We start from the raw sequence: 144179 nt of genomic DNA on the forward strand, positions 1-144179 counted from the left end.
CCTATCCAGGCAAGGTATTTTTTAACTGTCTATGGAAACCCAGATCTTCCTTAATTTCAGACATCTAACCCGCTCCTAGCTTCACCATCGGCAGGGAGCAGCTTCATGCTGCAAGGAGAACGCTCTCCTTGGAATGCTAAGCATCATTTTTGAAACAGAATTTTCCAAACCATTTGCCCTTTGTAATACATCCTTGAGCTCTGGGCTTTTTGAGAAGGGAGAGGGAGCCCCGATGACTCGAATTGATGTGCTGGGTCAGCGACACCATGGAGACATCTGCCTCTGCTTGATGAGCTGGTTCTCCTCACCTGCTTTGGTGGGTTTCTGCTTGTGAACAGGATAGATTTTAGACCAATGCTGGGTGGTTGCTGTGGCAGCGGGGAAACCTCCCTTGAGGATACTAGTATGTTCTGTTGGCCAGTTATCTGCAGATGGAACATGGAGACATTTCACCTGAGGTTATGCCTCTGAAAGTCTCAGTGCAAGAGGAGTGATCCGCACTTCCTGATAAACAAATGTCCTTGGCTTTACAATATCTAAATTTACCAGGTACCAGCAAGAATTTGAGTAATTTATGTTAACATGAATTTTTGGTGTGTTTAATAGGAGCTTTATGAAGATTATTTGCCAATACTTTGGGTTTTTAAATAAATATGAAATTTATTAGAGGAACCAATTTTTACCAATTCTAAAACCTAGTTTTCCTTAATCCTTAAAATTCAATATATAAACATTCTTCTATTTATAAATAGAGTAAATTTTAACCATCAGTTTCAAGGGGATTAAAGCTTCATCAACTAAAACTGCAGGAACTAAATTCTACTAAACAGTCTCATTTACATACTCAACTAATTAAATTCTATTAAAAATTGCAAGCTGCATTCTATATTTAATAGACTGGATTTTTTTTTTATCACTTCAAATGCTTCTAGCAAGCAAAATGTTCTCAAGTGTTCACATGACTCTAGTAATAGGTAACTCTTAAGCCTTCTGAAATCTCAATTTCTATTAAGTTTCCAGAAATGTTTTAGAACCTTAGCCAAAAGATTTTTGAAGGTCTTGCTATACATTTCAACTAAAAACTACAAATTATGCTCTCTAAATTGGGATAATAGCTCTCTAACAACTCAAATATTCCCTAAAAAGTATTGGAAATACTTACAATTGCAAAATGAGGGCCTTCCTGGTGGCACAGGGGTTATTAAAGTCTTAGCACTATCAAGCAATTGCCAGCCACTATGGCATGAGTTCCATCCCCAGCCAGCCAGGAAGGTGACCCACGTGGCACTGCAGACCTCTCCTGTCTTGCCTGTTGCTCCCCTCAGCAGTGTTTTTCAGTCAATCTGCCTGTTCTGCTCCCTCGTCTGTCTCAAGTGAATCCTCTCACCCCGCACACCTCTGGCCTGTACCCCAGTTCTTGTATGCGTAAGTAAATAATCTTTTTTAAAAAATTGTGTAGTTCTGTTTGTTCCCAAAGGACTCCCCAAGTTCAGACACAGCAGATGGAACATAGAAAGTGGCTCTCTTCAATAACACTGCCTCTCCAGGTCAATGAGCTTATGAATCACCTAGGTTTTCATTCAAGCACAGACTCTGACATAGTAGGTCTGGACTGAGGCCCAAGAGTCTTCATTTCTAACAATGTCTGATGATAGTGATACTTCAGGTCCTCAGGTCACATTGACAGAAAGAGTTTGAATAGTTGATGGTATTTGAGTTGTAGGTCATTCTGCCCCCCAATTTCTGTAAGTTTGCAAATCAGACCCCTAGCTTCTCTCACTATAGTCCTTCTGTCTCTTTCATCAGTCATTAGTCCTCTGCTCATGCTCTCTCTCTGTCTCTCTTTCTCTTTTTAATGCCATATCTTTTCTCTGCCTCCTTTCAAAACTACCCATGAGAATCTAATACTACAGTCATTTTATAATTATTCTTTATGTAGAGTTGGAAAGAAAACTATAAGAAAAAGGACACAAATTTCAGCTGAGTGTTAATAATAGTTACCACTTACTGTATGGCAATTACATGCCAGTCACAAGAACTATATGTCTCATTTAATTGTCTCATTTATTTGTCTCATATAATACAACCCTATGAAAATGGTATCATTATTCACATTTTAAAGGAAGAAGAAATTGAGGCTCAGCAAGGTTAATTATCTTGCCCTGGGTCAAAAAGCCATTACATGACTGAGTGTGATAGCTGCTCAGACATTCTTTGAAGCTCACCCTACAGGCCAGTCTTGTGACTAACTCTGATAGGTCTTGCAGTCTCAGTTCTGGCCTTTCTGAAACACAGTCACCTTGTAGACAAAATCAGGTTCACCCTCTTGAGGATGAGAGATTTCATGGAGAGGACCCAGTCATCCCAGTTGTTCCAGCCAAACCAGACATGGGAAGCCAGTGAGGCCATTTGGGACCAGCCATCCTTCAGCCGATCAGCCAGCTGATTGAGCACAGATGAGGGAGCCCAGCCACACAGGGCCCCACACAGGGCAGAGGCGAGCCATCCCAGGAGCGTTGCCTAAATGGTCAAACTTTTAATTTTTTTTAAAGATTTATTTTATTTATGCATGCATGCAAGAGCTGGGGTATAGGCCAGAGGTGTGTGTGTGGGTGGGTGGGTGGGGGGAGTGAGAGGATTCACCAGAGACAGAGTGGGGAACAGAACAGGCAGATTGACTGAAATACACTGCTGAGGGGAGCAGCTGGCGAGTCAGGAGAGGTCTGCTGCACCATTGGGTAGCTCCCTGGTTGGGGACTGAACTTGAGCTGCAGTGGCTGCTGATAGCTTCATAGTGCTGAGACTTAACCCCTTACGCCACCAGGGAGGCCCCAACCTTTTAATTTTTGAGTAAATAACTAGTTGCTCTGTTAAGCCACTAAAATATGGAGTGTTTTGTTATGCAACACAGATAATTGACCTAAGATTTGAATTCTAAGGACGTTTGACATTAAGTATCTCCTGAAGCAAAGCCGAGTTCCACCAAACCCTAATTTGATGATCCATAACTGGTTTGGGTCTGGCATATTCCACTCTGAGTCGCAGCTCTGGGCCTGCTGTAGCCCACGTGGCACTTCTGGTTTTCCTGTGGCCGCCTCCACCCTGCCGTGGACTGACCGCCTAACCTTCCTATCTTCTAGTTAACTTCCCCTTCAAGATTGCCCTTTCTTTTCTTCTTTGAATGTTCTTCCTGGTAACTGTTAGGTGGGGTTCAATTTCTAGGCCTTCTCTGACTCCGTAAGCCAGTGTTTCTTAATTTTTTATGTGCTTAAAAATTATCTAAAGATTTTGTTCAAATGAAGATTCTGGTCTATGTGACCTGGGGGAGGGCTTGGGATTCTGCATTTCAAATAAGCTCCCAGGTGATGCTGGTGCTGTTCACCTGGGGCTCTGAGCTACCCAAAAGCCATTATCCTTCCTTCACATAGAGGTCACAGCTAGTAGGGGTCTTGTCTGGACTCTTCAGCCAAATAGAACACCTCTGAGGCAATTTGTAATAAAGCCATTTGCATTTACGGTCCTATGTTTTGTTGAAATGTAAGTGTGCCAAGCATTTAGCTATCTGTATGTGGAAGAATGAAGGATTTTGAAAATGTTGTGCCTGGGCAGACCAACCCCTCTCTTAGTAAGAATCAAGGATGCACACAGGAGACCTATAAAAAAAGTCAGAGAGTTGTCTTATCTGGTCTGAGTGTCTGCATTTTATGTCTCTGGGGCCCAGGTTCCCAAAAGAAGATGACCTGGGGCTCCCGAGATAGACACCAACACCTGCTGTTTGGCATAGGTGCTTCAAAAATATTTGTTGTATTATTGAATGAATACCTTGGAAATGGAATCTTTTCTTTCATCTCTTTTCCTCTTCAGCTGCGGTGGCTTCCTAAGACCAGGGCTATCTCCCTCCTGATACATGAAGGACTTAGTTTCCCTAGTGACCTGTTACCTCAAGGACAATCCCACCTTCCTCAGACATGAACACGCGTGTCTTCAGCCTGGAGCAGTGAGGAAATAATTCTTACCTTTCTCTCCACCCAGGGATCCTTCTCTTTTTGTTTTTCCCTAGGTCCCAAGAGGAGCAGAGTGGAATTAGAGCTTGCTGGTTTACCTGTTCCTCGGTTTGCAGTGCAAAGTTCTACATCTGAAATTATCAACTTGGCCTTTAGTTAACCTGACACAGGTAAGCCCTGAAAAAGCAATGTGGTATAAACCAGACATCATCATCCTCGAGGGCCTCATGAGAGACTGAGACAAGTGCTTGGGCACTAAAGACATATGCGCACTACATTGGAGGGGAATGTGCAGTGCTCCCCTAAGGGTATTTAGGATGGTCACCCAACCTAGTCTAGGATTGGTGGTAGGGGGTAGGTCAGGAAAATCTTCCCTAAGATTTATTGTCTCCTGACAATAAAGAATGAGTAACACTTAGCTAAGGAACAATGAAGGGAAGGGTAGGGAAAGAGTGTCCTTGCACAAAAGAAATAGTCACTGTGTGAAAGAAGTCTGAAAAGGGCCTCCCTGGTGGCGCAAGGGGCTAGGTCTCAGCACTATGAAGCTATCGCCAGCCACTGCAGCCAGGGAGCTGACCCACAGGGTGCAGCGGACCACTCCTGTCTCCCCTCAGCAGTGTATTTCAGTAGAGACGCCTGTTCTGCTCCCCACTCTGTCTCTGGTGAATCTTATCGCCACCACCCCCACCCCCACCCCCACCAGCCCACACCTCTGGCCTGTACCCCAGCTCTTGCATGCATAAATAATCTTAAAAAAAAAAAAGAAGTCTGAAGAGCAAATAGTAGAATCAAGTCCACATCCAAGTGGCTATGGAGTCTGACAAATGGACAGAAGCTCCAGAGCACAATCTGGGCTGAAGATGGATTTGAGGCTTTCTTAGTCGAAACCAGCTATATCTTAGCATTATTCGTAATGAGATGTTTGGCATTCTATTTCTTATTATTTGGAATTTTTTCCTCCATTCTTTTTAATCGTACTCACTGGGAATATGTGATAATTGGAGAAAGCTGGGCTGACATTCACCTTTGCTGTTACATACAAAGAAAAGATTTGCTAAGATGATGAATAAAGCAAGCGGAAGCAGGAGATGTATTTAATCTACTTCAAGGACACTTTTTCCATCTCAACATTTTGTAAGCACACTATATGCAAATGAGGTTGTGAGTTAAATTAAAAATCAGCCTCATCTAGTCAAGTTGTGACTTAACATCTACTGGGAGACAGTCAATTATAAATAATCTTGAATTTAATTACACAATGCAGCTTTTCATAACTTGCTTTTACTGAAACTTTGTGTGAGCTCAAGCTGACCTCCTTCTAACTTATTTAACTTGTAAGTTTTCACCAAATTTGATAGATGCTCCATTGCTTATGATTGTCTCCTATTTTTCTTAGCTTTGAATATGCAAAGTTTCTAAATTCTTCTGATATTATCAGTTTAAGCAGAATTGTGATATGATCGTCAATCAAAATAAGTTCATCTATTACTACAAAATGTATTCTCAGCTGCTTCATCCAACTGTTGGATGTTGATCTCGAAAGCAGCTCAGAAATTTTTCAAACTCAAAGTCCCCTTTTCACACTGAAATAAGTAATGTCTGGAGAGATGGAGTAATTTCCTGTAAATTCACCACCCTTAGTTAAAATGTCAGTACAGGTGCACTTTCATTTTGTCTGCAGGTTTGAAATCTCAAGACTTAGAAACAAAAGTTTTTTTTTTTTTTTTAGTGCCAACACTTGGTAAATAGCAAAATCTGACCTAAACCTATATGATGCTATGTATCCCACTTAATAAGAAAATCGATACATTTTGCTGAAAAAAATCTTTTTAACCTCGGGCCTCCCCGGTGGCGCAGCGGTTGAGCGCTGGGTTGCAAAGCTGCCCACAGCCTCTGCAGCGCGGGTTTGATCCCCGGCTGCTCCCCGGCCACCAGAGGAGGGTCCCACATGGCACGCAGACCTCTCCTGCCGCCCGCTGCTCCCCTCAGCAGTGTACTTCGGTTCTTCTGCCTGCTCTGCTCCCCGCTCTGGCTCTGGTGAATTCTCTCACCCTCCTGCGCTTCTGACTATACCCAGTGCTAAAAAACAAAGCACAAAGTTAGTAGAAGGAGGGAATAATTGATTTTTTTGCTGCAAAAATTCTGATCTGTTGGATTATGGAAAGTTTTCCAAGACCTCAATGGAAATATAAATGTCTGTATGGCCTTTCTACAATCTGAAGATTTCTGGATTATTAGAAAGCATATCTAATACCAAAGGTTTGGAATAAGTACTATGAACTACTAATAATAGCTATTCATTTTCGAGCATTTATTTGCTTTGCATCAGCTGTTGTCCTAAGATTTAAATGCATTTTCATAATCTTAATTTCACACATTCCATTCTGGCCCCAAGTCCTGTCCTTCCAGCTCAATCTTTCTAGTACCCCAATTCTTATAATCCTTCTAAACCATGTGGGAATCTCTAATCTATAAGTCCTTCCCCACTTTATACCTGGGGTCCTATCATCTCTCCTTACTCTATTTAAATTCTTTGGTCCATTATCATGTTGTGTTAATGACTTCAGATCCCCTGAAACCTCTCACATGTCATACTTAGTAAAACCACAACCCTGGCAAACCCCAGCTCCTTGCCAGGATGCTTGAAAATGCCTGCCAGCTGTGCTAACCGGCCCCATTTTGATCATTAATCCTTAAGTGGGTCCTGGATGCTGCCTGGCATTCCGAGCAAATATCCCTAAATCCGTTCACACTCCGTTCTAGAGGAAAAGTTCATATTTTCTTCCCCCACTTCCACTCAGCTGATTACAGTGCTTCCTACTTCTTTTAGATTTTGAGACACCCAGAAGCAAGCAGACTTCCCCCACTGCCTCTTTTGCTCCTGCCCTTAGCCTTCAAAGCATTCTGTGCATTCACCTAGAACCCCAACCTCCCACCCCACGTCCCCCGCACCTCCTCAAATACAGCTCTGCAGCCACTTTCCCCCCTTTTTCTGCATTATCAGTTCTCGCTCAGCCCGATCATTCACAGCACCAAATCTTCAATACACAGACCTGCTATTCTTTCTCCCACATCTCCCCCAACCTCCCTCGGAGATCAGTGAGCTTTTGAAATATCAGCCAGGCAGGTTCCTCATTTCACTCCATGTTCTGACAATAGCCTCAAGGTCCTCCACACCTGTTCTGCAGTTACTTTTCTCCCCCCAAATCACACTGGTCTCTTTGCTCTCTATACCTGGCATACCCCTGCCTGCTGGCTTTTGTACAGGTTGTTTCCTTCACCGAGAATATTCTGTCTGTAGATATCCACCTGGCTTAATGTTTCACCAAATTCAGATCTATGCTCAAGCATTATCTTCTCATTGAAAAGTGTAACTCACACCCAAGCTCCCTTATCCCCCAACTCTGCCTTTGGAACTCTTAACCCTACACTACTATCATCTTTGCTCATTGAACTTCTAACATATCATATACCTATTTTATTATTAGCTTCCCATCAGCTTATTCTTGCTAGTCCAAGCATCACAAAGACAAGAAGGTTTATTCTGTTCACTGACGTATCCCAAACAACCTAAAAATAACGACTGGCATGTCATAGGCATTCAGTATGCGCTGAATTAAGAATTAAGCTGAATGGGTTACGTTTTATTCCTATTTTGTTAAGTATTATTCCTATTTTGTGTATAAAGAAACGAGGCTGACAGATTTAAAACATGTGCCCGTGGTTGTAGCACAAGACAAGGAGGTAGCTGGGAACAGGGTCTTTCTGACTCTGTAGTCCACTTGTTAAGTGACCCACCAGGTAACCTCCCTACCAAGTCCTTGCCTCAGGGTTTGGCATAAACATCCGCCCAAATAAACCACCACCTAGCACTACAGGGTCTTACTGTCCTCCCCTGGGGCACATGCCAGTTTGGTAGTTTTGATCTCAGCTCAGATGCTACTCAATTTGCTTCCTTACTGCAGAAGACAACAGGCCCCAAACCCATTTGTCCACTCGTTCTAAGTGTATTTTTTGAGCACCAATGCATTGAGACTATGCTGAGGACTGTTGATTTGAACACCGTCAATAAAACAAAATTCTCCCTTAACAGACCAGCAAGGAAAATGTGTCCCCATCATTTTGGTAACTAAATCCACCAATGAAGGATGATCTTTTCCTTAACTGCATCAAAACTAATAACACTGTTTTCAGCCTAGGAAGAGTGTCCAGTGTCCAGTCCTAGCTTCTGTCCTGGGGCCTGCATTTCAAGGAAAGTAAAAAGGCATGGCCTTGGGGGCCAGGCCCAGCGCATCTGCCGAATTCCATGGTGATGGTTTGCTCCTCCTGAATAGCCTTGTGCTGGAATTTGGAAGGAATGTGTGTAGTGCTCAATATGAAGCTCAGTTTGGCTTCAGGGACCATTTTAATTAAATTAATTATCTCTAGAAGAAACACTCAGAGCCATTTAAGCCTAAACAATAGGTACTTGTTCTCATTTCTAATAGGAGTCACATTGCGGGAGTTCTTGTGGTGAGCTGAGGACAAAGCCACCAGCAGCTCGTTAAGCCAGGGCCCCTGCTCCCTCTCTGCCTTCGCTCTTGCTCTCTCCTCACACACAGTGAAGGGGCTTTCAGAGAGGAGGGATGGGGAGTCTGGGGAGACATAATGCTTGGGATCTACAGACCTGTGTTCTGTTGCTGCATTTACTACTGTTGGAACTCTTAACCCTACACCGCTATCGTCTTTGCACATTGAACTTCTAACAATTCATATGTCTATTTTATTATTAGCTTCCCATCATCCTATTCTTGCTAGTCCTAGCATAACAAAGACAAGAAGGTTTGTGTGTGGTCTCATCAAGGTCTTGTCCCTCTGTGTGGACACTGCTCACACTGCCTTGCCCTCTGTGGCATTTCCAGGGACCAGGGTGCCATCCAAAGGGCCCTCTGTTGCTCCCTTAAGGAAATAGACGTCACCACATTTTTGTTACATTTCTTCCCCTCCACCATTTTGCCTAGTTTTGCTTTTTTTCCCCCACAAACTCCAGGTTGACTTTTTTTTTTTTAATAATGTATACTCTGTCTCATTGTAAAGAAAGATTTGATCTGGCTCGTTTGTTCCATTCTATCTGTTCTTTTAAAAATTACAAGCAAGGAAGTCAACACTGTCTCAGCGTCACCCTTGGTCCTCACAGCCAGTCATGCCCCACCACCCTTTCTCTAGAAAAATAAGTGTGGGTGGGTTCCCTTTACTCTCCAAATTTACTCTCCAGAGCTGTTATCTTTTAGGGTGCACTGCTTCTTTGTGGAGTATTTCAAATCCTCCTGGGCTGTGCTGAGCTCACCTCCCAAGTCTGACCTCAGTTTGATTTACCCTCAGAACTGTAAATGACTTCTATTCCTTGATGTGCTCTGACACACACAGCAGGGGCCCTCACGCAGTCCTAGCATTGACTAACTGACAGTGGAGTAGTAACTGCCAGCAAAGCTGAGTTTGCTAGAACAAGCACAAAATAAGGTCCAGTGTTTGTCAAATTAACGTCATATAACAGTGTACAACAGGTATTGGGAGAGGGAACTAAAATCCAGACCACAGGCTGAAAACTCCAGCTTTGACGCAGTTATGAGTTAGCAAGCAGGGCCTGCTCTGCAGTGTAAGTGGAAATTGCACCTTTTTTTTGAAGTAAGGTGGTAAGTAATAATGACACTCAGGATTATTATTTTGGTATAGTCTAATTCATTAATAATGAGCAAATCATAAAGAAAGAAAACAGGTTTATTTTGTCTCCCTTAGCTAAAGAAGAGTTTTGTTGTTATAAGGCTCATGATGAATTGTTAATGTCTGTTCTTTTTTTCCCTAAGTGACTCAGTTCCCAACCTGTTTGGCAAAAACTGTTCCACAGTTTTGAACACAGTAAAATTACAAATTTTTCAACATCATTTGTTTACACAGAATGATTAAGTGGGTAAACCAAGAGCAAATGACTAATTCTTAATGTTTCTCTAAACTGCTTTGGTACCAATTGTAGCCTCTAATATTGTACCCTATAATATTTGTACCTTCTAACACTGACCAGAAAACTAGGCCCTTCTACAGGGAAGGAAAAAGAGACTTGGTGAAATTTAACAGGAAAAGTGAGTGTGGTTTAAAACATCAAGTGCAGTGGGCCTTCCTGGTGGCGCAAGGGGTTAGGACGCAGCCTGTGGGGCTGTCCGCAGCCACTGCAGCACGAGTTCAATCCCCGGCCAGGGAGCTACCCACATGGCGCAGCAGACCTCTCCTGACGTGCCCACTGCTCCCTCAGCAGTGTATTTCACTCAGTCTGCCTGTTCTGTTCCCCACTCTGTCTCTGGTGAATCCTCTCACTCCCCACGCCTCTGGCCTGTACCCCAGCTCTTGTATGCATAAATAAATCTTCAAAAAAAAAAGTCAAGTGTGGTAACAGATTAGATTGACCAAACCTTGATTCATCAGTGTCTAATCTTTGAGCGACCAGTTTCTGAAGGTTAACCATTTTAGGATACAAAATAAATTTCAAATAAGGAAAAAAAGGTGAGAAAAATAAGAGTATTGATACTCTACAAAGCATTAAAAGTGGAAAGCAAATTTTACTGAGCATTCTTACATAAGGAAATACATTTGGATGAATTAAGACTAAGTTTCATTGCCTCACTGTAGAGGTAGGACTGGCCACAGTGCAGATTTTCTGATCCCATGCAGACCGGGTAAAGGAGAAGTCAGAGTCCTCAGTGGTTTTGCAGGTTTTTATTGGGGTTTAGTGGGTACATGGCAGGCAGGGGTGCTGGAGGGGCCGGGGGGCTGGCAGGCCTCCCAGCCCCCGGCAAATCCTCACTCTATCTGGGCTCTCTGGTGATCTCGGCTTCTCTTTGGCTTCTGCTGCTGCTTTCTCGGCTTCTGGCGTCCCTGTGACGCCGCCCTTAAAAGCACAGTCTTAGCGCAGGTGAATCCCATCTACCTATGCCCACACCCTACTCCAGGTGCCCGCCATCAGGCATGCATTCAGGATCACAGGGTTCCCTCATCTATCCTGATGGCGGGAGGGCAGAAAAGCCTGATATTTTTCCTTACCCTACACTCACTCACTGAAATTTTTTTTTTTCTTTTAAAGATTTATTTACTTATTTATACAAGCACTGGGTACAGTCAGAAGCACGGGAGGGTGAGAGAATTCACCAGAGCCAGAGCGGGGAGCAGAGCAGGCAGAAGGACCGAAGTACACTGCTGAGGGGAGCAGCGGGCGGCAGCAGAGGTCTGCGCGCCATGCGGGACCCTCCTCTGGTGGCCGGGGAGCAGCCGGGCGTCGAACCGGCGCTGCAGAGACTGCGGGCAGCTTCGCAACCCAGCGCTCAACCGCTGCGCCACCAGGGGGTTCCTGAAAATTTGTTTTTTAAAAAAAAAAACTTATGTAATTTGGAGAAAGGGAAGGATTAGTCTGTGGTTGGCAAAGAGAGTATTACACTCGGGACTATGCTCTAAACTCTACTTTGGACGAGCACAAAAAGGAGGGCCTCCCCGGTGGCGCAGTGGTTGAGCGCTGGGTTGCGAAGCTGCCCGCAGCCTCTGCAGCGCCAGTTCGATCCCTGGCCGCTGCCCGAGGGTCCCACATGGCGCGCAGACCTCCCCTGCCGCCCGCTGCTGCCACCCACTGCTCCCCTCAGCAGTGTCCTTCGGTCCTTCTGCCTGTTCTGCTCCCCGCTCTGGCTCTAGTGAATTCTCTCACCCTCCCACGCTTCTGACTGTACCCAGTGCTTGTATAAATAAGTAAATAAATCTTTAAAAATAATAATAAAATAAAATAAATTTCCAGCTTAGTGGAAAAGTACGCGTGGGCACTGTAAACTTGCATAGAATGCTACATAAGCCGGGGATTAGATAAGATTGGGTAGAAAGAGAGGGACAGAAACCCAGCCCCACCTGAGTCCTGAGTCCAGGGCCACTCTAACAGGGTTAAGAGGGGACATGGAATCAACGGGAGGAGCAAGGAGCAAGAAGCTGGGAGACAGCACTGTCAGAGAAGCCAGAAAATGGTGTATGAAGAGGACAAAATGGTCAACTGAGGAACTATTTCAGATTAATGCAGAGAAGTGACAACGGATCTGGCAAAGTGCAGGTGTTTGGTAATCTTTACCAGAGCAGCTTCAGGGAAGGGGGTGACCAAAATCTATTTAGGGATAAGAAGAAATAAGTTGGAGTGTGAGGAAGCTTTTGAGCAGCTTTCTTTTTTGCTAGATAACAGGTTTATTATACAAAGATATAACTCAGGAACAGCACGTGGAAGGATGCGTGGGGTAAGGTTCAGGGGTGGGCACGGGGCCTCCTCCCTCCCTCCCAGTGTAACAGAAATAATAATAATCATTTCTTTTGCTGAAAACTTTGTCCCACCCTCTTACTGTTTCTGGTACCTTTTATTTTGTGGAAGCCCTTACTGTGTGTACATGGGACGATGCATGAATCACTTAATCAAGTCAATGAGGGCCTCCCCTGGTGGTGCAGGCGGTTGAGCACAGCACTGTGAAGCTGTCCGTAGCCTCTGCAGCACCGGTTCAATCCCAGCTGGCAGGCGAGGTCCCACATGGCGCAGCAGACCTCTCCTGCCTTGCCCACTGCTCCCCTCAGCAGTGTATTTCATTCATTCTGCCTGTTCTGTTCCCCGCTCTGTCTTTGGTGAATCCTCTCATCCTCCCATGCATCTGGCCTGTACTTCAGTTCTTGTATAAATAAATAAATAAATAAATCTTAAAAAAAATAAAGTCCATGAGATCTCTTATTTTGTGAATTTTGTTCTTTAAAATACTAATGAATGGAAAATAAAATGTCAGCTCTGGTTGTAGGTTTTTCTCCAGTCCCATCCAGGTGTGAGTTACATGCACAGAGAAGGGGGGAAATTTGAAAATGAGTTGAGACCCCTGAGTGACAATGGCAGAGGCAGAATAGATGAAGGAGCTGATGTCATTACAAAGCCACAGTTGCTAATGATGGGCTTCGACAGGTTGAATTCTCAATGTAATACAAGATGAATGTTTATTAAATGTTTGATGAATGACACAGATTTGGAATGGAGTTTTATTACTTCTTAGAAGGACAAGTCACTTAACTTCAGCTGAAGTCAAAACATCTTTTGTGGAATAGGGACACTAGCTCCTTTAGTCCCAGATTTCATTGTAACTGACATAGTGCCAAAATCATACCTGGCGTTAAGTCACCACTCAGTTTATGTTAGTTTTAGTTCCACTTTCCAAACACAATTTCTTTTCTCTTTCTCCTTCAGTTATTCAAAAACATTTCTTCAGCACTTAGTCTGTGCCAGGCACTACAAAGGTGCTAGGGATAAAACAACATGGCTGGTTTGACAATACATCAAGGAACAGACATATACAGGTAACTACACTTAATAAAGATTTAAGGCCTCCCTGGTGGTACAAGGGGTTAAGAACCACACTATGAAGCAATCCGCTGCCTCTGCAGCACCAGTTCGATCCCCCACCGGCCAGGGAACAACCCACATGGTGCAGCAGACCTCTCCTGACTTGCCCACTGCTCTCCTCAGCAGTGTGTTTCAGTCAGTCTGCCTGTTCTGTTCCCCACTCTGTCTCTGGTGAATCCTCTCACCACCCCTCATCTCTGGCCTGTACCCCAGCTGTTGTATGCATAAATAAATAAATAAATTGTAATGAACAATTTTATAAAGAAAAATTTATCCACAGGGCAGTTTACAAAACCAGGCTAGGGTCTCCTTGGTGGTACAGGGTTTATGACACAGCACTGACAAGCTGTTGTCAGCCACTGCAACATGAGTTCAATCCTCTATCCTCTGTCAGGGAGCTGACCCACATGGTGCAGCAGACGTCGCCAGTCTCTCCTGCTGCCACACTCAGCAGTGTATTTCAGTCAATCCATCTGTTCTGCTACCCACTCTGTTTCTGGTGAATGCTCTCACATTCACCTCTGGCCTACACCCTATACCTCTGGCCTACACCCCAGTTCTTGTATGCATAAATAAATAAATCTTTAAAAAAACTAAGCTGGATTCCTTTTTGTTTGAGGGAGATGTATGACTAATCATCTATTCTTCAACCACTAAGAAAAGATTGATGTCAAAAAAAATACATGTGTAAATTGGCATTAAAATGACAAAAGTTCATATTAAAAATTTGCTTTCATCTTTTACTTTTGAGAAAGTATATTCAAAAGGCAATTTTGTAAGTAAATAGACTTAACTTGTAATAGTCAATTCTATCTTGTTTGAATTATATTTACATCTTTATTTCTATAAGATTTGTTTTAAAAGTTTAACTATTATATCTAGCAGTTTCAAAAAATTCAAAGCCTTAAACTCTTTGTTGAAGAAAGCAAAATAAACATTTTATCAAAACAAACATAAAAATAAAACTCAAATTCTAAAGCAGAAATGTCATTTCAAGAAAGGACTACAAGTGACTTTTTCTGGCCAACACTTTGAATTATTTAAAAACAAAAGTTGTTTTTCATTTTTCATCCTGTTTTATTACCGATTTGATTTTATTTTTTAAAAATTTATTTATTTATACAAGCACTGGGTACAATCAGAGGCGAGGGAGGGTGAAAGAATTCACCAGAGTCAGAGAGGAGAGTAGAACAGGTAGAGTGATGAAGTACACTGCTGAGGGGAGCAGCAGGCGAGGTCTGAGCGCCATGTGGGACCCTCACCGGCGGCCGGGGATCGAACCGGAGCTGCAGAGACTGCAGGCAGCTTCGCAACCCAGCGCTCAACCGCTGCGCCACCGGGGAGGCCCTATTACCCTGATTTTAAATATTACTAAAAAAGCATACTTTAATCCGATTTTAACACAGTATTTAAGTATTTAGATGTCAATATTGCCAGCTCCTATATTTCATCCTCTTATTTATTTGCCAGTTGATTTTGGATGATTTCATGAATTTCCTTTGTGATCCTGATACAAATTCATTCCAAGAATGCAATTTGGCCAGTAAGTCAAAGCTCTAACATGGACAGACTGAAAGGTACTTCAGTGGAAAAACAAGACAATAACCAAGAAATTGTTCATGTTTACCCATTCATGTTTGCAAAGGTGGCATTCAAGAATCATACTGCATTGGAAGCATAATTCTAAGGACTCTGTACTGTTGAAAGGAGACAATGTAAGAAAAATAACTGCCAAGAGTTCAGTAATCCCGCAACATTAAAAGGCTATATTCTTCAACTGTTAATAGGGCAGCCCCAGATTGCTTTTTCAAGAAGAGAACTCCAAAACTGTAAGTTTCTGAGTTCACAGCATTCAATAAAAGGTACAATTATAAAAGTATTTTAAAAGCTAAGTTTTAAAAATATATCTGCCAGTTTTATCAAAAATGTCTGAAGCTTTTTTTTAGCTGCTAAATTTTCAACTTGTATAAGAATGAGTTCAAAAATGAGACATTCTGGTGAAGAGACTTTCAGTCAGTAGTAACAATTTTAGATATTACAATTTTCTGCAATTGAATAGAAAAATATCTTCTTTAATTAAGGGCTTTGGCCACAATGTCATTACTGATGCCAATAACTAAAAGCAGGACTTTCCCTGTCATTTCTCAAATACCTGTTTGTCAATTACCCTCAACTGGCAGCTTGCTGGACACAGTTTCCCTGAGCACACAATTCTTGATTCCAACATTTCAATTCATTACATTAGTCAGCCACTATTTCCTCTACAACCCTTTCAAATTCTTTGTGAGTTCACAGAACTTCCCACAGTATAACATTTTTTAAAGAATGGCAAACTGAAGTTGAATACTTCTATTCGCTGGTGAATCTTAATTATCAACTATTACATATTTAAAATATTGTCACTCATTACAAAGACAGTTGATTTCTATCCATACAAATGCAGAGCTAGAATAGCAAGCCTGTGGAGAACTGGTTTACTACATAGCTGAGTAATGACCCTCATAGTTCTCTTCACTGTTCCCAAAGTATTTGCTATATAAGAGAACAATCCATGGAGTTCGTGCACATAGCTCTATAGATAATATAAAGTAAGGTTCCCTGAAATTAATGTTACTGTACATTACAGCTAGCTTACCCTTTGAAATGAAAAAGGGAAATTAATGGTAAGGGAAAAGGATATAGTTAGGATTACATTATTCACTGTTTACTTGGAAATTGCAATGAGAACACACACACACACACACACAAATCCGTATTTGTAGACCTGCCTTTGTAATTTAAAATGTTAATGAAATGTAAATTTTTTCAGTACAAAATTCATGAATGTTCATCTCTAGGCTGCATTGTATCCAACCTTGTAGTTCTTTTTTTATTTTATTAGTACCGAAAGTCCCTCATTGTTCACTTCCCTTCCATCTCATCCATCACCAAAGAAAATACATTTGACAATCACAATCAGAATGGTGGCAGTAAAACATAAAATAATTTTAATTTAGAAAACAACACACCCCTTGCATTTTTTGGTAATGAAATCAAGTTTTTGGGTTCCAAGCTATTCATTATAAGGAGAATGTGTTTAATCTAATGTGAAGTTGCCTACCCAGCAGTCTAGTCAGGCTGTACAATGTTTAACTCGGAGTCTGGTAGGCTGCCAGCCATTCTAAATGTTTTCACACGGAATAGCAATAAATAATTAAATGTCTAAGTCACAGTTCTCAGGTTGGAAAGTAGAGCAAAAATTTCATCATTTATAGTGCTTGATAAGCAATTTTGATTTTTGGTCCAACAATTTGCCTTTAGGTGTTCTAGGTGATACTCTTTCAGTTACAGAGAATCAATATTGATAATGCCTTCTGGATTTCAAATGATCACTTTTTTTTTTTAAGGCAGAGGTTTCAAGGGGTTTAATTATTTTTAAAGATGTATTTATTTATATAAGATCTGGGGTACAGGCCAGATGCATGGGAGGGTGAGAGGATTCATCAGAGACAGAGCAGGGAACAGAACAGGCAGATTGATGAAATACACTGTTGAGGGGAACAGCGGGCGAGACAGGAGAGGTCTGCTGTGCCATGTAGGTATCTCCCCGTCTGGTTGGGATCAAACCTGTGCTGCAGAGGCTGCGGACAGCTTCATGGTGCAGCGCTCAACCACCTGGCGCCACCAGGAAAGCCCTCAAATGATCACTTTTAGGAATTTTTTAAATCAGTTTGCAAAAAAGATTCTATTTATAGTACTTATTGCAGCAAAATACACATGTCTGTGAGTTAGATGTCATATGCCAGGGGGGTTAGTCCTGAGTTTATATAAGTAACAGACTGCCTAGGTCATTATAAGGTTAGAATGGAAAGGGAGATGCTACACTTGGGAAAATTTTTCAAAATTTGTCCTCTTTCACTCTCCTCCCAATTCCAGTGAGGGGCAGGGGTGGGTGAGGTACAGCCATGAATAACTGAAAAAACAAAACCCTCTGTATTTATTTCTAATGTATATTCCCATTGGACATCTCTTGGATTTCTTCCAGCTCTGAGATTCCACCTTTTAAGTGGTGGGTGTGGGTTATGTCTAAAGAGCAAGACCCAGTGATGTTTTCCTACACACAATTTCTTCAAAGTTCTCCTTTTTTTAGTATAGCTTAATTATTGATGATTTCAATTGTATTTTAAAACATGGCATGCATTTATTTATAGCTAACTCAACTCATCTTTGCTCTAAACAGTGTATTATAAAATATTGGTCAATCAGGGCACAGTGGTTGATTTCAAACACTTCTATTCTTTCACAAAATTACTATCCCGCAAGTAAAGTAGTATGTTACCAAGACTATGAAAAGTTGGCTTTTAAGAGTTCATAAATATTAGAATACTTGGTAAGTATTACGGAAGTGTTCAATATCTTCGGAAAATACTTTCATGAGGGTTTTTGTTGCATGTTTTATGTTAAGAACAGGTTTGCCTACCTCTTCAGGCTTTCCAAGTATAAGAATTTTAAAGTTTAAAGTAATTTAAAGGTCAGTTTCAATAGATCAATTCAACTTGAATAAAAAAGCAAACCTCTTGTGTATTTTTCACTATGTTTCATCTATAAGTAATTCTTAGCTGATTTTTCTCATTCATGAATTCTTCTGGATCACACCCATGGAAGAATGGTATTTTTATTATTTTTTAAAGATTTATTTATACAAGAACTGGGGTACAATCAAAGGCACCAGAGGGTAGAGAATTCACCAGAGACAGAGTGGGGAGCAGAACAGGCAGACAGACCGAAGACACTGTTGAGGGGAGCAGAGGGCAAGGCAGGAGAGGTCTGCCGCGCCATGTGGGTTTCTCTCCAGCTGGCAGGAAATTGAACCTGCGCTGCAGAGTCTGCAGACAGCTTCACAGTGTGATGCTCAACCCACTGCGCCACCACGGAGGACCAAGAATGGTATTATTAATATAGAAACCATTGACAAGAATTCTTGAAATACCAGGTTTAAAATATAAACAAACCCTTATTTTTTTTTCAATTTTAGCCTTGAAGGTATAATTTTAAAAGTTAAAAAATATTGCAGAAAACCAGAAGTACAAGGAAACTAAGGCTTGGAGATACAAGACAAAAATTGGTATCCCATTTAGTGTGCAAATTGAAATTTTATCCATGAAGCACAGTAGGTGACAGGCATCCTTGGGGAAAAATCTCCAATGAAAAGACAGTAAATATATAAAAATTAGGAACTTCCTGTTCAGATGTTTTGTTACTGTCATATATCCCATTGGTAGTTGAATACCTCTGCAATTTATGCTTCTTGCCTATTCATTATTAAAGGACTGATAATTTAGACTTTTTGCTGAAGAATAGTTGATAAATTATTTTGATAATTTAATAAATTAATACATTGTTTTGATAGAAAGTCATTTTTCATCCGCAAATGAGGCAGGCTTGTTCTTTTTAATACTTTAGGTGCTTCCTTTGTGATCAATTTTCATTTCCTCAGACTTAGATATCAATTTTCCTTCCATATATTATTTGGCATTTCTAACTTCAAATGTCTAAAATTCCTTAAGTTTTATCAGTATAGTATTTGTACTTTTATTATAAAACAGTATGTTAACAGAGGCTGTTAATATGAGCCCCAAAGTCATAAGAGCGCAACAAAGGTGTTCTTTAGCACCTTTGCATGGCAACCTAAGCAAACAATTTCACTGGTTCAGGACATATCTAGCTGGATTCTCCTTCCACTAACTGAACATTTGGGAAGAGAATCAGAAGAATTTCTTTATCCATAGGATTTCCTTTGAAGCAACTTAAGATTATAAGACAGAAATTATAGCCTCGGTCATACTCTAGGAAGAATTTAAAAGAGATTTAAGGGGTGATACAAAACCAATTCTTGGCCACCTTAGAAGAGTTTTTCCACTTTTTTAATCGCCCTATATTATATTAGGGAACGAGGTACTCTATGGTGTGCCAGTCTGGGCTCCAAAAAGTGGGTGGTCTTTGTCGAGGGAGGTGCTCACTCACTCTACCTCTGGCCAGAGCCAGTTCCTGCAGCTGGACCGAAGGCAGCCCACAGACTACACTCGGCACATTTCTTCATTTCTCACTTGAGTGCCCTTCTTTAGTTCCCTTTCAACTGCCCACTTTATATCGGCTTCATTACACCACCGCTCCATTTGTAATGTAAATTGGGAAACTCGGGGAAGTTTTTCTTTTGGCCTTGTCTACGGAAGAATACGGAGAGGTATTCAAAACGTATTAACACAAATCAATGGCACCAATAAAAGCAAAATCTCCTTAGCAACATAATCTTGATTGCAAAAGGAGAACTGAGAGCATTTAGCAGAACAGTGGCCCACATGGAATACGCATTTGTCTGGAAGAATCCAGCACAAAGCCTAAAAGAGAGATTTTGAAAAAATCCAAAATTAACTCACAGGGAACAGTTACTCTTTTTTTCAAAAGTACACAATTGGCTACATTAAATCTATCGTGTGCTTTTGGCTCAGCAACATTGTATCACACCGCTTTGCAACGTGAAATTACAACACCCTGCATGCTTCACATGAGTTACAGGGTGTTTTTTGTTTGTTTTGTTTTTTGAGGGTTTTTTTCTCTTCGTTGATTTCTTTAGTAAAGCAAACAAAAGTCTCCAGAAATATTCATCTCACACACAATGCAAAGAAAATTGAATGGCTATCTAACAATATCTAAGACTATAGGTACAAAAGGTTAGACTATCTTTTCGATTTTCTGTGATAGATTCTGAGATAGTAACCACCGCAAGCAGTAATGGTATTTTTGCTTATTTCTCCATTTGTGAAAAAGAAAACTTGACAGACATCTGAGAACTCACATTTTTGTCAGGATGAAAAAAGAAAAAAATTCACAATAGAAGGCATCAATTCTTTTAAAACTAACATATTGATTCAAGAAAATAGAAACAATCCACATATGAATTTCCCCTTAGTTTTTAAATGTTTCAAATAGAATCAATTGTCATTTTTTTGCATTTGAACTGAAACAATCCAGGTAATGGAAATAAAACATTTTTACTGACTTGCACACAATTTCCTTTTCCTTTTCAAACACAGAGGTGTTTTTAGTAAACTGAGTCACAATTATTTTCTCTTAGAATTATTCCCTCCCCCCACCCCCGATATACAGAACCATTTTCAAAGTTTTACACTAGTGTTTGGGTCAACTGAGTAAATTGAAAAATGAAATTTGTATTACAAAGTCATTTGATACAGTGTAACAGATAATTAATGATTAACACTATTTCTTCCTCCACGTCAACCCCAAAGCTAACCCTAAATAAGATTGAGAGCTCTAAAAACCACATTGGCTTTAAAATTTTAGGGGCAACTTCAGATCTTTGGTGGAAAAAATGTGTTTTTTTCCCCCTATTCCATTTTACAACTATATTGCAAGTTCATGAATGCAATTAAGTTTATCGCATAGTTCCTAAATTCATCTTCACAGTAAATTATTTTATTCCCAGATATTTGTGCAGGTTCTATCTATAGGAGAAATGTGATGTGTATGTGTGGTGTTTGTGTTCATTTGTGGTTATTTCAACAAACACTAGGCTTGGTTAATTTTTTTTAAAGTGATTTGAACTCCAAGTTCTAGACTACCCTTTTCAATTTTACCCAATGTGACTTAAATTTTTATTCAATATATTAGAATCTTTAAAGACCAAATTAAGTGAGTTAGTCCGCATTTAGTATTGAGCATGGAATTAATTATGTGTTAAAGCACAGTCACTTAAAAGCAATAAAAATTTAACTAGCCAAAGCAAGCAAGCAAAAAATTTAAAAAGTTTTAAAAAAAATCTCCTAGCTCAAATTAGGTCTCCATTTATTTACTAAAAAAGTCCTGTCAATAAAAACTATACTGCAACCGACATAGCACCAAACCAACTCACTTGAACTGTAACCCTTTTATGTATTTCTTCACAATTATAAAGTGCACAAAATTTTATCTAACCAAATACAAATCTCACTTTAACAAAAATGGACCATGTCTGGGGCCTCCCTGGTGGCCTAGGGGTTAAAGTCTCAGCACTTTCAAGCTATTGGCAGCCACTGCAGCCTGAGCTCCATTCCCAGCCAGGGAGCTAACCCACATGGTGCAGCAGACCTCTCCTGTCTCCCCTGCTGCTCCCCTCATTCAGTAATCTGCCTTTTCTGCTCCCCACTCTGTCTCTGGTAAATCTTCTTATCCCCTGCATCTCTGGCCTACACCCCAGTTCTACACAAAATAACCATCTTACAATAAAGGAATAATTGTTTAAAAAAAAAAAAGGACCATGTCTGCCTAGCAATGGTTTTCTTAATAAAAAATAAAAATTACTTTTATAATTCAATTCTGTTTTACCAGAATTATCTTCATTTTTAAAAAATGTTATTAAACTTACCTGAATAGATTTACTTAAAAGGGCAACAGGGACTCTCAACTGAGATCCACAGTTGCTCACCCATTAGAAATTTCTGATGACTTACTTTGTTTGAAAACCATTCCATGATCATTAAGCACATAGGAACAAATCCCTAAATCCTTTCATTTATTATATTTAATTACTTAATTGTCACACAAATTATAAAAGATAAAAAGAATATTTTATTCAAGGTGGCCTTCCACTATCTTCTCAAAGGGACATGATAGCAGAGAAAATTGTGACAGTATTTCTCTTTTTTAAAAAAAAATTTCCATTGCAACACATAAAGAATGTATAAAAGGAAGCATAAAGCTGTATGTAATTCCTGGCCATTGCATAACATCCCCCTTGTAAAACAAAGTGCAGGATAACAATGCAGTTATTTCTCTCAGCCAGTCGATTTTCAGCATATTGCTTTCCAATCATGTCTCCTTTGCATCCACAGTTTCACAATGCTTAACTATTCTAAGAGGACAAAATGTCATTAGCTCCAACAAACGTGACTAGAAATAGAGACTTTAAAAGGCTTAAAACAAATTCCTGCGTATGAAGACATCATGGCCATGCAATGAGATTGCTGTCATTGCCTTATTAAATAAGCTGCTACTAGAAAAGGAAGAGGTCTTTTATTCAGTACAAAAGGTTTCTTGAAGAAATCCGATACTTTTTCCTTTCTAAAATATTTTAAATGTATACAATATTTATGTCAGGAGAGATTTGGAACCAGTTTTGCTAAATTAAGAACCAGTAGAAGTAACAGAAGAGAAAAATCTGCAGCTCAGGGGTACGTTGTGATCCAACAAAGGAGAGTAGACAAAACACTGATCCATTACTTGTTTAAGTTGGAAAGTTATTTTATTATGTTTCCTAAAAAAAAAAAAAAAAAAAGAATTGCTACCTTATTTACCAAATTAGGAATGTCTGGTAAGGTTAGTTTATTGAAATGTTTCTTTCACAGAGCTAGGAAAGCAATATACTATTTTTCATAAAGGAAAAAAAGCAGTCAACTCTCAAATTCAGAGCACCATGTATATAAAGTAGGAGAAATATTAAAAAGAAAAAAAGGCATGATTTTGCTTACGTATTTGAAATGTAGCTAAATTTTAAAAGGTCTTATTAGAAATCTTCCTCAAGTATTATATTTAATATTTACCTGATTTTTAAATACACAAAGTAGTACTGCAATTGCATATAGGAAGTACTCACTCTCTTTAAATGTGAAATTTGACAATAACTCTGCTGACATGGTAAGTAAAAAAAAAAAAAACCTACTCAATAATTTCTATTAAACATATATCTACTTACTTTTATATAGTACATGATAAATAACAGCAAAATAAATGATTGAAAACATGAGGTAGTCATAGTATATTTGTGAAAATATAAATAAAAGCAAAGATGCCAAGTAACGATGATTTTGGAGAACATCAGAAATAAATTCAAAATTCATTTAGGATTAACATTCTGGCTGTTTTCAGTATTCTCTATTAAGGCTACAAACAACCTCTGTTAGTTTAATTTATCGTGGGGTGGGGGCTTATTGCTCCCTATTAAAAAAACAAGTATCCCGAATTATGACCAATAATATAAACAATATTTAGGCTTCTCTAAAATTACTATCTAAAAATCTTTGTAAAAATACTGAACAAGATAAATAACTCAAGATTTAAAGACAAATCTTTAAATCTCAACTTATATAAAAGGTGTGTTCCTGAAAACAATATAAAAAGTTGCTATTATATCCATGGAAAATTAAGTCACTTTATTTCCTTTTGAGAAGGGTATTAAAACACAAACTATGATGGGATAATTAATAGTTTGGTGTAGGACTGGCCTTGAGTCTATTCTTTCCACCCTAATACTACCTACAAATCAACTTTCTTCAGAAATGGTGGTTTGAGAAGCCTCTCACGGAACCATCCTGTTCCTACCTCCCTAGAAAGGCTGGACTGGTAGGGTCTGTTGAAAAGGAAAACACCAATCATAACACTGCATCAACTGGAAATTTAGGTTAAGAAACTCTATTTAAAATGCAAGTATCACCTTGCAGCCAATCACTTTGATTGATCTAAACACCTAGCTAAGAATGCAAAAGAATTAACACTTTACTGGGAGCTTTGGGGAAGGAAGACAGAAAGGCAATTCTGAACTATGTCCATGCCTTGGTGAAGAGTCTGGACATCAAGAGAGGAGCAGCAGCAAAAGGACCCATAGTGATTGAGTAGAAGTCAAAGGAAAGAAGGTTGAGGACTAAGTGCCAGAATGGAGGCAAAGACAGTTTTAAACACACTGTACTTTTGATTTAGTACTACTGAACAACAATCGAGCCAAAGCAAATATTTACAATGAAACATTAGGCATGCAGCTAAAGGTTGTCATTGTGAAGTAGAATACCATAAATGTTGAAACAGTCTATGCACTGAATGTTATATACAACTACTGTAGCTTGAACTCATGCAACTATGGGTCCAATTACACATGTTAGTATTAACATCTCTCTTTAATACCAAAAGATTGATATGGAATGTTCTATTCTACCCATGTCTATGTGTACTAATATAAAGAAGCGATCAGGAGCTCCTACAAAAAATGATTCAATTAAAAAACTAGTTTTGTAGTAAGAAAAGGAAATCATAGCTTACTATTATTTAAGGTATGAATACTTCTTGATTTTAGTCATTAAAGAATCTTAATTAAGCATCTAATGATCATTTCCTATAGGTACAGTGACCTCTTGTGAGGGAGGAGCAGTATCTACTGTAGAAGCAAAAAGTGTTGCTTCAGTAATACTAAAGCCAATTGAAGTAATATATTTTAACCCAGAAAGCCAGATATTAAACTATGATAGAGAAAAGAAAAATATATAATAGAGTTTGCAAAGTACATTCTTTTCACAAATAATGTTTCTACACAGGAATGGTGAACTGCTTGTAAAATGCCAGTATTGTACAAAGAAAAATCTAAGTTATTCACTCAGCATTTAAAGATCTATATATGATTTTCTGCCAATAATACCTTTTTTGGGCCAGTTTTGAAAGTATCTGTGGTTCATGTCCCACAAATTTTACATTAGAAAACAGGAGCTGAAGACAAATCATCATTTAAAAATATTTCCTTTAGGCTAATTGCACAGAAAATAAGCACTGCCAACATTTCTATTCCCATCAACATGGGCACTTAGAAATTCATGATTCAAGAAAGGATAAAACAGAGGGCTCCGAGTGAGGGCTGCTGATGAAAATCCAAACATGGAACTCTAACCTCTGAAGGCATAATTGGCTTATGGTAATGCCACATGTTAAGCATTCACACTTCTCTGTATACTTTAGAAAAATGAGTGCATATTTTTAGGGAATCTAAGTAACTGATACACCTCTCAACAAAATTAGAAAAACTTCTAAAGTCCTATAGTTAATACTATAAAAAATGCAACTGATCTTACTGTTAAAATATTCTGATGGGAATACAGCATGGTAATTTTTAAATTATAATTTACAGACAGCTAATAGAAAAAATTATAGCTAAATAGGTGCAGTTCTTCCTGTCAAGTGTTCTTTCTATAAAGTGTTCTACAAATTTACAAAATTTTAGATATGGAACACTGCGTTGCAGAGTCTACAGAGTCATATTTTCTGCTTTTTCTAAATCCTAAGGCAGTATAGCATTCTCCGTACAATAATTTTCCACACTGAAACCACAGAGGAACACTAAAGTTTGTGAAAAGCATTACCTTTTAATCATGCTACTTTATGGTGGTAGGTTGCACCCTAGATACAAGGGAAGTAAAGTGAGAAAGTGTTTGAATTCTTTGTATGTTGAGTTCATCAGGGAAAAGTGTTTTACAAACACAAGCTGTCGTGTATTTTAGGGGGACAATGAAAAACAATTCTCAGACCAAAAAAAAAAAAAAAAACCCTAGTTTTTAAGATAGTTCCTAATGTCCATTATAGTATATCAGTTACTGGCATTCAACCATTCAAATTTATATAAGAATTACAGTACTTAAGAGAAGTACAAAGAAATACTTTTTTAAAACACAGGTATATAAATTAATGAAGCTGGAATTTAAAAGATTTAATACAAGGGAAAAAAGGTGTTATATAGTGGTACCAATTCTTAATACAAATTAGTAAGCATAGTTTATATAATTTTCAAAAGTTATTCACATTATTGCTCGATACCACAGTTGTATGGAACAAGCTCTTGACAGACATTGAAATTTCTATCATTTGTTTATAAAAACAAAAATTTACACATTGGGCCATTCAGAAATTTGTAAAGTTTTAAAATGCAGGGAGAAATATACAACCAAAAAGAGGAGGGGTATGTCTGTATATATTTAAAAGAACGAGCTGAGCTGACTTACTTATGTGTCACATTCCCAATCAAAAAAAAGTATACATAACTGGGCTGAAAGCAAAAGTAGATAAAAACAGTACTAAATATGCCCTCCACTTTTTAATAATAAAGTTCTAAATATCAATGGGGTAATAAACACCATTATCTTTCATTCTGGAACTTTTGCTTTCTTTCAAAAACTTTTCAGAAACATATCCATTCTATAATTGTGTTAGACTGGGAGAAATACTTAGAATTTTTTTAAAGAATTATTTCCATACTATTGTATATAAGATTTGATAAACAATAAAAAATAACCCAAGTAAGGCCATCATTAATATCATCTCGATCAAAAATATACAGATTGGGATGCTACTATATTTTGTGAACCTGAGCTCTAGTTACCATTAGATGCATGCATACTATTCATTGTTTTGCCTATTCTAAGAAAAATAATTTAATCCTGCCTTATTACCTTTGAAGACAGAAACACTTGCAAAATTTTTTGATAGGTCTTTCTAATGTTACAGATATTCTGCTGTAAACAGAGCATTAAGAACTGTATGAGAAAGGATATGTTAAGTTCCAAAAAGCTATTAAAGAAATCTTACTATATTAAAAGTAATGACTATGTTAAATTTAAAAAGAAAAATAATACAAAGAGTGTGCTTACTAAAATAGATAAGTAGAGGCTTACAAAGGTGTTTTTCTGTGTTAAGGAATTAATAAATAAAGGGCTGTGTGTTCCTTGGTGATAAAATAAAAAAGGCTGGCCACTTTTTATGCTAAGTTCAGATGTATTTTTTTTTGATAATACAAAAAAGTACTCCTTGAAAATCAGAATACATAGCAGAAACAAGCACAATAACTTAAGTACTAAACATCTGTATGAAATAACTGTTGCAAAGTTTGACAAAAATGCACACTTAGAACATGCGGTTATTTAAAAAAAAAAAAAAAAAAAAACAACCGGGGGGAAAAAAAACCACACAATTCTGTAGAACCAATGTTATGTCACCACCAGGAGAGCACCAAGCAAGGCACCATTGGAAAGACAACATACTTGGAAAGTCTCTATAAATAAAGTAAATGCTAATCTGGTCGAAAAATCGGTGTCTTTGGTAAAAATTCTATGAGGATGACCTGTAGAAGGAGGGAAAAAAAAGGTTTTAAAAAGATTTCAATAGAATTTTATCTTAACAAAACTTCAGTTATATTCCAACATTTATAACAATTTGGTAGTGCCTTTGACATATCAAAGGAAAATGCACGTGAGTGAATGAGAAAAGGAAACTAGCTAGTATTTACTGAGATCTAACCACATACCAGGCACTTCATAATAGAGATCCATTTGATTTCAACAATTTTTCTTTGAGGTAAGTATCAGCATCCTCATTTTATACATGAGGAAACTGATGATCTGAGAACTTTACCACCATGGACTGTGTTGTCAGTATTTGAACAAAAGACAGTATTAACTCCAAAGCCTTTCCCTTTCTACAGCACTATGAGGTTGCAGTTGACCTGATTTTTATTTCTTCAGGCTTCCTCCCTTTTATCTAACCCAATTTCATGGGTCCTTATGTTCTAGATTAGCTCTCATTTTACTGTATCAGGATATGTGCTCTTTTTAGATAAAGAGTTTTGGTCCTTTGTCTTAATTTTTTTTAAGCCCTTTTCTTCTTAACTAGCAAAATTCAAGTTAAAAATCTGTTCCAAAGGACTTTTTAATAGGGAGATCAACTAAAAGGAGATCAACAAAAACAAAAGTAACACAGAAATACAAAAGTTGACCAAAGTTCATTTTCATTCCCAATTTGAACTGTCTTACATTATAATCACGTCTTTACTTTGATCCAACTCTATATGGAACAGATGCTAAATAAAAAAATTATTTGAATAGGTTTCCATGTTTGGTGAATCATTCATTCTTTTAGAAACTGTGTCTTAATGTAACCTCCAAGTGTGAACACTTTTCTATGTTTCTCTGGCTAGGCCACGAACTTTCATTTTCACTCTTCAGTTCTCCATTCTGCTGGGTTGTTATTTACCAATGAACTATTCACCAGCTTTCTATTTCATTTCTTTGAATTGTACCCCAATTTTCTTCAGAGTTTCTTCATATATAAAATAAAGGGACTGAACAAGATAGCAAGATGCTTTGCAGCTCTAAAATCTGATGACTAAATGTCTAATGATGATTGAATGCAAATCCACATTCAATAAACTCTTCTTTATTTCAAATAAGTCCTCAATTAAGCAGTTCTTACAATTTTGTTTAATACCTACACATTTTATAGTATATACTACATAATGCAAAATTATATTATCTTTGACTATATCTGAATCATTATGTTTTTATAAATATATCCTACACATACTATTTTCTACAGTAGCCACACATAGAAAGTGGCTGCTAGTCTCATTTCTTCTAAATCAAACTGTTACACCATATTTGAATAAAAGTTGTCATCAAGTTGGTAGTTTTGTAGATTGCCTGATATTCAAAATATAATCAAGAAAATATTTTTCTTTTCTTGTTAAAGAAGAAAAGTTCAATGCATCAGCTAAGAAAGCACTCCTATCTTCTTGCATTACTTGTTATCTTAATTTTTTGTATAAATTGTTAGGAAGTTTTGAAATTATATTTTTCCCTCATTCAACTATCACAAATATATACACTGAGAAAATTCAGAAAAAATACTTTTGAAAGCAATTTAAAATTTTTTTTTACTACTCTTCAGGAAATCTTTTATGATGGTATGAAAAATAATAGCTCTAGAAGTGTTCAACTATCTAATATTTCATGATAAACTAAACTTTTCAAAGTAACTTCCTCAGAAAGTTCTGAAAGTCTAGTACATTATTTTATTTTTAGCTAATAAGGGAATGTCATAAAAATAAACATGGAATATAATAAGTTTAGTTTATGAATGAATGGCATTCATATAGCGCTACCTGAAACAACACTGGGAATAACTTCTATGTTTTCCTTACCAAAGTGAATCTAGAAACGTGCAAAAAAAAATTTCAAGTTGCAGTTTTAAATTTGGTGTTTTTATAAATATAGCAGATACTTTTTAACAAAATCTTGTAAATATCCAACATATTTATCCCTCCCTCCAAAATAAACTTTCTTATCATCTAAGATGAAAACAGAAGACTAGCATTTTCATAGGTCAATGTAAAAACAAGTTATTTGAATGTGCTTTTTTATTATAAAGAAGTATCAAGTGTCTTTCTCATCATCATAAATTAACATGTTTGAAGATATAATAGATAATGATAAAATCTACATTTGGTTCACTGAATAGAGCTATTCTCTGGGGAAAAAAAAGACATTTTAAAAATGTCTTTTATGTTCAAGGCTAGAAATGGGATTTGACTGTATGATAATGAAAGAAAGGGAATGCTAAAGAGAAAAATGATTTTATGATAATTTCCAACTATTTAAGCACTGTTTTAATCAATCTTTTATACACACACACACATATACTATGTATGATGGCTATATTGTTTCAAAGAATAGGAAAAAATCATCAGAACTGATGTGCCATGTACTTCACAAAGGCTATGACTTTAGTTTTTCTTCTAATGTATTAACCTTGGTGTACTGAAAACAAAACACCCAAGCTCAAGACAGAATAAAATTCTTAGTTTTCTACGGTATTCTGAAATTTTCAAAAGGAGAGAAATTGTTGAAGTAAATCAAAGAATAAATTAAGTCCCATATTGAATAAGTTCTAAATTTATTGCATACATATGCCAATTTTGACATCTTTTAAAGGATAAACAGAATGAGCAACTTCTTCCCCACTTTGAAAGATAATCTTTACAAAACAATATTCTAAAAACACTTCGAAAGATTCTTTAAAGTCTACTGAGATGGGCAGTTAAAATCTATAAAGGCTAAAGGTTTCTTAAGCTCGAACGGCTTGGCTGAAAGGTTTTCTTCCATACTTGGAAACTTGATTAGCATTACATAAAAAAGCCATATCTGACTTGCTGCGTAACCAAAGTTGTGATTATTCTTTATACAGCATCTAAAATTTCACACTCCATCAACACATGTTCAGGCTATTTTATCTTGGCAATTAATTTATTATTTTTCAGAACACAGTGAAGCCTTGTTTTCAAGTCATTCATAACTTTATAAATCAGTCCTGCACATGAAACCATGCATCTGTGAACCGTAGAAAATCCTTGCGCTCAGGAGATTAAGCTCCTGACACCTTTGCTGATTAATAATCATGAAAAGAATAAGATCAGAAGCAAAATAAATGATCATTTAATAGAGAAACTCACAAAACAGCCCTTTAACTTACATATTCCATCATGTTATTCGTTTCACATTTCCTTTTGCTCAGTCTCCAGTGCAAGCACAGCTAGACACATAGGAGAGTAAAAGAAGAAAAATGAGCTCTATTTTATTGCAGTACACAGACTAACCCATTTGTCCACCTTTCATATTTTTCGTTCAACAAAAGCATCTGTTTCCATACTGTGCAATTCAGGCCCCAACAGTACGAAGCTGCTCCCTGTGGTACTCACCTTGTGGTATAACCTATTGTTTTCCCATTCTAATAACTTCTCAATCGATCTTCGTGTCTAGAAGACAAATGAGAAAAAAGTTTACTCTTGACCGGTTTTAGAAAAACTTTGTTTTGCAGCTGCTTTTTGTGTGAAAAGGAAAACAGTGTAAGACAGTGACTTTGTATAGGGTGGAGTATGACACTGCCAACATTCAAGCACCATGTACATAATAACCTGAACAGCAACAGTATTCTTTTTATAATAAAGATATGGTTGTTTTTTAGCATATGTATATTTTTCTGTTTCAAATTTACCAACATTTGATTTTCAAACTACCATAGGCTAAAAAGCTAATGTTATCTACCAAATAATACATAGTTAAATCCTCATTCTTTCCAAAAAGTTTATAATACTTTATAGTAGTAAAAATTCCTTAGTATATATTGTTAAACAAAAATCATTTAAATATTAGTTAACAAAAGACAAGAGGCTTTGACAGTAAATTCAAAAAGGAAACAATTAAAACTAACTGAATGAAAATAATTAGCCATCAAATTTTTATGTTGTACTGAAATAATGTCTGAATTTAAAAGTTTATTATTTCATAGTTTTTTAAACAGAGGAAAAATTTTATTTAATACCCAGCAAAAACTGTCATCTGATAATATAATAAAACTCTTAACACTAGTGTTATAGGAATCAACTGAGAATTTTACATTAAGATCACTTGATTATTGCAGTATATAATATCCAGTATAAAATGCTTCTTGCTTGGAAGTATGAATAAAGGAGAGGATAATTCATGATGCCAGGTGTTAGGATGAGACTGACTCAGCTGCAGGTGCAAAAAGGACAGTGTTGCCACAGAGTCAAATGCAACTTGGTGCAGCTGCAGTTTCCTTACAAGGCAAGAGAAAAAACATCTAGTGTTATTAATGTGGTACAACTAAATAAGTAATAATCAAATATGAAAATGTCCATGTCAAGCAAGAATCAAGAATTGTCACAGAATCAAGTTGGCTTGAGACAGTTTAATGTTAGTATTTATTTAACTTATCTGCTGTAATCTAGTTACCATGTTACCTTTTATAGCAAGTTGAACATGGTAAAGACACATCACAGCTACAAAAGTGACGATTACAATTCATAATGACCAATGAGTTACTTCGACTGCCTTACATTTTCCAAGTTTATGCCATAAAAATCAGGAAATCAACTAGCGCTCAGGATAATAATACTTCAATGACTAATTTATTACATTACTTTTTCAACAGTTTTTTGGCAAGAATTTTAAAGAAAAAAGTGCCCTTGTTAACAATGATCAGCAGACCTCACTTGTTTCTTTGTAAAGATAGCCTTTTAGAGGCAGCTCTCCTTTTAAATGAAAATAGGGCAGCAGTTATGGTCACACTTTTTGTTAATTTAGTTGCCAGTCAGCCCCAAATCAAAAGAAAATAAGGCTGCAGAGTGTAATTAACATTCAGTTCAGTCGTTTTGTCCCTTGTCTAGCCCCCAAGCTTTGTTAAAATTGCCATCTGAATGCTGAAGGCTGTAGGGAAATCGATTTGATTCTAATCGCACCATGAAAAGAACATGATCTAACTGCTTTCAGCCCTCCGTAAATCTGTACTAGGTCTTTAGCACAATGCAACTTCCAATTTAAAAAGCACTGAATGTCTCGTCAATGACTTTGTGAAGAAAAAAGAACAAGGAGCAGACATAAAAATTCCAATAGTTGTTTAAGCATTAAAGTTCATTTGCATCACAGCGAACCTGAAAAGGGCTGACCTCTCAAACCGCCTCTCAGGTCTATGAAGTTGTAGCCTTGACAAGCTCACATTGACAGAGCTCATTGACTCTGAAAGGCTACTCTATCAATGGTGAAAAATGGCAATAGGTTCTACTCTGAGCAGGCATCTGCCTGCCCACCCGCTGCTAAACCAATGGCAAAACCGATTCAAAACCTGAATCTACCTTGTAATCTTCCTTTCTAGGACCTTTTAATAATAGATTAAGATTACTATACAATTTGAGGTTTTACTTTTACCGATGGTTTAAAAGGGAGGAGGGTGGGATGAAAGACCTAGGGTGGGGAGAACAAGCTTTCCAAGTCTGTTGTTTTATGTCAGTGTACAAAAATTAAAAGCTTAACATTACATGCTACAAATATTTATTATCCAAAGAAAAAAGTGTAGTTACCACCACTGTTAGTTCATCACAAATTTAAGGCCATGCTATATTATAATGAGGATATCCTTATAAATGGGGGTCATAGTGTATGTGATATAATCTATATATACACACAGTATATATGTATACACATCATATATATGTGTATTTATATATACACACAACTGAGAAACTTAAAACTAAGACTTTAACGTAAATCAACTACCAGTATTTGAATAACAAATAATTACAAAGTACAAACCTTAGTTCTAAAATATGTAGGAATTCTGAATTTATTCATTGCCTCTAATTAGGAGTTTAATGATAGGGTTTGTTAAAATAATTGTATCTTACAATATTTAAGAATTCTAAATCAAACAAACCCTGGTATGCCATATTCTGAGTAAGCATCTAAATATAAAATATTTCTACACACTTGACAGTCTGGAGTAAAAGCTGTGAATTAGCACCATCTAATCTTGCAATAAGACTTCTATCCTGCTTGACAGGTGAAGGAAAAAAAGCACTTGCACGTGCAGCTTAATTAATCATTACACTTGACATCTCAATGATTTACAGTGAGGAGCAGGTGAGAACATACAAAACCAGAATGGAACCCTTGATCTGAGTGGAACATTTCTAGCACACTAAGGTGACAAGAATATAGATTCTAGCAGTCATTTAGAGAGAGAGAGAGAGAGGGAAAGAGAGAGGGAGACAGAGAGAGAGAACTGTGCAACAAATTATTTGTTAGTAACAACAAAAGCTCAAATTAAATGGAAGAAAAAAGCCTTAACTACTAAGGATGTTTAATACTCTGTAATTACTTTTATTTAACAAAATCAAAATATATTTCTAAGTTAAAACACAATACCAATTTGATACAGACAAAATATATGACACTTAAGCATTTAAAAAAGCAATTCAAAAGTCTTTAAACACAAAATGAAAGCACCTTATAATTAGTTAAAATAAAAATTAAAAGTTTATGTCCACAAGATTGTCAGATAGCTATTTATAATGAAAAGCATGATTCAACAATGCCAAACTCTGTAATTACTATTGGGCAAGCAAACATAAGCTTATAAAAACCTGTTCTTAATTTTAAAATCTTATACTGACCAAGAAATTCAACATAAATTAAACCAATATGCATCAGAAAAGAATAGTATATATAGGGTCTGTTGACATGAAATAGTAACAAAACATCATCTTTCAGCATTCTAGACTAGTGGATTTCTAAAATAAGTCATCTTAATTTTCTTAAAAGAATTTCGTGTTTGTAAAAAGCACCAGATTGATAGTCATGGGAACTAAAAATCTTCTATTTAACAGAAAGAACAGGGGAAAGGGCAATGCAGGCTTCAGTGTAAGCTTCCCCACAGTGGCCTTAATCCTTTTCAGAGCTCACACCCTGGGGGTGAGAGGACAGGTTAGTGGTGCTTTACGTATGACTTCTCACTCCTGTACAAGAGGAACATAGATTTTAGCGATGATTCTTATCCTTTTATGAGAATAACATCATGTGATAAAGCTAGTCTAGAAGAAGATGATTCCAAAGTATCTGGGCTTCTATCTATTACCCTATCACAGAGCTCACTTTAATTTCCTTTTTCTAGACATTTCTTCATTTCACCTTGCTATTTTTCTCATTTGTGAACTAGCTCTAATATAGTCATTCAGCAATGTTAAAGTAAAACATAATGGATTCAAAAACATCATTTCCCTTATTAAATAAAATGTATGAAATAGATCTGAGTAACAAGTTAGTAGTAGCAACAGGATAGAAACTTTGTCTTCTATTTCTATTGCTTTTGGCTCTTTTGAAATTTTTGGTAGAACTGTGGAAATAAGCCAATACATGCAAAATGCAAAAGAAGTTAAAATGGTCTGGATATTACACAAAATAGTTAATTAAAACTTTGATTAATAACAATTAATATTAGGTATGACATACTGGGTACTCCTATCATCTTCCAATGACAACGCTTATATAATGTTACACTAGTAAAATACAAATGAGACACCTAGAAATAGTAAGTTACCACAATTAAAAATTAGGGTTTCACAAAAATTCAAATTTGGCTTATTATGAACCATCTTTATAAATTGCTCTAAATATCCTAACTTTCTAAGGAATAAATTATTATTCTCTATAAACAAATTATGTGCCATTAGCTATAAATAAGCCTTTCAAGTTAGCAAGAAATCATTTAGAAAATCTTGAATGTATTACTCCCCTACTTAATTACCACTATTACTTAATAGTATACTCATTACCAATGATTCACTTATTTACAATCAACTGTTTAAAAATGTGGTTTTTCAGAGAAGTGATTTTCTAGAAGTTGCTAATGAAATCAATGCAAATTTCATGGACTATAAAGAACTTAGAGCCAAGGAAAAAATGTTATGTGGAAGCTGCAACAAAATTTGTCTGAACTTTTCCCAACGAAATAGCATTCCAGTCGGTCTTTAAAACATAAAATGCTAAGCTATGTTAACAAAATGTATAAATAGAATGTCTCACTAATAACTACTTATAAAAATTCTGTTACTTTAACTTACAAATTAAAACTTATTTGAATGAGAATCATTATAACATCACAGAATATCAAAATGTAATTTCAAGAGTTCAATTTCTTATTTAAAACAAGTTTTAGTTTTAAGCTCCTAAATTTATAATGCATTTATTAATCTTTTTTTGCATTTATTAATCTTTAACTGGAATAATGTTTCAAATGTATTCATAATCTTATTTCTTAAACTTAAGTAATTTTCAAATAAGAACTCTACTTATCTCTTGACATTTGTACAAATTCAAATTGTTAAAATAAGTGAAACAAAAATGTTCGTTGTTATAACTCATTAGAGGGAAACCATATAAAATTTTAAATGTATTATTTTATGAGAAAATCACTTGATTCACCTCTGATTGTTCTAGATTAATATAAATATTTCATAGCAATGATATGCAGAAAATTAAATATCTTAGTATTATGATACATGAAAATCTGGATTCACCAAAAAGATAAACTAGAATATCATCAGTCCACAAAAGGATTTTTAACCAAATTCCCTTCTGTACTTAGTTTCCTTTTAAAAATGTTTAGTGAGTATTAGCTTTTATATAACCCAGAAAAACTAAAATACCCACCATCAACAGAATAATCCGTTTAATAGTTTGTTAAAAGTGATGTTTTTAGACAACGGTAGCTAAACAACAAACAATTTGTGTGTAAAAATCACCCTCTTAGTGGTAACTTGCAAGTACTAATCTTAAATAAGGTGTGTTTAAATACAATCTCATCAAGAGTTTATGACCTAGGCTAGTCTTGTTAATTTTTTTAGGTGACTCTACTTTGTGAATGTTGGAAAAAGGTATATGCACAAATATACAAAATGCTGCACAAAATTTTAAATTATTCACTGACCACTGATAATATTTAAGAAAATACTGTTAATATCTCAAAACACCAAAACTGAGTTTCAATTGATGGCAGAAAATTAGAAAAAGTGTTCAGAAGAAAAATTAATTTCACTGAGAATTTCATTATATTTCACTAAAACACAGTCCAAAGTGTTGCTATCTGGGATTTTTAAAAAATACATAATTACACAAGGAAGAATCACTGATTAGGAAAAACAGGAAAAAACAAAAAACAAAACAAAACTGCCTGCTACTGGCTATAATAGACAACTGGAGAAGCAGAAGGAATAAGGAACTAAAATCTTTTTTTTTTTTTAAGATTAAATTATTTATTTATTTATTTATTTATTTATTTATTTATTTATTTATTTATTTATTTATTTATACAAGCACTGGGTACAGTCAGAAGTGCGGGAGGGTGAGAGAATTCACCAGAGCCAGAGCAGGGAGCAGAGCAGGCAGAAGGACCGAAGTACACTGCTGAGGGGAGCAGCGGGCGGCAGGAGAGGTCTGCGTGCCAATTGGGACCCTCTTCTGGTGGCCGGGGAGCAGCAGGGGATTGAACCAGCGCCACAGAGGCCGTGGGCAGCTTCGCAACCCAGCGCTCAACTGCTGCGCCACCGGGGAGGCCCTACCTGACAAGACTTTAACTATGATTAATATGTTCAATATGATAGAGGATAACAATGGACAAAATAGATGAAAAAATGAAGAATTTCGAAAGAGAACTGCACTCTGAAGACATCAAATGGACAATCTAGAGCTGAAAATACAGTATCTAAAATTAAGAATTCATTGTATAGTTTAACAGCAGGCTGGACACTGAAGCCTGGCAAATCTTTCTACACACCACACACCAATGATATTATGTTCCAAATATTCAGAGAGAACTAAATGTCAGCCAACTCTTGGGAAAAGACAATTTTGAAGGATTCTAAAACCTATTTAAAGTCCCAGGGCAACCTCTGAACATTTTAAGACTCAAAGTTTATACTTCTGTTAGTATCCTGCCTTATAATGTGAATTTAGTAACATTTCTGTTCCAATTAAAAACAAATTGCCAGTCTGCTTCACAGTAATGGTTGTCATTTAATTAGTTTATATGTTTCAAGCCTAAAGTGTTCTTTAAATCAAAACGGCAATAAATATGTTCCTCTGGCTTTGAGATACCTTTTCCTAAAGCAAATGAAATAAAATTTCGAAGAGGTTAAACCTATTTCTTTATCTTGCATTTTGTAACAGGGGAGATACTGTGGAAGGGGCAAGAAGCCATAAACTAAATTACCCTGGATTAGATACAGAAAATTACACTGTTCCTCAGTGAGAGTCCCTGTCCCTCCTATATTGCATCAACTCAAGCAAACTGTATAGATAACATGCTAAAAAACATTAGCATTGATTTTCTACATTGTCAATTAATAATAGTGACTATCATAAGAATGCATTTCATTCATATTTTACTCACTAGAAACTTTTCAGGATTTTCCCCTTTGCTAAAATTTAATTAGGATGCTTTTGAAGTTTGTTTTGCTTAGTTTCATTATCTGCAATGTGGCAGAGGCATTTTTCTTTATCTATTCTTTCTTTATCCAAATGTTCAGTATCATTCTCATTTTATGATTCAGTTACTGATGACAAATGCTCAAATCCCAAACACATAGTAAATTAAGAGTTTTGAAAAGTTTTGAGCAACTTCTAGTACTCTCGGTATATCTAAGTATATCTCAGATTTCTCCCATAAACAAATATTTTAATTTTCTGTCTATGATTCCCCCAGCTTCACATTCTCTTGAATTTCTGTACACCTTGCAAGGCTTTATTCCCACTCAAAAACCTCTATAGTTGATAGTTCCCATTTGGATTCTCAACCTCTATCATACCCCAAATAAAATAACAACAATTATTGGATAACAAAACTTCCAAGTTGAGAGTAAAGATATTCACAAGTAAATATGAGTACATGACAAGCTAAGGAAAAGAAATGCTGTTAGAATTCAGGAACTTTTCATCAAAGTTTCAAAAACTAAATAGCAATTATATTTTATACATTATCAGCTTGCACTTTCAGGGGAAAAATCTGTTATTTACTCTAAAAGGCAGGATGCTTTAATTTATTAAGAAATGTTATTTTAAATAGTTAAGGACCATACATTCTGAAATATTATGATCTTATTGCTCAAGGATTTTTGTTAATGAGTACATTTATTCAACAAAGTAGATGCAAGGCATTGTGAGAAACACTGGAAATTCAGTAGTTCTTCAGTAGTTCAGTTCTCATATGCATAAATAAATAAAACAAATCTTTTTTAAAAACTTACAACAAATCATATGGGAAGAATAATAATAAATGATAAAACTAGCAACTGCCATTAACTAAGCACCTACTATAGGCAAAAATAATATACTAAGTATGCTATATGTACTTGCTCTGATTTTATTTATTTGTTTGTTTATTTATTTATACATACATACATACGTACATACATACATACAAGCACTGGGTACAGTCAGAAGCGTGGGAGGGTGAGAGAATTCACCAGAGCCAGAGGGGAGAGCAGAGCAGGCAGACTGACAAAGTACACTGCTGAGGGGAGCAGCGGGCGGCAGGAGAGGTCTGTGCGCCATGTGGGACCCTCACCCAGCGGCCGGGGATTGAACTGGCGCTGCAGAGGCTGCGGGCAGCTTTGCAACCCAGTGCTCAACCGCTGCACCACCGGGGAGGCCCATGATTCTTAACACTGTAAGAGAACACCCCTATTTTAAAGAAAAAAAAAAAAAAAAAAAAAACCTGAGGTTTAGAGAAAGTAAACTGATCACTTCATAAGTGCCATTTTCCAAGCCAATTCTTTCTAACACCAAAGTATAGGACCCAGATACCACATGTTGCACCCTATTTCTAAGTGAATGATGCCCCAATATAGGTCTAAATGCAAATAAGAGAATATAAAGGGACTGGAAATACATATTAAATTTATAACAAATTAGGGACATCCCTTGTGGCACAGGGGTTAAAGTCTCAGCACTATCAAGCTATTGCCACTGTGCCATGAGTTCAATCCCTGGTCAGGGAGCTAACCCACGTGGTGCAGCAAACTGCTTCTGTCTCACCTGGTGCTCCCCTCAGCAGTGTATGTCAGTAGATCTACCTGTTCTGCTCCCCTCTGTCTCTGGTGAATCACCCCTCTGATCTACACCCCAGTTCTTGTATGCATAAATAAATCTTTTTTAAAAAGCTTACAACAAATCATATAAAGAACACTTCTAGGAAGTTATATAATTTTGATCATCATATGTAAGAGAAATTAAAACAATAAAAAGAAATGGAAGACATCTAACAAGAAGTTGATTTAGGTATAACCAGTCCAAAACTTAGGGTTCTTCACTCAGAATGGATAATGCTAAGAACACATATAAACAACATCTATTAAGACACTAAAATTGGGATATGATACACATGTACGAAATCTCAGAAGACTGAAATTAATAGTTTCCTTAGGATGGAAAATAAACCAAAACAATAAATATGTCACAACCATCAGTAAAATTATGAAAGTGGTCTCTCAAAGAAATGAGCCAAATTGAAAGCACATATAAATCACAGAGAGATGACTTATTCAGTCATCACTTTTCTAAACCATAATATGGTTAAACTCAAGAAACAACATATAAATAAAACAAGCTTTTGCAAAGCAAATACTGTAAAATCTATTTAATAAAGTTGGAGCATTTTATTCACTTGTAAACTCCTCGGCCTCTTACAAAGAACCTACTAAAAGGCTGGGGGTTTTTGTTTTATTGTCTTTGAAGCACTTATCACTACTTATAATTATCTCATTGGTCTGTACCTCTCTTTGAAATCCACAAGAGAAACCACATAATCTCTAAACAATATCTAAAAGGCATCTAAAATTGTGCCAAGCCCACAGTGCTGCTTCAGAAATACTAATTATATTAATGGATAAATAACTTCCATAGCATAACACATGAGTGGCATAAAGAAAAGAACTAAAATCAGCAATTTCAATATGCTTATATTCCAAGAGAGTATCAACTTTACTCAAGTCATTTTAAACATTTTCTATTAAAACAAATATAGGGCCTCCCTGGTGGCGCAAGGGGTTAAGACACAACCTATGAAGCTATCCGCAGCCACTGCAGTACGAGTTCAATACCCGGCCAGGGAGAGATACCCACATGGCGCAGCAGACCTCTTCTGACTCGCCCGCTGCTCCCCTCAGGAGTGCATTTCAGTCGATCTACCTGTTCTGTTCCCTGCTCTGTCTCTGGTGAATTCTCTCACCCCACCCCCCGCACCTCTGGCCCATACCCCAGTTCTTGTATGCATAAATAAATCTTTTAAAAAATATATATATATATATATTATGTAATAGAGCGGAAAATTCAAATGAGTGTTTGCAATACAACACAAGATCCCTAATACATTTTGTGATATAGATAGCTACTTCCTTTTTTAGATTCTAAGGACACATTTATCTTTTGTTTTCAGATTTCATGAAAATGATGACAAGTATTTACAAACATAAAGTATCTCATTTAGCCAATTCTCCAAACAGACTATATACTCTTTGAGTAGCTCATTAATAAACATCTTTATATTTCTAGCATCTAGAAATAGTACTTATACATCAACAACAGATCTACTGATGTTCACTTTTGGCAAGGATAAAGAGATAGGCACCAGACTTTACTTCTGACTTGAAACAACATATATATAAAAAATATAGGGCCTCCCCGGTGGCGCAGCGGTTGAGCGCTGGGCTGCGAAGCTGCCTGCGGCCTCAGCGGCGCCGGTTCGATCCCCGGCTGCTCCCCGGCCACCAGAGGAGGGTCCCACATGGCGCGCAGACCTCTCCTGCCGCCCGCTGCTCCCCTCAGCAGTGTACTTCGGTCCTTCTGCCTGCTCTGCTCCCTGCTCTGGCTCTGGTGAATTCTCTCACCCTCCCGCGCTTCTGACTGTACCCAGTGCATGTATAAACAAAAAACAAACAAACAAACAAATAAATAAATAAAACATGCCTCTATAAAAAAAATTAAAAAAAAATAATAATAATAATATATATATAATATTTATATATTATTATAAATGATATATTTATGTTATATATCAATATGTACTTTTTTTTCTGTTTTCAAAACAATGGAAGACAAAAGATTCCTGAGAAACAGGAATGAGACAGGCCCTGTGAGAGTTTCGGGTCACAGAGAATGGAGGGGAGAACCTGGGCCAAGCCTGGTAACTCACGGAGTTAAAGAGACAGGGCAGCTAGAAGTCACAGCACACGGTACTGGAGAGGAAAAGTGCTACACAGAGTGTGAATTCCAAAGATGTACAGATAGTCCCTAATGAGTATTCAAGTGAATATTGAGCAGTGCATGTAGGTAAGGAAAATGCCAGAGGTAGAACAAAGAACTATTAGAAAGGATAACAGGACTAAACATTGTCTGTCTCCTCGGGAAGTTAAATATAGAATTGCCTCATGACCCTAGGCTAGTAGGTATATATCCAAAAGGACTGAAAGTATCAAATAAGTACATGTAAATCTATATTCATTGCAGCAATGGTCACATTTGGGGTATAAACAGTCTTACCAGTGGATGAATATATAAACAAATTGCTGTACACATACACTAGATTCATCCATAAAAAAGAAAACTGTATTGATACATGTTACAACATAGATGAACCTCAAAAACATCATGCTAAGTATAAGAAGCCAGACACAAAAGACCAATATATAATTCTATTTATATGAAATATCCAGAACAGATAAATCCAGAGACAGAGCAGACTGGGGGTTGCCACAGGTTGGAAACAGGGTAATTGGGAGGAATTGATTAATGGGTAAGGGGCTTTAGAGTCACGGAAATGTTTGAACTGGAGAGTGGTGACAGTTGCACAACATTGTGAATGTGTTAAATGCCAGTGAATTGTTCACTTCCAGAGTGGGAAGGGATGGGAGAGAACAGCATGGGGAGGGACACAAAGGACTGGGGTAGAGATTACGATTGCTTTGGTGGTGGGTATGGTGTAGTAACAACACCTGAAAGGGGAGACCCTATACCCAAAAACACAAAGGTTGTAAATCAATGTTACTGCAATTAAAAAAAAAAAAGAACTTTAAAAGTTAAAGGATAGCAAAACATATGATGGTAACATTAATTAGAAGACTGAATTAATATTAGAAAAAGATTTCAGATGAAAAAATGTAATTGGAAAAGAATATCGATTTCATAATGATAAAGTGGTGAATCCATTAAGTAGATACAAAACCTGAAAGTTTTATGTCCCCAGCTACGGAAGGTTAAAATACTTGAAACAAAAATTGTTATAATAGACAAACCCACAATTATAGTCAGAGGTTTTAATATTCTCTTAATAAATGATAAAACTAGCAGTCAGAAAATCATTAAGGATACAGTAGGTTTGAATGATGTTATTAACTAAATTGATCTAATTGACATTTACAAATCACTCTACCCAATAAGATCTTGATTGTGATGGTGTTGCATAACTCCAAGATATGTCAAAAATCATAAAACTTTACATCAAAAATGATTACTGTATTACTTATAATATATTAAATAATTTTCAAAAAATGGGCCAAGACAATTTTTTTTTTTTTTAAAGATTTATTTATTTATTTATACAAGCACTAGGCACAGTCAGAAGCGCAGGAGGGTGAGAAAATTCACCAGAGCCAGAGCGGGGAGCAGAGCAGGCAGACTGACAAAGTACACTGCTGAGGGGAGCAGCGGGCAGCAGGAGAGGTCTGTGAGCCATGTGGGACCCTCGCTGGCGGCTGGGGATCAAACCAGCGCTGCAGAGGCTGCGGGCAGCTTCACAGCCCAGCGCTCAACCGTTGCGCCACCAGGGACGCCCCCAAGACAAATTTTTTAAAAGGAAATGGCAATGTGGGAGGTCCAAGTAGTAATAGTAGTAGTGGTAGTAGTAGTAGTAGTAGTAATAAAAATAATATTAGATTAAACAAGGGTTGCAGAACCAGAACAGGTCATAAAGAGTCTCTAACAGAGATGCAAGAATGTCACATTCTCCATGGTTCTACAATAGTTTACAGCCAAGACATGGAAATATACAACTTTTTTTTTTAATAAGCAGTAATCATATTTGTTTATGCTCACCAGACAGTAGAATCCATATAAAATTAAATGTATCGAAGTGTTCCATCTACTCATGTATACAGAGACCTTAGATTGAATACTACAATGTTAAATATACTTTCTGAAAATATAAGTGGGGATAGCCTAAAAACAAAAATCAATCTACTTTATGCATCAAGTAAAAAGGAATTTAATAAAGCATCTGAAAAATTATCTTAAGTTGCCAAGAATGAGTGGAGAAGGGTAGGAAGTCGTGTTCTAAATCCTATACGTGCACATACTATCATATCGGTTTTCTCACTTAAAAATATAGATCACAAAGGTTTCTAGAATATTAAAACTCTTTGTTAAGTTACAGTAAATTACCAACCTAGTAAATATAGCAGCCATTTAAACAACTGAAGCACCCAAATAATAGGAGAGAGTAAAGGGATATAAACTACAATAGTTATAAATCCAACTGTGGATCCAGGGACAAACAGCGATTAAAAAAAAGAAAATCCAGGGCCTCCCCAGTGGCGCAGTGTGTTGAGTGCAGTGCTGTGAAGCTGTCCCGCAGCCTCTGCAGCGCTAGTTGGATTCCCGGCTGGCCAGGGAGATTCCCACATGGCCCGGCAGATCTCTCCTGTCTCGCCTGCTGCTCCCCTCAGCAGTATATTTCGGTCCTTCTGCCTGTTCTGCTCCCTGCTCTGTCTCAGGTGAATTCTCTCACCCCTCCCACCTGCCTCTGGCCTGTACCCCAGTGCTTGTATAAATAAATCAATCTTAAAAAAAAAATCCATGTTCTGAAGATAAACCAGATGAGAACTATATGTGGAAAAAATTCTTAGGGTAAAGGAATTATTATAACTATTACAGTAAATATTACAAAATTGTTCTATTTCAAAGAATAATCTCCTTCATATCAAAATGTACTAGTAAAAAAATTATTTCCATGAGAATATAACTTTTATAAGAGAAATCAAGGGACAAAAGGAATTTGCTTTTCATCATTTCCTGTTACTATTTGTTGACAAAATGAAAATGCAGTCACACAAAATCATTCATTCCATTTAAGCTTAAGGGTATTTGATTTTTATACATATAATTGTAATTTTTTTCAAGCTTTTACAGAAACATAACATCAGGCTATATTAATTTGCTATATCTCTACTAACATCTTGGAAATGCTTGGATAATAAGCTGCCAAAATTATACTTTTTAGATCATTTTTTCTGATAACAGAATCACTATGTATTCATCATAGAAGACTTCTAAAATACAAAAATTAAAAGGAAATCAGAATACCCATATCTTAGCCACATGAAATAAACCTGTATCCATTTTATTTGTTCTATGAGTACTATCTTACATATTAGTAATAATGACATTATTCAAGATTTATAGACACTTATTTTGAGCTATTTAGCTAAGAGGCTTATAAACATTATTTCAGTTTATCTTTACAACAATCCTATGCACATAGGTTGGTGAATATTTTTATTTTCATATATGATAACTGGAGTTTAAATCAGCTAGGAGACTTGCCTAAGGTCTCAGAGATAAGTGAATACTGTCCAGCACTCCCAATCACTGTCTTAGACCCCAATACAGAAAGAAAGCTGTATTCTACTCAATTCTTTAGTAATTCCTATGTCACAAATGGCTATTTAATATAACAGCATGCTAACATAACATACTCATTTAATTACTCCCCTACTAGATCGGATTTTTGTATAGTATTCAAGATAGTGTGATTCATTCAAAATAAAAAAAAAAAGAAAACTAGTTAAATGCAAGATTTGCTTATCTACTTCTAAATTTAAATTAAAATATGTAATTCAACTTACTCTTTTACTGAGGCAAATAACTGGCCACATACTGCAACCTAATGTGCAGCAGCAACAAAGGCAGCCACAAAGTAGCCATCGTACATTAACAGGAAGGTTCTTCTTAAGACAACTGTTAACTCTGTTGATGCTGGCTTTAAATTCTTCAGGAGCTACCTAGAGAAAAATTGTAAGAAATAACAACACTGCAGTATTAAAGTCAGTAAATATGTGTTGTTAGCATATTTTTTTTCTAATTTGTTAGGAAAAGACTAGCTTTGAAGCACATAAACATATTAAAAATAATTGATACTCACTTTTCCAGTTAATGAAGAAGGGAATTCTGATTCAAATTTGTTGCTCAGTCCAAATCTATTTTAAAAAAGAAGAAAAAGATGTTATTTAAATGACACTGGTACAAAAATAAGACCATTTACTATAATCAAAGGTTAGGTAAATAGAGTGCAACTTCATAGAAAAACAAAAGAAGTTTGAGATAGAAAAAACATTATAATTAGCAATTTATGAAATGTAGTAAGCAATTTTTGCAGCTGAATAAAAACTTTTTTAAAATAAGGTGCTGATAATACAGGAATAAATGACTTCTTTGAGACTATCTTTGTGAGCCAAATATTAATGTAGTGGAAAACAACATAATCGTCCAATTTTGTCAAAATTGCTACAATTTTTCCAAATAGAAAGCTAAAATCTTGCTACTGGCTATTCTTTAGGTAAAGAACATTTGTTAACACTCAATAAAGTAGCAATATGTCTAAGAATATAAATTAAGTAGTTAGCATTTTCTGAGATCAGTCTATCTGCTATTATAGTCTACTGCTATTATAGTCAGAGAATGCTAAGAACACCTGCAACAATGTGATAGTTGGCCTGGCTACTTAAACTTTCAAGACTCTGAAATAGATAAAATTGAGGTAGAACAGCTCAATGTCTCTAAGCTTTTAAATGTTTGCAAAGATCATGACGATTGACTGGGCACTTGACTATTTCTTTGCATAAGTTAGTATGAAAATATTCAGATACATTGGTAATAGGAGATTGCATCTTGGAAATAAAAGTTGAGACTCTTAAATATGATTTTTATTAGATACCAGAGACATTTTTTCCAGCTTTATTGAGATATAACTGGCATACTGTATAAGTTCAAGGTGTACAACAATTTGAAATATGTATCCATTATGAAATGATTACCACAATAAGTTAACAATCATTACCCCACATAGTTACTTTTTCTTAAGATGAGTACCATCACTCTCTTACCAATCTAAAATACATTAATTCTACACTACAGGTAGCAGGCACTGGGAAGGATTTCCTTAGATATTCTGTATGAAACAGATGGTCAGGTTATCGGTTACCAACTCAACCATCAGCAGAGCTGAACAGAGGAATCATATGAGGTGGGCTGTGTGAAGGTAATAAGGAGTAGTAGAGACTGGGAAGTAGAAAATGTAAAATGTGGAGGAGAGGGAAGAGCAGGTCACAGGTCAGATCCAGCTCAAACCAGATTTTCTCTTTCCAAGAGTAAACTGGAAGAACAGATTTCTATGCAAAATTTGCTACCTCTAAAATACTGTGTAAGTCAAAAAATTAGCTCTATGGATCAGGTTGTTTGGTTTGTATCATGATCTAGATTTCCCTACATGTAGGATGATGGCATCTATGCCCATTTTATCATCATTTTAAGTACTTTCATACATCATTTAATGGTAGCAACTATGAATATGAATATTAATTATAAACAATATATCAATACAACTACCTAGGTCCAAGACAAAGTCCTTTCACACTAAAGATAAGCTAGCAACTATTTGTTTAATTCTAGCATTACTGTCATCCTCTGAAATCTGAAAACTGAGATAAACTTATATTCTGTCTACATGAGGGCTCTAGAAAAAGTGTGGCTCTACTTGAGAAAACTCCTACAGATATGTAAACTCACCTCAGACCTTAAAGGTCCTTGCAGGAGAAAGATGTGTGATAGCTCTCAGCAAGGTCACTAATGTATTTCCTTTTCATCTGCTCTCCTTACAGAAGATGTCATTCAATAAATAGAGGACTGAACCCTCTAAACTATAAGCTTGCATTTCTTGCATTATCTCCCTTGGTTTGAAGGTTTTATTTTTCCACCTACAGTTTTTTATTTCAATCATGTTTATTATTACAATTAACTACCTCCTTCCACTGGTCTTTGCAATTTAATCGATTGGGTATCTCCAAGTCTCCTAAAAAGAAATGCCTTCCTCTTTCACTCCCCACCATTATAACCAATGAATTTATTTCACTGATTACCTAGTTTGCCAGGTAATATGCTAAGTTGGAGGGGACAGTCCAGTAAGCATTTAGAGCCTAAAGGCCTTTCTTTCTAGGGCCTGAATACTTCCTTACTATTTGAGTGGCTCCTTTTAGGGCAGGTTAGTAGTTATCCTCCCAAAGTGAGAACTGATAGTTCCAATGAAATACTTTAGGGAGTGAGTCCCTCTTTAGTCATATTTTTTGTTAAGTTATAGCTTCCTCTTCCCTCATCTCACCCTTAAAAGAATGTCCCAGGAGAAATTTCCCTGTGGCGTGATTCACACTAGAGAGGAGTGCTTAGTTTTTCCAACAGTCACTGTTTAGGTGCTAATTTTTCTATTCTCTTACCTATGGTCCCCCCACCAATTCAACGAGCATACCTGGAAGGAGTGTCACTAATATGCTGCTGTTGAAGGCCATAGCATCTCCAGAGTCCACAAGAGTAAACCTGTAATTATTTCCCTTTAAAAATCTCTAAGACACTTAATATTTGAACCGATTTCTTCATGGCTACAGGCAGATAATCAGGTGCCCCTTCTTTATCTTCATTTGGAATACAGCCCTTCCCACAGGGATATTCAAAGAGGATGTCAAACCTCTTTGCTTTCTAAAATTCTTGAGGCCTTCAGTTAGTTTAAGATTATTCTACTTATTTTTACCAATATTTTAGATTGGACATTAATACTGAAACATCTAAAATGTTTTTTAAATTTATTCATAAATGAGCAATTGTATTCTAACAAAAATAACATTTTTGGGCCTCCCCGGTGGCACAGCGGTTGAGCGCTGGGTTGCGAAGCTGCCCGCGACCTCTGCGGTGCCGGTTCGATCCCCGGCTGCTCCCCGGCCGCCGGAGGAGGGTCCCATATGGCGGGCAGACCTCTCCTGCCGCCCGCTGCTCCCCTCAGCAGTGTACTTCCGTCCTTCTGTCTGCTCTGCTCCCCGCTCTGGCTCTGGTGAATTCTCTCACCCTCCCACATGTCTGACTTTACCCAGTGCATGTATAAAACAAAACAAACAAATAAATAAATACATGCCTCTATTAAAAAAAAAACAAAAAACATTTTACAGTAACTTTTCCAAAGTAAAAAGCTTTATAAGGAAAATACTGCTTCATCTTCTCTTTAGTGTCTGACAATGGGAGACAGCTGGATTCTCACATCTCTTTCTGCATTCAATCTGTCTTCATATGCTTTTGGTTGATGTTTATGAAAACGAACGAGCCTAGCATAAATATGTAGTTGGAAATTGTGTATAACCTTGATACTGTACCAAAACTTGACAAATGGCAGTTTTTTTGTTTTTGTTTTTTTTTGGTTTTTTCTTGCTAGAAAGATAGTGAAACTATATCAATAAACTTTTAATACTCTGTTCAATTAAAATTCATTAGTAGGGCCTCTCCGGTGGCGCAGTGGTTGAGCACTGGGTTGCGAAGCTGCCCACAGCCCCTGCAGTGCCGGTTCAATCCCCCGCCACTGGGTGAGGGTCCCACATGGTGCACAGACCTCTCCTGCCACCCACTGCTCCCCTCAGCAGTGTACTTCAGTCCTTCTGCCTGCTCTGCTCCCTGCTCTGGTGAATTCTCTCACCCTCCCGCACTTCTGACTGTACCCAGTGCTTGTATAAATAAATAAATAAATCTTTTTTTTAAATAAATAAAATAAAATAAAATTCATTAGTATATTCTGCATTCTAAGTTAATTTTTTTACCCAAACATGACTTTGTAACATCATACATTTGTCCTGTGGAAAGTATTGATATAGCTCTCCTAAAGGTTTTGATATCAGAACCATCACATTCATTAATATCACCACTGAACTCAACAGAAAGTTCTTTAAGTATTGGGAAACTGTCAAGTTCACAGTCATAGATACAAGTTTTCCAAAATCCTAAATTCCATTTGGAAGCTGGAGTTTTATTATTGATAACAAATGCTATCATTTGCTTTCCTTGAAGTGATATTCTTGCTTCCATAATTAAACCATATCACCTATACTTTAAAACCTAATTTCAAAGCATTTTATTTTGATAGCTCTTTTCTAGCTTTGAATGTTTTTGGTGAAGATAAGCTATGGCTGAATTTAATAGGTATCTCACTACATAAACAATATAAACAGGAGAAAGGAAAATATAGGGACAAGTAGGGAAGGGGAAGGAGAAGGAAAGAGGGAGAGAAGAAATAAAATGATTGGCCAACTATTACTGACAACACTTATTTACCATTCAACATCTACTGTCCATCCTTTAGATGATGTGAAGGAAAATGTAGACATCTACTATATATACATCTATCCCTATTCCCTAAAAGACATTTTCTTAAATCATGGTTCAAATATTCATGGCTTAGAATTGATAAAAGATTTAAACTATTTCCAAAAAATGGTAACTATAACAAAATACATTACACTTAATGCTTTTTACTCTTATCTATGAGAAGTTTACAAATGTACTAGTATTTAGGAAAAAAACAATTCACTCAAATAACAACTAGGATCACCTATGTAATACCTTATGATCACAGGTCTGTATTAGAAGGCTCATATAGCTTTTTATTTATTTTTTAATATTTTATTTTATATAATTCTTACATCATTTTTCATTTTTGCACAATGTATGCATTTTCATTTTGGTTATATTCCCCATACAATTGCACCCCCCACTTATTTTGACCCTAATCCCTCCTCTCCCTGCCCACCCTTACTAGTGTGTCTCTGGTTTATAGTTGCTTGTTGATTTTGATTTTTACTTTTTATTAATTAGTCTTTTTCCTGCTCCCTTATTTAGGTTTTCTAAATTCCTGCTATGAGTAAGACCATCTGGTATTTTTCTTTTTCTTTCTGACTTATTTCGCTAAGCATGATACCTTCTAGCTCCATCCATGCTTCTGAAAACTGCATGTGTTTATCTTTTTTGATGGCTGAGTAATATTCCATGGTGTATATGTACCACATCTTCTTGATCCAGTCATCTATTTTTGGGCATTTGGGTTGTTTCCAAAGCTTAGCTATTGTAAATAGTGCTGCTATAAACATAGGGGTGCAGGTGCCCTTTTGAATTAATGTTTCTGTGTCATTTGGGTAAAATACCTAGGAGAGGAATTGCTGGATCATATGGAAGCTCTATCTTTAGTAGGTTGAGGAATCTCCACACAGCTCTCCATAGTGGTTGGACCAGTTTTATATAGCTTTTTAAAGGAAGAGAGGGAGAGAGGAACGGTAGGGGAGAAGTCAGAGACAATCAATTTTATTTTAATATAATGAGGTAATTACGAAAACTCATGTAATACACATGGTAAAGCTTTGCAGAGAGACTGCGACTTTATACCTACATCTAAATGGAATCTCGAAAAAGGCTTCTCTCATTTATATCCCATTTCACTGTCACCTAGTTTCTATAATCTGCAGTCATGAAAGTGGAGACCACTCAATCTGGTACCCTGAACTCTTAATATCATTCAATCAGATTTTCCCTTTCCTAGTTGTTTTTAACATTTAACTTTGGAGTCTCTAATCCACAGATGTGCTCCCTGGATACCTTCTCATATCTTCTTCCTAAAAAAATACTTTTCCTTCACTTCAACCAAAATTCCTGTTGAAATGGCCTTCTTTCATTAGAAATCCTCAATTATAGCTCATTCCCCAGAGTCCATCTTCCAGATTCTCTCTCAATACTTGACTATATTCTCTCTTGTACAATCATTAGCATATTTTATTATAATGCTGTTTACAAGACTAACTTCCTATCCTAGTAAACAATGAGTTGTTCACGAGTAGATATGACATTTTTTGTGTGTGTGTGTCGGACCCTTGCCAGTGCCCAGGGATCGAAATGGCGCTGCAGAGGCTGTGGGCAGCCTTGCAACCCAGTGCTCAACCACTGAGCCACCAGGGGAGGCCCTAGATATGACATCTTAATTAACCATTATACCCTTCATGTCTTGCCAAATGTCTAATAAATACTCAGTTTTTGTTGAATAAATCCATAAATCTGCAAATCAGAAGAAACATTTACATTCCACTAACTCCTCATTGCAAACTTCCACACCACTGCTCTTTCTTCCTCTAATGCCAGGCTTTCTGGTTAAACCACGCTGGTCTGAGTGTCAATGGTCATTTTCAGTCCTACAACTTACTCCCTCTGTGTGGGAGTACACAAGATAACCCTCAGGTGTGCTGACTCACCAGGAGGACTCACAGGATACAACATACAGTGTACTCATAGATTACCACAAAAGGATACAAAATAAAATCAGCAAAGGTAAAAAGGCTCATGGGAAGAAGTCCAGAGGAAACCAAGAGCAAACTTGCAACAGTTTTTTTCCTCAGTGGAGACAAATAATGTGCTTTTTTTTTTTATTTATTTATTTATTTATTTATTTATTTATTTATTTATTTTTTTATAGAGGCATGCTTTATTTATTTGTTTGCTGGTTTGTTTGTTTGTTTTTGTTTATACATGCACTGGGTACAGTCAGAAGCGCGGGAGGGCGAGAGAATTCACCAGAGCCAGAGCGGGGAGCAGAGCAGGCAGAAGGACCGAAGTACACTGCTGAGGGGAGCAGCGGGCGGCAGGAGAGGTCTGCGCGCCATGTGGGACCCTCCTCTGGTGGCCGGGGAGCAGCCGGGGATCGAACCGGCGCCGCAGAGGCTGCGCGCAGCTTTGCAACCCAGCGCTCAACCGCTGCGCCACCGGGGAGGCCCACAACAAATAATGTGCTTAATTCACAAAGCAACTAGTTATGACATGTATAAAATGTTTTCTATCAGGAAAGCTCATTAATGACTCAGTGCCTAAGGCTTTTGTTGGAGATTGGTCACACAGGTACCCTCTGCCTAGCCATGCACCAAGACTTGGGACTACCAGAAGGAAAACAGGTGTTCAGAATAAACTACATTATCTGTATACAGTTTAGACACCCTTACTAATTCTGGGAATACTGGGATCCTTCCCAAAATCCAGATTCCCCAACATCAGCCAAGAGGTGACAATGCAAGCAAGACTTTCTAAGGCTAGCAATCTCAGGTCGGCTTTGTTAACACTTTTTTGTGCACCTTCATACTCCAGGGACACAGACATCCATGTCCCAGTGTTTCTCTCTACCATGACTCTAGTCTTCATCCCAATTAGTTCAATAGTTAGCACTATTGAAATGCACTCTAATTGGTTACCTAACCTCATCTAATCTGAGGAAATTCACTGATATTTATTTCCGCCATGAAATTGTCTGGATATTGTCATCACTTGAAACTGTACCACCTCTGAAATTTTGAACTGTAAAAATTCTCTTATAACTACTATCAATTGTCTCATTTTTCCCATCCTTGCCAAATTTTTTGGCTCTGGTTGTAATCTTCTTCCCACTCTTCTTTCCACTCCTTTTCCTCCTTGCTTTGCCACATCACATACGTTCCCTGGGACTCTTCTTTTTCATCTCCCATAACTATAATACCCAGTCAGTCATTCTGACCATACTCTAAGAAACCACCATTATTTTCTGCATCTCTGGAGTATCTCCTGCCAATCCGAATTCATTTTTATTTACTTTCTTCACTTTGATTCCCACTAAATAGAAAAATCATATAACTATGATTAATATTTCTAACTTGTCAGGTTTGTATTAATTTTCATTCATTCCTAATTATCACGCTTTCCGGTACTCTGTTGTTGCTGTTCCTCTCCATATACACTCAACTTTCTCTCACAAGCCACAATTTTTTGGAGATAACCACAGTGCTTACTTTCTACCACAGGGGGTGGGCAGGGTGGAGGGGGGAAGACCATTTGTATTCTCTACCTTTCAATTTTAGATTTACCTGTCTCAGTATCTTTACCATCTTTCTCAATGGACACAGCTTTCTAAAGCTCACCATTTGTTCCTGGTCATATCTCCTCCAATCTCCTCTGCTATCCACTGCAGTTCTCCCTTTCTTCTAACTCCTTATACATAGCCTACAAATGTACTTAAGTCTATAGAGCCTGAATACCTATCTTCTTCTTCCTCAATGTATGATACCATCCATCTATTTTCCTTCCTTAATGACTGTCTTGAAAGACTTTCTTACATTCAATGTCTATCTAATTTCCCATTCAAACTAGTACAGTCCAGGCTTTAATCCACATTTCTTTACCAATGAAACCAATTTCAAAAGAGTAGTAGGAAACAACTCTTTTCAGCAAGCCCTCCTTCATATAGCTGTAATCTCCTAGCACACAATTTGAGCATCAGAATGGGAAATGTCTTATTTGGCATAGGCTACAGCAAACTCTTGCTTTGCTCTGTCTTTCAATTCTGCCAAAATTTCTTAAAAAATTATTCCTTTATTGTAAGATTTTTATTTACTTATTTCTGCAGACAAGAGCTGGAGTATAGGCCAGAGGTGTGGGGGGTGAGAGGATTCACCAGAGACAGAGTGGGGAACAGAACAAGAGGATTGACTGAAATACACTGCTGAGTGGAGCAGCGGGCAAGACAGGAAGGGTCGGCTGCACCATGTGGGTAGCTCCCTGGCCTGGGATGGAACTCTGGCCCAACTCAGGCCACTTCGATTAATGCAGTGGCAGCATTAAGCCCTGGGCTACCAGGGAGGCCCCCACCCCCGGTCTCTTTTTTCATCTAGGTCAATCAAAGTAACACTGTCAGGTAAAGATTTATCAAGACCATATTATTAAATGGATATGAAAAGTCACACTTAACCTCAAAATATCTCCCTTAATGGTTTTGATGTGTCATAAATTGTTCAGTTTTTGACATTATCTTAATTCTGGCTTCCAAGTTTTTTGTTTTTTTTTTTTTTAAGTTTGGCAGGAGATGGACATAGTTAGCAATAGAAATGAGATATGTTTCATCTTAAATTGAAAGAATTATAAATTACTTCTTTTATCTATTATATTCCTATAAGTTTACCATTTTAAACATGGTAAAATAAATTACTTTATCTAAGTCAAAGTATAATTAGTCCTGGAAGGTATTGAAAATGCTAAATTTCATCTTATAAAATGATAATTTGATGTGCTTGAAAGAAAAGCAATAGGCAAGAAGTTGAACTCCCTTCAAACCTAATAACCTAACATTCTATTAACCCCAAAAGCTGGAAGTAGCACTTAATTTTAATAGCTATGACTCAAGATGGGTGGCATCTTAATTCACTTATCTACTAAAGGAAACTGAAAAAAATACTTTATGTTGGCAAGAAGGTCTTAAGATGGAAAGTATCATGCACTGTTGGTGGAAATATAAATTATTACAACCATTACAGAAATCAACTTGACACTAAAATACATATACACTTTTCCCACAGTAATTTCTCTTAGCAATTTAGACTAAAAAACAACCTGAAATTTGGGTGAAGCAAGTTCCCTAAAGCTTTATTCACACAGAGAAAAACAAAATCACATTATCAAAATAAAAGTAAATTATAGTATCTCAATATGACAGAATATTAGACAATTATTAAAAATGAAGCTTGCAAACCACTAACATGAAAAGTATATACACCATACTAAGAAAGAAAATGCAAATGTGGACATATGCCATGTCAGCTGTAAAGAAAAAAACTTATGAAAGGAGCACAATTTCAATGCTATATAAAGAATCTTTTTTAAAAATCACAAACTTGGGCCTCCCTGATGGCCTAGGGATTAAATCTCAGTGCTGCCACTGTGATGGCTGACCACATGGCTTGAGTTCCATCCCCAGCCAGGGAGCTGACCCACATGGCACAGCAGACTTCTCTTTCGCCCGCTGCTCCCCTCAACAGTGTATTTAAGTACATCTGCCTGTGCTGCTTGCCATTCTGTCTCTGGTAAATGCTCTTTTACACACACCCCCACCTTTGGCCTATGCTCCAGTTCTTCTATGCAAAAATAAATAAAACCTTTTAAAAAGTCATAAACTTTGGCCCACTAATTCTAGAAGAAAATATAGTGGCACAGATATGTTAGTGAATGATCAAGTATTCTACAGTGTTATTTTGGGGAATATATTAAAGACATTTTGATTCATTTGTTTTTGAAAATAAGGTATTTTTCAGTATACATGTAGTAGTTGTTAATACTATTTACTATAATAGTTACTCTAAAAGCCTGACTAGGAGCTCCCTAAAGCTTGGCGAATTAACTACAAATGGGCATCTACTTTAAGAACAGCTAATCCATGGGCTAGCTAACAGCATATGGCATCAAAGATCCTAATAGTCCTGCCCAACTTAGGCAATACTAACTGAACCTGTTCCTTTCCTTGAGGCATCTATATAAGAGACAATAGTTGATAACATGAAGCTTAAACTAAAGCCAAGATAAAGGAAAACCATGAATAAGCAGAAGTCAAGAATAGGCATATGAAAAAATGTTCAACATCACTTGTAATCAGGGAAATGCAAATCAAAACTACCATGAGATACCATCTCACACCAGTGAGACTGGCACATATTAAAAAAACTAGCAACAACAAATGTTGGCGAGGGTGTGGAGAAAAGGGAACTCTCCTGCACTGTTGGTGGGAGTGCAAACTGGTCCAACCACTATGGAGAGCTGTGTGGAGATTTCTGGACCTACTAAACATAGAGCTTCCATATGATCCAGCAATTCCACTCCTAGGTATTTACCCAAAGGACACAGAAACATCAATTCCAAAGAGCACCTGCACCCCTATGTTTAGAGCAGCACTATTTACAATAGCTAAGCTTTGGAAACAACCTAAATGCCCAAAAATAGATGACTGGATCAAGAAGATGTGGTACATATACACCATGGAATATTACTCAGCAATCAAAAAAGATAAACACATGCAATTTGCAGCAACATGGATGGCGCTGGAGGGGATCATGCTCAGGAAAATAAGCCAGAAAGAAAAAGAAAAATACCGGATGGTCTCACTCATAGCAGGAATCTAGAAAACTTAAATAAGGGACCAGGAAAATGAATAACTATAAGAAAGAAAATACCAAAATCAACAAATAACTATGAACAAGGACACTCTATGGGGGGTGGGGGGCAGGGAAAGGAGGGCTTGGGGTAAAAATAAGGGGGTTGTAATTGTATGGGGAATATAAAAATAAAATTTAAATTTAAATAAATAAATAAATGTGAACTCATGGGGGGGGAGAATAAGCTGAAGCCAATAGTAAGCAGAAACTATGGGGGGTAGGGGGTGAAGGCTGGTGTGCCAGTTCATGTTACAACAATAGGAGCTAGAAAAAACAAAACACACACAACAGGAGCTAAAAATGAAAGTAGGTAAGTCACTGTGACAGAGTACTAGACCCGGGAACAAAAGACTCATGCTGTTGAGAAAAGAGAATGACCATACCACCAGAGCTGCACTATAACCAAAACAGTATTACTCCGATCTCCTTGAAGACTGGTTGCACAATGGCAGTTTCCTGTCTCCCTTAGGCTCCACATATTTTCATAATAAATTCCCACTGCTTGAGACCCCCTGGGAGGTTCTGTCTTTTGAAAATGAATAAATAGAGTCTAACATAAGTACTTTTTAAAAACCCATAATGGTATTGGTAAATGTACCCAATACGTTAAATGAAAAATACCAAACACAAAATGCTTTATAAGTATGGTCTCAATTTTTTAATAAAAATATTTACAGAGAAAATTTTTAAAAAATTAATCCAACAAAATATTAATAGTGGTTAATCCTTGGCAATAGATTGTGGGTGGCATTTCACATTTTATAGTTCTGTTATGAAAAATTTCTATTATGTTACTATTTAAAACTAAAGATCACTACACAAAATTTTAATAAGGACTAGGAACAAATACACCACCAAAATTTTAAAAGACCTTTGCCTCTTACTGATTAGGGATTGCTTATTTTCTGTTTCACAGGAAAATACTACTTCTCAATTTTTTACTAATCTTTATGTCTTTCACTGTAATTAGTAAAAGGATTAAAACTTTCATAAAAATAGATGAAAGGGGTTTTACTTTTATTTTGTTGTATAAAGGAAATACATGTACAATTGACATGTCTAGATTTCAAGATAATTCTAATAGTTTTTAAGTACATTTTAGAGTATTTGTAAAATATTTTATAGTATGTTTAAATACATATTAAGTATATAATAAAGAATTTAGAAACTGAAGACAAAAAATAAGTATTGATGGTCGCACTCATAGCAGGAATCTAAAAAACTTAAATAAGGGACCAGGAAAATGAATAACTATAAGAACGTGAAAATCAAAATCAACAAAAAACTATGAACCAGAGACACTCTATGGGGGGTAGGGGGCGGGAGGGGAGGGATTGGAGCCAAAATAAGGGGGTTGCAATTGTATGGGGAATATAAAAATAAAATTTATTATTAAAAAAGAAAGAAAGAAAAAAATAAATAAATACTAATTCCACAACAGTAGACTCTAGAATCTGAGAGCTAGAGAGGACCACTAATATCATTTAGTCCAAACATTTCATTGTATAGTTGAAGAAACTGATGCATGAGAGGCAGGCAACTTGGATTTCAAGGCTAAGTAATACAAAGGATCTAGACTAGAGCTTCACTGTCCTGAGCCCTAGTCCTGGGTAATTTCCACTATACAACAATGCCTTTAATTTTCTCAGGAAGCAAAGTATATGTTTCCCCTTGAACTAGAAATTCTAAATTGAGAAGGTATTTGAATATTGGGGGGAGAAAACTTTTTCCATCAAACAGAAATTATAAATTAAAAGTAATACATAACAAATTTAATGTACTCATATGGGTCTAGAAAAGTATGTTTTTCAGCTTTCACTTGATTTTGTAATGTTTGTATTGCTGAATAATACAGAGAGCATATAAAGTCGTCATTTCAGTAAAATAAAAGCAATTAAGCAAACTGACTATGGAACCAGACTCTCTGGATTGAAAACAGGACACTGTCACTGACAAGATATATCACTTTGAGTAAGTTGGTTACCTTTTCTAGGCCTGTTACCCTGTTTACATGCCAGTAATAATAATAGTATATAACTCATTAAATGAATTCATATACATAAAGCACCAACAGTGTATGACATAAACCCTGTATGTGGTAACTGCTTTTATTATTACAAATCATGTCTGCTGTGGTTTTTTTTTTAATAGTTATCAAACTTCTAATAAAGTGGGCAGTATTATCATTTAACATTCATTCTGGATAACTTGCTAAATTATATGTGCAGATCTCAATGATGTCACAAATATCCTTTCTAAACTCCTTAGCAAATAGTCTGGCCAATGATCAAACTGGCTAATGTTAACTATCAAAAATTTTCCCAACTTTCAACCAACCTTTACAATGTCAGGGTGTGGTATGGAGGAAACAGGGTTCACAGAAAGATACAGGGTTCAGGAAAGTCAGGCAATAGTGAGGAGTTTGTAGCTAATGTAAGTGAAATTATGGTAGGAATCCAAGCAGGTAAGACAAAGGTTGAAAATCACAAAAGAGTTATTGTGGTAGGGCCTCCCCAGTGGCACAGCGGTTGAGCGCTGGCTGCGAAGCTCTGCAGCGCAGGTTCCGTCGCAGGTTCCGTCTCAGGCGCCGGGCGAGGGTCCCATATGGCGCGCAGACCTCTCCTGCTGCCCGCTGCTCCCCTCAGCAGTGTACTTCGTCACTCTGCCTGTTCTGCTCTCCTCTCTGGTTCTGGTGAATTCTCTCACCCTCCCAAGCTTCTGACTGTACCCAGTGCTTGTATAAATAAATAAATATTTTTTTTAAAAAAAAGTAAAAAAAAAAAAGAGTTATTGTGCTAAAGATGGAAGAGTACAACAATGGAGAGACAGACTACCCAAATTTTAATTCAGGTCTAAATACCCACTAGATATATTATCTTAGGAAAACAAATCTCCCTTCTGATTTTACTTGTCTTAGGTAAGGCAACTGGTCTCTCAGGGCATATATGGTCCAAAAGTCAAGTAATGTCCCAAAGTTTTTAAGGGAAAGCAAGACTTTCTGGTTCACATTTTACAGGTTGGACAGCTGCTGCAATAGCTGTCAAGAAAGGCTGAGTTTTTCTCTTTTCAAGAGAAAGTTGTATAAAATTTGCATTCTTTATAATCTGACTCATCTCATGTTCTGACAGAGAAAACACTAAAAAAAGAAAAAAAAAAATACACAGAAGGAGGGCCTCCCTGGCGGCACAAAGGGTTAATTAAGCACAGCACTGTGAAGCCTATCCAAATCCTCTGCAGCAAGAGTTCAATCCCAGTGTCCAGGGAGCAACCCACATGGAGCAGCAGACCTCTCCTGTCTCGTCTTGACCGCTTCTCCCCTCAGCAGTGTATTTCAGTAGATCCGCCTGTTCTGCTCCCCACTCTGTCTCTGGTGAATACTCTTACCCCCACACCTCTGGCCTACACCAGAGTTCTTGAATGTATAAATAAATCTTTTTTTTTTTTAAGTACATAGAAGGAAAGTTGGGGAAGTTTTAATTTTAAAAGAGAGGAGGGTAGATTTCATTAACAAAGTAACTGAAAGATCTGAAGAAATTGAAGGAGCTAGCTGTTTGGATATCTGGGGGACATATTCCACAAAGAGGAGCCAGCCACTAAAAAGTCCTAAAACAGGAGTCTACCTAGAATAATTTAGGGAATAGAAAGGAAGCTAGTGTGATTACAGTAGGGCAAACAAGTAGAAAAATAGTAAGAAAGTAGCAGTAAAGGAACAATGGTCAGACCACATAGTCTTGTGGGTCATGAAAGAGACCTTACAGATGGGTAGCTCTTGGGAGGCTTGCTACTGAAAAGAAATGATCTGATTTAAGAAAAAAAAAATCATCACTGCAGATGTGCCAATAAGAACATAAAGATTGAGAGGTAAGGGTGGTAGGAGAAAGAAGAAAGTTTTAAATGTAAGGTAAAACAGAGACAATGACAATCCCCTATCAGTGGAGATGGTAAAAAGTGGTGAGACTTTTAATATATTTTGAAGATAGAGCCAATGGATTTGACAGATTAAACACAGTGAAAGAGAGAAAAGGAACTGTTTCAAAGTTTTTTTTTTTAGTTTAGGCAAACAGAAATACATTTGCCATCAACTGAGAATGCTCCAATTGAAGCTAATTTAGGTGAGAATATATTATAAAATACAAGTTTTAATATTTTAAATTCTGAGACAATCAACTTATAAGTTTAGATTTTATCTTCTTATAGATATGACAAAACCTGTACACACATGAACTAGAAATTTCAGACTCAAACTGACACATGGGCTATACAGATGGCAAGCAAAGACAGCACTTATTTCCTAAAGCATAACTTGAGTTCAATGGATTAAGATTTTTAGCTATTTTAAGAAATGAAGTCATAACTACAGAAGAAATTTACACATTTTAATACACAAAAATCATGCTTTAAATTCATCTGCCTACTTTAATATACATCTGAGTATCAATATGGCTCAAGAAAGAAGGTATAGAACTGAAAATGTACTATGTTAACTCAGAAGATAGAGAACCCCTAGAGTTGGAAACAAAATATGATTGAGTATAAGTCCAAAAGTTTTAATTCTGTAACCAAATTCTGAATCTTTGGTTTCATCAGGCTTTGTTAAGGTACAATCTTTGCTATAGTGAAATCAAAAAGTTAATTATTTAAATCATGTATTAAATTTACTCTATCAAAGCCATCATAATTTTACACAATTCTATAATAGTTCAACATTACAATTTTACTAATTTTCTTTAAAAAATTATTTTATTCATTTATGCATAAAACAAGAGCTAGGGTGTAGGCCAGAGGTATGGGGGGGGGAGGGTGGTGAGAGGATTCACCAGAGACAGAGTGGGGAGCAGAACAGGCAGACTGACTGAAATAGACTGCTGAGAGGAGCAGCGGGCACACAGGAGAGGTCTGCTGCACCATGTGGGTTAGCTCCCTGGCCTGGGATGGAATTTAGGCCCTCTGTGGTGATAGTGCTGTGACTTAACCCCTATGCCAGCAGGTAAGCCCTGAAAGCATTGTTTAAAAGTGAGTTTTGTAAATATAGACTGATGAAACTTCATCTTATTAACATATTGATATAGTAACTCAATTCAACTCAACTATTTTATTCAACTCAACTCCACATTGAGAAGGAAGAATATCTTTACATATTTTGAAATATTTTCATACTTACGAGCAAAATAATAACAAAGTATGTTCAATTAAGAAATAACATATGTGTGCATTGGTTTATAGTATAGACTACAAAAAATATCAATTTCAAGTAACACTGACAATAAATTAGAAAGGTTAGAGAAAGAAGGTGAACTCCATCATTGGACTAAGGACTCCATTATAACTGCAATGTAAGATCAAAGAAAATAAAACAAAAGCTCTTGCAGGAAACTCATATATACATTCACTTATCAATGAAAAAAAAAACAAAAGTAGGTTATTCCAGAGTCTAATAAACTCTACCCTAAATAAACTTCATTCATGACCTTTGTGAGGAACCGCTAGTCTCTCTATATCCAATTCAATTTTAAGTATAAAGATGTAAAAAAGACAATCTCCTCCTCAAATCTAACAAATCACTGTCACACACCACACATCTAACTAAAGGATACTATTTTATAAAGAGCCTTATATCAAAATCTATGATCTTTGGGAAAGTCCCTCGACTTCCAGCACAGCTGTTCTCTAGGTATATTAGCTTCCCTATGGCAGCAGAACAGGAAGAGCAGGTATGTCATCAAGTCAGTTTTCAATCTACAGTATGGGCAGTTATAGCTCTTTGCCATCACCTTCCAAGAAGCCAAGATAAAAACAAACAAAAAAAAAATCACAACTGAAGAATGAGATGGCAAAAATGACCACTGCTATGTTTTCCATACCTCATAGAAGAGTTGTGAAATTTGATGGTTCACAGCCAAAAGTGCAATACCTCCTAATTTAGCTGAAGAAACCACCAGAGACCAGGTCACCAGACTGCCTCCTAACTACTCTTCCAGTATCACAGTACTGCTTCTAGAATCCCTTCGGGCCCCTAACACCACTTCTTTGCCACATTCTAGCCACAATACAGAAGTATACAATCAGAATTCCTCAGGCAAGCCAAGCTTACTTTTGTTTAAAGTCTTATCACACTTGGGGTGCTCTTCACAACTCTGGCATGCTTACTAGAGAGGTTCATTCTAACTATGACATTATTTTCTATCATCATACAATTTTATTGTTCTCCTTCATAGCAATCTTCTCAAATACAGCTCATCTATTAGCTGTAAGTCCTATGAGAGCAGAGAACGAGGTGTGCTTCAGTCTTAAATTATATACCCAGCACCCCACGAAATACCTAGCATGATATGTGTTAATTACTTATCAGGAAACCTCAATAAGACACCTGATAATAAAGGACTAAACAAAAAATAAGGAAACAAAATAAGTATTTAAAAACCCAACTAGAGCCTCCTTGGTGGCACAGGGGTTAAGATGCAACCTATGAGGCTGTCCGCAGCCGCTGCAGGGCAGGTTCCATCCCCAGCCAGAAGTAACCTGCATGGCGCAGCAGACCTCTCCTGGCTGGTCCGCTGCTCCCCTCAGCAGTGTATTTCCATAGATCTGCCTGTTCTGTTCCCCACTCTGTCTCTGGTGGATCCTCTCACACAACCCCCCACCCCAAATAAAAACCCAACTATTAGAATTCAAACATCTAAATGCAACACTTAGAATCAAAGTCTCTTAATAATAGGTAGTTCTAAAAAGTTTGGTTGTTTCATTTTCAAGCTATAGTTGATCAATCAGAGAGAAAGATGGTAAACAGCAAAAGTCCACACATGTGAAATAATAAAATAGCCATTTAAAGAACCTCAAACTCTAACATACTTCAGTCTTTAAGAACAGCATTGTGTCCTAAACTGAAATCCTCTGATTAAATGATTTCCCTACTCAATCAGATAATTCTGATTTATGCTCTGGATCAGGTTTTAAAGCAGAAAATCATATGTCATCTTTTTTCCAAGAAAAAGGTAAAGGATGACCAACAAATGTGCATGAGAGGATAAACATCAAAATAGGTGATAAGTAATAATTGGCTGAATGTCTATTATAAGATCAGGTCATAGAAAAATTATCTATGGTTTTCATTCATAGTCTCTGATAGTAGATATTATCCCTTCTGCAAACAAGAAAACTAAATTTCAGAAAGGTTAATGGTCAGTTAGGAAGTATCTGAGAAGTGCAATCAATCTGCTTCATATTAAAGACCATACTCATTCCACAGTTCATCCATTGCTTTTCTAATTATCTGATATAATTACGCAAGCTCTTACTAAAAATAAACATTCATACTCTCTTCCCCTAAAGATTCTGGTTGGGGATGTTTGAGTTAAGAACCAAAAATATTGGGGTTTTTTAAGCCTTTAGTGATTCTGATAATCAGGCAAATTTAAGAAATTTTGAACTGGGATAAAACTAGACTGCATGAACATGGAAACACTGATTCAAGACCTCATTTATAAATAAATTCTAAAACAAATTTTGATAAATCACCGAAAAAATCTTTCACCAAAAATACTAGGGTAAGGATATCTAAGAGCAACTGTTGCTTATTATATTTAAATCTTAATTTTATTGAGAAGGAAATGCTAATAGGTTAGAAAGATAAGTCAGACATGGATGCTATAGAGACTTAAAAAGATTCCCTTCCTGATCATGCTCAGCGAAATAAGCCAGAAAGAAAAGAAAAATACCGGATGGTCTCACTCATAGCAGGAATTTTGAAAACCTAAATAAGGGACCAGGAAAAAGGCTAATTATAATAAAGTAAAAATCAAAATCAACAAGCAACTATAAACCAGAGACAAACTGGGGGGGAGGGGAGAAGGGAGGGATTAGAGTCAAAATGGGGGGGGTGGGAATTGTATGGGGACTATAACCAAGATGAAAATGCATACATTGTGCAAAAAATGAAAAATGATGTAAAAAATATATAAAATATTAAAAAAAAAATGAAACCAGAAAAAAAAAAAATTCCCTTCCGAGGATATAGCTGGATTAATATCCTGGCCCTTTAACCTGCTAGGAATAGAAACTTAAGTTGGAATTCAAAGTGGCTCTCAAATTAAAAGTATTATACTTTACAGTAATATTTATGTAATGTTATTAAAATAATAAAAGGACTTAATTATTTACCATCATAATTTCATATAATTTACTTTTCACCATTTAATCCCTGTATTCCACTTAACTCGTCACATAAAATTTTAACTACTAGTCAATTTCACATCTGTTGGTGGGCAGAATCCAACAATGAACTATTTGGACCGAAATACCATGTGAATTTTCAAATTTAAATAAATAAAATTTTGAAACATCAGCTTACTATCATATTTTTCATGTCTTTAAGAAACTTTACCTATTTGATCCAATTAAAATGTTTGATCCAATTAAAATGTTTAGTGTATCTTACTCCCTATTGCCAAAGATATGTTCAATGCTACATTCTAAATCAGGTTAATTTCCTTTCATACTTTAAAGAGTAAGAAAAATCACTGAGGAAAAAATGTCTACCTTAACTTGACGATTTCCTCACAATGACTAATTTTGTTTTTTTAAAAAAAGGAGCCCTGTATCTCTTGAATGTGTTTTTATAAGAGCTCTATTGTAAAATATTTGTCTTCATCAAGAGGAATAAACAGGGGAAAAAATCTGAAAAGATCCAAAGAGGTATGCAATTACCTCATTCATTTAGAGAACATTTCAAGACCTATAATATTCCAGACACTACACTAAGTAGTGGAATTAGGTTTGAAGATGACTTTTTGGATTTTAGTACTATGTATTACACCTATATTTCTCAATGTGGAAAACGATATATGGATAATAATAAAGGTTAATTATTGAGAACTGTATCACACATGTAATAAAGTCTTGCATGTAGTGTCTCATTTAATTCTTAATAATCTTATAAGTTAGGGACTATAATTATCCCCATCCTAACTAAAGAGGCATAGATAAATAATTTATCCAAGAAGTGGCAGCGGGTAGATCTAAACTCAGAGCTTAGAACTAAGATAACCCAAGAAGCATAGGGGCTGCGAGGGATATGACAGAAACATTAACTCCCAAAACGGAAAGGCACACCATTTACTAGTGGCGTATATTCAATAGTTCCTTCTTAGAATCTGGAGAGTGGTTTTCAAATCCAACCACACATTAGAATCACCTGAGGGACTTTTTTTAAAAAAAAAAAGAAAACTTCACACCTGAGACCTTCACTCAAGTTCTTGGCCTTCAATTGGTCTGGGACAAAGACCAGTCTGGGTCTTTTTTTTAAAAGCTCCCTAGGTGATTCTAATTGACAACTAAGAACCTCTAGTAATGCTGTCATACCCTATTAATCATTGTCAGTAGCTAACTATAATCAAATTTAGTAAATCACCTATTTAGTTCTAAGCACCTATTATATTTTTCATTCACCCAACAAAGTTCTCAGCTGTACCTTTTTAAATAACAAAATTTTGCCAGCTTTTCTTTGACATGAGGAATGCAAGGGGCTGAGTGGGAGGACAACATAAAAAAGTTTGAAAATCTCTTCTTTAAGCACCTATACTGTTTAGCTTTAAAACAATGAAAACACACTTAGGAGTCCAAGCTGAAAATTAAAGGGCAGGCTAGGAGACTAAAAAGTTTGTCATACACATTAAATACTTAATACCCATGATATGTGATTGCATTTCTTAATTTTTTGCTGGTGACAACAATAAAAACACTTAGTAACTGTTATTGTGGTGATAAATCCCATTGTCTTCTCTTGGCGCTGTGACAGAAATTATGCAGTGTTTTTACCCTGTTAAGTCACCTGAATATAAACTAACAGGTGCTGAAGAAATCAAAGCATTACATAAGCATACCCAAACAACAACATGGCTGGTCATATCATGTACTGAGAATCGCAAGGGTAGATCTCAACTAAGAGCTTAGAACAAGATTGCTGACAATCTTGTGTATGAAGACTTAACTGTTTCCAAAAGTTATTCACTGCACATCCCACTTGTACCAAAAAAACTACAATGAAAACTGTACCAAACTTGTTGGCACTTTAATTTGACAAAAAAAAGTGAAGTGTTAAGATACCTGACCAGCATGGAAGTTTGACCCAGGATTTGAACAAGAGCTCTAAAGTGAAAAGGAACAGAAAAACTTCATGTTGTACCAAACTCTGGACTTCTCTGAGAAACATTACAAAACTTCCTGCTTCCGGACAGCTCATTATTTGGTTCAAGTCTTCACATTCCTTTATTAGTCATGACCTTTCAGAAAGCTTTTATTCCTTACTGTTTGAATAATACCGGACTTTTCAATGTTGCTAATCTGACTTACTGGCAACTCTTATCAAATGAAGGAGCTACCCCAGAGTTCAAGGCCAAGAGAGGGACTTGGATTACAGAAAACCCTCAGTAACCTGAGCAGCGTCCGTGCCATTAAGATTTTTTTTCAATTGTTGTAAACATGTATCTTTATGCATATCGGAAATATACGTTCACCTACACACTTTGATCACATTCAGTTACAGTAACTTGCATGACTTCTGCAGAAACTGACTCTGCAAGACACTGGGCAGACCTGTGGGTATGAGCGAGCAAACACACACACAACAACAGTGAACCTCATTACCGGCTGTCACTAGGGTCTCATAAGGCCCAGATCTGGCCTCTGAGCCATATGTCACTAGGCGCAAAGGCACAGCCAGGGAGAGAGTACCACAGGGCAACTGGATGCGAAAACAAGAGGGAGGCATCTCATTAACGCGTGTCCTTCCACCCCGAAACTGACGGGGTGGCCCCTAAGGGCAGACCCTGAAGGAAAATCTTCCCACTGGGGATCCAACACATCGCCCAGGCCTACTGGGCCTGCTAAAAGGGGTGCGGGGGGGCGGGGGGTGGGTGAAGGGGCAGTGTTTGTCCCCACTTCAGAGACCTGAAGAAATGAAAATAAACCAAGTTTTCACTTCCTGGTCGATTATTCCTCTTCTCGCAGGCCCCCGACACGGACGGACAACCGGGAAAGCGGGCTTCCACGGAGGAAGGGGGGACCCCCCAGCCCTGCACCCCCCGTCCTCGCCCTCGCCCTCCTCCGGGCCTTACACGGTGACGTGACCGGAGCCGCGGACCACCACCGGGTCTGGCGAGTACTTGAGCAGCTGCTCCTCCAGGGCCCGCTCCTCGTCCTCCTCCTCCTCATAGATTTCGTCGAAATCCGCCATCCTGAGGCGCCGAGGCCCCCTGCCCGGAGGAGCCCGACTCCAGGCGCCGGGGCTGGGGTACCGGCCGGGGAGGCGGCGGAGACCGAGGGAGCCGCTGCCTGGCTCAGAGGCCGCGGAGTTGGCTCCTGGCTGTGTGGGCTCCGGCTACACCGAAGACGGGGTCCGGGCCGCCGCCGCCATTACCGTCCGCAATAACAACAACACAATGTCAACATCCGCCCCAGGGCCGACACCACCGCCAGCACCGCCGGGGCCGCCGCCGCAGCAGCAGCAGCAACTCAGGCAACCACAGCAACAGCCAGAGCCACCCGCTGCGGGAGCTGCCGGCTACGGCATCGCGAGACTTCGCGGGAGTGCGGGCGGGCGCGCGGGCGCGCGGCTGGAGGGCGGGCGCGTGCACGTGCGGCCACGCGCGCTCCGGGGAGGCCTCGCGTCTCACCTACACTTCCCCCCGCCGAGGACGCCGCGGGCGCGCACCCGCCGGCGCGGCCCCGCCCTCCGGCTCCGGCGGGGCTGACCCGCGAAGGCGTGGCTCTGCAGGCGGGAGGCGGTGACCCCAGCCCAGGGAAGGGAGTTGGGAGTGTTTATGGGGGGCATGTGGTTACCCAAAGTCATCTCTGGCCCAAACATGTCACATTAAGACCCCTCGTTGGGATTTATTGTACACGGGATTGCCAGTTTATCTCACATCGCTTTTCATCAGTTCCTTTAGTCTGTAATGACAACCCGTTTCGGTATTTTCCCAGTTCGAGGAGCCCTGCAGACTCACTGGAAACATTGTGTCCACGCTAGTGCAGGATTTTGCAAACATGTTCACATTCAAACATCTTGTCCCATCATCCCCTTAAACATAAGTCAATATATGAGGCCAAAGATGCTTTTTTTTTTTCTTACAGGAAAAGTCACTGTAGTCATGCCATGAAATAAAATCCATGAATTTTCTGGATTCCAGATGAGAGGATGCAGTTTTCTGCTCTAACTCCCGCAGGAACCGTAACCTGTCTTCTTCCATGGAGACTTTAGGGAATGCCTTTTTGCTTTCCTGACAGCTACATCCATAGAAAGGAGGGGGGGTGGGCTATTGAGAAAAGGGATCCTTAGACAGTCCTGGATAATGAATATACACTCTGGGGGTGGGAAAGGATAGGCATACTATTAGGGGGAAAAGGATGTCCTAAAGCTAATTCCATACAGGCTTGTATGCCTGTAGTGGAGTATTAATAAGTCCCTTTTAAGCGCGCGGGTTGGGTGAGGACCCACAGCCAGACAACCCGTTCAATATCGGGGCTGCCCTATAACAATACTAGCCATAGGCACCGGGGAGGCTATTCTCCCAGAAGAATTCATGTCGTGGCAATGGGTTGCCCTGGAAGTTGAGAAAATGCAAAGGGTGCCAATGAAGACAGTGAAAAATACCGAACAACTTCCTAGTGGAAATGGTTGAAGGAGATGAGAGCACAGTTAACCAAGAAAAAATGAAGGAAAAGCACAGTAAATGTATCAGACTTACTGTATACCTTTGTATACAAGTATACTGTATACCTATGTGTATATTTGTTCAATTCATAATATAATACATAATATGTACTGAACTCCAGACAGGCAGTGTGCAAGTACTTTGTGGGGGAGGGGGGATGAGGTATAGTCCTTGCCTTCTAATAGCTTACTTATCAGTAAGGCACCAACTGTAATTCTGTTAGATGCCCAGAAAAGTTTTCCAAGAGTCCTATGGAACTTACAGGAGGTAGTTTGGATCTCAGCTCTGCCTCTTAGTACATGACCTTGTTAAAGTCACTTAACCTCTCTGTTCTTCATGTATAAAATGAGGATAACAGTAACTAGGCCATGGGCTGTTCTGCAGATTAAATGACTTCATACATATAAAAAGCCTAAAAGAGGGCCTGGCAGTAGAGGATCTCTAAGGTCCCATCCCGCTCAGAGACTCTTTGAGGATCACTGAGTGATTTTTGCACTCTGTAATGATTTACTATTTATGAAGCCTATGCCTAACTTCATTTAATATTCCCCAAGAACCCTGTGAGGTAACCAAGGAAGATAGAATTTCTGAGTTTCAGAGATGCTATGTGTTTTTCTCACAGCTAAATGGCTATATGTTACATTTGAAGAGGTATGAACCTTTACCCTAAAACATAGTGTTGTCAACCAACATTACCTCAAGAATTAATTTTAAAATTAATAAAACATTTTAATAAATATTTAATAGTCAAACTCAGGGCTTCAACTCCAGTACACAAGCTTCTGAATCTCTTCAGTAGGAACTGTCCTCAGTTAAAGGAACAGCTTCAAACAGGAGAGTAAGAAAAGGGGGCAAGAGGAAAGAGCCTCAGTGTGATCCAGCCATGGGCCACGCCCCATGTGCTGTCACTAATGTTTCACCTTTCTGTAGAAACAATGGCCAAAATAAAAGGGTTGTTGCCCCAAAGTTTCTAAATCACGTAGCTGACACCTTCCCAAGAGCAACGGAAGTCAGGCATAGCTCCTTAAATCTCCAGCACCTTCCACAGTTCTGCTTCAAAGCTCAATAATAGTTATCTAAATTGAGATATAATGTTACTAATGCTATTTCCAGAACATCATGAGTTAATTAGACTTCTGAAGACTGTGAGAACTTCAGCCTTATCTTAACACTGGTTCTATGTGGGAGAAATGTTCTTTTTCTGAGATCTCGGCAACAGAGAGATCTTTGTAACTCCCACAGCCTTGGTGTAAGGTGGGGGCTGCCTTATTTTTGCTCTTCTATTTTGCTGTTCTTTTTCCTGCTCTGAAAAACCTGTCAGAGCCAGCAAAAGGGTGTGGGACCTGGGAACGAGGCCCAGAGGATGAGAGCAGATGAGTCAGATGGTTGACTTCACAAAAGCAAATTCCACCCCCAACCCTCCAGGGTCCAGTTTCCTGTCAAATTCCATCCCTGGGGGTGAACCCCTTTCTCAATTTCTTTAATTTCAGTGTTCATTTGCTCTCCTACTCTCTGCATTTTTGGACTTTTCTTCATTTGAGTTTTCCTTTACATTCTGGTCTCATGAATTTCACATTTACCTTCAGACCAAATGGCTCAAAACATAAATTGGTGGTGGTAGTGGGGAGACACAAACATTAGTCTATATCAATGTTTAAATGCCTGAGGCAGAAAAGATCATGGTCTAGATTAGGTGCAAACCAAAACCAGTGTGGTTGGGGCACAATGAGAAAGGCAGAGCTGAATTTGAGATGGAGTTAAAAGGATGGTGGGAACTCGAAGACCTTGGTAAGCAGTCTGAAGTTCATCCTAAAGGAAAAGAAGTTCATCCTAAAGGAAAAGAAGTTCATCCTAAAGGAAAAGAAGAAGAAGCCAGTGACATTATCAAATGTTCATTTTAAAATCTCCAAATGGGAGAAAATTGCTGGGCCCAACTGACCCAGCATTCAGCCTCTACTTCTAAAAATAGCACATGTCCCCCACTCCTCAGATGATTTGATGTAACTTAGACCTCTCCTATTCTCAGTACATGTGATTGGCTTAAACTGACACATTCCCAGCTCCAAGAGTGAGCAGATGGTATAGAGGGGCTCATCAGAAGCAGGAATAACCTGCAAGCACAGTGACACTTGGTTCCTATGGACACTTGATTCAAACAGAGCCAATGAGAATCAGTAACGGGACTTTCAGAACTATTGGGAAGGGGTGGAGGAATCTCCTTTTTTATGAATCTACTAGGAACCATGTTGCTCTTTCAATAGTAGAAACTGCTTGAATGGTGCCAACCCTGGAGGAAGAAGGGCCAAGAGATGAAGCATACATGATAATATACTGATGACCATGTTTGAGACCCCTGAGTTCAGTCACCTAAAGCTCCCCCAGATTTGTAGGGGAGAATAATGGATTCAGTTTCTGGAATATGAAATACCCAGCAGAGATGTCCAGTAGAACATTGATAGATTAGAGATAGAGATATTAGATAGAGAGATGGAGAGATGTGTGGATGGATGGATGGATGGAGACAGAAAGGTACCAAAGAAGAAAAGTAGGTAGGGAGGCTCATAAGAAAAGTGCTAGTGGGAAATAAATACTCATAGATGGTAAAGGCAGCTGTAGAAGTGACCAAGATAGTTCAACAACCAGCAGGTGAGATGGCCTAAGGAGAGAGTTAGGAGATAAGAGGAACTCGCAGGAAGAAACTTCAGTGACTAGAGATAGGGAGAAAAGGAGGGTTTACAAGCTAACAGGAAAGAAAAGTAAAAGAAGGAGGTGGTCACTACCCATGGGGAATGCTGCAGAGGTGACATAAAATGAGAATCAATTTCCACAACTGGCAACTTGACAGGCAGACCCAACACAAAGTGCCTTGAATCCACAAACACATAGAAAACAGAGAAGAAAGATAACAATTTAAAAAAAAACAACAACAACAGCAATAAAGGCAGGCATAGATCTCCACTCCTTAAATGCAGGCTATGATTAGAAACTTCCTTACAAAGAGTCCAGCACAGAAAGGAGAGAAGACTAATTTTACAGCAGCATCACGTGACAAAACACTACTTCAGCCAAGTAAACATCAACATTAATAGTCATAAATCTTGTGACTAGTATGTACCTTTGTCATGATAAGATTAAAATGGCTCTTTTTCTTTCTGACCTTTCTCCCAAAAATTCAGAATCTCATCCTAATCATGAGAAAAATATCAGACAGATATTTTTGTCTGCCTCAATGTGAGGCATCCTACAAAATACCTGAACAGTGCTACTGAAGACCATCAGGGTCAGCAAAAATAAGAAAAATCTGAGAAATACAGCCAAGAGATGCCTAAGGAGCTGTGAGCCTGGATGTGATTCTGAGATAGGAAAAGAAAGTTAGGCCAAAATTTTAAAAATCTGAATGAGCTATAGATTTTGGTTAATAATAACGTATCAATAATGAGTCATGGCTTTTAGCAAATATACTGCAATTTGTTATTAGGGAATTCTCTGTATTATCTTCTCAATTTTCTGTAAATCTAAAATTGCCCTAAGAATAAAGCTTACTAAAAATAGTAATAGAATATATATTATATTCAAGAGAGAGAAGGAGAAAATTTTTAGTGCCAAAAGCAAAGATGAAGCTTATAACTTTAGTGATTAACTCATAGACCTCCACCTGAGTTTAGAGGCGGAAGAGAAGAGAGAATTATTGGACCAAAAGTTAGGCTTAAGAGACAAAGGCAGGAGTTTTAACTCGGAGGCTATGAAAGGAGACTTGACCTTGGGTGTGCACACAGCAGGACACAGATTGAAGCAGCAAGGCCTATAAGAGAGAAACCAGAATAACTGCCCATGGAAGTGATGTGAAATAAATAAAAATTGGTTAAATAAAGGTCTCTGGTGAAAAATCAGCACTCCAGGCCTGTACCCTGCTTAGATGTCATCTCTGAATTTATACCAAATCTTTATGTTTCGGCTCAACTGAAAAATTAGTTGAGGGTGGGATCAAATCTAGCAAATGATTTGTGAAAAAGGTGAGATGGAATCTAGAACACAGTGCCCGAAATCTGATGATTGCACAGAGTAAATTAGTTATTTTCCTCCTTATAACATTATCTCCATTAACAAAAGTGATAGGGACCATAAAAATAATTATAACATATGATTTTTTATGTTCTTGGACCTGATTTGTTTGGATGCAGTAGAAGTGGTTTTAGAAAATGGCCTCAGAAGCAGAAATAATTCAGTGCCGGCCATGACTACCATCTTACTAGGTATGAGGAAGAATTTTAAATTGCATCAGGAGATTTTTAAATTGCTCTCTTGAGAAATTAAAATTTCTTGATGTTCTGGGATAGCAAAAGGTCTTACTTAAACCTTACTCATAGGTTTAATTCTGAAAAAGAAATCAGTTCTCTCAATCTACATGGATCATTAAAAAAAATTAACCTTAAATTTGCAGGATGTGCCTCAACCTTAGATTTGTGGCACTCAGAGTGCAAGTAAGTGCTCTCGCAGTGAGGAAAGGCAATGTGCAATACGCTATCTACAAGGCTCTGGGGAGCAACAGATTCTATTCTGCTTCCAAAGTCATCTCAGCAACTATGGTGACTGAGGGAGAAGAAGAGAAAATATTCTAAACTAGACTGGGAGCTTCCTGAGGACTGAAGAGAAGGGTTGTGGGGCTGGGGCAAGAGAAAAATGATTATATAGCACACACAGTGTCAGGCACTGTTCTAAGCACTTAGCACATATCAATCCATTTAGTCTCACAAACATCCCTATAACATGGGCCTCCCTGGTCGCGCAGGGAGTTGGGCACTGCACTATGGAGCGGTCAGCAGCCTCTGCAACACCAGTTCGGTCCCCAGCCCGCCGGAGAGAAACCCACATGGCGAAGTGGACCTCTCCTGTCTCGCCCGCTGCTCCCCTCAGCAGTGCATTTCAGTTGATCTGCCTATTCTGTTCCTCGCTGTCTCTGGTGAATCCTCTCATCCCCTGGCATCTCTGGCCTGTACCCTAGCTCTTGTGTGCATAAATAAATAAATCTTTAAAAAAAAATCCCTATAGCATTGGTATCATTTCATCCCTATTTCACACATAAGTAAACTGTGCACAAGGAAATTAGGTAACTTGGCCTAAAACCACACAACTGGGAAGTGGTGGAACCAGGATTTGAGCCTGTACAATGTGTTTTCTCACCCCCTCCTCCTACACAATGTTATACAGTCGTCAACACCAGCAAAGAAGCATTCAGCTAAGCTGCTAAACAATTTCCTAACCCACAGAAATTTTCAGGAAAACAAATCTTTACTTTTTTTTTAAAGATTTATTTATTGATGCATAGAAGAACTGGGATACAGGCCAGAGGTGTGGGGGTTGAGAGGATACACCAGAAACAGAGTGGAGAGCAGAACAGCAGACTGACTAAAATACACTGCTGAGGGGAGCAGCAGGTGAGACAGGAGGGGTTTGCTGCACCATGTGGGTAGCTCCCTGGCTGGTCAGGGATTGAACCCAGGGGTCAAACTCGTGCTGCAGAGGCTGTGTGAGGATAGCTTCTTCAAAGTGCTATGCTTGGGCCTCCCCGGTGGCGCAGCGGTTGAGCGCTCGGTTGCGAAGCTGCCCGCAACCTCTGCGGTACCGGTTCGATCCCCGGCTGCTCCCCGGCCTCCGGAGGAGGGTCCCACATGGCGCGCAGACCTCTCCTGCGGCCCGCTGCTCCCCTCAGCAGTGTACTTAGGTCCTTCTGCCTGCTCTGCTCCCCGCTCTGGCTCTGGTGAATTCTCTCACCCTCCCGCGCTTCTGACTGTACTCAGTGCATGTATAAACAAAACAAACAAACAAACAAAATAAATAAATAAATAAAGCATGCCTCTATAAAAAAAAAAAAAAACAAAAAAAAAACCAAAGTGCTGTGCTTAACCCCTTGCACCACCAGGAAGGCCAGGAAAACAAATGTTTAATTGCTTTAAGTCACTAAGTTTTGGGATAATCCATTTTGTAACAATAGATCATTCACAATATCTGTAAATCAAACCATTATGCTATAAAGCTCAGTGATATATATCAATTATTTATATCGTAACAAAACTGGAGAAGGTAGGTGACTATTATAGTCAAAGCAGAAAAAAAAGACTAGCATGTTCTTCCTGGCCCTGGATATTAAGAAAAAACATTAGAAAGACAAATAGATTTAATGGACTGATCAAACTATTAATTTTAAAAGTTTTAAACATGTTTCTCATGCCTGTATAAAACATATTTGGTTTCTTTTTCAGTTAAGTTGTTTTATTTTTTGCCTTTGTAGCATTGCCACAGTAGACTACTTAACTTACATTGATGTTCAATACATACCTTTTAAAATTGGGGCAACAAAAATAGATGATTGGATCAAGAAGATGTGGTACATATACACAATGGAATATTATTCAGCATTCAAAAAAAGATAAACACATGCAATTTGCAGCAACATGGATGGCGCTGGAAGGGATCATGCTCAAAGAAATAAGCCAGAAAGAAAAAGAAAAATACCGGACAGTCTCACTCGTAGCAGGAATTTAGAAAACCTAAATAAGGGACCAGGAAAAAGAATAACTATAAAAAAGAAAAAAATCAAAAATCAACGAACAACTGTGAACCAGAGACACACTTTGGAGGGGGGCGCGGGGAAAGGAGGGATTGGGGTCAAAATCAGGGGGTTGCAATTGTATGGGGAATATAAAAATAAAAAATAAAAAATAAAAAAAATAAAATTGGGGGCTTTACCTTTAAAGCTTGAAGGGCACAACCAATTTTTTCTATTGAACGGGCAAGGTAAAAATCTATCCTCTACACTTTTGTAACTCTCCCTGGGAATCGATGACATTTTTATTCACCAATGTTACAATTTTTCTACAGTTGTGTGACGATGGTACAGTGAAGAGCTTGATTTAATAGTTGCAGTCTGGCTGGGCTTCTCACACTACTAGGTTAAGGTAGCACTCAGTTTCAAAAGGAAGCTTAGAAGAGCTCTCGCCCCTCCCTTGTCACTGTCCCCTCCACTCTCAACATGCAGATGCACACACACAGGTCTTGCTAACATGTGTTTTTACTCATATTTAATTTTTTTCTTATGATATATTCTTAAATTATCTTCTTTCTGGATGTCTGCAATTTACATTCATACATTTGAAATTTTTTAATTTTCTATTTTCATTGATGAAAACCTGAGTTTTAATATAGAATTCTTAAAACCTGAGTTACTTTCATATAGGACTACAATTTTAAAGAAAAAATTCAAGTAAGTTAACTTTATTTTATTTTTTTTAAGATGTATTTTATTTATGTATACAAGAACTGGAGTACAGGCCAGAGGTATGTGTGTGGGGGGGGTGGGTAAGAGGATTTACCATTGGCAGAGTGGGGAGCACAACAGGCAGACTGACTGAAATACACTGCTGAGGGGAGCAGCGACAGTCAGAAGAGGTCTTCTGCACCATGTGGGTGTCTCCCTGGCCAGGGATCAAACTCTGCTGCAGTGGCTGTGGATAGCTTCCTAGGTTGCATCTTAACCCCTTGCGCCACCAGGGAGGCCCTCAAGTAAGTTAACTTTAGCACACAAAATCCAAAATATTATGTTGTTCCTAGTGATGGTAAACACTTGAGGGGATGAATAAGTTTAGGCTTTGGAGGATCATCTAGTAAATCTGCACTTGATATATTTAAAGATACCAAAGTATTCTTTGGAGATGTGATACACTGTGAGGTAACATGGAGGTTTGAGACATTAAATGGACCATGAGAATAACTTGCCATGAGAATAACTTAGACCTAGAAGAACAAACTAGCTCTAAGTGAACCTATTCAGAAATCTTGCTATTTTCTTTTTTGCTGTAGTTAATGGTACAATTTGAAAGCTATTGGACATAAACTTTTGAAATAGTACAATGTATTACTCAGAAAAATAAAAGGGAAATGAGACAGAATAAAAGCCATCTACAAGCAGAAATCACACTTACACCAGTGTTTACATAGTGCTTAACATGTTATAAAATATGTTCATTTATATCTCATCTGACCTTTATGACACTCCAATGAAACAGATGATAATCTCATTCTACAGATATCAGAGGGGAGTAATGTTCATTGACTCACTCAAGCTATTGGCCCCTGAGATAAAAAGAAGATATAAGACTCCTTTTGATTCTGTGGGTAAGTTTCCCCTCTGAGGAAGAGAAGATACAAAAGAAAGAAAAAAATATGAACTTAATGAGAAAATATGGCTAACCATATTTACTTAGTATAATGAAAATTACTCAGTGGTTATAAAGAGGCTCATTTACCTCCCCCAAACACTGAACAATCCCTAGATAATATTTACAAAATGGGAAACTAGGTTGACTCAATACTTGTTAGCCTCATTGCTCAGTGGAGCTAATTGAAGTATTCAGTGCCTAGAGTTGTTGGGAGCATTAAATGAAATAATCTATGTAAAGAATGATAGGTACTCAATAAGTGTTATTTATTATTTTTATTGATGAGGTTATTCCAAACAGGCTAGATAGAATACCAGAATAAAGAGTAGTAGTTATGCATTTTCGTGTTGCATTCTAATCAGCTACTCTAAGGTATCATTCTTGAAGTCTCTTATATAGAGAATGCAAACAGTATTTCTTTCTAGCTGCCTCCTTCACATAAAGAATTCCCCACACCACAGCATGTCCCGAGTACCCATTAAACACTATAGAAATACAAGAGGATACTGCTACCATTTCTCTTTTCCAGTCTGTCTCTGTCATTCTGAGCAAAGCTGTGGAGCAGTGAACAATGTTTATGAGTAGTTATTCGTTATTCAGACTTATACATTTGCCTGCCCAACAATTTAAGAATTCCACGACTGGACCTGGAAAAAACCACCAGCTTCACTGTTTTCTGAGATTCAAATGAACAGCTCATATTATTAACCAGAGGTTTATCAAGGGGGCAATCTAAGGACTAGGCATGGATTGGCATGGACTGGCATGGCGATTTGCCTGTGAAAGGTTTATCCATGAGAGATGCCTCTTCAGAATGTCCTTGCAAGGGCCTCCCTGGTGGCACTAGGGGTTAAACACAGACAGCAGTGTGAAGCTATTCAAAGGACTGCAGCACAAGTTTGATCCCCAGCTGACCCCCCATACCTCTGGCCTATACCCCAGTTCTTGTATGCATAAATAAATGAACTTAAAAAAAAAGAATGGGGCCTCCCTGGTGGCTTAAGGGGTTAAGTACAGCACTGTGAAGCTGTCCACAGCCTCTGCAGCATGAGTTGGATCCCCAGCTGGCCAGAGAGCAACTCACATGGTGTAGCAGACCTCTCCTGTCTCGCCTACTGCTCCCCTCAGCAGTGTATTTCAGTCAGTCTGCCTGTTCTGTTCCCCACTCTGTTTCCATTGAATCCTCTCAACCCCAGCACCTCTGGCCTGTACCCTAGTTCTTATATGAATAAATAAATAAATCTTTAAAAAAATGTCTTTGCAAGACTATTGTGGAAGCTCCCAATCTTAGAAGGGATCCCACTTTGGTCCAGAGGTCCTACTCTACCCCAGGTTTTGTTAGGGCCCTGTAACTTCATCCCATAGCAGCTGTCCTGCAGCCGCACTGCTAACTGAGATGACCTGTTGTTTAAAGGCATTCACATGAGCAGGGAGGGAATCATTCTTGTCAGTATCACCAAGCAGTTGATCATTCATGATGGCTACATGACTATGACTTGAGCATGTGCTTCAATCCTGTCCTGCCTGATCAGAGACTCTTGAGGAATGACATAACTTGGGAAATGAATCCAAAATCAAAACCTGTTTAGATGATAATCTTAGATCAACAATGAGTGATGCTAATCAGCCCATGAGTATGTTGCCATTTGTGGATCCTATAATTACTGCCCACCCATAGAGGTTTTTTTCAGGTCACTGAAATGAGTTTACAAACCTCAACTAGCTCAGAAGCCTACTATCATAAACATGTCAATTATCATTTTGATAAATGCCATTGCCAGTGAGTCAGATAATACTTTCTGTTCTCACTCCTGTGATGAAAATAACGTTTTGATGGTCATGTTGAGCAAAATAGCTCACTCAGATTTTTTGTAAAGATTTATTTTTATTTATTTATGCATTCAAGAACTGGGGTACAGGTCAGAGGTGTGGGGGTGTGAGAGGATTCACCAGAGACAGAGTAGGGAGCAGAACAGGCAGATTGACTGAAATACACTGCTGAGAGGAGCAGTGGGAGAGACAGGAGAGGTCTGCTGCACCATGTGGGTTGCTCCCTGGCCGGCTGGGGATAGAATTCATGCTGCAGAGGCAGCGGATGGCTTCATAGTGTGGTGCCCAACCCCTTGTACCACCAGGGAGCCCCAGGTGTCCAATTTAAACAAATATGGGAAATATGGGCTTATCCCCACTTCTTAAGTCATGCAAAATTTTGAAAATGGGAAGAATTCAAACTTGTAGAATAAGCATTAAGAAAACATCAGTACAAAGATATTTGTTATAACTAAAACTAATATAAGGAACTATTAAACATTAGCTCCAGTAGGAGAAAACTTCATCTATTACATTCACTTACCCAAGCACTTGAATATTGCTTAACATAGAGTAGGCTCTCAATAAATATCTGTTGAATTAATGAAAGAACTGCTTTTTAATGAAGGACTTTTTAACCCAAATATTAGCAAGTGTTTTTCTCAAAAGAGGAGAGGATACATAAAAGTCTAGGTAAGCTCCTTCTGAGGAAATGGACATAAGGAGTGATTTTTCTAATTCTCTGTGAGGTCTGGCTTTGTAGTTTCTAAGGTAAGTTCTACTTTACTTTATTTCCCTGTCTGTCCTTACCAAAAATACTCAAATTGCTAAAGTATATTGAGGATCTACATGTTTCTGCAGCCTAAAGGAGTCCATTTATTTATGTCATTCAGTACTCAGCCCCACACAAGGAGGAATGGAAAGTGATCATGAAGATATTAGAATTTTTTTCTGCCTTTTAAAAAATGAACACTAAAGGGCCTCCCCGGTGGTGCAGCGGTTGAGCGCTGGGTTGCGAAGCTGCCCGCAGCCTTTGCAGCACTGGTTCGATTCCCAGCTGCTCCCCGGCCACCAGAGGAGAGTCCCACATGGTGCGCAGACCTCTCCTGCCACCCGCTGCTCCCCTCAGCAGTGTACTTCGGTCCTTCTGCCTGCTCTGCTCCCTGCTCTGGCTCTAGTGAGTTCTCTCACCCTCCCGCGCTTCTGACTGTACCCAGTGCTTGTATGAATGAATAAATAAATAAATCTAAAAAAAAAAGGAGAAATTTAAAAAAATGAACACTAAATACATGGTACACTGGCAAGAGTATGAACTATGGGGTCTCAAAGACTTGGGTTTGAATTTGGTTTCTGCTCTTCACAACTCATATGACCTCAGTGAAGTACTTCACCTCTTTGAATCCCAGTTTCCTATCAGTAAAATGAGGATATCCTCCTCTTTACTGTGACTCAAACATAACAACATAGCAAAATATGAAGTATGGTGTCTGGCATAGCAGGTCCTCAGTGAGTGATAGTTGTTATTCTTATCAGTTAAGAAACTTCAAATGGACTTAGTCGAATAGCTCATTCAGCTCAATTTCTCTCTAGGTGATGCTGAGGGCTAGTTTACATGATATTGCTGTAGAAAGATGAAGGTTGTGCCCTAGGAGGCAAAAATAAGTCCTGAGCAATTATATCTCAAGATACACCACGTAGAGATAAAATTTATAGTTGTCATATATATATAGAAACACTGAAGAAGTGGGGGTGGTTTGAGCTTTTCCCATTGGAAAAAAAAGATTTGTGGAAAAGCTACAGTTTGGATGACCATTTTAAAGATTGAAAATGAATGATGACTAAGGGCCTCCGCCATGGCGCAGCGGTTGAGCGCTGGGCTGCGAAGCTGCCCGCAGCCTCTGCAGCGCCCTTTCGATCCCTCGCCCCCGGTGAGGGTCCCACATGGCGCTCGGACCTTCCTGCCACCCGCTGCTCCCCTCAGCAGTGTACTTCGTCAGTCTGCCTGTTCTGTTCCCTGCTCTGGCTCTGGTGAATTCTCTCACCCTCCCACGTTTCTGACTGTACCCAGTGCTTGTATAAATAAATAAAAATCTTTTAAAAATTAAAAAAAAAAAATGATGACTAAGAAGGGGAGCCTCCCTGGTGTCCTAGGGGTTAAGTCTCAGTACCATCACTGCTATGGTCTGAGTTCAATCCCCTGCCAGGGAGCTAACCCACATATGGCCCCTCTCTGGTCTTGCCCTCTGCTTCCCTTAGCAGTATATTTCAGTAAATCCACCTGTTCTGCTCCCCAATCTGTCTCTGGTGAATCCTCTCACTCCCTGTACATCTGACCTTCACCCCAGTTCTTCTATGCAATTTTTTTTAAATGATGACAAAGAAAAGGGTGGAAACACTATAAGTGGGTTATAGTGTTAATAGGAAGCCCCAGATGTGGTTAAGACAGCTATGTATGCAATGGACTACAAGTAGGCCTTCCTGGTTGAAGCAGCTAGATTGATCCAGCATGTAATAGGATGAGGGCAATTAAATAGGTAATTAGGTAAGTGATGGAAAATTAACAGAACCAATAAAGAAGTTATAGCTGATGATAAAGGGTGATGCTGTATATGATTTCATGGATCCATAGCTCTCTCTTTTTTCTATCGACCTGGAATCTCAAAGATGAACAATCTTTCTGGGGAGGTGGTTATGGCAGACCATTTTGCGAACACTGTAAATCCTTCAGGAAGTACAAATAAACATCCTGTGACCTGGAGCAGTCACTGAGGATTCTGACTCAGCCTGGGAATCTAAGCAATGCTGGGGTAATAAGCAAGGACCAGACCATAAACACCTGGCTACCCTACTTGCTGGATCCTTGCTTAGCATATTAACTTGTCAACAGGCCCTGTGGAGTTAAAGTTGAGTCAATGAGAAAACTATTCAAAAATCTACATAGGAAAAGAAATCTTTTGAAAAGAAAATGAGGCAGAGTTTCAGGATTTCCTTATTCACTATATTTCTATTAGATGGGATGGATGCAGCAGGAGCACTCTGGCCCTCTTTCTAAGGGGACTGGTTGGCCAGAGAAAGCTATTTTTTAACTAATTATTTTTAATAATTTCCATATTCACACCAAACCACCTTACAACCTTATTTTGGTTGCCGAATCCATTGTATTCCAGTTCCATAGTCAAGTTGTAGGTACTTGATTATCCGTAAATAGGCTGACCAAGAATTTATACAGTTTCTGAGAGCAAGGAAGTGACACTTTGGAGCAGAGTCAGCATTCAACAAATATGTTAAATACTATGTGCCAACTACTATGATAGGTACTGTCCAAACAACCACCTTGAGGCCTTTCCAGACTAGTCTTAACCATCAGTCATTTCATCTTATCTTAATGCTGCAACTATTATATGTGGTTTAAATGCTACAGGTTGATGCCATTCTTATATTAACTCCAATTTCTCTCAAGTTCAGATCCACTCCCTTGGCTGTTCTGACAGAACTTACAACTCAAAATGTTTAAAGCCAATTACTTTATCTTCTTTTTCTTCTGCTTACTCTATCCACAGACTGAAAATAATGAAAAGTGGCTTACCTCCCATTGTTATCACTATATTTATTAACACCATCATCATTAATACAGGTTCCTGAGTTAGACATCTAACTCCCTGCTGCTGCTGACTCACTTCTCTTTAAGTACCCACATCCCATCTAGTTAGTAACTGAGGCTTTATGGTGCACCCTTCCAAATTTGAATTTATCCTCGTCTTTCCATTCCCAACACCACTGATTAATGTGACCTAATCCTCTTCATTCTGGACTTCCAGACTTTAACTGCTTCTGGCTTTCCTCTTTTCCAATCCTCCTTTACAATGATTGCAATATAATCATTTAGTGTTCTGCTTAGCATTTTTCCATCTTACGTAGAGATATCTCATGCTCCTTCACATGGCTCTCACATCCTTAGCTTGCTGCTGTTAAAAAGCCTTTGCTGTTTCTCCCTGCTGCAGGCAGCTCTTCTGCCTTCACAAAGTATACATCCAAGCCTCCCTGGTGGCACAAGGGGTTAAGCACAACACTGTGAAGCTATCCTCAGCCTCTGCAGCACAGTTCCATCCCTGACCGGCCAGAAAGTTACTCAGATGGCACAGCAGACCTCTCCTGTTTCTACATAGTGCAGCAGACCTCTCCCGCCTCACCTGCTGCTCCTCTCAGCAGCGTATTTCAGCAGATCTGCCTGTTCTGCTCCACATTCTCTCTGGTGAATCCTGTCACCCCCTGCACCTCTGACTTATACCCCAGTTCTTGTATGCATAAATAAATAAATCTTTAAAAAAACAAAAGCAACGAAGTTCACATTCATCTTCTAGGTCTATGCTCATAAACAGGTCTTTGACTTAGAATTCCCTTCTTCCATTGTTGTTTTGGTTTTAATCTGAGCATATCCTGAAAATAGTTCAAGGCCCAATCCCACAGTCCCTGATGCCAGCAGAAAGAATGACTCTCCCCTTGCTGGTTCCACGGACAGTTGCATCCCCCTATCACATGGACTGACAGAGGACCCAAACATTGAACTATACATGTAGTTAAAAAAGGCAATATGGTTCAGAAAGTAGATGTAAATACAAAATTACCAATTCTGAACAAGTTTTTAAACAAGTTTTTTTTTCCTCAATGATATTCACTTGTTGTAAAATAAGTTGAATTCATTTGAGTTAGGTTCTAAACATCTTTATAGCCATACCTAGACAGTGGGCACTTAGTAAATAATGGTGAACTAAACTGAATTTCAATAACAATTGTACTTCCATTTCCAGAAGTTCCCCTAGCCATATGTCCCAGGCCTATAATTAAAAGTACCCATTATTTTATTCTGATAAGCTTTGTCTTTCACTGACAACTATATCTACTAAGAGTCCTACTTGGGAGGGGTCGGTCTTCTGGCTAACATAAATGGTGTTGTGATTATTATTAGGTACATTATTTGGAATGCCATTAGTTTGCCTTGTTTCTAAAAATAACACAGGGGAAAAGTCCTCTTCAGAATGGCAATGGGGTGTTTAACTTTGCTATCATGCTCCATCCTGAACTAGGGCTACTACATTCACAATTAATGCCTCTGTTGCTTTAAAGCACCTGGAGCAGAATAAGTCTGTAACTGAGATGTGTATTAAATTCTAAATGGAGATGGCATGGAGATAATCTGTGAATGACCAAGCATTGAATTAAGACTTCAATAAACAAGTCATCTTTTCCTTTCTTCTCTGGAAATGTTTAAAGTTCCCCCCCTTTACATAAAAAACTAACAATTTATGCCACTTGAGGAATAACAAAGCAATATCTCATTTATCTTACTACAAGTGAATATCGTTGAGAAAAAATACTATCTTTAAAAACTTGTTCAGAATTGGTAATTTTTTATTTACACCTATTTTCTGAATCATATTACTATTTTTAACTACATGTGCAGTTCAATGTGATAAATTCCCTGGCAATAGTTGATTAAACTATTAAGATACCAAAAGTCTCATCGAGGGATGTCAATTACTCCTGGCATCAGTGGAAGACAATAGTGCTGTGTGTGCCCAGAGAACGAGGAACATTGTCTTGCTCAATCAGTCTGTAGTCAATGAGCTCATCAGCTAAATCTGATGGACTGACAGAGAACCCAAACATGAGGAAGAAACCCTAATATACTGACTAACACAGTATGTTGGTTTGCCCAGAGCAGTCAGACTGGGGAGGGCAACCAGCCAAGTGCAGAGATTCAGGCCAGACTCCAAATGAGCTTGAGCTAACAAGACAATAAAATATCTCTTGTTTTCAACCCCATGCAAATTATGAAAGCAAGAGGATGTGGCCATTGTGGGGTGTTCCTCCAAGCATGACTCATTTCACTGGGACTTGAGCAACCACATTAACACCAAGGATTGACAGTAGAGAAAGGACCCCAACCCTTATTCAAGGGCCAGTATTTAAAAGAATGTACAGTGGATCTAGTAAGCTGTTGGTTTCCCTCATTTAGCCAAGAGGTCTAGAATAGAGAACTTATCTCCAACCCAGAATAACACTGATTTCGATCCTGAATCTGATTTGAGCAAGTCTTTTGATCTCTGCATACCTTGCTATAGAAAGCTAAAATGAAAAAAGTGCTACATAGGGCCTCCCCGGTGGCGCAGCGGTTGAGCGCTGGGTTGTGAGGCTGCCCTCAGCCTCTGCAGCGCCGGTTCGATCCCTGGCTGCTCCAGGGTGACCGGAGGAGGGTCCCACATGGTGGGCAGACCTCTCCTGCCGCCCGCTGCTCCCCTCAGCAGTGTACTTCGGTCCTTCTGCCTGCTCTGCTCCCTGCTCTGGCTCTGGTGAATTCTCTCACCCTCCCACACTTCTGACTGTACCCAGTGCTTGTATAAATAAATAATAATAATATAATAATAAAAAAAAAAAGAAAAAAGTGCTACATAACATATAATTGTGTAGCTTTAACAACATAGCGTTTTAAGAGTTTTTGTGTTTTTTTAAAAGATTTTTAGGGCCTCCCTGGTGGTGCAGCGGGTTGAGCACAGCACTGTGAAGCTGTCTGCAGCCTCTGCAGCGCCGGTTCGATTCCTGGCTGGCTAGGGAGATTCCCACATGGCGCAGCAGACCTCTCCTGTCTTGCTTGCTGCTCTCCTCAGCTGTGCTTTCTGTCTGTCTGCCTGTTCTGCTCCCCGCTCTGTCTCTGGTGAATCCTCTTGTGCCCTCTGTGCCTCTGACCTGTAACCCAGTTCTTGTATAAAAATAAATAAATCTTTTAAAAATAAATAGAAATAAAAAGTTTTTATTTATTTATGCATACAAGAACCGGGGTGTAGGCCAGAAGTGTGGGGGTGGGGAAGGGATGTATATGTGTGTGTATGTGTGTGTGTGTGTGTGTGTGTGTGTGTGTGTGAGAGAGAGAGAGAGAGAGAGAGAGAGAGAGAGAGAGGATTCACCAGACACAGTGGGGAGCAGAACAGGCAGATCTATTGAAATACACTGCTGAGGGGAGCAGTGGATGAGACAGGAGAGGTCTGCTACGCCATGTTGATTAACTCTTATTCTTGCGAGTTCTTGCTGTCTTCCACACCTCACTTTTTTAATTTTCCCTTGACAAACAACAGCATTATTAACAACATTGGTCCAGGAGAAGTCAATTGAGAAGAATGAATAGTGATTACTAAGCACCCGATGTTAATATACAAATTAATTCAAACCTACAAATAATCTCTTAAACTTTGTAACTCACAAATGGAGTATCTTACCTTTCCCATACACTCCATCAGTCTTGGGAAAATCACATCACAATAGCTTATATATCCTAAGTGCCAATAATGGCCCAGGAACTGTACCAAGGATGGTCATGGCTTCTTATTTAATGCTCACAGCCACTCTGTGAAAGCATGCCATTATAATTTGTCAAGTGAGGGGGATTCGCACCCAGAACTTCCTAGTCCCAAGCCAAGCTCAACAACGCATGGAAAAGGTTGAAGTTCAGAAGGAGAGGAAATGCACTTGCATTTATTTCAATGCATTGTCTTATTGCTACCAGTGTCTATCTTATAAGCTCTCCTTCCCCTTCCACTTTAGGACAGAGTCCAAAATTTGTATCACCAGATTTTGTAAAGTAGTTACACATGAAAAGAAAATGGAGATGCAGAAGCTGAATAAATGAGAACTAAGGGATCTGGTTCTCCCTGTTTTCCCCATGCCTAAAACAGAACCTGGCATGGTACAAAGCACTCTATATAACAGCGCTAAGTGGACAGAAAGATGAGCCAGAGGGCAAGTGAGGAAAACTAGGGACATGAAAGAAAGAGAGGACTCCATGTCTGCAGTGCTCCCCGTATCCCACCACCTAGGCTTGCAGGCTTCCCTGTAAGAAGACACTCTCATTCCCCTCTTCCGGTCCCCTCCCAGCGACACTGCAATTTCCAGGCCCCATCTGAGAACACAGATGGTGGATGGGTTGCCCACCAGATGGGAGGGAGTGAGTAGTGGAGACACACGGTTCTGGGAGCAGGGCCCCATGCACACACATGTATGCATATGCTCTCACACCCAAACTGCACACACACACTAGCTCCCACATCCACACTCATACATCACATCTCCACTTATTCTCGTCACACACCCTGGTGTGCTCATATATGTCCTTACATCTTTGCATGCACCCGTGCATGTTTACTGGGAGTGTGAAAGTTTACACACTCATATTCATATGCCCTCTCACACACCCTCTCCAGCACAACACATATATTCACAGGCTGCTGTATTTGCATGCTCAAACTCCTACACCTCTTACCCTTAACACATATGCGCACATACTACTACTACTCATACACTCTTCACCCTTACAGACTCATGCTCACTTCACACCCACGCACGCACTGTGTCACACTCTCACATGCGCTCACCCCACTCATTCTCACACTCTTCACCAGCGCATGTGCACACTCACACTCCCCACCCCCCAGTTGCGCTTGAGCATCTTACTGGGGAGGGCACTGTGCCCGGGAGTGGACACCAATGTAGTTGGGATTTGGGGTCCGTAAACTTTCCTTACAGGCTACGAGTTTACTGCGACCGCTTAGATTTGTTCTGTTTTTCCCATTGAGAAATAAATTATCCAGGGAGAGCGGAAGACCGAGCCTCAGATAGGCACCATGAAGGGAGCAGGTTGCGAGTTTGGCCACTTGTAGGAACAGGAGCGCCTGGAGAAGCAGCCTTGTGCTGAGAGCCTCGCAGTCTCAAAAGCTACTTACCCCCATTTAAGGAGCGACCTCTTTGGTCACACACAGGCTTCCCTGTAGGGAGGGAAGGGCTTAGCCCTGGCGTGGGGCAGGGAGTGAGTGAGCATGGCCTTGGAACCGACCGACAGCGCCACGCAGAGCAGTGCAGCCCAGCCCAACCCAGGGTTCCAGCGTTGCTCACCCTAGGTATACAGGTGCAAAAGGCTGTGGACTCGATGAAAAGAGGAGCAGGGTCACAGCGCCTTAGAAAGTTTTCTGTTTGGTGGCCTCCTTGGTGACCCAAGGGATTAAGACCCTGTCTGTGAGGCTGTCCGCAGCCTCTGCAGCATGAGTTCGATCCCCAGCCAGGGAGCTACCCACATGGCGCAGCAGACCTCTCCTGACTCAGGCGCTGCTCCCCGCAGCAGTGTATTTCAGTCAGTCTTCCTGTTCTGTTTCCCACTCTGTCTCTGGTGAATCCTCTCACCCCCCCACTTCTGGCCTGTACCCCAGTTCTTGTATGCATAAATCCTTTTTTTGATATTAATATTTATTTTTTTATTTTTTAAATAAATTTTATTTTTATATTCCCCATACAATTGCAACCCCCTTATTTTGACCCCAAGCCCTCTCCTCCCAGCTCCCCACCCCTCATAGAGTGTCTCTGGTTCATAGTTTTTTGTTGATTTTGATTTTCACTTTCTTATAGTTACTCATTTTCCTGGTCCCTTATTTAAGTTTTCTAGATTCCTGCTATGAGTGAGACCATCCGGTATTTTTCTTTTTCTCTGGCTTATTTCACTGAGCATGATCCCTTCCAGCGCCATCCATATTGCTGCAAATTGCATGTGTTTATCTTTTTTGAATGCTGAGTAATATTCCATGGTGTATATGTACCACATCTTCTTGATCCAGTCATCTATTTTTGGGCATTTGGGTTGTTTCCAAAGCTTAGCTATTATAAATTGTGCTTCTATAAACAAAGGCGTGCAGGTGCTCTTTGGAATTGATGTTTCTGTGTCCTTTGGGTAAATACCTAGGAGTGGAATTGCTGGATCATATGGAAGTTCTATGTTTAGTTGGTCCAGAAATCTCCACACAGCTCTTCATAGTGGTTGGACCAGTTTGCACTCCCACCAACAGTGCAGGAGAGTTCCTTTTTCTCCACATCCTCGCCAACATTTGTTGTTGCTAGTTTTTTTAATATGTGCCATTCTCACTGGTGTAAGATGGTATCTCATGGTAGTTTTGATTTGCATTTCCCTGATTACAATTTATTTATTAAAGATTTTTTATGCATATAATTGGGGTGCAGGCCACAGTGAAGGATGAGAGGACTCACCAGAGACAGAGTGGGGAACAGAACAGGCAGACTGACTGAAATACACTGCTGAGGGCAGCAGTGGGCGAGACAGGAGAGGTCTGCTGTGCCGGGTGGGTCACCTCCCTGGCTGGGGGATCAAACTCATGCTGCAGTGGCTGCAGATAGCTTCACAGTGCTGACGCTTAATTCCTTGAGCCACCAGGGAGGCCCCAATGCTAGATATTATTAAGAAATAGTATTGCCGCATGCCTAAGACTTCAGTTGCCTATATTCAACAGAGTATAAGTCCTGGGCTCTGCCATCTCTAACTGTGTGGCCTTAGGTAATTCTTTGAATTTCACCTAAGACTCGGGATTCTTATTTGAGAAACAGCTGTTACAATGGTGCTTTATCTGGTAGGGCAGTTTTGCAAATTATATAAGGTCATGCTGATAAGGTTCCTGATTCAGGCTAAAGCACACAGCTCAGGATGTTGTGGCTATGAAAATTGCCATACACTAAAGGGTACTAATGCCTTCTCTGACAAACAGCAAAACTGTAAGGATTTCTCTAGACTAGAGGAGACTTGAAATTTAGGGTGCAGTCCCAAGTGGGGACAGCCCAGGCAAGAGGCTTTTGATGGGATGAGGAGTGAAAGATGGTGAGCTTTCTCTAGCAGGCCCAGGTTGATAGGGCAACTGAAGAGATAGGTACACCCACACACTGAGGACTAGAGAAATCCCGGCCTGGGAACCCTCAGGGTGAGGATGCCAAGCTGCTGTAGAACCTAAGAGGTAAAACTCAGTCCGGGATACATTGCACAGGGCCAGGCAGATGATTGAATGTCAGGATGGCATCCTGATTCCTTGCTGCAGAGCCCTAGTTCTTTTTTTTTTTGAAGATTTATTTATTTATGCATACAAGAACTGGAGGGTACAGGACAGAGATGTGGGGGGTGAGAAGATTCACCAGAGACAGAGTGGAGAACAGAACAGGCAGATTGACTGAAATACACTGCTAGGGGAGCAGCGGGCAAGTCAGGAGAAGTCTGCTGCGTCATGTGGGTAGCTCTCTGGCTGGGGATTGAAAACTTGTGCTGCAGAGGCTACGGACAGCTTCATAGATTGCATCTCAACCCCTTGCGCCACCAGGGAGGCCCCTCTCATACCTCATTTGCAAGCATCAAGTGCACATAGAGCTGTAGGTCCCAGATAATATTAAAACAAGACATGGTAGGAGTATTTACCAGGCACCAGGCTGGGTGCTAAGCAGTCCTTCCTTCCTGAGGACTTGAAAGCAGCAGACATTTTTTCCTATTTCACAGATGCAGAAACCGAGATTCTTCCACCAACATTCTTGGCCTCCTTTCAGTTCTTGAAATTAGCCAAGAGAAACTCTTCCCAGTTTTTGTACATATATCTTCTGTGGCCCCTCCCTCCCAATCAAATAAAACCACCACCTCTGTCCAACCACTACGGAAAGCTGTGTGGAGATTCCTCAACCTACTAAAGATAGAGCTTCCATATGATCCAGCAATTCCACTCCTAGGTATTTACCCAAAGGACACAGAAACATCAATTCCAAAGAACACCTGCATCCCTATGTTTATAGCAGCACTGTTTACAATAGCTAAGCTTTGGAAACAGCCCAAATGCCCAAAAATAGATGACTGGATCAAGAAGATGTGGTACATATACACCATGGAATATTACTCAGCATTCAAAAAAGATAAACACATGCAATTTGCAGCAACATGGATGGCGTTGGAAGGGATCATGCTCAGCGAAATAAGCCAGAAAGAAAAAGAAAAATACCGGATGGTCTCACTCATAACAGGAATCTAGAAAACCTAAATATGGACCAGGAAAAAGAATATAAGAAAGAAAAAACTCAAAATCAATAAACAACTATGAACAAGAGATACTCTGGGGGGGGGAGAAGGGATTGGGGTCAAAATCGGGGTTGCAATTGTATGAGGAATATAAAAATAAAAATTAAATTAAATTAAATTAATTAAAAAAAAACCCACCTCTGAAAATGGAACACTTTTCCCACCCTCCACCTTCTCTTCTCAGGTCAGCACCCTCTTATCCTGCAGGTTATTTCACACTATTACATTTTATCCACACCCATAGTCAACTGGGCCCTTTTTTTCCTAGTAACCTGACCTTGAGTAATTCACCAGTTTTGAGGGTTTTTTTCTTTTTTTTTAATTATTTTAATGTACTGGAAACTCCTGGAGGACACAATTTGTGAGGTGGAATTTCCTGCCAGGAGGCCTAGCACCTAGTAGGCACTCAATACACATTTTCCAACTATCAATTACTGAATGAAACTCAGAGATTAAGATAGTCTCTTTTGCAAAAGTGGCAGTAGGAGTAGGATTTCTCATCCCTCATCTGCATCAAAATCATGCGGTGCTTTCTTTTTTTTAAATCATGGTGTTCTGACCCCACCACATCAAATCAAAATCTCTAGGGCATCAGTATTTTTATGTCTTCCCAGGTGATTTTTTTCAGGTGATTTTTGTAAATGACTAAAGCCAGATGGCCAAAAATGATAAGGTTCACACTCTTTATGGAAACATTTAAAACAACAACAAAAAAGAGCTGTCTGGAATCCCATTACCAAACAGCTATTTCTGCTCAGGGCTTTCAGCAAACTTAGGCCAAAGGAAGTAGGGAATTGGTATGCATGTGAATAATTCAGCCTCTCCTTACACTCCCAGCTCCCTGCTCCCAAGCAAACAAAAACCCACCATCTATGAAAAAAGGTAGTTTAAAAAAAAAAAAAAAAAAAAGGCAAGCGCCTAGGGAACTGGAGAGGAAGGGAGGGAGGTGGAGCATTTGCTTCAATTATCCGGATAATTGTTCCCCACCTCAGGCCATTGTTACTGAAATGAAACAATATTCTATTGGTTTCAGTCTTGGCCTTTTGAGGCGTGCTCCCCGCAGCGCCTCGCACACGCTGGGCACTGAGTAGGCGCTCAATAAATTTTATTCTGATGACAGAGGGGAGTTTTAAGGGTGGGGGAGGGAGGCCTTGTTAGGCTTAAGAATTTTGGGGTGGGCCATATTAATTAAAGTGAATTAGGGAGCTGAGGGTCTGTGAAGTCAGGATTCGGAGCCATTAAGACTCTGCTCCAGATGCTCCTGAGAAGCTGCTCCTGAAATTAGGAACCAAATTCCTACCGCCTTCTCTGAAGCCCATTCCACCTCCTTTTCCGAAGGCCGAATTGAACTCTTGCGCCCGTGGTGAGCACAAAGGCCCATCCGTGGGCTCTGAATAAACACGAGGGAGAAGCAGGATCATTTTTTGGTGGTGGTGAGCGCGAGGCGCTCTCAGCGGACCGGCCCCGCCGGGTCTTCAATGAAAAGTAACAGTATTGGGGCCGCGCAGCCAGGCGGCTGAGCCCCTCACCACTCGGCCAGGAAGGGCTGTGGGAACTGACTTTCAACTGCCACGCTTTCATCCTGACTCACAGCTTTTCAAGAGGGCTTGGGTTCTCTCTGAGTGTGTCTTTGCTAATTGCAGGCTCGGCTTTAATGAGATTCTTTTAACTCCCCCAAGACCATTTGCAGGTTACAGCCTTATCTGGGGACCCTCGTTTTCCATCCTGGCTACACATCCCCTGAACAATCGCCTCTTCGGCGCCTGAAAGGAGAGCGGGCGCCCCATTTCTGCTGAATGCACGTCTCAGTTCATCCAAGACTGGCGGGCTTTTGATGACCACAATGCAAGTTACGCCCAAAGAGTGTCTCTTTGGTCAGATCGACAACGCTTGGCTTCACGTTTGCAAGTTAAACCGGCAGAAACCCGGCTGAAACTCCCACGCCAGACGCCGGGGACATTTCCCTCCGCCCTGTTCTGAGCAGAACTGGGGAATGGGTCTGGTAGGGAGAGGAGGGAGGGGTGGGGTAGATTTAGAAGGGGGCACGGGAAAAGAACCCCAATTCTCAGCCATCATCTAGAAGAAGAAAGGGTGGGGGGCATTTTCTCTTGTATTTCCCTCTTATTTTTATTTTTTCCCATTTTGCTTTGTTGGCAGCTTTACCCAAACAAACAAAAAACCCAGATGAGAGCGTTTCCTCCTAGTCTTCACCTAGGTAGCTGCTTTCCTCCAGCCCCTGAAAATGTGACTCCTTCATAAAATCAAAATTTATGATTATTCAAATGTTGGGGACTGTGAAAAGAGAGGAAGAAAGAGAGAAAATTAATATTGCAGCTGTTCTTCTGATTAATGAGAGATAATTGCTCATGAAAAGTCACCCCTGTGGCATTTTGTTGTCTCCTGGATCTTTGTTCTTTTCCACTATTATTGAGGACTTTCTTGAAGACTAAGCGGTTCTTTTCAATTTTTGGGTATTCAGAAAGGGTTGCCTGGTTACAGAGAATGGGGAAATCTCGGGCTATATCGGGTAAGATGTGCCACAGACAGCAATATCACAATGCCACTTGGAGAAAAGGATGGATACAAGTTAACGATGCGCTTTCAATAAAACATTCATAGACTTGTTCACGCTTTGATAATGACCTCATTAAAGGGAGCTGGGGGCAAGTAAGTCCTGTCTCCTGTTTGTGTTCGGCTAACAAAACCCAGCTTTGAGATCATTCATCGCTTTGGAAACTAATATGAAATCAATGTAAGAGGAGCAAATAAATCCGAGGCGGCCCCGCCAACTCCAGGGCTGTCCTGCCCTGCCCGCGGCCTCCGTTAGGAGCTGGAAACCGTGTGGGCAAATGCTGAAGTGAAGAGAAAAAAGGACTGGAGGTTCGAAGGGTGGGGGGTGTGTGTGCTTGCTTTAGGAGTGGACACAGAGCTAGGGGTAAAGTGGGAGTTACAGCAGCAAAACCCCCAAACATGTCAATGGATCAGAACTCTAGGGCCTGTTGAATAAGCAGCAGTCCATGACTTTGCCTTTGGAAGGAAACTGAAAGAAAGAAAAGGAACCTGGGTTCAGGTCAGGTGTAATCTGAGAAAGAGAAAAGTACTGAAAGATTTTGAGAAAGCTGTAACCAAGAATTCACATTACAACTTTGAGCTGGGAGGGAACTACTCCCTCAGACCCAGTTCGAGAGTCCAGAAGCAAGGAGGGAGCAACCCTGAACTGCTTTGATTTTTTTCTCATTCGAGGGTAAGGTGGGCTGTCTCGACCTGGGCTGGTTGGGCATGGAAGGAGACAATTTTGCTAGCCTTGCATTTGTGATATTGCCTTGCACTCATGGAAGACAAAGCCATCCTCTGTCATCCTGAGCAAGAGGAAGAAAACCAAAGGACTCCCCCCTCCCTTTAAAAGAACTAATTTTCTCCTTGAATTATGAAAGTAACGGCTTAGGTAACAGCCTGTACTCTGTACCCGACTGCTTAATACCAAATAAATCCTTCCACGTGGCTCCCCGAGTTGTGGCAATTAGAGCTCATTATAGGCTCATAAGAGCTCTCATTTCAGGGATTACTTAATGGACGATGAAATTTTATCGGACAGAATCACTGAGAAATAAAATTGTGCAGCAGTGGGGGCACCATGGGGCACACCACCCACCATTGGTTTGCTTGGGGTCCCCTTGTGTTCTGAGTGTGTTGAGAATGCTGCTGCCTTGGGAAGGGTCTACAGGGGAGGTTCAGCTGCAAAGCTGCACAGGCCCTTGGAGGGTAAGTTTCTGGGAGTGGGGAATTCTAGGGACAGTGAGAGTGGCTTTGGAAAATGGATCTGGAGCAAAGGAAAGAAAGGGAGAGAGAAAGAGCTTGCACAAGAAAGAGAGAAGACGCTAAAAGATCAAAAAAGAACTAAAGATATAGATGCCTATCATCCCAAAATACTAATGATGGACTCAAGCAACTAATGAAGTGCCCGAACAGTCAAGTTTCTCAGACATAGTCTTGCTTTTGACCTCAGTCTGGCCTCAAATCAGCGCTCCACATGTGGCCCTAAGCAGCCCCAGGCACCTCTCACTTTTTCTCAAAATACTCTTTAACACCCCATCTGGATGTTTTCGTAGTCAGGTATAAATTGAGTTAGATGCTTAAGCCTCATAATTAGTATTTTCCATAATAAAATGTTCCACACATGTGCACAACTTAACAGCACATTAGCATAGGGGTATAGGAGTTCTTCCCATGAGCACACCCAGAACTACTGCAAACCTTGCAATATAAAGCATCACCCCCAAACAGACCTTAGACAACCTCCTGCCTAACCCAAAGAAGAAAGGAGAAAGCTATTCATTTCAAAGATGTGGGGCTATATTATATATGCAAAGAGAGTAAACAAATACATACAAGCCTATATTACATACATTTTTAAAAGTGAAAACTATATTGGCAAAATGAATGTCACCTATTTGGACAATCTTGGTCTCTAGAAAGCACTCTGTCATGAGTCTTCTCAATTGTTGAGCTTTTAGTTTTCCTTCATGGGGCTGGAATGATTCCTGGACTGTCTGGATTCTCCGTGCAGGAGTGAGTGTGGGTTGGGCCAGGCAGGACAAATGGAGACAGCATCGATGTCCGCTGCATGGGCAAACCTTGTGGTGCAAAAGTAGTTACAGCTGAGCTGCCCTGAGTTAAGCCCTGAGACTCCTTAATTGTTGTCACAAGATGTTGGATTAGCACATTTCTGGAATAGCTGTCTGTTTACACTCTGGAGACCCACCGTCCACTAACCGCTTTCTAATTGAATTCTAATCACATTCAAATAGCTCAATAACCAGCCTCAGCTGCAATTCATAAAACTTTAATTGCCATCCATAAATCCTGGGCTCCCCAGAGCGGGGCGTCCCTACAACCCAATTACACTTCTCTAGCAGGCAAGAGAAATGGTCACAGAGACAGAAAAGGGAAACGAGAGACAGAAAGAGGCCAGAGAGACAGCCATGCCTTCAGCTGAGAATCTGATAAGCCTCTGCATTTGGGTACTTGGTTCTCATAGGTGAAAGGAGTCCTGTCCCCAAGTTTCTAAGAATCACCTGGAACTTGGGCCTGAAATTCACTGTTTTGGTAAAAGGATCAGACTCTAATCTGGGCCACTTTTCTACAAGGGGAAAGAAGAGAAAGTTGTCACTTTAGCCTCCTACTTTCCCAAAAGATCAATAACCCCTGATTTGGCAGCCACCCCTTCTGACACAGCCTCTGGCATACAAACCTTTCACTGGATCCTGCGCCACTCAGAAAAATTTCTTTATCAAGCTGCTTCTCCCATCCCAAGCCTTGATTCCTTGAGTGCCCTCAATTCCTTCAACATTTTGGGACTTTTAAAGGGGTGCAGAAGGGACCACGCTTCCTGGTTAGCTTTTTGCGCTGCAGCCTTTAAGATCCACAAAATGCTCTGGGGCAGGGGGTCACTGGGCCAGGAGCAAAGGTCTCCCCCCAACCTCTTGCCAGTCATCAGGAGAGCTGGGGTTTGGGTTCTTTCTCCAAAACCCTTGGGATTGTGTTTGCAAGGTTGACCTGGACATATTGTGGTGGAATAACTTGGAGAAAGAAAAGTGACTCCTCAACCTCTCCACTCTCTGCCAAAGGAGGAACTGCGAGTTGGAGAGGGGTACAAAGACGGGTCATTAGTCTGAGTGGCCCCAGGAACACCCCAAGTGCAAAAAGACATTTTAGAACTTCTCAAACATCAGAATGAAAAGCTCTGGAGCTTCTTAGCTGGGAGGCCTGACTGTTAAGCCCCGATCCTTCACCGATGAACTACTTGAATGACCGTGGCCCAGCTCAAAAACTGGGGGTCTCTGTGAAAGTGTCTGTGAGTCCCTCCGTCCTTCCGTCTGTGGCGCAAGTGGCGCTCCAGGGCCGCTGCCACTTAGCCCGGAGCTGTGTGGTGCTCGCAAGCCTTACATGTATTTCATCGCGCCTCAATCTCCGCTGACGGGAGGAGCAGCGAGCACCGGGCATCCCTAGCAAGAAAAGTCCCCACCTGGAGCGCTCTGGGGCCAGGCGCGCGGCAGAGTTGGGCTGGGGCGCACGCTTGGGAGGAGAGGGATGAGGATGCTGTGACTTCTCCGGAAAGCGAGGAGAAAGAGGGAGAGCAGACCGGCTTCCCCCGCGAAATTAACAAAACCTACACTTCGCAAAGTCTCCCCCCCTCCCCCCGCCCCCCTCGCCCGCGTTCCTCCCCGCGGCGCGCCGGCCCCTCCTCACCGCTTCTGTTGTGACTCGGGCAGCCTATCCCGAGGGTGGGGAGCCGCCGTGGAGCCGGAGCCGAGCGGTACTCCGCCGCGTCACGTGCCGGGGTGGGGGCTATAAAATACCGGAGCCGGGGCGCCGGGCTGGGGACGTGAGGACCAGCCCTCTCCCGGGACCCTTTTGTTCGCAGCCCAGACGCCGACACCTCCGCGTCCCCAAGGGCTTGACCGCTTGCGCCCGCGTCGGGGGCCGAGCTCTGCGCAGGAGAGGGGAGGGGCGCCCGGCCGGTCGGGGCCTGCAGCCGCCCACCCCTCCCGACATGTCGCGCTCCTTCTATGTGGACTCGCTCATCATCAAGGACTCCTCCCGGCCCGCGCCCTCCCTGCCGGAGCCGCATCCCGGGCCGGATTTCTTCATCCCGCTGGGCATGCCGTCCCCGCTGGTGATGTCCGTGTCGGGGCCCGGCTGCCCGTCCCGCAAGAGCGGCGCGTTCTGCGTTTGCCCGCTCTGCGTCACTTCGCACCTGCACCCCGCGCGCGGCCCGGGGGGCGCCGGCGGCGGGGGCGCAGGGGCCGGGGGTGTAGGCGCAGGGGGCGGCGGGGCGCCGGGGGGCGCCGGGGCCCTCCCTCTGCTCAAGAGTCAGTACTCTTCGGGGCCCGGGGACGCCCAGTTTTGCTCCCGCATGAGCCACGCGCACCATCACCACCACCCGCCGCAGCATCACCATCACCACCACCAGCCCCAGCAGCCCGGCTCCGCCGCTGCGGCCGCCGCGGCTGCAGCGGCCGCGGCCGCGGCGGCCTTGGGGCATCAGCAGCACCACGCACCTGTCTGCGCTGCCACCACCTACAACGTGGCGGACCCGCGGAGATTCCACTGCCTCACCATGGGTAGGGCGGTGCCTCTGGGCACCTGCGTGCCGCGCCTTCTCAGTTCCCGGGAGCAAACTTTTTCTCCTGCAGTGGAGGAAGTGGGAGCCCGAGGGCGGGGTGGGAGGGAGGAGGGGCTTTTAGAGTAACGTTGGAGTCGTCCCTAGAAGTTCCACGAAGGTGTAAGTTTCCTTGCCAGCCTCTCCGGGCAGCCTCTTGCTCCGGGGGCGCGTTCCTCCTGGGCGCTCGCGCCCAAGTCTGCTATAATATGGGGGCCTTTGGGATCTCGAACTTAAGGGCTGAGAATCGCGAAGTTAACCGGTGGAAGGTTTGGGGTGGGTGTTCCAACCTAAAACGCGGCATTCTGGCGTCCGGGCTGCCTCTAAGCGTTTCGATGCCTTTGGCTAAGACTGCCTGCCTGTTCGCTAAGCTTGAAGAAAGACCGGACCATGCAAGCCCCCACCTTTCCTTTCCTCCTCTAACTTGACATTGCACCCACCCAAGGCCTTCCCTTGCTGTGCGCGTCTCCATCCCCCGAGGCCGCCGCGTTCCGTAACCGAATGGGGTGGCATGGGAACTTGTGGGGGATGGATACAGGTGTTTAAGCTTCCGCGGGTGGGTACTTGAGAGGCATCCTTTCCAGGGCATGGCAAGTGGGGGGTGGAGAGGCACGGCCGAGAATGACCTCTGTGTCCTTGTACGTCTGCAGGGGGCTCCGACGCCAACCAGGTACCCAACGGCAAGAGGATGAGGACCGCGTTCACGAGCACGCAACTCCTGGAGCTAGAACGGGAATTCTCTTCCAACATGTACCTGTCTCGACTGCGGAGAATCGAAATCGCCACGTACCTGAACCTTTCAGAGAAGCAGGTGAAAATCTGGTTTCAGAACCGCCGAGTGAAGCACAAGAAGGAAGGGAAGGGCACGCAGAGGAACAGTCACTCAGGCTGCAAGTGCGTCGGCGGCCAGGCACACTACGCGCGCTCCGAGGATGAGGACTCCTTGTCCCCGGCCTCGCCCAACGACGACAAGGAGATTTCTCCCTTATGAGGGAAGGCTGCCTCCCTCTCACCACTTGCTCCAGTAGCCCTTGCCTCGACTACTTGGCGGGCACCCAGGGGCCAAAATCCTTGCTCATTCTGTGGTCCCACCCGGATAAGAACTGAACTGAGCGATGGGGTATATGCCTCGCCTGACCTGCGTGTCTCCTTCTCGACCTACCTGTGTGGGTCTCCACTCACGGTTTTAGATAGTTTTCTTTTTTAATGTAAATAATTTAGAATTCAACTCAGTCTTGTCATAGAATGGAGAAAAAGCAGGGTTGGTTTAACACTGAGGGTTTTTGAAAGCGCATGTCACTTCCCCTTCACGACTGTTTTTCAGAACCTGACAAGAGCTTGGGGTTTCATGATTTCCTTTCTGTTGTTGTTCTTTAAATGAATTGCAAATAATTTAGAAAACTGAACCCTGTAGGTCCTGCTTTCTGAAAATGTATCTGGGGAGAGTTTAAAATTCAAGCCGCTGGAAGTCCCTTTGTATGTGAATAGTTTTATATAAAATCTATATTTATATTTATTTAAATAAAAAAATGAAGATTTAAATTTTTGTGGTGTTTGTTCTAGCACTTTCTCCTTTCTCCTTCTCCCCCATATCTAGAGAAAGGTATGGAAGGGGTGGGTAAGAACCGCATCTGAGAATTTAGGGGGAAGTTATTACGACAGCTTGGTAATGTGGGTTTCTTGGTTGAGGGCGTTTGCGGCTCTCTAGATTTTCTGTGTCACAGAAACTTCTGCCGTGAAGGCACCTTCAGTCCTGGTGCGGTCTACCAGGAAGTGCTCCCCATCCTCGAAATAGGTAACTTTCCCACAATCGGTGTGACAAATCACTCTATTTAGAGTGACACCGGCAGTTTGTCAAACATTTAAATGTATTAGCAAAGAGATGAAATCCCATACCTAATATTAAATTTTGGTGCCCCCCTTTCTTCTTATCTGTTTCTGTACTAAAATCTGAATTATGTGAAGGAATGTGAATGGTCAGAATAGTTTTAGAAAGAACAATTCACTACACAGGCCGAAAGCAAACACATGGAAATTTACAAGTGAGCCTGCAAGTGATGAGAAATATTACCATTCCTGTTTTGTGTAGCTAAGAAATGAGCTGGTTTTCCTCAATGCTAAGAAAACAAGGAGTCAGGATCAGAAAATTATTCTGTCCAAAGACATGCATTTACTTTTCCAAACCCAATTCAGGCGTGCCATTGGACTTGGGTTTTATTTTTGGTCTCATACTAACCTCAATTGGCTTCCATCTAGTGCCCCTCTTCCCATCATCTTGCAGTTAATTGCTGCAGGTCTGGTCCTGGAAATGACTTACTTCTGACATTGCCTTCAGCAAGGCAACCTTACTCTTGTTCTTTCCTGGAGAATCCGAGCTGTCAACTAAGGGAGAGGCGTGAAGAAGTGTACACAAGGGGACCTCATGCCTTGTGAGTTGAGTCCCACTAACACACACTGGTGCTACTTCTGATTGTTTTTTATAAATATATCATGCAAGAGGTCCAAGTCACAGGAAAACTTTACAATATACATACACAGACATCACTAGCTCTGATTTACTAAAGTGTGTAGGAACTGAAACCTGTTCACATGGGGCTGGGCTTGAAAACTGAGGTCTGGAAGTCAGTTTGTGAAAGGGGAGAGAGGATGTGCGGATCCTGTCTTTGCCCAGAGAGATTCATTCTCTCTCTCTCTCCCCCCCCCCATTCTCTCTCTCTCTCTCTCTCTCTCTCTCTCTCTCCCCCAACCCCCATGCTCTATCCTTTCTCAGATTTCGAGGCCCTTCCTCAATGGTCTTTGCGCCAAAGCTGGGTAGTCAGGAGGGTGGAGAAGCCACAGGGTGTCCTGCTGAATAGGGAGCTCCCACCCTTTGTGCCGTGCCCCAGGCTAGGTCCTGCAGATGGTCACGGCATCTGGATTGCTCCTGCCCAGGCCTGGGAGGTGCAGCCTCTGGGTCTCTCATTTGCTGAATGTGGGACTCCTAGCCCTGCCCACAGTGAAGGGGAGGAGGCACCCACTGGCCCTCTTCCTCTCCTGGAGACTCCATCTCTCTTTTTCCCAGTAAACGGTCCTCTCAAGGCACGACTAGAGGGTGGGTGAAAGGGTGAAAGGGAGTTTCGTTGTGCAAAAAACAGGCATTTAAAGAGAATAATTCCTTCGCTGGAAATTACAAGGACAAAGATCCCCTGCTGCCGGTCTCTGTGCTGCCCCCCAAGCTAAACCTCATCTGTGCTTTAGACAGACACCTCCATGGCCCACCTCACCAGCCCTTCTTTGACAGGTGTTGGGGCCTGGCCCTCCTGAAGGTCCCTGTCCTGTTGGGAACCCAGCCTCGGTGATTCATGAAACTTCCACATCGCAAACCCTGCAACTAGGCGTGTGGATTCACCCACTTGCCACACCCAATGTGGTGGATGCACCAAGTTCCACCACTGAGCAAAGGAGGAGGTGTTGTCAGTGTTCTTGACCTAATTTTGGGCTCTTTGGATGGTCTCAGACCCTCTCCCTCCTGCTTCTGGGAAATTCCCTGGGGAAGAGAGAATAAACAATAGACTCTCCACTGAGGACAGGAAGATTTAGGGGGGAAATATCTATTTAGACTTTGGACACTCTCCAGAAAAGGTTCTCCAAGTGTTATAGGACAAGGAGAGGGGCAGCCCAAACCCCGCAAACCTGCCTATACTAAATGGGTTCTGCCATCCGCCGCATCAACACAAAACACATGAGACTAATGGGAAGGATCTTTAATAAAACTAGGAAACAATACAGGTAAGGCAAAGAGTCTAGTTTCTAAATGAAGCACCCAAAGTTACCCGTCCCCTCGTGGGTAAAAGTCCATCCATATGGGATAGGCCCAGAACAAGGCCCCAAAGCCTGCCACAAGTCTAAAGCATCTTCCAGTGGGGACCCACAGAAAAGGGTCACAAACAACCAAACAAGCCCGGAAGGAAAAGAGCAAAATCAACATCAAGATAAAAGCTGCCATGGTCACCTCCCCACGGGTCTCACCCACATCTGTGTCACCCAGTCCACGACCAAAAGACAAGCGCAGTTTCTTCACGTGTCTCTAGGCTCCATGCGCCTCCTCCAGGTCTCCTGGCTCCATCCTGCTTTCTTCCTTCCTCAGTCTCTTCTTCTGTTTCTCCTCTTCCTGCTCAGCTCCACCCTCCCTTGGGTGGGGCAGGGAACCTCCCCCTTTCCTGGGACCACCCTGTTACACACGGTTCCCATGGAAATTCCACTTGTTCTAGGACATTCAGTGCGACTGGGCCTTCTTATCACTTTCAGAGTGGACCATGAAGTTTCCTTGTCTACTAAGGTAGATTTTATATTGCCTCACTTCCTCATCCCTCTCCCCAAAGCAGTTTTTTTTTTAATGTTTGTAGATCAGAATAAGGCTTTAGAAAGTTGTTGATCTTAAAGGCCTATAGTTTTACCTTAGGTAAGAATGCCTAAGCTAACACTCAGACAACAAACTCAGTGCACTGCTAAACAATCTTGGTGTCACTGCAAGTGAAGGTTCACCAGATTTATTAAAGAAGAATGGTTAAATGTGTGCAGTAACCCTTGACAATTTTTCTACCTGGGAAACACTGGATGCTAGCTTTCAATATGCCCCTATTTGAAAAACAGAATTCTGTTCCCTCAGAACTTGGCCACTTTGGGGGTTTGTAAACACATGATGGAAAGAAAGAAAGATTGTGAAAAATAAGAATTAAAAATTAGAAACTTGCTTTACTGTGAGAAAAAAGTGAGCAGCAGAAGCTAGAGTGACTGAGCCCACCTTATTGAGAAAAAGTCTTGGGGCAGCTTTAAATAGGGAGGGATGGAGAGCAGGAAGCCTGACCTCTCCTGCCCTTAATGCCCCCGACTCAATCTAGGCATTCAGAGCAAAGAGGAGGAGCAGAGACCTTTCCCCTCACCCTCCCACTCTGTGACCAACACACGCTGAAGGCCAAGGGCCAATACAGATTGTGGCACTCAGCAAAGCTTCTTGATTGCAAAGTATCCCAAGGGTGGAAAGGAACCAATAACCCATCCCTGGGGTGTGAGTGGGCTCAGGTGATAGAGACAATGGTGGCAGTAGAACTTCCCCCTTATTCTGAAGTGGTTCTCATAAGGCTAGTCCCCTCTCCTATATCCCCAAGAATCTCTGGATTTTAGGAGAACAAAAGTTGGGGATGTGAACGCTTTGAATTCTGGGCACCTCCTCCTCCTTCCCTTCATACCAATGCTGCACCAGTCAGATCAGGATTAGAAATGCAGTTTGCTTGACTGTGGCCAGAGAATTACTGGAAAAGTGATTGTTCTAATGGGGTGTGGGGGTGGGGGGATGGGGAGACATACACTTCATGGGTGGTGGCAATATATACAGGGACAGAGAAGAGTATTTTCACCAGGTTTTTTGTTGGTTTGGTTTTTTGCTTTTCGCTTTTATCTTTCCTTCAGATTCCATTCAGTTTTCCTGACACTTGTTGGAAGATTTCTTTGAGGAGGTGAAAAGGTCCTTAGAATTAGGTTGGGAGGAAGAGAAACTGAACCAAGATGGGAGATATCAGCAGAGCTCCAGGGTAGGATGTCAGGTCCAGCCTTAAGGATGAGATTGGGGAGGAGAATGGCACTTCATGGAACCCATTTGCTAGGGGAAATTGGGTTTAAAGGAGCAATCACTGCTTTAAAAGGAGCTCCTCCCATCCTCTCCAAACACAGCCCAAAGCTGTCCTAGACAGTGAATACAGCTCAGTGCATCAAAGCAATTGTTCCTATTTTCATTATTCACAGAGAATCTTTGAATGTACCTGTTAAGGTGACAGACCTCTTAAAAGGGAACATTTTTCTATGCAATTAAATGGTGCATTTACTAGACTTCTATTAACATAATTTAATATAAATCTATTTTATAAATCTTTAGGCTCACATTACTGAAAATTAAGCTTCTCTGGGGAAAAATGCCCACATCTCTTCCCTAAATTAGATAGAATGGAATCCAAAAACTTGCTATTCTAAGCCAATTGGAAATATTAAAAGTAGAGGAATCTTTTGCATTGTCTTTTGTTAATGGTGGAGGCATGAAGAAAAGAGGCAGCTTGTCTTATGGAAGATGAGAAATTCCACAGGGGCACAAGGTGCCTAGAGCTAAGGCCCTGTTCTTTGGGTAGCTAACACCCTGGACCTGTGGAGGGGACTTAAAGAGATTTCTTAGGAATAGAACTGAATCAGAGCTCAGATGAAGAAACAAAAGCCAATGCTGGAATGAATTTCTTCTGTTTGGGGGGGAAAAATCAAAAGCCTGGAGACCTCATAATTCTAAAAGCTACTCCACATGGAGGTAGAAAGTCTTTTATGTTCCCACGGCTGAACTCATTCTCAAGTGTACCTTTCCAAATTCGGGGTGTCCCATTGTCTATGAAAGCAGTGTTTTGTGCTCCCTTAGGTTCATGTCAATGCCTGCCCTTCTGCAGTGGGCATTGCTTTTCTTCAAGCTCAACCCTGTGTTTTCCTGAACCCCTGTAGTAACTTTGTTGAGCCTTCCAAATCCCAAAGGCAGGAAGGCCCCAGGGGCTCCTCTGAGTGAATCCCAACAGATCGGAAGTGTGTGCTGTGTGCTTAGGAAAGTAACTAGTTTCAGATTAATGAAGCAGTGACAATTTCAATCTGCTTAAAGGCGGAGGTTGGCACTGCCCAGGCCTGAGCGTGGGGAGCTCGCCAGGCTGGGCTTTATATTGTCCGCTTTTCTGAAGAGTAGACAAAGATGGATAGAGAGACATTGAAAAGCAGGGGGCGTATTTCAAACAGCCCCATAAAGAGGGCTGTCACTTTAAGACAAGAACCATAGTGCTTTGATGACTTTGTATTAGCTGCACCATTTCAAATAAGGGACTCAAGTCTCTAGTGAGAGGAAGGAAAAAGGAGAGAGAGAGAGAGATAGAGAGAGAGAGAAGAGAGAGAGGCAGCAGAGCAAACAGAATGTAGTCATATTTAGCCTGTGTGAAAACTACAGCAGGACTAATTCTTAGGCAACTCCTTGATTTCTGAAGTTGAGGGAGAAACAACCACAGCAGGTGCAGAGAAAAAAAGGCAGGTGGGAGCTGCTCCCGATGGGAAAGATCTCCCTAGCCCTGGGCAGCAGCCGGCTCAGGGGAGCAGGAGCCAGCTTGGCCTCAGTTTGCTGGGAAGTGCTGGGAGCAGGGCGCACAGCCCCAGACCGGGGAGGATTATAATGGAAATTTTTGAGAGCTTGAAAGAGGAAGAATAGGAAGGAGGGGGAGGGCAGGCTTTTGGAGTCCACCTTCACAAAGCCTATTTAAATTGTTTGGGGTCAAGCAGCAGCAAGCCACCTCCCCCCTTTCCTCCTTAATTAATTAATGACCACGATTAATTATTAGGGTCTTGTATCTCAAGACTTCAAAATGCCTTCGCTGAGGGGCTGGTGAGTTGCTGGAGCCAGACACGTGGTTTTCACTTGGGAGAAGGGAGTTGGCAGCCTGTTTGTTCTCTGTCCTGCCTGTCTGTATCTGCTTTCCTCGTGGTGTCTTTCTGTTTGCTTTTCTGTTTCTGCCTTGGAGTCTCTCTCTCTCTCTCTCTCTCTCTCTCTCTCTCTCTCTCTCTCTCTCCTCTCTCTCCCTCTCTCTCTCCCCTTCTCTCTCCTGGTCTCCTTTGTTCTCCTGGCTGATCACCCCATCCTGCTTCAATCTCCCCTGGTCCAGGCTCAGCCTAGGACCCCAGCTGTCTGATGTGAGAAGACAGTGCCCATGCCACCCTCCGCAAACGGGGCACCAGCATCTTGGAATTCTACAGCCTTGTCCGTGGTAGGAAGACAGCAGCGTAATCTTGCAGGCTGCATCGAGTTATTGCGAGTATATATATATATATATATATATACACACACATATATGTATGTATGTGCATATATGTATGCATATATATGCATATATGTATATATATTCCTGCCAAAGAAACTTCTTCTTATTATTATTTTAAGGCTACGGGAACCAGGATCGGGAGATTGCACCGACTTTGAAGACCTGGAAAGGACTCCCCCGACGGTGGCGCTGGAAGGAGAAGCGTTTAGTCACTGTTTCATTAGGCACTATTTGAACCTTGCAACATGTGGTAATTTCTGGGGCAAGCTGAAAAGGGGGGATTATGTAGGAGGGACACAAGGAAATTAGCGAACGGTTAATTTAACTCGTTTTCTGCTAGACTTTTCGATACATTCCTAATTGACTGAGGGGCAGGTGAAGCTCCCGCCCCATGCAGGCTCATTCACGGTAGGAATAAATGGTTCTTTTTCAACTCACACTGCTCACAATATATCATCAGGGAAAAGACATGCAATGAATATGTTGATTTTTTTTTATTAATGGAATTACACCCTGCCACGCAGGTGTGAGGGTAAAAACCTATACTGCAATGAAATAAGATTAACAATGAAATTAGAATTTTATTAGCTTTATATGTCACATAGACCTGGATTTGAACTGTCAAAACAAGCAACAAGAAAAGATATTCTGGAAACAGCCCTGCCAATCAACCAGAAGAAACGGAAAAGCCTAGCAAATCCAAGTCATAGTCAGCTTCCAGTTCCTTCAGCGCCGGTGGCGAGAGGCGGGTGGGCGGAGGGCCCGCGTGGGTAGCTGGCCCCGCGGCAGTAGCTGGAGAACAGCGGTCAGGCTCGGGAGGCCAACCTGCAACTAGCTCCAACCGCCGAGAGGGGAGCCGGACTGCCAGAGGCGGCCGGGAGGCCACAGTTTCCGCGTGCTTTAAATCAGCTGTCTGGTCTCGCCGTCACCCGAGGGAATGGAGAGAAAAGTCGGGATGCGAGGCTGGAGGCGGAGCAGGGTGCCCCTTGGAAACAGCGCAGAGTTTTGTTATCCGGGGCCCCCGGGAGCTTCGACGCAGCTACCTGGGTCTGGCAGACGCTGAGGTGCCCTATGCAAATGGTTCACTATTAGAGGAAAAAGAAATACTTCAAATGGCCCTTTGTAACCTTCTATAGAAAATCGAGGTACTCTGCATGACAAAGCACAATTAAGCTTTCTATTCAGGAGTTCTGCAGCTGGTAGCCCATTGGGAAAGTGGGAGGAAACTCGAATATATTAATAGTGTGGCAAAAGTTTTTTTGTGTGCGTGTCCTTTTCTGGGTCGGGAGGGGAGGGGCAATGCGTGGCCCGGGAGGGGAAGAAGGCTCCGCCTTGGATCCTTGCCACCTGAAAGCGTCGCCTCTATCCACGTGGAGTGGATGCTGAGTTTATGAATGATGAGGTGACTCAGGCGCCAGAACACGCCTGACGGACCCCGGGGGCACCAGCCCCCCGGGCGGGGCGGGTCGCGTGTCCCAGGCTAGCCTCTCACACTCTGAAAGCTAGGCAGACGCCAGATCTTGGTCACCAGGGCAGAAGGAAGGCTCCCCGGTCCCAGTGCATCACCCAGACACCGGGGCAGGTGGTGCGCACGCAGCGCACCGGGAGATGCTGCAGCCGGGAAGAGACCGGCAGGACCCTATTTTCGATTAGCTCCAATTTTCTCCACCCCTGCTTCTCCATGCGTGAGATTTATTTTCTAGTCGTTTATTTTTACGGTCCCTAGGGAGAGTTTTACTGCCTCATAGAAAAGAAGGTCCCTTAGCCAACTGCGGTGGTTATTCTTCGCTTGTTCCTCTAGAGCTATTGATATTTCAGCCCTGCTCTGTCCCGCTTGGTGCCTGCAGACGCTGCTCTTTGTGGCTGTATTATTCCCGCTATTAACTGCATCACCAGCAGTCTTGCCTCAGGCTTCCATTTGGACTTGATGAATGAGTTGCTTAGCAAAAGCAGCCTGAGGGTGGAGAAGGGGAGATATATTGATTGTTTGGGGGATGCTGCATTGTCTCAGTTCGGCAGTTTTTGCTACTCTCTAGAACTTCCCTTCCTTCCTGAAAGCCTTTTCTCCAGACTCCAGCTCTTAATCAAGATCACATCCTGCTTTCATGAAAGGGTGGAAATGCCTTTTCATCTCTACTGGTCCAGGTACATCTGAATTCTTGTTATTTCCCATAGAGACACAACATCTCTGCAAATGGTCACATAGTTGAAGTTTCTTTAAAAAGCTCCCAGGTCAGGGTGGTTGCTAGTGTCTAACCGGCAAGGCTATGTTTGAGTTGGCCTCTCCTGTCACAGCTAGGTCGGTTGTCTTCTGACTTGCTTGGACAACTCCCGTCCCCATTGCATTTTCAGACACTTTGGCATTAGAGTCAGAATCTGCTTCTGTAATTTCTATCCAAGGGTCCTACTTAGTTCTTCCCCATGGGGCTTTTAGGTGTCTTCTTCCCCCTCCCCCTTTTTTTCTTCCCCCTTTCCAACTATGAGATCCTTACTAATGGAAATTGCATTTTCCATCTTTACACTCTTAGCATTCATTATAATACCCAGCAGAAGCAGATGGTCAATAAATACTACCGAGGTCAATGCATCATGATGTTTCCAAGTCTCCACCAGTTGTCTCAACCATAAAGGTTGTAAACATCTATTTCATTATAGATAATATACACATATATGACATATATACATATATAAACACACATAGACCCTATATCCTCTATATAGGATAAATAGTCATCTTCCTAAATCAAGGGACAAAATTCAGAATTAGAGGAAAACCAAGGTGGCTAGAATTCAGAGGACATATTACTTATGTTGTGGTGAACTACTTGGAAAAAAGCCCTAGAAATCTTGAGAAGTTCCCCCCCACCCAGTTTTCAGTACTTGCACTTAGTAATTTGAGGATAAAAAAGAAAATCTTAAAAACAGGGAACCCCTTCCCCATATTTTAGGGCCTCCCTGGTGGTGCAGGGATTAAAATCTCAGCACTATCAAGCTATCACCCGCCACAGTGGCATGAGTTCTATCCCTGGAGCTGATGCCTGGCCTGCTGCTCTCCTCAGCAGTGTATTTCAGTAGATCCACCTGTTCTGCTCCCAACTCTGTCTCTGGTGAATCCTCTCATCCCCTTCCCCCCAGTCTCTGGCCTACACCCCAGTTCTTGCATGCATAAATAAATAAATTAAAAAAATACCAAGAACCCATATTTTATATAGAAAGGAGCAGAGGTAAAGGTAACAATTGTCATCAGAAGACAAGCAGAAGGCAGGGGCTTTGTCTTTAAACTACTGATAGAATAAAACAGTCCATGTAGAATTCTAAAATGAGAAAAAGTATTTTTCAAAAGCCAATGTTAACAAAAAAGTCTTCAGACATAAATGCAGAAAGAATTCACCATCAACAAACCATTCCTGCAAGTTAAAGGACATCTTAGTGGAACACCCATTTACCCTTCCTCCAGTATACTAGTTCACTTAAAAAGGGTTAGAGGGGGAGAAGAACTAGAGTCAAAATGAGGGGGGGTGCAATTGTATGGGGAATATAACCGAAATGAAAATGCACACATTGTACAAAGATGAAAAATGATGTAAGAATTATATAAAATAAAATATTTTTTTTAGAAAAAAAAAAAAAAGGACATCTTAGTGGCAGAAGGAAAAATGATACCAGAAATCAGTGTTGATCCAAAGGAAGAACATGGCATGCTAATATAAGTTGGTTTTTTAAACTCTCTTTAAAAGATAATTGACTATTCAAAGCAAAAATTATGTATTGTGGCATTTAAAACAAAGTTGATTCCTATTATTCATTATAGTTATGTTCTAGAAAGTCATTGCAATCAATGAATTGGTGAACACTAAATATTGCTCACAGAGGAAATACCAGGTCAGGTTCCTGCGAGCCTGTGATCATGCTTTCATCTACTGATCACAACCTAACCTTGTTTTATGAGTGATTTTCTTTAAAGAGAATTTATATATGTTTTAGTAAATAGACTAATTCAATAATAAGAAATTTACAAATAAGGACATAAACAGTGAAGTGCATGTAACAGTAGCACAGATGGAAGTGTATAGATGGAAGTGAAGTGCATAGATGGAAGTGAAGTGCATGTAATAGTGCATAGATTGAAGTGAAGTGCATGTAATGTAGCACAGAGGCTGGAAGGGAAAAATGCTGTTGTAAGGTCCTTCTTCCTTTGGAAAGACTCTCATGCTACAAGCGGGATAATATTTCTTGAGATCTGCTGCACCACATGGGTAGCTCCCTGGCCGGGGTGGATAATATTACTTGAAAGGAGGTTGTGATAACAAGAATGCATACTGTGAGCCCCAAAGCAGCAACCAAACCCTAATGGAATAAAGAGAAAACTAATAAAGTAAACTATAAAAGGAAATAATAAAAAGTAATGCTAGAGAGATATCAAGGGATAAGGGAACTAACAAATTCATATGAAAGCATGTTGAAGAAATAGGCCAAATTTGAAGTGCTGCTTTGTAGTCTGAGTGTATTGTAAGCACTAAGTGGAATTTCTTAGGAAAAGACAAGTATTCTTGGTGTGTGTTTGACCTTCTTCTCTTCTCCCCAAGGACAGTGTTGCATCTGTTCTCATGCTCTGCAATCTGAAAGACCAAGAGTATATATTGTTGATAATTGCCCTGGGATATGGCAGTTTTAAGTCTAGGGAACATTTTTTTTCCTTTGTGATTGGTTTGTGATAATTAACTGATGGTCTCATGCTGGAATGGTTTGAGTTATGTTTTAAATGAACTATGCAGGGTTGTTGAGTAATACCAACATGTTTCCACAGAATTCACTGAAACAAACTTTAATAAGTGCTCCTGGAATTATGCCTAGAGCCAATGTAGATGGGTTCTAAGGAGAAGAGAATTTTCAGTCAATATAAGATACACAGCTCAAAAAGTCCAAGAACATCTTTAAAGAAATCATGTTTTTAAAAATGCCTAAAAATATAGTTATCCAAATATTGAGATAAACTTAATAACATGGAGTTTTAGAAATGCCAATTAATACATGTAAAATTGCTTTCTGAAACTGCAACAAAGTCAGACAATAATCACAAAATAAATTTGGCTCTTATTGTTATAGAGCAACCCCGATATTAAACGGGTTCCTGGCTGTGGGTCCTCACCCGCGCGCTTTAAAGGGACTTATGAATACTCTACTACAGACACACGCCAAAGGGTTAATAAAAGGTTTATTTACAAGAGAAAAGGAAATAAGGAAAATGTACAACTCAGGGAGAAAATAGGGAAATAAAGTCTTTAATGCGTCCTACCCGATCCGACGACCTGGAAACCCAAAGTCACTCTCCGAGCTGGCCGGACGCTAAGGAAAATGTACAACTCAGGGAAAAAATAGGAAAATAAAGTCTTTAATGCGTCCTACCCAATCCGACGACCTAGAAACCCAAAGTCACTCTCCGAGCTGGCCAGACGCTGCTAGCTGGTGGAGAGCCAAAATGGGGGAGCCCCCCATAGCCCACGTGTCTGCCTTTTGTATCCACCTGGCTGCTTAACCCCACCCTCAGGTCCCAGCCACCTTCCCTTTGGTGGTAATGGGATTTTGAGTTCCCAGTGTCTTTGGCTTTGACCTGGGGTGGGGGTGGAGTCCACAAAGCCTATATGGAATTTGCTTTGGGACATCCTTTTCCCCCTAACATTATGACCTGTTTGAAATGATTGGTCTAGAAGACACCAATAGAAAAATTGTTCTTTGATTCATTTTCAAGTAGCTTAAAGATGAGTTCTTGGTTAGCCGATTATTTTTACAATTATTTTTGAATATATGCTTCCCCTTCCAGTGTGAGACATTTAAGACACGCACACGCACAAAGTGTGTTCTTAACAAACACTCGCCTCATGTTGAAACCTTTAGAACATCAATTTCTTTTGTCTTTATTTCCTAGACTTTGTGAAGCTGAAATTGGTATGCCTCCTTCTCAATATTCCAAAGCACGCTGGGTCATGTATGGTCTTAGAGGAAGCTGTCCCCCAGCAAAAATTCCATTCCAAACTTTCATGCTTGATAAAAATTCTTAGTTTGCTAGAAACAGAAAGAAATTGGATATTTTTCAGAAACTAATGACAACTGTTTTATTGAATTGTGAAACATTTACAGGATTCCCATAGGGAAAGAAAGTGAATCAAGATATATCAACATAAAAAGGAATAAGTTAAATTATATATATACTTATATATAACATGTATACTTACATAATTTATATTTATATGCAGATGTTTTATATCTATTCTATCTAAAGATACCTATCTATACTTATTATTCTATTTATATTAGATAAACTGATATCTACAAAAAGTTAAGTTGTTAATCAGATACAGAAGAAGTTTCCCAGAAAACTTCCAAACTTGAACTCATGAAGCCTAGCACCCAATACCATTTCTTAAAAATCCTATTCAGGGCCTCCCTGGTGGTGCAAGGGATTAAGACACAATCTATGAAGCTATTGGCAGCCACTGCAGCATGAGTTCGATTCCCAGCCAGGGAGCTATCCACATGGCACAGCAGACCTCTCCTGCCTTGCCCACTGCTCCCCTCAGCAGTGTATTTCAGTTGATCTGCCTGTTCTATTCCCCACTGTCTCTGGTGAATCCTTTCACTCCCCACACCTTGGCCTGTACCCCAGTTCTTGTATGCATAAATAAATAAATCTTTTAAAAAATCCTATTCAATGGGCAATGGACTTTTCTTTCAGTGTACTAAGAAATTCACAAATCTATTAGAAATCATGCAAATAAAACATAAATCACAGAAAGGACATGGTAAAAATGTATAAAAAGTTAGGAAATAGCTCAAGGAAAGCACACATAGGACTGATGTTTAGAAGTTCAATTTCCACACTTACTGTTGTTTTGCTTTTCTTATAATAAATCTGCTATCCTACCTCTTTTTAGTCAATCAAATAAGACACAGTGAGTTTAATGAACTTTGAGTCTTCCCAGTTAGGAAGACCTGTCAACATGTAGATTATATATTTTAATTGTTGGGAAATAGTTCACTCTCTATAATGTGTGAATGTTTGTTTTGACCTGTCACTTTGAGGAAAAGTCATTAGAGGACATAGTTTTACAGGTATATTTTAATATCCCTAGAATGTCTTCTTCTTTTTTTTTTTTTTAAGATTTATTTATTTATTTATTTATTTATTTATTTATTTATACAAGCACTGGGTACAGTCAGAAGTGCGGGAGGGTGAGAGAATTCACCGAGCCAGAGAGGGGAGCAGAGCAGGCAGAAGGACTGAAGTACACAGCTGAGGGGAGCAGCGGGCGGCGGGAGAGGTCTGTGCGCCATGTGGGACCCTCCATGTGGGACCCTCCTCCAGTGGCCGGGCTGGGGAGCAGCCGGGGATCGAACTGGCGCTGCAGAGGCTGCGGGCAGCTTCGCAACCCAGAGCTCAACCGCTACGCCACCGGGGAGGCCCTAGAATGTCTTCTTCAGAGGACTTTCAAATAGAATGTATTTATAGAACTGAAATTCAGAATACAGTAAATTAAAAAAATAAAAATCTATGTAACCCTAAGTGAATTTTGAATTTACAGACTGTCTGGTTTGTTAATAGATCCTGAATTTAAAATGAATAAATAGGGCCTCCCCGGTGGCGCAGTGGTTGAGCGCTGGGTTGCGAAGCTGTCCGCGGCCTCTGCAGCGCTGGTTCGATCCCCGGCTGCTCCCCGGCCACCGGAGGAGGGTCCCACATGGCGCGCAGACCTCTCCTGCCACATGGCGCGCAGACCTCTCCTGCCGCCCGCTGCTCCCCTCAGCAGTGTGCTTCGGTCCTTCTGCCTGCTCTGCTCCCTGCTCTGGCTCTGGTGAATTCTCTCACCCTCCCGCGCTTCTGACTGTACCCAGTGCATGTATAAACAAAAAACAAACAAATAAATAAATAAATAACATGCCTCTAAAAAAAAAAAAAAATAAAATTAATAAATAGGATAATTCCTTCTGTCTTTAAGTGGCTTTTGAAGTAATACAAATAAAAGAATATCTTCCTCAGACCTCTCATAAAGATATACAATTTCATAACCATATTTGAAAACTGGCCTGACTTGTAATTTTATGAAAAACTTCAAAACATTTCTCATTTGAAATGAAACTGATGGCATAAGAACCTCGAACTAGAAGGTAAAGATCCACTTGGGTTTTAGCTCTGGCTCTTTTTGTTGTGACTGTATGTCCTTCGGCAATTGTTTGAGCACTCTGATCTACATTTATTTCTGTTTGTAAAGTTGAGAGTTGTGAAGATTAAATGAGATAACATGTGGACAGTGTTTTGCAAGCAAGAAACTATGAGGCAGTTCAGTTGAAAATCAGTATTGAGGGGCCTCCCTGGTGGGCTAGGCGTTAAATTTTAGTGCTATCACCACTATGGCCTGAGTTCTATCCTCAGCCAGGGAGCTAAATCAGATATGGCATAGCAGACCTCTCCTATTTTACCCTCTGCTCCCCCTAGCAGTGTATTTCAGTCAATCTGCTTGCTCTGCTCCCCACTCTGTCTCTGGTGAATCCTGTCACACCCTACACCTCCGACCTACACCCCAGTTCTTCTGTGCAATAAATAAATATTTAAAAACAAACAAATAAATACATAATTAAAAAATCAGAAAAGGCAAAGGCCTTTTTCAGTCTTCAGGGAGGCACGTGGCTGACTTCTCTGTGCTTGTAGAATGCTTCCAAAGTGAAGAGAGAAGCAAGTGACATTTAGCTGTAGTCTCCAAACAAAAGTCAAACTGTACGTCTTGGGTGTTGAAAAAAATAGAAATGAACAGGAGGATGACAAACAAAAATATAATTTTCAAGTGCTCAAGCAGAATGTCCTAGACCTTCTTACTAACTTTCCTTGGTGGCGGCCAAACTGTGTAGGCTCACAGAACAACATACTTACTTTTTTTTTTTTTAAAGATTTATTTATTTAGGCATACAAGAGCTGGGAGTGGAGGCCAGAGGTGGGGGGGTGGGGTGGCGGTGAGGGTGAGAGGATTCACAAGAGACAGACTGGGTAGCAGAACAGGTGGATCTACTGAAATACACTGCTGAGGGAAACAGTGGGAGAGATAGGAGAGGTCTGCTGCATCATGTGGGTCAGTTCCCTGGCAGTCCAGGGAATAGAACTCATGCTGCAATGGCTGGCAATAGCTTGATAGCGCTGTCTTTAAGCCCTGTGCCACCAGGGAGGCCCTGTATTTAATTGTGAACTACCATGACTATCAGTTATGATGCTGACATTGTAGAAATTAAAATAGAGAGATAAGGGCCTCTCTGGTTCTGCAAGGGGTTAAGACACAACCTATGGAGCTGACCGCAGCCACTGTAGCACAAGTTTGATCCCCGGCCAGGGAGCAACTCACATGGCACAGCAGACCTCTCTTGTCTTACCCTCTGCTCCCCTCAGCAGTGTACTTCGGTCATCTGCCTGTTCTGTTCCCCACTCTGTCTCTGGTGAATCCTCTCACCCCCCTCCCCCACCACACCTCTGGCCTGTAACCCTGTTCTTGTATGCATAAATAAATAAATCTTTAAAAAAATAAAATAAAATAGAGGGATAAGAAGAGTCTTAACTACAGGGAATGCTCAGGTCACTGAAGACCAACAGGTTTAACCACATGTGACTGGGAAGGTATTGAGTGGCAGCGCTACATGTCCTGGGGAGTCTTGAAAGAGGATGGCTCATAACAAGAGGGCTAGGGAGCTGGTGCTTAGAAAATTGCTCAAAGAAGCACAAATTAAGATTGATGCTTGGAACTCCAATTTCCATACTTTCTATTGTTTCTCTTTTCTCATAATAACGAGTCTGTCTTTCTACCTCTTTATTCAATCAAGTAAGACACAGTGAGTTTAATGAGTTTTGATTTTTCCCAGTCAGGAAGACCTGTCAATATTTCATAGGCAAGCAGAAAGAGGCACTAAAAGAGCCCTATTAAAATATTTTAGTCACTTCTGAAGATCCAAAGACAGGTTCTTTTTGCAAAGCTTTATTCTCTTTATGAATTCCTCTTTGCTGATTTATCTTTTGTGATTACTCAAAGATCAAGCAGCTCATACAATGCACGCAAGTCAGTTTTATGTATCTTGCAGGGTAGCCTGTTGCCTCGCCTTCATAACTGTCAAGCTGCAATTAAGTTGTCAAAAATTTTTGGCTTTCTACCTATTTACAATGTAAACAAGTGGTTGCTGGTATCATACTATTTGTGAATGCAGGAATTTTGTGCATTTCCTTGGCTAAAACAATATTCTTTAAAAAGGAAATGTACAGGGGCCTCTCTGGTGGTGCACATGTTAAGCGTCAGCACTATGAAGCAATCCAGTTACTGCGGCATGAGTTCTATCCCCAGCCAGGGAGGTGACCCACGTGGCGCAGCAGACCTCTCCTGTCTCTCCCACTGCTCCCCTCAGCAGTGTATTTCAGTAGATCTGCCTGTTCTGCTCTCCACTCTGTCTCTGATGGAGTCTTCTCACCCTGGTCTACAACCTCTGGTCTACAACCCAGATCTTGTATGCATAAATAAATAAATATTTTTTAAAAAAGGAAATGTACAAAATGGTTGCGGCTCTATCAGAGACATGAATATTTAATTTGCATTCTGGTTTTTGGCATAATAAAAAGTGAGGCAAAATTTTTCAGAGATCTGAGTTATTTCATTGTGTTAATCAACAATATGTGTGTGTTGGGCCTCCCTGGTGGTGCAAGGGGTTAAGACACAACCTATGAAACTAGCTGCAGCCACTGTTATGCAGAGTATGAGAAGAGCTGTCCATTCTCTAAGGGGGTGGACACTCCCCAAAGGACTGGTAGAGCTGAGTAGAGCCTTCTCAGTCCTCACAAAATTACCCTAAATTTCACACAAATGTGTGAAATCCTCTTCCCAGGAGCAGAGAGAAGTTGGAGTTCTGTTAATTGAAGCAACATCACTAGTGGGAAAGAGGCATTCTCTATAAGTGCCCTCTCATCTTGTCACAGTGATTGGTTCGTGAATAATTGTAACTCAGGCCTAAGCAAATTAGCCACAGCAATCCCCTAGCCTCAGAGTTTGGTCAAGAAATGTTAACTATTAATCTCTACAACTGATTAGTGTGGGCACGGGATTTGCCAGAGAATAACACTATGAATGGATATTCCTAGGAAATTTTGTTGTATTTACAATTGAACTTTTTTTCATTTCTTCAATCTTATTTGCTATTCAGAGGCCTGTTTCAGTTGCCTGCCTGGTGGAGATGACAAAGAAAGACAATCCATATTTCTCCTTGCAAGCCATTTTAATATTCTTGTTTCTTCAGACAAGTTTTCCCTAAACAAATGTCATTATGGATACTATAATTTATAAGTAAAACCTAGAAGTCATTCCTTGTCTCATATTCCTCTTCATGTACATACATATAGTTATCCCTTCCCACCTCCCACATGACAGAGCCACAATTCTGCAATTGACCAAAATGAATACATTTTCTGATGTATTTATTTTTCTCTGCAAGTTCTTAGAGAAGAACTGGCTAGAAGCCAATGACCATTAAGGAACTCATTTCTTGCCAAGTAGCTACTGCTATTTGTTCAAAACATATAGAGTTGCTACTGTAACAACTTAGAAAATAGACTAAAATCACTACCATCCTTTCCCACCCCTCAGCAACTTTACATTTCAATGCCTCATTGAATGTTTCCAGAATAATCAACTCAGATTTTTCTCTTTTAACTTGTAGGCTAAAGTTTGAATGGGAGGGATGTAGAGTCTTAAGTGATTTGACTAAACTCCATTCCTTCTCCGGCCCCTAAATGTGGCTATTCCCTACGACCCTGTCCTTTTCTTGTTCTTCACTCTCTTCCTCAGAGCTCTTGCTTCTCCCATTAGTTTAATGACTAATTTTATAAGGATAATTTGCAAATCTAGCATATATTTTTAATGTGCTAAATTACATATAATATAAAATTTACCAAGGTTATCATTTTCAGTTGCACAATTCAGTGGCATTCAGTACATTCACATAGTTGCGCAATCATCACCACTGTCCACATCCAGAACATTTTCATCTTCCCAAACTGAAGCCAGTTGACAAATCGTTTACCTGTTAAACAATAATTCTTCATTCCTTCCTTCCTACAGCCTCTAGCAGTCACTATCCTACCTCTATCTCTATGTTTATGACTAGCCTAGGTACCTCACACATATGGAATCATCCAGTATTTGTTTGTCTGGTTCATTTCACTTAGCACAGTGTCTTCAAGATTCATCCATGTTGTAGCATGTATCATAATTATATTCTTTTTAAAGGCTAAATAACATGTCATCAAATGCATGCCAAATTTTGTTTATCCATTCATTTATTGGTGGACATTTCAGTTGTTTCCACTACTTTGCCTCCTATGAACATGGGTGCAAATATATCTTTCTAACAGCTCTTCTCACCCCCTCTGTCCACCCCTACATTTCCATCTGCAGGTGGACACTTTCACTTAGCTGTGCTATGGCTGAGCACACCTTCTGAATGAAACCACCTCCCCCAGCATCTCAGGCTTAAGAAATACAGGAGATATTTTATTTTCAACTTTTTTTTTGTCTTTTTCTGAACTTACAGAAACATTATCTTAACATTATTAAAACTTATCTTAACATTATTATTTTAAAAAAATGTTTATTTATGCATACAAAAACAGGGGTACAGGCTAGAGGTGGGAGGGTGAGAGGATTCACCAGAAAGAGTGGGGAGCAGAACAGGCAGCTTGACCGAAGAACACTGCTGAGGGGAGCAGTGTTCGGTCTAGCAGTGTCCCTAGAGAAATCATTAGCCTTTTCATGCATTTGCCTGCAATAGCCACATGTTTTTAACTAATGATTGCTAGGAAAAATAGTCTGGAAAGTGGAATTAGAATGATGACTCTCACTCATAATTCTGCTTTATATTGGATACATATAAATGCTCCCACTTCAAAAATAGTGCTTTGGCGGCAAGAAAGTATGAAGATACATGGTATATACCCCAAAATCTGAATGGTTGATGGAGGAGAATGATTTCTAGAGAACAGGTGGCACCACTCAGGGGTCACTAAGAGAAGGCATGGTAAAAATTTGAAAGATTATGTTACTTTTGATGAGGTGGGAAATTGATAAAGAGCTATCTTCACTTTACTTCTCTTTTCATGAGGCCCATACCAAAAGTCTACACAATTCAGCTGATGTCAGGGATCAAAGAAGGAAAAACTCTTCCTGCCTCTGAGTGAAAAACTAGGCTAGAAAATTTGCCCCTAATGGGATGCCAGCCCAGCACATTAGTGCCATGTCCACAGATATTCCTCACTTTTAAGTCCAAGTTAAACCAAGACTGTTCATTTATCCATCCATCCATCCATCCATCCATCCATCCATCCATCCATCCATCCATCAGTCCATGCCATCTTGGGGCTCTATGTATGGGGATCAGGGTAATTCACACAAATGATGTTTACCTTTATGCAGCTAATAATATGGTAGAGGACACAGACAAAATAAAGTCACAAATAAGAATGAATTAGAAGTCATGATAAGTTATTTGAAGGAAGCACAAATGCCAGTGATAAAAAATAATTGAAAGGATCTTGTGAGTTTTCTCAGAGAAGGGCTTTCCAAGGCAATGACATTTACACTGATGGAAAGATGAGAAGGAGTCAGGTAACCTTGGAATTGAAGGAAGAAGTTTCAGGAAAGATAGAGCAATGTGTGTGAGGGTCCTGGGGTGCAGGGGCAGGTAGAGAGGGGGGTAACAGAGCACAAACCCCATCTAAAGGACAGACGAACATGATGGTCAAAATGTACAGATTCCGTTAACAGAGTTTCTGTACTCAAATTCTAATTTGACTCTTACTAGTCCTGTGACCTCATGTGTGTTGTAAATTTCATTCCATGGTTTCTTTACCTATGAAGCGGGAGTTTAAAATAACAATTATTTCATAGAGTTTCAAGAGAAGCCATAAGCCCAGCTTTTTATATAAAATTTTCCAATTTTGGTCACAAATTTAAAAAGGATTTTTAAAAAACTGAATTATTTAGACCTGTCTGTGAACTCGTGACTTAGGGCCCCCAGTTAGCCGTGGGGTTAAAATTTATATGCTACATAGTTAAAAATGTTTCCTCTAGTCTTGTGGGAATTCATTGAGATAACAGAGCCTAATCTAGATATTAAAGATGATGTGACTGCTCCTTAGAAAATGGCATCAAGAGGACAACAGTGAAGCAGAAAGACCTAGCAGGACTGGGATGCAATTCTACAAACACCCAGAACACTGGTCACCCCGGCGTCTGTTCAGTTACTGCCTTTCCCAGACCAGTTGCCCAAACTCCCATTAGGACATGTTGTCCTAGAGCTTGGTTCATTTATTTTTTTATTTTTATTTTTTTAATTTTTAAAAAAGATTTATTTATTTATGCGTACAAGAGCTGGGGTACAGGCCAGAGGCATGGGGCGTGAGAGGAATCACCAGAGACAGAGTGAGGAACAGAATAGGCAGACTGACTGAAATACGCTGCTGAGGGGAGCCACTGGCGAGGCAGGAAAGGTCTGCTGCACCATGTGGGTTGCTCCCTGGCTGGCGGGGAATCGAACTCGTGATGCAGAGGCCTTGGATTGTTTCAGAGTGCGGTGCTTAACACCTTGGGCCACCAGGGAGGCTCCTCATTCACTTATTTTTATAAAACTCGAACAACACCATAAACTTTATTTATTTTAGGGCAGTTTTAAGTTCACATCAAAATTGAGTGGAAGGTCCAGAGATTCCCACTTATTCCTGTTGCGTCGGGTAACACCACACTGACAAAGACACGGGAGTCATGGAGCAGGCTACATAATGCAGGATGTTGCTTGAGAGCAAGATCCTGGCCATTTTTATTGATAGAGTAATCATACAGCATCAGCTACGTGTGTCAGGAGGACAAGGAGAAAAGGATGCGTGAAACTTAGAAATGTCATCTAGGGCTTGGGGGGACATGAGTCTGCTGACCATGTTATCAGCCTGTAATTGAAACTAGACCCCAGATCCCTGGCCATGGTCCTAATCTTATCAACAAGGCATTCCACTGATCAGCTTCTGGGGTCCTTTGTCACACATTGGTCCTTGGCCCACCCGGTGTTCCTGGTCATACCTCTTGATGCATAGTCTTCCCAGAGTGATCAAGCTTTCTACTCTTGATTGATAGGAAAGGAACCTTGTAAGGTTTGGCGCCTATGATTGATTGACCGGTTCTGAAGGGCAGTTCTGACATTGTATAGGTGACTGAACAGGCTGCTTAACTCTAGCAGACCCACACAATCCTTGCCCCCACATAAGCATAGTCCCTCTGCCTCCCCTTCATTATCAATACCAGAGTGGTACATTTGTCATAATGGATGACCCTGCATTGACACTGTTATCACTGACAGTCGCTAATTTATATTAAGGTGATTTACTCTTGTTGTACATGCTGAGTTTGGACAAGTGCATCCATATATGAAATATGATATAGTATCTTATTGAGATACAGATATAGTAGCATGTCTCCACCTTAGGTGAAAGTCAACAGCAATTTAGAATGTGGGCTGCCCCACCATGTCAGCTGCAGGTAATACTTCCCAAGGAGAAACACCATCACTCCAAGGAGAATGAATGCTGGGCTGCCTCAGAGAACTGATAGACACAGTATCTCAAAACAAGAATCTCTTCATCCAGAATAATAAACGAAAGGGAAGTGAGCATGCAGAGGGCAAAAGATCAACCAGGTATAGGCTAGTACTTTACCAAGACAGGACTGTCTTGGTCTCAGGATTGATTAAGCCAAATGCTAAATCTACTGTCTACCTCCCTGGTTATTTTCATCATAACACAAGTTAGAATTCTTAGAAATCCTCAGGAAAGCTGCTCCTTACAATAAGTACACAGTTTAGTGCATTATTGTTTAAATGTTGAAAAGGGTTCCTTTTTTTCCCTTCCTCATTACAGTTTGGCTTTTCACAGTGTGCAATTTTGCTGCATTTATAATCATTATGTACTTTGTTTTGGGAGAATGCATTTTTATCATAAAAGCTTTTCATACAACGAGAGGAAGGATCAGTTTCACTATCAATATCCCAGAAAAACCTGCTTTTTCCCCTCTTGAGAATATTTAAAATAAGTTGTAAAACTCAGATGTATAGCAATTGAAAATGAAAACGGAAACCAATTTGATTCTCTTAATTGAGAAATAATTAATTTGTGCTTGACAATATTGCATTATTATAAAAAAGCCTCCATGTATTTATTCCTTTGCTTTTCCTTTCACAAAGTTACCACTTAAATCTAGCTTTGTTTGTGATATAATAACATAGAGCTTGTGCAAAAAGTAAGAATAAACTAATGCAAATACTTTTCTTATGAATAGGAAAAATGAATGTTTTTTTTTAATTTAAAGGAAACTGTATTTAAAATGCAATTTTTGGAAAATATAATAAAGTCAAATATAAATATTGTGAACAGATGTTTCTTAAGAAGCTTCCGAAATGAATAGTCACCATCTGGAGCCATTTACAATGAGAAGAAGGTAAGCATGCACCTGTTTCTTTCTTTAAAAAGATGCAATCTCTGTACCAAATTATAAACAAGTATGACAGTTTCCATAAAAATTCAATATTCAATTTGCCAAGCTGTTTAAAAAAATATTGATAAGAATGTAGATGGTTTAGAAAAGTGTGCTTCTAAAAGGCTTAGTCTGTTTTCAGATTTCTTTGTTTACTTATAAATTTTAAAGATGAAACTCTTTAAAGTGGGTGCATGTGCTACATTTTGAAAGATATGCACAAAACCTGAATGGAAGCTGCTGCCACCGCCACCATCACCCAAGGTATCTGTTTGCCCATTACCACATTTTAGATGCTCCACAATATGAATTCAACCTATAATCCTTGCAGCCTTGGTAGGTTGATTGCATTAATGGCTTCAGCTAATGGTTTCCTGAGTCACATCCTTTGCAACGTGGTTATTACAGCAACTTGGTTATTACAGCAACTTGCACCAAGAGATGGGGTCTTTTACCCTAGCCATTGAATCAGGACAGAATTTTTGATTTGTTTTGACCAACGGGATGCAGAAGAAGGACAACATGCTAAGGCAGGCTTAGACCTCCAGAGACTTTACATGCTTCCGTTCTCTCTCGTTGTCCTCTTTCACATACAGGGATGCTGAAGGCCTGTATGCTGAAGGATAAGAGACCACATGGAGGAGAGCCCAGTTATCCCTGTAAAAGCCATTCTAGCATGAAATAAGCCAGAAGGAAAAAGAAAAATATCGGATGGTTTCACTTACAGCAGGAATATGGAGGAACCCAATAAGACATCAGTGTAAAAAAATAATAACAGTACAAAACACAACAAAGCAAAAATGGACAATTATAAACCAGAGACATCCTGCAGGGGAGGAGGAGAAGAGAGGGATCAGAGGGAGGGAGGAGCCTAGGGGACTGAGGTGATGGTGCACGGGTGCATTGGTGAAGAAAACTCTATGGGGACTACACCTGAGGGGTGGGGGGAAGCAAATATTGTTTAAAAATGAATAATAATATAAAATATTTAAAAAATTAAAAAATTAATAAAAATTAAAAAAATATTGTCATTAAAAAAAAAAGCCACCCTAGAAAGCTTGCAGTCAACCAACCCCAACATGTGAGAGGACCATCCAAAATCAGCAGTTAAGTATGGCTAAAAATTTAAAGGACTTTAGCCCTATAGCAGCAGGACTTTGAATTCACAATGGCTAATTAATGACAGGGGGTCATGCAAGTAGCAAAAAATTTTTGCGAATTTTAACTGCTGTCTTTTTATCTCCTTGACGTTTAGGGAGGTGGGTTCGATTGCAGGATGTACCTGAATTGTACCATTGCAGGACGTAGCTGAAAAGAAATGATGTTGAGATTCCAGATAAATCTCCATGTGCAGGTTTGAGAATCCAAATAAATGAAGTAAGAGGAACACCCTGCCTAGGTGGAGATATGTGGTTAACTTATTGAAAAGCATAATTATTTTTAATAATGTTTTAATTATTTAAACATAATTACAAATGAGACTATTTTCTTTGTTAAATCCATCCTTCCTAGAGGTGAATTCTCATTTCAATAGTTGGTTTCACATGCTATATCTGTTCTTTTAAAATATTCTATTAATTCATTTATAAAGTAATTCTACATATTTCCTGGCTAATTAATCTTAGAGTAGTTTTACTCTAACTGAATTAATTGGGTTGTTTTAACTCCACTGGCTGATTGGCCTGATAGCTATTGAATTTCAAAGGATAAAGGATTCCAAGGTTATATACATATTTTTATATTTGTGATGATTATTTATTGGTTTCTTTTCACGTAGTCATTTTCCACTTTTCCCTCTATCCTTCCTCCCAAATTTCCTTTTCCCCATTCCTCACGTGATATAGAGAAGCTTGGCTGTTTCCCTGCATGGTATGAGGTCAGAACTTATGGATGTCATTTTCCACAAGGAGAGGGGATTTTAGGATTGCTAAAGACCCACAAAATAGAATCAAAGGTTGAAACTCCACTGCGGAAAGCAGAAAAGAGAAAAGTAAGGGAAAAACAGGACCTTGGAAATTTTTTTTGAGTTGCTGGATATAGTCTTGCCTGAAGTTAACTTGTCTGTAGTGTTTTCACTTTTGTGACTAATGAATCCCTGCTTTTAGTCAAATTGCTTTCTTCACTTGCAACTGAAAGTTCACTAACTGGTCTAACCTTTTTCGCTTATTTTCTGGCTTTGTTTTCAAGAGCCTTGATCAGGCTCTTTTGCCTCTTGTTTAGACTAATGCAATAGCCTGGTAACTAAACTCCCTGCTTCCAGTCCGTGCCCCTCTGATTTATTTTCTTTTACTGGGTTCTCAGGCCTTAAACATAGCTATAAACACATCGCTTTGCTCAACAACCTTCAGTGGTTCCCCTGTACCTACTGCCTTAAAAACAAACTTCTATTTTGACTTTCCAGGCCACTGAAATGTGCCCCACCTGCACTTCTTGAGGTTTCCTTGGGTCCCTGTTCTGTGCTGGTAAATACAGAAGATATTTTTCGTTCACTTTCTTACTCATCAGCTCTGTGATGTTTAACGTTGTTGATCGCGACCTCCTAAGACATTCTCTTCCCTGGTTTCTGTGATACAACACACTCCTTATTTGGTCAGACCCTTTTCCTCTCTTCAACCATTAAATATTAAAGCTTTTCCAGGTTGTAGTCTTGGATTGTTGCTTTGCTCCATTTATATATATATTTGCTAGACATTTCATCAACTCCCATGACTTAAAATTCCTTTTAAATGTCAATGACTCCTAAATCTAAGCTTCTAACTGAGATTTTTCCTTTAAGCTACAGATTTCAGCATGTGCTTGCTCATTGGGCCTCTTCATCTTCAATTTGTCACCTTATCTTTAAACCTGTCATTCCTTCAGGCCTCCCTACCCCCTGAATAGTTATCATCATGTATCTAGTTCTCAACCAGAAATTTGGAAATTATGTGTGGCTCTTATCTCCTTAATCTTTTAAATTGAATCAAACACCAAATCCTGTCAATTCTGCTTACTAAACATCTCTTGACCTTGTCACTTTTCTCCACCCTCTTGTCCCCATGCAGTACAAACCAAATCACCCGTCCCTAGATACTACAGTGGTCTCCTAACTGGTTTCGCTGCTTCTGTTCTGACTCCTTCCTTCCCATTCTCCAACTGTGTACTACCTTTTAAAAAATGCAAAATATGGGACCTCCCTGGTGGCCTCGGCATTAAGTCTCAGCACTATCACTGCGAGGGCCCAGTGAAATGGCCTGGATTCAATGCCTGGCCAGAGAGCAACCCACATGGCACAGCAGACCTCTCCTGTCTCACCTGCTGATCCCCTTGGCATTGTATTTCAGTAGATCTGCCTGTTCTGCTCCCCATTCTGTCTCTGATGAATCCTCTGCACCTCTGGCTTGCACCCAGTTCTTCTATGCAACAATAAATAAATACAATCTTTAAAAAAAATAAAAATGCAAAATATCATCATGCCACTTTTGCAGCCAGCCTCTCAATGACTTCCTGGTGCCCTCAGAATCAAACCCAATTCTAACTTGGTGAGTCAGTCCCTGCCTACCTTGCCAGCTTCACTATGGAGCCATTTTCCTTTTTCTCTCTTCACTGATCTTATCTTTGTCCTTAGACTGTACCTAGGCCATTTTCTGTACCAGCAAGTCTCATCCGCCTTTCTGGTGCCCAAACCACAGGTCCTCAAGTCAAATATCCTTCACTGATGCCCCCAGATTGTGAGCAAACCTCTGTCCACTCTGAGGCATACTGCATTTCTCTTTTTCTTGGGCTCATCATAATTGTGATGACCCATTCAATATCTCTCTTTTCTCCTGGACCTTAAGTTCCATGAAGGTAGGGCCAGTGTCTATTCTGTATCCTTGACCTCTAAACTTTATTTTCCATTGAAAAAAATATTTTGGAGGGCCTCCCTGGTGGCACAGGCGTTAAAGTCTCAGCACTATCAAGCTATTGCCAGCCACTGCGGCATGAATTCAATCCCCAGCCAGGGAGTAACCCACATGGCGCAGCAGACCTCTCCTGTCTCGCCCGCTGCTCCCCTCAGCAGTGTATTTCAGTAGATCTGCCTGTTCTGCTCCTCACTCTGTCTCTAGTGAATCCTCTCAACCTGACACCCCACCCCCCCACACCTCTGGCCAGTTCTTACATGCATAAATAAATAAAAATAAATCTTTAAAAGAAAAAAATGTTTTGGAGAAATAAAATAAAATACAAAAAGCACATTTTGAGGGTGCTTTTTGGATGTAGGGTGATAAACATAAATAATTTCTTTTTTTAAAATTTCATGTTTACATAAACATAAAGCATTGGAAATAAGTTAAAAAGGAAGGTAAGTGTTTTGCATAAAATAAATGTCTTAAAATATGTTCCTAGCTTGTGAAATAAAGAAGTGTATACAGATGCCCTTTTTAAAAGAATATTTAAAACCCATTATTTAAATAAGTCTCTTAGAAGGCAATAAATTTGGGAAAGCAAAGTAAAAACGCTCCAACCTTTCAAACATATTTCTATTTTTGTACCTATTTGTTACAGTGGAGGAATTGCTGACAAAAATAAAGTTACTGATGTAAATAGAAAGGCAATTGCTAACCACTGTTATAAGTTAAAAATTTGAATTATAAACGTTGACTAATTGTCATTACATGTAGTTTCTTTTGATAAGATCCTTTTAAATGTAGTCTAAATTTCAGTTTAATGCACTTAAAAATAAAATTTATGCCATTTAGCAAAAGAAAATGTGGGCTGATTGTTAGTTCAGTCTTTGTATTTGGAGTAAATGAGTCAGAACCTTCCAGCACCTAAGCTTTTCTTAAGTGGTAACTAAGATTCTTGGAAATCTTTATTAACTCTTTCTAGCCACATGAGCATTGTTCAAAAATCAGAGTTTAAAACCTGTGCTAAAAGAGAAAATGAGAGGTACCTGACTACAAACTGATTTCACTCTCCTGATACACTCAGTGAACAGTTATTCCCCATGTGAATCAGTTATCAGAGATTTAAGATCTATATCAAACACAGATGATTGATTTTTTAAATTAGCATATTATATCTTCATTAACACCAAAAATATACTAAATAAAATTTATATTTTGCGATCTTTAATAATGATAATTGAGACTATTCATAGTGCTATGCTGAGTACCCTGTATGCAATATTTCACCTAAGCCTCATAACAAACCTATGTGATAGGTACTCCTATTCTCTATTCTTTTTATACAGTGAAGGCAACTGAGGAGAGAGGTAAAGTAACCTGTCCAGAGTCACAGTGCTTGCTGGAGTCCCGGGCTCTAATGAAACATATGTGAATGGTCCATTTTCCCTGACTGTAGGCAAAGACACATTACACACCTACTGGCAATGGAAAAGGAATCAGAGAGGGAGTTTCTAAGTTCAGGCTCCCATAGGGGGGCTGTGGATGGGTGTATATTACCCTACCCCAGCTCTACACCTTGTCCCACGCCTGCTGTCACTTAGGGTGACATTTTAAGCCCTGGGTCAGAAATGGCTGTATGAAGAGGTATCCAGAAGGTAATAAAACCCAGTGAGAAAATTCCTAAGCAACAAATAGAAGAATATTAATTATTCAATTAGTTAGTCAATTAATAATAATTAATCAATAGTGTTAATATTCAATTAATTAAGATATGAGATGCTTGGGAATATACAACCTGCTAGCACACTACCTTTATTACCACCAGCCCCAGCAAGGTGATATGAATGCATGTCACAGAAGAGGGAAAGTTAGCAGGGTAAAGGGAGTGGAAGAAAGTCAAGTTACCCATAGGTGGTGAAAGATGGAGTTGCTGCTAAAGGAACCCCAGGGTGAGGCACAGACGCCTGAAGATCCATTGCTCGGAACCCACAGTCATGGCTCCCTTTTAAAGACTTACAAAATGGTTGCTCAGCTCTGCCCTCTTCTCAGCAGCCTTCTCCTCAGGACACTAAGGGCAGAGTTCAGACCAGAGCACTGAGTAGGTGACCTCCCCTCCAGCTTAGGTGGACCTCAGGGGATGGAGTTCAAGTTCAGCCACTCATCTGTTTGAGCACTACTAATCTGTCTGATGTTAATTTGTTCATTCATTCAGCCTCAGAAGAACCCAGATGGGGTGGGGAAACTTCCCATTGTGCCCAGATACTTAAACATACTTTCAAGCCTTATAGGAAAATTGAAATTTCTTGATATCTACACTGAAAATGTAAGACTCATGTGAGGTTAATTTTAATAATGTATTTATTTACCCTTACAAATAAAAAATATCATTATTTCTGCATGTAATGAACATTGAAAGTCACTGAATTGTTTCACATTCTTTTTTTTTTTAAGTTGGGTCTTCTAAATCATGGAGTTAGAGAGTGATCCAACTTCATTATTTTACAGGTGGCTCTGCAATTTTCCCAGCACCATTTGTTTAAAGAGACTCTCCTATGCTGATTCTGTGGTTGTGGCTGCCTTATCAGAAATAAGTATTTATGTGTATGTAGATTTAGCTCAGAAATTTCCATTCTATTCTATTGATCTATGTTTCTAGCTTTATACCAATGCCATATTGTTTAATAACTGTTGCTTTTTAGTATGGTTTAAAAGCAGGTAATATGATGCCTCTCTATATTTCTCTTCCTTTTCCTCAGGATTGCTTTTGCTATTTAAGTTCTTTCATGGTTCCACATGAATTTCAATAATGAATATGACTATTTTGGATCATAATATGGAAATTTTTATTAAAGCTAAGAATATTCCTGGGCCTTCCTTGTGGCGCAAGGGGTTAAGACGCAGTCTATGAAACTGTCCGCAGCCTCTGCAGCACAAGTTCGATCCCCTGGCCAGCCATGGAGAAACCCAGATGGCACAGCAGAACTCTCCTGACTTGCCTGCTGCTCCCCTCAGCAGTATATATCAGTCAGTCTGCCTGTTCTGTTCCCCACTCTATCTTTGGTGAATCCTCTCACCCCCCCACACCTCTGGCTTGTACCCCAGCTCTTGTATGCATAAATAAATATAAAATCTTAAAAAAAAAGAATATTCCTGTCCTCTCACCCAGTAATTCTATTTCTTGGTATACATCTTAGTGATATTCTTGCACATGTGATCAAATTTATACAAGTTTGTACAACACTATTTGTTGTGAAGAAATGAAAATAATTTAAATACCTATCAATAGGAAATTAGATCAATAAATATATATTTGATATGTTCATGCTACAAAGTACCATCCAGTGGTTAAAATGAATGACTTTGAGCTCCCTCATCGAAATGGGTAAAAATTTAAAACACAATTGTGAGTAGAAAATCCCAAATTGAAAACAAAAGCAAATACTATGGTACTATGGTTAACATGACACCATGTTATTAAGTTTTAAAACCTGCAAAACAATACAATGTCTTGTTTAGGAATCTAACTCCAAACTAGAAAAGGATAAACACAAACATGTGAATGAAAATATTAAATCTTGGAGGTGGGAGGAGAGATGAAAGAATTGGGAAAGACGAGGCATCTGCAACTAATTACTATTATTTCAAAACAATCTGAATGTCACAGAAAAACTGGAAATACAATTCAAACATTTAAAAAATTTTAATCATTTGCGAATAAGTGTTTGAAGTTGGGGAAAAAAACAATTTATTGATGACTTGATGCACAAGGACCTTCAAATACTTCAGTGTGCCATTTTCTGTAAACAAGAACATTTTCCTATATGGCCATAATACAGTCATGAAAATGATGAAATTAACACTCACCTTGTTGCAATCTCATCTTCAGATCCCTTCAAATTTTGGCCACATATATAAAAGGGATTGAATTCACAATCAGGTACTGACTTTAGTTTTCTTTAATCTGCTCCACTATGCAACTGTTACTCAGTGGTCTGTTGGCATTTACAACCCTGATGCTTTTAAAGATTACACATCAGTTGCTATGTAGAATGTCCTCCAATGTGTATTTCTGATGTTTCCTTCTGAGGAGATTCATGTTTTTCATATTTGGCAGAAATATCACAAAAATGATGCTGTGTCCTTCTCATTGCATGTATTGAATGGTGCCAATTTCAGCTTGTCCTGTTACTGATGATGATCATGTGATTATAGTGATGTCTCTGGGCTTCTCTACCCATAGAGATATCCCTTCTCCTTTGTAATTAATAACTAATGAAATATTCCATTCCTTTTCTAATTCTCAATCTATTCATTTATTTATTTACAACTGCATGAGCTCAAGATTGCTAATTTACTAAGTATGCTATAAATTGTTACTATTATTATTGAATTTTAAGTTCAAATCCTGTCTACATTGACCAGTGGGGAACCATTTAAGTCTATTTTGTGTCCCTCTCTCTTTTTTATAAGCAATCTTTTACTCCATTAGCTTTTCAACTCCTTGCTTGCCCACCAGCCTCCAAGATGAAAACACTGTTCTGAAAAGGTGTCAGCCATTACTTTCTATCAGGCATGGTGCATCTTTTAGCCAACTGAATGGAGTCCTTCACAAACAACCTACTTGGCTCAATGAATTGCATCCATGATGCTTCCTACTGTTACTGGAATGCAGGGGACACCTCTGTACTCCTGACAGATCCTCATCACCACTAAACGCTTGGTTTTTTGTACAACATATTTCAGACTTTCTGGTAATTTCTTGGCCCTAGCTCACTGTTATTGGGGTGTCATTGTTTTGAGTGTATAGAGCTAGGACTTTCCAGATTTATGTACACATATATGGAACTATATTTTTTTTGTTGATCTATGTTTATGGAAATTCATATGTTTGTACCAACACATTTAATTCCAGTCTAACATCACAGAATTTTTTAAAAGGATTTATTTATTTATGCATACAAGAGCTGGGGTGTAGGCCAGAGGTACTGGGAGGTGAGAGAATTCACCAGCGACAAGGTGGGGAGCAGAACAGTCCCATCTACTGAAATACACTGCTAAGGGGAGCAGCGGGCGAGATAGGAGAGGTCTGCTGCACCATGTGGGTCAGCAACCTGGCCAGGGATGGAACTCATGCCACAGTGGCTATGGATAGCTTGATAGTACTGAGACTTAACCCCTTGAGCCACCAGGGAGACCCCCAGCATCACAGAATTTATTCCAGTTTTCTCCATTTCCATAAAAACTTGGTTTCTATTATCCTTTATTGTATTATTCTTTTGATCCATTCCTTGGACTATAGCTCATCTCCCACCTCTTTCAAGACTCTCCCTTGACGAAGCCTTCCTCTTCTGTTTGAGTTCTGACACCCTTCCCCTGGATCCTTGTCAGAGGTGTCCCCTCTGATTGAACACCCGCCACACTCCTCCCAGGTACTGACACTCCATGCCCTTCCCCTCCCATGGGCATCACGGTTACCTCCTATGCTTAGGGTTTGCTTCCTCATGCTGGGCTACTGTGTGCTCCTCGCCCTGTCAAGGAGGTCATCCATGCTCTGTCCACCTGGGGGGAAAGAAAAGGGAAAGGGACAGAGGGAGGGAAAAGCAAGGAAAAATACACATGCAGTGTTTCCTCTTTAAAAAAAAAAAAAGCAGGTCCTGCCCGGTGGCGCAGCTGTTGAGCGCTGGGTTGCGAAGCTGCCTGCAGCCTCTGCAGCCTCTGCAGCGCCAGTTAGATTCCCGGCTGCTCCCCGGCCACCAGAGGAGGGTCCCACATGGCGCGCAGACCTCTCCTGCCACCCGCTACTTCCCTCAGCAGTGTACTTCGGTCCTTCTGCCTGCTCTGCAACCTGCTCTGGCTCTGGTGAATTCTCTCACCCTCCTGCGCTTCTGACTGTACCCAGTGCTTGTATAAACAAACAAACCAACCAACCAACCAACAAATAAATAAATAAATCTTTAAAAAAAAAAAAGCAAAGGCAAAGCATGAAATGTTCAAACTTGACAATTTGGGTCATTAAAGGATAGATGAGTGTTTTCTATAATACCCTTTGTGGTCTCATTTCCAAATTATATATAGTAAAGCTTTTTGAAATTTAAATTCCTAACCCACTATAGCCTAAAATCTTTGTAAATAATTTCTAATCCACTATAGCCTAATATTTTTGTAAACACAATATAAAAGAACATTTAGAATAGTGAAATAAAAGCACCAAAGACATAAAATTTATTCCCCTTCATTTTAATTACTAGATTCAACTGACGTCGGTGCGTCTGGAGTTGCCATGAGGAGTTCCAAGTGCACTCTGTTTCTGCACTTGTCTGTCTCACTGTTGTTCAGAACTGTGTGAACCAGCAGCCGCTCCTGGCTTACAGTGTGAGTAGCACTGCAGTCACACAACAGTAGCACTGTTTGACATAAACTTAAAAAATAGAATTAAAAACAGAATAAAACTGGGGCCTCCCTAGTGGCTCAAGAAGTTAAGACTATCAAGCTATCTGCAGCCACTGCAGCATGAGTTCAATCCCGGGCCAGGGAGCTACCCACATGGCTCAGCAGACCTCTCCTGACTCACCTGCTGCTCCCCTCAGGAGTGTATTTCAGTCAGTCTGCCTGTTCTGTTCCCCGCTCTGTCTCTGGTGAATCCTCTCACACACTCCCAGCCCCCCACACCTCTGGCCTCCACCCCGCCTCTTGTATGCATAAATAAATAAAAATCTTTAAAAAAAATAATAAAACTGAAATGGGACATACCCAGAAACAAATAGAATGGCCTAATTGGTTCATCTTCATCTGCTGCTTAAGAATACAGGACACTTAGAGAGAAGTAAAAAGAATTTCTTTGCATAAAACACATAAATATATAAGAGAAAATTTATAGGCCAGCCTATAGCCAGATGCAGTCTTTCCCACCAGCAGATGGCATCAGCTGAGAAGAAACCAGGGTGCACTGCAAAGGCAGTCAAAAGAGAGGTCCTGACATGTATGCGTTCAGTCTTTTGAGTCCAACATGGCTGCTCAGCTCCGCCCTGGTCCTCAGCAGCCACATCCTGTTCAGGAATTCAGATTCATGGCTTGCAGGTAGTTGTAATGTTCCTTACCTGTGATAGAGATGGGGGTGGGTTCCAGAAAGAGGTCCGGGGATGGAATTCGAAACTCCCCTTTCCCTATGAGCATCTCCCACTGGCCTGGAGTTTGCTCCTTACTGTTCCTCTAACAAAACCAAGGGCCCAGCTACTCTGGAAAGTCACAGGTGTGCTCTTGAATTGTGGGTGTCCAGGTGAGGCCTGAACACTTTTATTCCACAAACATTTTGCCCACAAAATGGATCTTAGGGACTGGTAGACTGCTCTGACCTTGACTTCCTGGATTCTAGGGAGGAAAGAAGGGACAGAGAGAAAAGACCAGGGCAATGAAATGGCAGAATGGGGGTAGACAGAGCCTACTAGAATTTCTGTGTGGGGAGGAAACGGGCCAGCACTTGTAAAGGGTTGACATTAGCAAAACTGCATCTGTGTTTCTGGAGCTTCCTAGACAAGGCGTCTCCTTCCAGAGGTGTTCCAGTTCCTGGCCTGAGTCACTGGGGAGCCCTGGCGGCTACTCTTGCAAACCCCCGCCTTTGGCTCAGCGAACTCCTGGGAGCCTGGTCTTCTGTCATCTGTGTGGAGATTCAACAGTCCCTGCTGTTTCTGGGACCCTTGTAAACAAATCCCTATGGAAGAGGCAAGATAAAGAACAGATGTGATCATTGCAATCTGAAAAACAACACACAGCAAAAGCACAGGGTGGCTATTATCACCCCCAATGGATGACTGAGCTATTCCTGAGGTCCTCAGGATATGTGTTTCTGTTTTTGTCTCTGTGCCATTTTCTCCACTGGCCAGTGCGGGTGGGGCTCAAGCTAGGTTTGACTTGTCCTTGGCACAGACACTGAGTGGGCAGGGAGAGTCCTTAGCACAGAAAGGATGGGAGTCCTTTCAGTGTGTCCTTTGAAGGTATGTGCATGTTTTTAGAGAAGCCATTTTGACCTGAAAGTGTGTCAGGTTAATCTTCTCTCCTCAGGACCCTCAAAGACTGTTTCTTTAAGTGTGAATTTCCCAACAAAATATTTACCAGACTTTTACAAAAGTACATTAACTTGGAATTTTCCATAATACTTGCAAGTGTTTTTTTTTTTTTCATTTTAATGGACTCTTTAATGCAGTCATGTGGAAAATATTATTCTTCATGCTTCCTCTGCTAGAAGGCTTCAGATTGCGTTTTCCTTCAGGCTAGTGGGGTTGCTGTCCATGGCTGACAAGCCACCTTGAGAGGTGGCCTTGAGAATTTTCTGGGGGCCAGGGTGAGGCCTGGACACCATTCCCAGGTGGTCTGAGGAAGGGTGTTCAGAAACTAACTCTTGGCATTCTGGGTCTGGGATCATTTCTCAATTTGCTCCTCAGAGCAGTCTTGCTTGCTCTAGAAGACTGTTTTCCTTCCAATGTATGAACTGGGATTTTTGGCTGCATGTGCTCATTAAGAAAACCAATGTCACTTGTCACAAGGGTAAAAAGAATGTTTTAAATGTTCCTGGAAAACGTTCAACTGGTTCATAGCCACACCTAGGTCCTCCCTACAATTTTCCCTATTGCTTCCCTCCCAAGATGTCCAGCGGAGTTATTTCTGATGCCCAGTGATTACAGTGCTTCAGCCAGAAACACTGGCTGTGCATGGGTAATGGATGAAGTCATGGATGTGGATGACTAGCTGACATTGTAAAGTTCTTTAGGGATGGAGTGAGAGGGGTTCCTGGTCTAGATTTCTGCTAATGTGGCCAAGAAATAAGATTTATAACAACCCATCAAAGGTTTAATACCCTTTTGCAGACATACTCACAATGGATTTTATTAAACACAGAGATATATTTTAAAGCAAAGAAACTCACTGGATATACAAGTAGAGAGAAAAATGCATAATTTTTACTTGCAAATATTTATTCAGGACAGGAAGGATTTTTCTTAATGGAACCCCACCCAAGTATAATTTTTCTATGTAGTTTGAATCTATTTAAATTTCTAATTATAACATAAGATGTCTGGTCAGCTCCTTTTGCATTTGTAACCAATATGTCTATGGACATAGCTATGGATGACTTTGAGCTGTTCCTGAGGTCCTCAGGAGATGTGCTTCTGTTTTTGTCTCTTGCTTCTATATCTATTTTGTGAAACAAGTTAGTACAACTTCTAAATGTCACAGTGGGTTACTAACCCTGATGGGTCAAGAAGTATTGACTGCATTCAAAACAATATAACTCTTTAAGAGAATGAAAAGCCAAGTCACAGATTAGGAGAACTTCTCTGCAAAACACATACTCGATAAAGGACTTGTATCCAAAATAAATAAAGAACTTACAATTTAGCAAAAAACTCCAAACAATTCAATCAAAAATGGGCAAAAGATCTGAACAGACACTACACCAAAGAAGTTAGCAGATGGAATAAACATATGTTAGCAAGGATGTGCAGCAACAGAAACTCTCATTTGTTTGGTGGAAATGCAAAATGGTACAGATACTCTGGAAGACCATTTGGCAGCTTCTTACAAAGTTAAGTTCTTACCAAATGATCCAGTCATCATGCTCCAAGATATCCCAAATGAAAACATATCTATGCAAAAACCTACACATGAGTATTTGCAACTGCTTTATTCATAATTGTCCCAAACTGGAAACCACCAAGATGTCTTTCAATAGGTAAATGGATAAACCAACCGTGGTACATTGTATAATGGAATAGTAGTGAGTGGTAAAAGGAAATGAATTATCAACTCATGAAAAGACATGGAGAAATTGTAAATGTATATTTCTAAGTGAAAATAACTAGTCTATAAATTTCCAGTTTATGTACTTCATAAATTCAACTACCTGACATTCTGAAAAAGGGAAAACTATGGAGTCAGTAGAAAGATTAATGGTTTATAGAGGTTGGGGGAGTAGGAAGGGTGAAAGGAATAGATGAAGTACAGAAGATTTTTAGGGTTATGAAATTATACTGTTTGATACTTTAATGGTGAATAGATGACCGTGTGCACTTGTCAAAATCCAAAATAAACTGTATAACATAAAAGTGACTCCTAGTATAAGCTATGACCTTAATTAGCAATAATATGTTAATATTGATCAATTATAACAGATGTACTCAGATGTACTACACTGTTGTAAGATTTTAATTATAGGAGGACTATGTGTTTGGAAGCGGTATTTAGGGACATTATATTACCTGCTCAATGTTTCTTTATACCTAAAACTTCTGGAAAGTAAGGTCAATTAATTATAAAAAGCAACATAATTCAAAATGGTCAGTTTTCATAATAACAAAAAGCTGTCTTCTATTGCATCCCTCTTCTGTGCTGGTTCCTTGAGGACCCTTGTCTAGCTGGTTCAACCTGTGGCTTCAATGTCACAGTGAGAGCTCAGCAAGACTCCTGCATGAATGTGTTCACAAATGTTCAGTCACTAAAACTCTGCTTTTATGTCTTTATACTCTCTTTAAAAAGACAATCCTCTATCGAATGCAACCCATTTAATAGCAGTTAATATGTATGGAACAAACACTGCCTCAGCATTTTTTCTAGACCCTTGAATTAGTGATTCATTCATTCTTCATAGCAACCTTTTGAAACATGTTTTACAGAAGAGAAAACTGGGCCATAGGAAGTTTAAATAAGTTGTCCAAGGTCACAAGACTAATATATGACAGAGTCAGGATTTGATCCCAGAGTTTCTAGCTCTAAAGGGTATATTTTTTGACAATTCTGCTAAAATAGTAACTGTGGGAATAAAGAAATAGAACAATAAATAATCTCAATTGAGGTGATTTCAATCTATTAGGTCAATTAGGCATAAAGACAATAATAAGGGACTGGCTTCTTTCCCTGGAGATCCTACTCCAGCCAAGCTCTAGCTAGCACATGTAGGGCTGATGGCTTTTGTTCATCTATGTACAGGGTCATTTTCCCCCTAAACACCATCACAGTCAACATTCAAGAGCTATTGATGTTACTTACTGTTTCTTCTGTGTTGGTCTCTGCCTGTTGCATTCAAACTCCCTCAGGCCATTGATATCTCTTATCCTTCACTTTCTACCTGCATGATAGGTGGTTAATAAATATTTTGGGGTTGATTATTTATTGGGAGAAAGCTCAATGGGAGCAATTTTAAGCCAAGTTTCAATAAAAAATAGAGCTCAAAAATATTGTGTGTGCTTGTTTTTTTTTTTTTTTTTCTCCAGGACTTTTAGTAACGAATTTCCACCTTGTTTCCTTTTGATGAGCTGGACCATTAGAGAGTAAAGTGCTCAAGTAAACTGTTAATGTACAGGTAGAAAGCAACTCACACTGAGATCCCAAAGTTCAGAATTCAGGGGTCACCAGCCCTAGATCACCAGCCCTAGAGAGAGGTCAGTCTTTGGAGAATTGGAGCTATGCATTTTAGCCAGACACTGTCACACTGTGTGATTGGATCAGATCCTTTAACTTTTCTGAGCCTTGATTTTACCATCCATTACTTGAAGCTAATTCTACTTGCCCTGCTGACTTCACAGGGTATTTGTATTTTTGAATGAAGGATCCTGAAGTTACATAATTTGAAAGAGACATAGTGGTGGAAAAGGGCAGTGGTCAAATTTTGTGGTTCATTTTATTATATTCTGTTTTATTGTTTGAAACAGTGAAGCATAAAAATACTTTTGTTTGCTGTTTCAGAATAAGTCAGAGCTTCTAGAAAAGTGTTTTGATCCTCTGGGCCAAAGCTTGTTGAAGGACACCAATGAATGTCCTCTTTTTTCTTAATAAATTTCCCTCAATTGGGCTTGAGGTATTCATAATCATTGTGCTGTTGAGGAATCATACATTGTAGTGAGAATCTAGTGCAAGCTTGCTGCTAATAGCAATGATTTTAATAGCATGTCTCCCACTGGGGGAAATGTTTAAATAAGGAATAATATTATATCATCCCAACTTTCTTAGCTGTTGATCAGGGGCCAAATAAAGAACAACAGCAGATAAGTGTTTATGTCATCCTCGCTCTACTTATTAGTTCACAGTTGCCGGAGCCCTTTACAGTCATTTTTAGGTGGGAGAAACAATTACCAAATTACTCAAAAGAATTTTTCCAAAGAGATTCAAAGCATCCCTTAGAGAACTTTATACCGCATTAACAACCTGACTGCTCTTTTGCCTTTGGATCTGGAATTCAGAATACAAGGTGGGCATAGAGAGCTGGATCTCAGATAAATTAGGTGTGAGAATGGTTGAAGCGAGGATAATAGCCTCATGTTCTCCTCCTCCATTACCTCCCAAGGATACCACTGCTGGATCCTATCTGAAAGTACACCAGCAGCAGGGCAGAGACTTAGTCTTATTCATCCAAACATTACCATTCCTTCTTCCCATCCCATTCCACTGTGAATAAAGAAGTGAAATAACTATGGCATAAGTGTCACATGCAAGCTCCACCAGCAATAATGCCAAAAACTCTGTTTGGTTCCAGGGAGGCTAGAGCAGTCACTTTCTCCACAGCCTCCCTGCAAGGAGGGTGATGCCAAAGGTCACCAGAGAAGGAAGTCTCATAATTAGGAGCCATTCCTAGTGGTTCAATGTGCTCACTGTCAGGAGATACTCTGGAACAGAAGCCTCTGTAGAGACTGAGCCTCTGTGCGTGTGTGTGTATGTGTGTGTATGTGTCCAGCCTGAGAAGAGAGTCTTAAGAATCTTGCTTTACAGATTGGGGGAGACCTTTGGAACCCTGGAAGACAGGGTGTCAGTGAAAATTTAACTATCCGAGAGCATGGATGCAAAGTGAGATACAGCAGGGGAAGATAGTATATCTGTGGAAGGTGCATTTCTGGAAGGTTGCCATTGCTTGACTCTACAATGATGCTTGCTCTGGGGTCACTCTGCAGCCAGGGATACAGGAAAGGAAAGAACTGTGCCAAGGTCTTGTTTGGTACCAAAATCTGGGACCCTCACTGAGAAAAGATAGGATCATAGCTTGGCTCCCTGTCCATTGTGAACCGTTGCACACACAAGCAGCCCTGGGTACTCACTGCTAGGCACACGTCTCATAGTGAGGGGCAGTATACTGGGTGGATGGAGGCTGTTTGAGACCAGGTTGCTTAATTTTTCCAGGCTTCATCTTTACTAATTGCAAAATGGAATAATAAGAATAAAAATTTCTACCTAATCATCTACTGGCGAGTGTAGGTGGGTGAAATAGTATACACACACACACACACACACACACACACACACACCCCTCTATCACAGTGTCTCACCTGTGGTTAAGAGTTTCGTAAATGTCGGTTATTGTTTCGCAGGATACTCATATTAGCGATATTTGCATATAGACAAGGCACTCCCATTTAATTACAGGCCCCTTGGGGGCAGACTCTATGATATTCACCTTTGTCTTTTTTCAGGAATTGAGGTCCTTAAAGGCAGGGACCTTTACTTATTCTTGTAGATATTTGGTGCTAACAAAGGGCCTGGCATAAAGTAAACAAAGTAGAAATTTTTGTTCTTTGAATGAATGAGTGAATGTAACCCACACTAAAATGAAGAGAAGAGAAATCTGAGAACGGAGAGATTTTGAAAGTTATTTTTGTTTGAATTTAATTCTCAGATCCTTTCTGCTGGGATCTTGGCCGACATACATTTGCTGGGGTTGACTGGATTATATAATTGCTGTTTTCTGTCTCTAACTACTGTGATTATGACTCAAGTAGTGGATACATTTATGGTGCTACATAAATAATAATTATTTTAATTACAGTTTGACCTGTACAATATATTCTAACAACGTAGCTGACTGTGCATTTGTGTGCGTGTACCCTCGAGAGTGATGGAGAAATCTATTATGAAGGTACAAAGGAATCTCCCCTCTATGCACATGGTAATTTTAGAATTATAACATGGAGAAGTGCAATACCACTGTAATTATAGCAAGTTTGTGGAAAGAAATGCCTTTGAAATAGTATATCATCTAACTGTGCTGTATTTAGATAATAAAAATTTTATTTTATTGACAATATTTATTTTTGGTTTCAGGAAATCAGGTAATGGCAATTTTTCAGGCTTCCTATAAGAGTATAAAGGTGCCTTGTAGATTTAAGTGTGACTTAAGCAACATAATTTGTGTAACATGCTTAGCCAAGTACCTGGCAAATAATAACTGCTCAACACCTTGGAGAACCCAGTGCAGGAGGGACCAAGCTCCACCCCCTGACCATCTAGTACCACCCCACAAGCCTGCACAGTGCTTGGTGTGAAGCTGCTCCTGACATCCTGAGTGAATGTGTTGCTGGAAAGGGGGTGGAGCTGAACTGCCATGTTTTGGGAGCACTTTCAATGGCAGGAGACATGTGGATTTCTTTTCTTTTTTCTTTTTTTTTTTTGCCAGAGGTGCTATGGAAGGTAGCCAGCCCACCAGTGGACCCCTGACCTCCCTCAACAGCTGCGGACCTCTGCTACACCCTATAAATACACCTCCACCTGATACCATCAATAGGTGGCTGGACCTTCTGCCTTGCTAGTTCTTAGAATACGGTTTCTTCTCTTTTTTCTCAGATTTATTCATGCATACAAGAACTGGGGTGCAGGCCAGAGGTTCAGGGGGTGAGAGAATTCACCAGAGACAGAGTGGGGAGCAGAAAAGGCAGATAGGCTGAAATACACAGCCAAGGGGAGCAGTGGGCGAGTCAGGAGAGGTCTGCTGTGCCATGTGGGTCAGTTCCTTGGCCAGAGAATTGAACTCATGCAGCGGCTGGTGATAGCTTCATAGTGTTGAGACTTTAACCTCTTTGCCACCAGGGAGGCCCTTATTTATTTATTTATTTATTTATTTATTTTAACTGCACTTACGGCTCTTTTGTATGTATTTATGGTGATGAGAACTGGTGAGAGAGGTTCTAACAGGGTGACAGTTTTTAGACCCTTTGCTGGGTGACAAATAAGTATTAGGTATCACTTGGTAACAACATATGTGTAAGTCTTTGGTGTAAATGATGTACTCTGCATTTTTCAAACCTTCACAGGGAACTCAATATGATCCTTATGGCTCCTGGGGACTTTTATCAATAATAGCAAACAATTTTGACTTGAAATGCTTCAGGGATCATTAAGGGACCTTGGAGGAGTGTCTAAAGATTGTCTAAGGGACTGTTTCACACACAAGTAGAAAAGGCTTGGGTAGGACACAAAGATGAATATCTTTTTTTTTTTTTAAGATTTATTTATTTATTTATACAAGCACTGGGTACAGTCAGAAGTGCGGGAGGGTGAGAGAATTCACCAGAGTCAGAGCGGAGAGCAGAGCAGGCAGACTGATGAAGTACACTGCTGAGGGGAGCAGCAGGTGGCAGGAAAGGTCTGTGCGCCATGTGGGACCCTCACCTGGTGGCCAGGGATCGAACCGGAGCTGCAGAGGCTGCGGGCAGTTTCTCAACCCATCGCCAACCACTGCGCCACTGGGGAGGCCCAAAGATGAATATCTTAATACCTGATCTTAAGGAACTTATCAAGAAAGAGACGAGAAGGTCAGGAGTAATCTCAGAACTCCTTTGAGCACTTACTACATGTCAGACACTATTCTTAAGTGCTTTTATTCAGGCTAACCTCTTAAATCTTCACACAGATGAGGAGACTGAAGAACAGAAAAGTTCATGAAGGGGCCACAGTTTGTAAGCATCAGACAAGAATCCATTCCAGGCTGTCTGACCAGAGTCCATACTCGTGACCACTACATTAAGTTTCCCCTTCCCCCCACAGGTGTACAGGTAACAGTAATACAAGTGTCATTCTCAGAGGGGTCAGAAAACCCCTATGGGAATATTGGGGCGACTTCTCTGAGGACTGGCATTTGAGCTGAATTTTGAACTACTGGGGGAAAGGAATAACAAGGAAGAGAGAACAACTTCTTTGAGGCTTTGACCCTCCTCCCCAATCAAGTATGGGGTAAACTGTTCTCTATAGCTGTTCTCTACAACCACTATGGTCCTTCTTTGCAACCCTTTGTACATTTCACCACCTCCACCTGTGAGTCTGTCTCTCCTCATTAAATACCTGCTCTTTAAGGACAGAGACCAGCTCGGACAGCTTTGTAGCTAAGCACCTAGGTGACCTCAAGGGTTTACTGATATGATCTACTGCCAATTATTTTTGTCTGAAATGAGGTATTTTAAACAACAAAATGACTCCATTTAATTTGAAATACCACATGCCCTACAGAAATTCACATTTATATAGTGCTAAGATATGTTGAACATGCAGCTCATTATTTGAAACATACTTTTGTGGCTAAATCAGTAGGCTTATTGGAGCCAAAGTAAACCTTTTAAATGCATATGCCATGAAGGATAAATGCTTTCCAATTATCTGGAAAGTTAATATGGCATTTTAAATGAAAATGACAATAATCCTGCTCTTGTTCTCATTTGAATACTCTGTACTTTTTTATTCTGCTCACACACAGAAGATGCTCAGCCTCTCTAGTCCAGTAGGAAATATATAGCAGTGGCTGTCAGATGATGCTATTTGATGGAATAGACAATAGAGGAAAATCAGGTTAGCACAAGAGAGGGTGAACATATTTAAGAAATGTACAAAATTACCAATTTATAATAATTAATGTATTCTCAAAATTCTTCCCAGGAGCACAATTTTTCACATTATCAAATCTGTCCCCATTGTTATTGAAATGTTACAAGATTTGAGGCATATTCTTTGTCACTCTGAAGTTATTGGCTTTAGGATCTGAGCCAGCTGATCCTTAGGGCTGAAATCACTCCCTAAGAATAATTTATATCCATAAAAGAGAGATTCCTTTTGGGAAGACACTAGAGTGACTTCTGGGGATGTGGAAGGCTACTTGATTAAAAAAAAATAATTTCCTGGAATACACAAACCTTCTCCCTGCCATTTCTCCCTTCTTTAGAATTAATGGCAACTCTTTTTTCCTAGCGATGTTATTCTCTTGGACAAGCTCTAGGATGCTTGTTTCCCAGTGCATCCCTCAGGCCCTCTCCATGTTCACTTCTGGCAATTTTTTTTAAAGATTTATTTATTTATGCATACAAGAGCTGGGGTGTAGGCCAGAGGTGTGGAGAGGTAAGAGGATTCACCAGAGACAGAGTAGGGAGCAGAACAGGCAGATCTACTGAAATGAACTGCTGAGGGGAGCAGTGGGCCAGACAGGAGAGGTCTGCTGTGCCATGTGGGTCACCTCCCAGGCTGGGGATCAAACTCATGCTATAGTGGCTGGTGATAGCGTCATAGTGCCGAGACTTAACCCTTTGCGCCACCTACCAGGGAGGCCCAATGTTTTTGCACGAACACACAGACAAGGACTTCTTCATTTAGTGGATATTAAAACTCCTCACTCAAAGAAGATATTAAACATAATTTAACTCATAGTCTGAACTAGATTGGATTCATTCACTCATTCTTTCAATAAACACTTGGTGAGTGCCCAGTATAAGCTAAACACTGTCTGCCAGGC

General features: G+C 40.1%; 2 protein-coding genes across 2 annotated transcripts; one reads left to right on the top strand and one right to left on the bottom strand.

Moving 5' to 3' along the window:
• Positions 1-26968: 26968 nt before the first annotated feature.
• Positions 26969-68043, bottom strand: CHIC2 (cysteine rich hydrophobic domain 2). The gene is made up of 6 exons (XM_037530489.2): positions 67621-68043; positions 45589-45643; positions 45293-45448; positions 30743-30799; positions 30517-30576; positions 26969-27334 (listed from the first exon to the last, which is right to left on the bottom strand). Exons 1-6 carry the CDS (start codon positions 67737-67739, stop codon positions 27284-27286), a joined length of 498 nt encoding a protein of 165 aa, XP_037386386.1. The 5' UTR covers positions 67740-68043; the 3' UTR covers positions 26969-27283.
• A 29386-nt stretch (positions 68044-97429) lies between these two features.
• Positions 97430-99812, top strand: GSX2 (GS homeobox 2). The gene is made up of 2 exons (XM_037530488.2): positions 97430-98297; positions 98986-99812. Exons 1-2 carry the CDS (start codon positions 97727-97729, stop codon positions 99324-99326), a joined length of 912 nt encoding a protein of 303 aa, XP_037386385.1. The 5' UTR covers positions 97430-97726; the 3' UTR covers positions 99327-99812.
• Positions 99813-144179: the final 44367 nt, after the last annotated feature.

This window comes from Talpa occidentalis, unplaced genomic scaffold (assembly GCF_014898055.3).
Source record: "Talpa occidentalis isolate TD23 unplaced genomic scaffold, MPIMG_talOcc4v2.1 talOcc4.6, whole genome shotgun sequence".
NCBI classification, from domain to species: Eukaryota; Metazoa; Chordata; class Mammalia; order Eulipotyphla; family Talpidae; genus Talpa; species Talpa occidentalis.

What these genes read in the sequence shown, in the direction of transcription:
- CHIC2 (XM_037530489.2), bottom strand. Translation starts at nt 67,739, where the DNA reads ATGGCGGATTTCGACGAAATCTATGAGGAGGAGGAGGACGAGGAGCGG. An exon ending in TTATTTGCCTCAGTAAAAGA is followed by an intron (nt 30,800 to 45,292) that starts GTAAGTTGAATT and finishes TTTGTCTTCTAG; the next exon opens with ACACGAAGATCGATTGAGAA. An exon ending in CGAATAACATGATGGAATAT is followed by an intron (nt 27,335 to 30,516) that starts GTAAGTTAAAGG and finishes CTCCTTCTACAG; the next exon opens with GTCATCCTCATAGAATTTTT.
- GSX2 (XM_037530488.2), top strand. Translation starts at nt 97,727, where the DNA reads ATGTCGCGCTCCTTCTATGTGGACTCGCTCATCATCAAGGACTCCTCC. An exon ending in ATTCCACTGCCTCACCATGG is followed by an intron (nt 98,298 to 98,985) that starts GTAGGGCGGTGC and finishes GTACGTCTGCAG; the next exon opens with GGGGCTCCGACGCCAACCAG.